The 140,684-nt window shown below is 31.5% G+C and overlaps 15 protein-coding genes, 1 long non-coding RNA gene and 2 other non-coding genes across 37 annotated transcripts; 9 read left to right on the top strand and 9 right to left on the bottom strand.

Annotated features, from left to right (window-relative positions):
- Positions 1-8,923: 8,923 nt before the first annotated feature.
- Positions 8,924-12,317, top strand: LOC100799775 (tetratricopeptide repeat protein 1). Of its 2 annotated transcripts, none has more exons than XM_041008565.1 (5): positions 8,924-9,436; positions 10,095-10,220; positions 10,546-10,663; positions 10,825-11,001; positions 11,909-12,317. In XM_041008565.1, the coding sequence occupies exons 1-4, from the start codon at positions 9,371-9,373 to the stop codon at positions 10,938-10,940; spliced, it is 426 nt and encodes a 141-aa protein (XP_040864499.1). In that variant the 5' UTR covers positions 8,924-9,370; the 3' UTR covers positions 10,941-11,001; positions 11,909-12,317. The 2 variants fall into 2 exon arrangements, with proteins under 2 accessions (XP_040864499.1, XP_040864500.1); XM_041008566.1 differs by having other exon boundaries at positions 10,546-10,667.
- A 12,458-nt stretch (positions 12,318-24,775) lies between these two features.
- On the top strand, positions 24,776-28,769 carry LOC100799244 (auxin-responsive protein IAA26). 3 transcript variants are annotated; one of them, XM_014766123.3, is made up of 7 exons: positions 24,787-25,286; positions 25,388-25,529; positions 25,680-26,290; positions 27,086-27,378; positions 27,744-27,891; positions 28,321-28,385; positions 28,466-28,769. In XM_014766123.3, exons 3-7 carry the CDS (start codon positions 25,803-25,805, stop codon positions 28,510-28,512), a joined length of 1,041 nt encoding a protein of 346 aa, XP_014621609.1. In that variant the 5' UTR covers positions 24,787-25,286; positions 25,388-25,529; positions 25,680-25,802; the 3' UTR covers positions 28,513-28,769. The 3 variants fall into 3 exon arrangements, with proteins under 3 accessions (XP_014621610.1, XP_006595122.1, XP_014621609.1); XM_014766124.3 differs by having other exon boundaries at positions 24,776-25,529; positions 28,473-28,769; XM_006595059.4 differs by having other exon boundaries at positions 24,786-25,529; positions 25,677-26,290.
- Positions 28,770-39,063: 10,294 nt separating this feature from the next.
- LOC106795655 (FBD-associated F-box protein) lies at positions 39,064-39,945 on the bottom strand. Its single transcript, XM_041007953.1, has 2 exons — positions 39,493-39,945; positions 39,064-39,428 (listed from the first exon to the last, which is right to left on the bottom strand). Exons 1-2 carry the CDS (start codon positions 39,670-39,672, stop codon positions 39,093-39,095), a joined length of 516 nt encoding a protein of 171 aa, XP_040863887.1. The 5' UTR covers positions 39,673-39,945; the 3' UTR covers positions 39,064-39,092.
- Positions 39,946-51,207: 11,262 nt separating this feature from the next.
- IQD49 (protein IQ-DOMAIN 49) lies at positions 51,208-54,226 on the top strand. 2 transcript variants are annotated; one of them, XM_006595056.4, is made up of 4 exons: positions 51,208-51,347; positions 52,330-52,681; positions 53,096-53,302; positions 53,400-54,226. In XM_006595056.4, exons 2-4 carry the CDS (start codon positions 52,352-52,354, stop codon positions 54,003-54,005), a joined length of 1,143 nt encoding a protein of 380 aa, XP_006595119.1. In that variant the 5' UTR covers positions 51,208-51,347; positions 52,330-52,351; the 3' UTR covers positions 54,006-54,226. The 2 variants fall into 2 exon arrangements, with proteins under 2 accessions (XP_006595119.1, XP_040864486.1); XM_041008552.1 differs by lacking the exon at positions 51,208-51,347 and having other exon boundaries at positions 51,694-52,681.
- A 2,015-nt stretch (positions 54,227-56,241) lies between these two features.
- Positions 56,242-56,315, top strand: TRNAI-AAU (transfer RNA isoleucine (anticodon AAU)). The gene has a single exon. It is a non-coding gene; the product is annotated as a tRNA-Ile (tRNA).
- Positions 56,316-57,414: 1,099 nt separating this feature from the next.
- Positions 57,415-57,555, bottom strand: LOC112998965 (small nucleolar RNA snoR135). The gene has a single exon (XR_003264144.1). It is a non-coding gene; the product is annotated as a small nucleolar RNA snoR135 (small nucleolar RNA).
- Positions 57,556-62,441: 4,886 nt separating this feature from the next.
- LOC100780666 (mitochondrial-processing peptidase subunit alpha) lies at positions 62,442-66,733 on the bottom strand. 4 transcript variants are annotated; one of them, XM_006595054.4, is made up of 13 exons: positions 66,551-66,733; positions 65,917-66,114; positions 65,515-65,811; positions 65,123-65,290; positions 64,742-64,909; positions 64,543-64,623; positions 64,337-64,403; positions 64,024-64,121; positions 63,548-63,620; positions 63,458-63,465; positions 63,114-63,163; positions 62,836-62,948; positions 62,442-62,746 (listed from the first exon to the last, which is right to left on the bottom strand). In XM_006595054.4, exons 1-13 carry the CDS (start codon positions 66,587-66,589, stop codon positions 62,694-62,696), a joined length of 1,413 nt encoding a protein of 470 aa, XP_006595117.1. In that variant the 5' UTR covers positions 66,590-66,733; the 3' UTR covers positions 62,442-62,693. The 4 variants fall into 4 exon arrangements, 3 of the variants coding, with proteins under 3 accessions (XP_006595117.1, XP_003542085.1, XP_006595118.1); XM_003542037.5 differs by having other exon boundaries at positions 63,395-63,465; positions 66,551-66,732; XM_006595055.4 differs by lacking the exons at positions 63,458-63,465; positions 63,548-63,620.
- Positions 66,734-67,807: 1,074 nt separating this feature from the next.
- On the top strand, positions 67,808-71,706 carry LOC100796769 (ATP-dependent 6-phosphofructokinase 3). Of its 2 annotated transcripts, none has more exons than XM_003543569.4 (13): positions 67,808-67,906; positions 68,150-68,265; positions 68,640-68,686; positions 68,782-68,821; positions 68,918-68,980; positions 69,071-69,208; positions 69,366-69,578; positions 69,695-69,763; positions 69,892-70,021; positions 70,269-70,534; positions 70,816-70,864; positions 70,948-71,102; positions 71,297-71,706. In XM_003543569.4, the coding sequence occupies exons 2-13, from the start codon at positions 68,164-68,166 to the stop codon at positions 71,468-71,470; spliced, it is 1,446 nt and encodes a 481-aa protein (XP_003543617.1). In that variant the 5' UTR covers positions 67,808-67,906; positions 68,150-68,163; the 3' UTR covers positions 71,471-71,706. The 2 variants fall into 2 exon arrangements, with proteins under 2 accessions (XP_003543617.1, XP_006595113.1); XM_006595050.3 differs by having other exon boundaries at positions 67,824-67,886.
- Positions 71,586-74,773, bottom strand: LOC100780135 (DNA repair protein RadA). Of its 3 annotated transcripts, XM_006595053.4 has the most exons (6): positions 74,049-74,773; positions 73,841-73,896; positions 73,271-73,329; positions 73,092-73,163; positions 72,409-72,516; positions 71,859-71,890 (listed from the first exon to the last, which is right to left on the bottom strand). In XM_006595053.4, exons 1-5 carry the CDS (start codon positions 74,216-74,218, stop codon positions 72,424-72,426), a joined length of 450 nt encoding a protein of 149 aa, XP_006595116.1. In that variant the 5' UTR covers positions 74,219-74,773; the 3' UTR covers positions 71,859-71,890; positions 72,409-72,423. The 3 variants fall into 3 exon arrangements, with proteins under 3 accessions (XP_040864498.1, XP_006595114.1, XP_006595116.1); XM_041008564.1 differs by having other exon boundaries at positions 71,586-72,516; positions 74,049-74,771; XM_006595051.4 differs by lacking the exon at positions 72,409-72,516 and having other exon boundaries at positions 71,586-71,890; positions 74,049-74,764.
- A 982-nt stretch (positions 74,774-75,755) lies between these two features.
- Positions 75,756-79,350, top strand: LOC100796238 (protein CHUP1, chloroplastic). Of its 4 annotated transcripts, none has more exons than XM_006595046.4 (5): positions 75,756-75,945; positions 76,303-76,577; positions 76,675-76,778; positions 77,483-78,262; positions 78,352-79,350. In XM_006595046.4, exons 2-5 carry the CDS (start codon positions 76,433-76,435, stop codon positions 79,156-79,158), a joined length of 1,836 nt encoding a protein of 611 aa, XP_006595109.1. In that variant the 5' UTR covers positions 75,756-75,945; positions 76,303-76,432; the 3' UTR covers positions 79,159-79,350. The 4 variants fall into 4 exon arrangements, with proteins under 4 accessions (XP_006595109.1, XP_006595111.1, XP_014621607.1 ...); XM_006595048.4 differs by having other exon boundaries at positions 75,756-76,012; XM_014766121.3 differs by having other exon boundaries at positions 75,756-76,024.
- A 614-nt stretch (positions 79,351-79,964) lies between these two features.
- Positions 79,965-81,718, bottom strand: LOC100795716 (GDSL esterase/lipase APG). Its single transcript, XM_003543567.5, has 5 exons — positions 81,366-81,718; positions 81,136-81,266; positions 80,821-81,054; positions 80,416-80,671; positions 79,965-80,304 (listed from the first exon to the last, which is right to left on the bottom strand). Exons 1-5 carry the CDS (start codon positions 81,607-81,609, stop codon positions 80,108-80,110), a joined length of 1,062 nt encoding a protein of 353 aa, XP_003543615.1. The 5' UTR covers positions 81,610-81,718; the 3' UTR covers positions 79,965-80,107.
- Positions 81,719-81,832: 114 nt separating this feature from the next.
- LOC100779594 (probable LRR receptor-like serine/threonine-protein kinase At4g29180) lies at positions 81,833-84,887 on the bottom strand. 3 transcript variants are annotated; one of them, XM_026125210.2, is made up of 9 exons: positions 84,788-84,887; positions 84,540-84,608; positions 84,382-84,462; positions 84,106-84,265; positions 83,634-83,857; positions 83,421-83,547; positions 83,250-83,312; positions 82,961-83,150; positions 81,833-82,835 (listed from the first exon to the last, which is right to left on the bottom strand). In XM_026125210.2, the coding sequence occupies exons 5-9, from the start codon at positions 83,751-83,753 to the stop codon at positions 82,766-82,768; spliced, it is 570 nt and encodes a 189-aa protein (XP_025980995.1). In that variant the 5' UTR covers positions 83,754-83,857; positions 84,106-84,265; positions 84,382-84,462; positions 84,540-84,608; positions 84,788-84,887; the 3' UTR covers positions 81,833-82,765. The 3 variants fall into 3 exon arrangements, with proteins under 3 accessions (XP_025980995.1, XP_025980996.1, XP_025980998.1); XM_026125211.2 differs by lacking the exon at positions 84,788-84,887 and having other exon boundaries at positions 84,540-84,751; XM_026125213.2 differs by lacking the exon at positions 84,788-84,887 and having other exon boundaries at positions 84,106-84,258; positions 84,540-84,736.
- Positions 84,888-90,747: 5,860 nt separating this feature from the next.
- On the top strand, positions 90,748-97,170 carry LOC100795183 (putative leucine-rich repeat receptor-like protein kinase At2g19210). 3 transcript variants are annotated; one of them, XM_026125209.2, is made up of 14 exons: positions 90,748-91,068; positions 92,270-92,561; positions 92,680-93,214; positions 93,277-93,755; positions 93,894-94,032; positions 94,119-94,190; positions 94,352-94,423; positions 94,517-94,597; positions 95,071-95,231; positions 95,352-95,587; positions 95,672-95,798; positions 95,974-96,042; positions 96,133-96,322; positions 96,463-97,170. In XM_026125209.2, exons 2-14 carry the CDS (start codon positions 92,468-92,470, stop codon positions 96,869-96,871), a joined length of 2,664 nt encoding a protein of 887 aa, XP_025980994.1. In that variant the 5' UTR covers positions 90,748-91,068; positions 92,270-92,467; the 3' UTR covers positions 96,872-97,170. The 3 variants fall into 3 exon arrangements, with proteins under 3 accessions (XP_025980994.1, XP_014621604.1, XP_014621605.1); XM_014766118.3 differs by having other exon boundaries at positions 95,974-96,322; XM_014766119.3 differs by having other exon boundaries at positions 90,784-91,087; positions 95,974-96,322.
- Positions 97,171-103,930: 6,760 nt separating this feature from the next.
- LOC106794186 (LRR receptor-like serine/threonine-protein kinase IOS1) lies at positions 103,931-110,143 on the top strand. Its single transcript, XM_014766116.3, has 14 exons — positions 103,931-104,236; positions 104,343-104,375; positions 104,491-105,004; positions 105,093-105,574; positions 105,694-105,832; positions 106,328-106,399; positions 106,574-106,645; positions 107,068-107,148; positions 107,960-108,141; positions 108,362-108,609; positions 108,696-108,822; positions 109,022-109,090; positions 109,182-109,371; positions 109,500-110,143. Exons 1-14 carry the CDS (start codon positions 104,155-104,157, stop codon positions 109,906-109,908), a joined length of 2,700 nt encoding a protein of 899 aa, XP_014621602.1. The 5' UTR covers positions 103,931-104,154; the 3' UTR covers positions 109,909-110,143.
- Positions 110,144-111,549: 1,406 nt separating this feature from the next.
- On the bottom strand, positions 111,550-114,965 carry LOC106795550 (uncharacterized). Of its 2 annotated transcripts, none has more exons than XR_003263973.2 (5): positions 114,830-114,965; positions 114,295-114,397; positions 112,953-113,553; positions 112,700-112,862; positions 111,550-112,355 (listed from the first exon to the last, which is right to left on the bottom strand). It is a non-coding gene; the product is annotated as an uncharacterized lncRNA (long non-coding RNA). The 2 variants fall into 2 exon arrangements; XR_005888048.1 differs by having other exon boundaries at positions 112,700-112,764.
- On the top strand, positions 111,731-116,508 carry LOC100778537 (probable LRR receptor-like serine/threonine-protein kinase At1g05700). The gene is made up of 13 exons (XM_014766115.2): positions 111,731-111,862; positions 111,945-112,482; positions 112,622-113,103; positions 113,253-113,391; positions 113,502-113,573; positions 113,680-113,751; positions 114,001-114,081; positions 114,266-114,423; positions 114,754-114,983; positions 115,084-115,210; positions 115,599-115,661; positions 115,760-115,949; positions 116,046-116,508. Exons 1-13 carry the CDS (start codon positions 111,784-111,786, stop codon positions 116,458-116,460), a joined length of 2,646 nt encoding a protein of 881 aa, XP_014621601.1. The 5' UTR covers positions 111,731-111,783; the 3' UTR covers positions 116,461-116,508.
- A 2,630-nt stretch (positions 116,509-119,138) lies between these two features.
- Positions 119,139-121,622, bottom strand: LOC100778004 (transcription factor bHLH87). Of its 2 annotated transcripts, XM_006595040.4 has the most exons (3): positions 121,327-121,622; positions 120,992-121,134; positions 119,139-120,798 (listed from the first exon to the last, which is right to left on the bottom strand). In XM_006595040.4, exon 3 carries the CDS (start codon positions 120,722-120,724, stop codon positions 119,372-119,374), a length of 1,353 nt encoding a protein of 450 aa, XP_006595103.1. In that variant the 5' UTR covers positions 120,725-120,798; positions 120,992-121,134; positions 121,327-121,622; the 3' UTR covers positions 119,139-119,371. The 2 variants fall into 2 exon arrangements, with proteins under 2 accessions (XP_006595103.1, XP_014621600.1); XM_014766114.3 differs by lacking the exon at positions 121,327-121,622 and having other exon boundaries at positions 120,992-121,296.
- Positions 121,623-129,693: 8,071 nt separating this feature from the next.
- On the bottom strand, positions 129,694-134,078 carry LOC100777466 (uncharacterized RNA methyltransferase PG_1095). The gene is made up of 11 exons (XM_003542033.5): positions 133,688-134,078; positions 133,363-133,605; positions 133,097-133,267; positions 132,861-132,970; positions 132,469-132,577; positions 132,190-132,345; positions 131,956-132,071; positions 131,702-131,868; positions 131,052-131,182; positions 130,841-130,979; positions 129,694-130,213 (listed from the first exon to the last, which is right to left on the bottom strand). The coding sequence occupies exons 1-10, from the start codon at positions 133,976-133,978 to the stop codon at positions 130,872-130,874; spliced, it is 1,602 nt and encodes a 533-aa protein (XP_003542081.1). The 5' UTR covers positions 133,979-134,078; the 3' UTR covers positions 129,694-130,213; positions 130,841-130,871.
- Positions 134,079-140,684: the final 6,606 nt, after the last annotated feature.

The raw sequence follows: 140,684 nt of genomic DNA, 5'->3' as shown, positions 1-140,684 counted from the left end.
GAAGAAAGGACTGGATGACTAATATCAAGAAAAGGGAGAATGGCTAAGGAAAAAGGATTTCTTCACTGGAGAATTCTGAGACTCGATGTGTCTTTTCTTTCTACTTCCTACTCCTTTTTATAAGCATGAGGTAATTTACTTTTCACGCTGACTTCGCACTGAACACACATTTGCACGCTAAGTGCGCCCTAAGCTTTTTCTTGTGGGTCTTCTTGCGTTAAGTCTGACCTGCACGCTGAGCGAGACTTCACAATGAGCCTTCTGTCCGCTAAGTGAGAGTTACGCCTTGAACAAGCTGTCTAATTTTTTGAACTCTTCTTCAATGCTTTTTCTTTCACATTTTTCATCAATTTTCCTCTAAAGCACTTTAATTCTTATTCTTTTAACTTTTGTTAATAAAAAATTGAAAATCTTGGTTATTTCATGAAAAATAATAATAAAGTGAAAAAATTATTATCATTATTAGTAAAAAATAACTATTAATTTAACTCAGATTTCACAGTTATTAGTTGCATTTGCCATGTCCATAACAATATTTTATCTTGTGATTTTCATTTTCCCTAAGGAACAAATTGCAAAGAAACATAAAGTTGAACACTAATAACTAATAAGTTTGCGCTGTTGACCAACTAAGGTTCTAGACATTTATCCCTGGCATAATTCTTCTGCACCTCCATCCTTTTCAGCTTTGCTTATCTATCCGATTTGCCCTCAAATGAGAATAACTTTAGCATATTATGCTCCATATATTATAGTGCTGCATAATGCCTCATCGCAATCATTCCAGGCATAAGTACCCCCTCCTAAAGACACTATAGGATTGATGCCATCATATCACAAAATACCAAACTTAAAAACCTTTCTCTCGATTTAGGAGAAAAAATATTGTAAAATTATATATATATTACTTATGGTCCCCGTTCCGATAGTCATATTCTCATTTTTATAATCACATCACAAAGTTATAAATGATAAAATATAGTCCGAAGATGATTGGACAAAAAAAAACATGTGACTCAGAATATCTTTAATAGGAATTTTTTAGTAATATTTTTCAGCTCAAGAATCCCATTTTATTAGATCTTATTATTTTTCTCAAGAATTTTTCATATTGAAGATTGAATTTTAGGAGAAAAACTATCAATAATTTCATTTTTATAAAAAAAGATTATTTTTAAATGTGATTTGAGAAAAAAAAGATTTTATTTGTTTATTTTTTTTCATAAATAAAATCCAAGAATTCAAATTAGATTATACTACTAAGCAAAAATACAAAAATTCTAACATCAAATATAATATGATGAAACTAAAAAAAAAAAATCCAAAAATTCAAAATAGATTTTCCCACTAAATATCCTCTTATACAATCTAATATCTCTATCTAAAAAATTGTTAACGAAAATTCACTTTAGAAGAAATACTTTAACAACTTACAATTAAATATACTTTAAGAACGATCATAGTTACAATTTGTTAATATAATAAAGTTCACTTGAATTTGGTATTTGTCTCTTTTGCTCTGAAGCTGGGAGTTTGTGCAATGACACAAGCTTAATTGTGGACAATTGTGTTTGGTATCCAAGTTGCTTGGTCTCGAGGTTTCAGAGAATTGATATGGGAATAGACTCTTATTCTGGCTGGTTGTTCATCAACTCAATTCTGCTGCAACTTGATCTTTGCTATAAAAATTTTCATCAATGAGGGAGGAGTGTTTTCATGAAATAATGTTGTTTGTTGCAAAGCAAATCAAGTTTAATCTTACCATCGAATATTGATATTTCTTCTGGAGTTTTTTCTCTCATCCCACCTTTTATTTTAAATGTTGTTATGGCTGATTCAGCCTATATATACTTTTCTCATTGTTTTTTAAAATCGTTTCTTTTTAAGTGGGTCTGGCCCTCTTGAGCACCCAAAAAAAAAAAAGTTCACCTGAAGTTTTACTGGTTAATAAATTAACTATTCAACTTTCCAATAATCGTGGGATGTAATTGAATTAATGTTTTTAGTTTTATTTAATGAATAATTAAATTATTAAAAACAATGCTATGTATATATATGTTTGATAATTAAATATTAATTGGTTAAAAATAATTAAATATAAATTTTAATATTAAGTAATAATATTTTATTTATTATTTACCTTCCAGATGGTGGTAATAGAGCAGGAGGAGAGTGAGCATCCAAACGCCAACCCTTTCAATGCCAGCAACGACCCAACCGACGGCTTCCAAACTGCAGTTGACGCCGATCTCGGCAGTGACGGCGAAGGCAGCGGATCCTACTGTCGGGAAGAACAGAATCACGCCGAGAAACAGCAGCAGACGGAGCAAGAGCCAGAACACGTTGTTCCTCGGAGCACCGAATCATCCGAGAATAATGCCAAGATCAATGAAGAAGAATCGAGATTGGTTCGGTTTCGAAATTAAGGGTTTTGTTTTCAGGTCTTTCTGATTGTTGCAGTATTAAGGTTATGTAATGAATTTAATTGGAATGCTATAAAGATTTTTTTTTGCCATGAATAATTACATATGTAGACTAGTTTCTAGTTAGTTGCTGAAATTTATGTAAAAATTTCTAACAGGGTTTCCTAAACTATCAATGATAGGAAACAACAGAATCTTGATTCTTCTTCATTAGGAAGACTTGTATCAATAAACAATCAATAAACAACAATAGATAATGATGTGTACCTTTCTCCATTAGGAAGACTTGTATCTTTCTCCATAGTAACTTCTCTCCGGTGTACTTTGATTTCCTTGAAAGATGAGAGAAATAAGATTTCACTTCCTTTGACCTTTCTTTTCTGTCTCTCTCCGTTCGTGATGGCTATGGGTGAGAAAAGAACACTTTTTGGTCAGGAAGGGGACCTTATTTTACGTTAGTGGGTATTAAGCCCCTTTTATAACCACTACTCCCATCAAGTAGCAGTTAACCTAGAAACTTCTCATATTAAGCCCAATTACAATTTAGCCCTTAATCGTTAATTATTTATTTATTAGTCCCTATATAAGTCACATGCCTCTCACATGAGACATTAATTCTTACATTCTCCCACTTGCCTCATGTGACATTAATAAACATTATGGACTAAATAAATAAATAGATTAACTAACATAATGCGCATTAAAAATTGACTAAATTGTTCTATACACTGGGTACATCATAATTTCATGATTAAGAATAAGAACTAATTCGAGTCATGGCGGTTGTACATCATCTAATCGACATAGTCCCTTCCATGTACTACAAATTAGTCTTCTCCTTAATATGACCATTAGTTAGGAGTACATAATTGGTCCAACATAATGTCTTCATTCAAGACAAAACCTATTAACATTACTCTAACACAAACATGCATGCAAACATAGAGAGCAGGTAATCAGAAACATATCATAATTGAGCTCAGAGTGTCAGCAAAATTACATAAGGTAAATTACACTTAATGATCATCAATAACAATAATGTACATACTTTCAACATGTTCTATAATGTCTTGGGCAATAATCCCTTATTCAAAGGGTCAACTATCATAAGGTTTGTGCTAATATGTTTTATTGACACTCTTTGTTTCTGAACTTCTTCCTTCACGACAAAGTACCTCAATTTTATATGCTTAGCACCCTTAGAGTACTTGTCGTTCCTACAAAAAATATTGTTACAGAGTTATCACAATACATTTTCAGCGGCCTAGCAATACTGTCGACAATTCCAAGCCCTGAAATAAAGTTCCGCAACCAATTAATCTGAACTGTAGCCTCAAAATATGCTACAAATTCAGCTTTCAGATGCAACAACAACTGATGCATACAAAATAGCTTTCATTTATTTTCGTTCCATATCATTTCTAGGACATTCTGCGAGACTAAATTTGTCTCCCTTCTAAATTAGAATAGGTGATGTTAAACACCTTTCCATCTTAAATCTCTCTAGTACTTTATCGATATATATACTTTATGAGATAAGTCTGACAATCCTTGTGATCTATTATGGAATATTTCTATCCCTATCACATAGCTTACCTCACTCATATCTTTCACTTCAAAGTTTCTAGAGAGAAATTTCTTAGTCTCATGAGGAAGACCAAGATCGTTAGTTGCAAGCAAGATATCACCAATATACAGAATTAGAAAAATAACCTTACTCCCACTGACCTTCAGATACATATACTGATAAACAGTATTTGCCTTAAATTTAAAGGAAACAATGGCATCATTAAACCTCAAATACCATTGGTGAGAAGCTTACTTTAAGACTGTATATTGATTTTTTTAGTTTGCACACTATGTGTTCCTTTCCTTCAACTGAGGAACCCCATTGGTTGGTCCATACAAACATTCTCCTCTAAATCTCCATTAAGAAAGCAGTTTTCACATCCATCTGATGTAGCTCCAAGTCATAATGGGCTACTAATGCATGATAATCCTGAAAGAATCCTTTCGTGAGACCAGTAAAATGTCTCTTTATAATCAATGTCATCTTTCTGAGTAAATTCCTTAGCAACAAGTCTAGCCTTGTAACGTTCAAGGTTGTCATGAGAGTCACGTTTAGTCTTGAAGACCCACTTACAACCAACTCTCTTACAACCCTTTGGTAATTCTACAAGGTCCCAAACACCATTATGTTCCATGGAATCTATCTCTTCTTTCATGGCATTTAACCACTTCTCAGAACTATCACAACTTACAACTTGTGAAAACAAAACTGGATCATTATCATTAATGCTTAAGTTTGTTTCTGTTTCATGTAGGTATACCACATAATCATTGAAATAGCTGGTCTCCTTTCTCTTTGAGACCTCTTAATGCTACTTCTTGTGGTTCTTCCATAATAGGTTCATTATGCATCATGGGTTCATTATTGTGTTGCTCCTCTTCATTAATTTTGTAGCAATAACTGAAGGAGCAATCACCTTACTGTTAGAGGCATAAGCTAAAAGGACTTACACTCTAACTTCTTTAATTTCCATTCTCGTGGAACTGTACTCCCACTGATTTCATCATTTCCAATGAACCTTGCATTTCCAGTTTTGACAATTCTCATACTATGATTAGAACAATAAAACATATACCCTTTTAACTTTTCTGGATAACCAATGAAATATCCACTGATTGTTCTTGCATCCAATTTTCTTTCTTGCGGATTATAAATCCTTATTTCTGCTGGCAACCCCAAACATGCAGGTGCCTTATACTAGGTATCCTATTTGTCCACAGTTCAAAAGGTGTCTTTGGAACTGCCTTACTAGGAACCCTGTTCAACAAATACATGGCAGTTTTCAAGGCATACATCCACAAAGATACGGTAAAGTCTAATTGATTAACATACTCCTAACCATATCCATTAAAGTTCTATTACGCCTTTCTGATACACCATTTTATTGTGGTGTACCGGGAATTGTGTATTGCACACAAATGCACGTTTCTGAACAAGCTTAGCAAATGGACCTGGGTGTTCCCAGTTTCATCATATCTTCCGTAATACTCATCACCTCTATCATATCTAATAATTTTCACATTTATGTCTAATTGCCTTTTACTTCATTGTAGTAAATTTCTAAGGCATCCATTGCCTAAGAAATCTCGGCAGTAAGTAGACATAACCGTAACGTGAATAATCATCAATAATGGTGATAAAGTATCTTTCCTTTCCGAAAGAACTAACATCAAAAGGTCCACAAATATCAGTATGCACAATTTCAAGAAGCTGAGTGCTTCTTGTAGCTCTTTCTTTGTATGTTTTGCTTGTTTTCCCTTAATACAACCCACACAAATATTTAGATCCGTAAAATCTAGATAAGGAAGAATTTCATTCTTTATTAATCTTTCCATCCTTTCTCTAGAAATGTGACCTAAACGTTTATGCCACAAGAAAGCAGATCGTTCATTCACTAAACTATGTTTAGTGCCAACATTATGATGCAGAGTTAAAACAGTTTCAGCATACAAACTGTCTATTTCCAATTTATATAAACCATCACAAGAATACCAGTACCAATGAGATGATTATGCTTAAATAAATTGAAACATCCATTACCAAAATTAAAAGAGTATGCAGTAACATCAAGTTTAGATAATGAAACTAAATTCCTAGATAAACTAGGTACATAAGGAGTTTCCAGTAAATCTAAACGATGTCCAGTGTTGCGTTTTAAACAATAAGTTCAACTATTTCCACTGGAGCTTTCACTTCATTCCCCATGAAAATAACTTCTCATTTGGGCTTATGGTTTGGATTGTAAGGAATCTCTGCATAATGTTAGAAACATGAGTCATACATCCAGAATTAATCCATCATGTATCATGGGAAACTTCAGTTAAGTTTGATTCAAAACATACATGAGCATTAAGCTCACCATTCTTTTCGAACCAAGACTTACACTTTAGGTAATCCTTTTGGAAATGTCTTATTTCTACAAAATTGACAATTATTCCCTTTGATACTTTCTTTGGATTTGCAAAGAGTCGTCATTGTTCTTTAATGACCCTTTGCCTTTATCATGCTTCTTCATAAATTTCTTTTCAAGCTCCTTGATTCCCTTGGTGGCTAACATAATGGACTAAGTGACTTCCTTGATTCTTAAGCCTCATTTCTTTTGAACTAACATACTGTGCAATTCATGCACATTCCATTTATCTTTCATGTATTATAGTTCATTTAGAACAGGCCAAACTCAGACGGTAATGAGTTTAGAAAAACTGAACAAGAAAGTTCTCATTCACAGCCATTATATTCCCAAGGTCTTAAGTCTTGCTGCAATGTTTGTCATCTCAATGACATGTTCATACATAGTACATGAACCATCAAACTTCATGGTGGTCAATTATCATTAATGTCCCAGCAACAGACTTATCAGCTGTTTGAGAGTACTCTCCCACTAATCACATAAACTTTTTAGCACTTTCGATTTTAGGGAGAATTGTCTTAATACTGTTTGCAACAGTCATTCTCATCAACATTAGGCTGAGTTGTTAGATCTTTCCCAAGTTTTATAATGGACTTTCTCTTCATTGCTACTAGCATCAATAAAAGTAACAAACTTCTCTTCCAACATAGCAAGATCATGATCCAAAACACTAAGGTGAAATTGGACTTGCTCATTTCAGTCAGAGAAGTTAAGCCCATTAAAATTGGCTCAGATGATACATAAGAATCCAATGAATTCAAAACATGTATTACATAATAAATTCACATAAGTGTTTTGAGACATAAAATACATGTCATACATATGATTCATTCAGATAACGGTTAATGTATATTGATGTTCTCCTTTGGGTGATACACCAACACACAACATACAAACATAATGATGCTAATAAAATTTTAACATTATTTGACAATTAAATATGCACCAATTAGTAATATCTATTTCCTTTGGGCATATAAATAAAACTAATGATACACACAAATTGCCTACAATTATATTATTAATTATAAGAAAACTAATCAACCTTTGGGCGATCCATAAATGCCTTATAACAATGAATTTAATTACCCATAAACCAATAATCATATAATTTAGCATCCATTATTCTATGAGTAATTGGAATAATCATTAAGTTGGAATTAAATAACCTTACAAATTTGGTCACTTTGGTGACTAACAAATTCAACATACATTTAATTCCAACCAAGTATAATTGAAATAATCATTAATTTGGAATTAAATAACCTTACAAATTTGGCCACTTTGGTGACTAACAAATTCAACATACATTTAATTCCAACCAAATATGTATGGTCTGCACATACTTATTGCTATTAACAATTCATAGTCATTCTATTAATTTCATTCCTAGGCCATAAAATAATATTTACATTTATTTGTGTTTTTGTATTCAAACACGTTCAAGCAAATATGTAGCATATACATATATTTACTGCTACCAATAATTTCAAAACATTCACATTAATTTAATTACAGAACATAAATTTTCAATCCTTTAATTACGTTCAATAATAATTTTTTTTAAAAAAAAAATATAAGTGGGATTGGAAATAGCAAACATAAGGTTGCAAATAGCAATTTCCAAAATTTCTTCCCCTGGCAGCTTTTCAAAGTTAGAATTAACAATAGGAGCGTAGCACTTCCTCCATAACATGAAACTTGTGTTACCGTAATGGTATATGCTTTCTCCAAACGTAATTGTATTTATTATTATTATTATAATATATAATTTTCATCTCTAATTCCAATAAAAGACATGAATTGGAAGTCCAAAGATCACTCTATCTTTCTTTCTCAAAAATTTTATATATCTAGAATTTCATACTTTGCAGCGGAAAATATAATTAACACGAAAGAAACGTTATCAAAATATGTAATTGAAAATACATGTAACATAAATTAAAAATCCCTAAATTTCATAATTAGGGTTTATGCATAATTGGGAGAAATTAAATCATTATTGGAGAATCATAAATTTCATAACACATGCTCTCATACCACATGTAAAAATTCTAACGGGTTTCCTAGACTATCAATGATAGGAAACAACAGGATCTTGAAACCTATGATTCTCACAAACAATCAATAAACAACAATAGATAATGATGTGTACCTTTCTCCATTAGGAAGACTTGTATCTTTCTCCATAGGAACTTCTCTCCGATGTACTTTGATTTCCTTGAAAGATGAGAGAAATAAGATTTCACTTCCTTTGATGGCTATGGGTGAGAAAAGAGCACTTTTTGGTCAGGATGGGGACCTTATTTTACGTTAGTGGGTATTAAGCCCCTTTTATAACCACTACTCCCATCAAGTAACAGTTAACCTAGAAACTTCTCCTATTAAGCCCAATTACAATTTAGCCCTTAATCGTTAATTATTTACTTATTAGTTCCTACATAAGTCACATGTCTCTCACATGAGACATTAATTCTTACAATTTATTGAGAATCGAGAATCACAAAAATGTGTAGGAATGATTCCTTATTTAACGAGTCTCAGCTCATGATTTTACAGTTTTCAATATATTTTAATCATCAGTAGAGAGTGTGGTGTGAGTGTGTTAGAGAATGTTAACTAGCATTCTGCACTCCTCTTGTATTATGCATGGCTCATGTGGTCAATTGTGTAAGTGTGCGACTAATTACCTATTATGGATAAAATGTTGGAGCGTCATGGTTATGTGCAGAGAAAAATCTTGTGTTTTGAGACTCAGACACTGGAATTCGCCAAACTATGAAATTAGTGTATACTAATTACCTTGTGCATGAGAAGAGAGTATTGAGTGAGTGCTATTGGTTTATGTGACAGAAAGCATTGGATCAAGCAAATGATGCAAAGGTAGAAGGGAACAAGCTTTTTGGAGATGGGAAGTATGAAGAGCCGTTATCGCAATATGAACTTGCTTTACAAGTAGCACCAAACATGCCTTCATCTGTCAAAATACGTTCAATATGCCATTCAAACAGTGGTGTGTGCTTTCTGAAACTGGTATGGTCTTCTTTATCCTGTTAATGAGATTAGCATTTGTCATCACATTCCTGTGTTATGCTCTTCCACACAGTCTACCAGATGAACTATTAATCTCAAAATGATTTTGCTTGATGGCTTATGCACAGTGATCTTGCTTGGTCCTTGACCTTTCTATGTTTTTGCTTTCATTTCAGAGTTCAGATTTATATGTTGAAATTCGAAGTTGGTTTTGTTTTCTGTTGCATGCTGTTCTTGAAGATGTGAGCATTATTATGACTCAATCATAACCAATTTCACATGTTTTTAAAACAGTTAAATATTTGTCGATGAGCATCAACCAAGTTTCTTGTAGAGTTCAAATTTAATTTGCCAAAATTAGCTTTGTTATATACATATTTTTTATTCCCTAATGTAATAAATCTGACCAAAACCTGATCCCATTCTGCTTCAATCAAGAGGGACTCTGTTATAGCAAACTAAGAATTGAAGCTAGATAATTTATCTTGTGTTCTTACCTCTGTTTCAATTTTTAACAATGTATGTGGACATCTTGACCATTTTTATCCCATATAAAGCTACTATGGGATCTTGCATTTTTTTTTATGTTGACATCATTTTTGTGCCCCATTTGTTATGTTTACTTGCTGTTCTTTAACATGTGTTAAGTATGCCACAGGGAAAATATGATAACACAAATAAAGAATGCACAAAAGCATTAGAACTGAACCCTGTGTACGTTAAAGCTTTGGTAAGAAGAGGAGAAGCTCATGAAAGCTTGAGCATTTTGAAGAGGCCATTGCTGGTGAGTTCAAATTTTATAATAGGGTGGAGGGTAATTATACCAACTACCTGAGGTTTGCACTTATCACATTTGGCACTGTTCATCCCTTACGTTAGGATTCCTACTATATTGCTCTTTGTAATTAACAAAGTAAGGGAGGTGTAATTTCTCAAATAAGAAATGTGCCAAGTGTAATGAGTACTCACCTAAGGGAGCTTATTGTAATTATCCCTTTATTTTGGTCCTTAATGTACTAGTGCACGACTGTGTATTTAGCACACTAATAGCTTTCTGATTCTTACTAACTTCCATCTTCATTCATTCTTGCCACTTTTTTCAAAAATAGTTGGCAGATATGAAAAAGATCTTAGAAATTGTTCCCTCAAATGATCAAGCTAGGAAAACCATTCGGCGACTAGAGCCCCTTTCTGCAGAAAAAACGAGAAAAGATGAAGGAGGAAATGGTTGGTTAGTCTTTTTGTATTTTTCTCTTGTATTTTTAATATTTATAAAAAAAATTGCAGGGTGATGCATAGGCTTGCTTTCATTGCATTCCCTGTATCATTATCATCATTTCTTCTTCTTTTATTTTGTGACTAGTGATATTGAGTATATTTTGATGCAGCAAAACTGAAAGAAATGGGCAATTCTGTCCTGGGTCGCTTTGGGATGAGTGTAGACAACTTTAAATCAGTCAAAGATCCAAACACTGGTTCCTTTTCTGTCTCATTCCAACGCTAATTTATGTAAAGCAAAGTCATAGCTGCAGTAAGCAAGAAAGAGGTGGTATAAAGTGATACAGGTTTGAGACTTCATTGTGCATGCAAGTTATTTGAAAATTTTGAATGTTAGTTATGTATGAGAACTAGGGCATGTAATTTTATTTCCTTCAAAAGGGCACTTGTTAATTGATTCATCATGTGAAGGGGATTGATAAAGAGTTGGTCATTATAACAATTTCTTTTAACATTTAAACCGCATTAAGGCTTCAGAACACATGACAATTGTTTCGATCTTTGCAAAAATATATAGTTTAACCGTTTGCATAATTTCATTGACTTTTGAGAAATACTAGCAAGACCTTTCACAATCTTTTTAACACTATTGTTGAATGAAATTCTAGCTAGGCTCAGCAATAAAGAGTGGGCCCAGGTTATCTAGTGAGACCAGTGTGAGATATCACTTAATAATGGATGTAGTGTTGAAAAGAGTGTGTCAAAATGTGTTGTTAGTGTTCCCCTTGGCTTGTAATGTTCTCTAGTTTAGCTGCTATTTTTTCCTTGATGCTGAAGGGTGCACTTGTTTGAGGAGTTGGATGTTATAAAGTTGAAAAAGTTACTTCACACTTGTTTGGTACATGTACAACATGAATGTGACATGAAAAAATAAATTGCAACTCATTTGCACACCACCCTCCCATTTTCCGTCACTCTTATAGCATAAAAATGCGTTGATTACAAATATACCCTGTTTGCCAAGCATTAGCTGAAATAAAGACATTTTTTTAATCCTCATAAAAATCAAAACTTTTTCATGTCATTTTATTTTCACCCTCTTCAATTTTTCATCTCCTCAAACCAGTACACTCTGAATATTATTTGCATCACTACATTACAATGTCACTGACCAAACCAGTCAAGTACTTCATATCATATAGCTTTTAAGATAATTAATGGGTCTATTTCACTGTCATTTTGCTTGTTTTCTAGGTAATGTTGGAATTCTGAGCTAATGAAGTACTAAGGGAGTTGAGCATTGTTGGACGGACGTCAGGGTGTATTAATTTGGAAGTGCACCTCATAAAGTTGATTGGAATTTGTAAACTTCGATGGGTCACACACTGCTGTTTTTTTTATCATCGGGTCATTTTGCACCAGTTTCACTACCGAATATGATTCACATTTTAGCAATTTTTAATGTAATCACGGAATCCATAAAAATATTGGCTGGTACTTCGATGTTTACAAGTTTTGGAGCAATACATGATATGCGATTGTTAACACTTGGAGCATTTATAATTATTTTTGTTTTTCTGGTTGTGTTGCTATCATATGTGGAATTGATCTTAGCAAACTAAAGTAGTACAAATTACAAAAACTATTTCTTTACACTGGTTATTCACGGAAGTAGAGTAGCAGAGCTGTGTGCTCTAAAGTTGCTGTACCACCCCTCAATTAATTCAGAAGAATCTGGTTGTCTGATTTTATGTTGTGGACCGGTGAAGGTGTGTTTACTGTTTTAGGCTCAAAGCAACCTTTATATTTGTTAGATGTACCTGTTATGTATTCATCTCAATCATCATGTGTTTTAATTTTAAAGTTCACTTTCTATTCATTATTTCATGCAATAGGAAGGCTTTTGCTTTGGAAGTGAGGTACAAATATGAATCCGAAAAATGAAAACTATTCTTCCATACCAAAGACTAACACTATTTCTTAAAGGGTATCAAATTTCAAAGGAAAGTATGATTGTGTCTCAAGAGAGTGATCTTATTCTTCCTCGGTTTTGATTCATAAACGGCCGAAAGCACCACAAAGATCGAATATCATCATATCGCATTCTCAATAAAATACTGCAAAGAGCCAAAGATATATTTTTTTTGGTGTATGCAAAGAGCTAAAGATTAAAAGAATGTAAGAAATCTGTTGTCTTTTTGCATGTCTTTCTTTTTTAAATGGTTCATGGGTACAAATCTACTGGGTGAATTTCATCAAAATCGTAACTATAATTTATTTGTGGGTTTGAGGTTTGGTTTCTAAAAGAGGAAAGTTTTGTATAATTATTCATTTTTGTATTAATTATTACCTTCTTGCATAAATAGAAGATTTTTTTCAGATTTTTTTCTCTTTTAATAAGATTTCTTTTCAAGTTATGTACATGGATTTTTTTTACTAGAATATCATTAATTACTTTAAATAAATGTTATGAACTAAGAAGATAAATATAATTTTTTTTATAAGGATTAAATCAGAAGACTAGCACATATTATTTAATTAGGTAGAAAGTAATTGAGTGAAAAGAAAAAATGATAAGTTTCAATAATTTTAAGATTGATTTTGGAAAAATAATATAAATTATTAAAAAATTTAATATTGTTAACTAAATAAATTAATTTTTTTAAATGGTGTAGATTGATTAAAAGAATTTTATATTTAGGCATAGAGATAGTAAATAGTTATTTGTCCAACAAATAATAATACCTGGAGGGGGGAAAAGAAAATACAAAGGTTAGGTTTGGATAAGTCTATATATGCTTGCATTGGTTTCGATAAATTTGAAAGCAAGGAAAAGAATAGATAGTGTGCCAAAGCAGTGGTGTTCTTGTGCCTTCATTGACCATTGTCATTGGTGTTATTAGCCTTCCCTTTGCCTTTTAAGGAGCCTTTCTATTTCTTTTAATTGAGACAAACCATTTCGTTTTTCTTTGTCTTAAAAGTCGTTTATCTATCCATATTCACTCAACCTCGCTTTTATGCCATGTTGATCCCAATTCTCACTCCTAGCGGTAACAACGTTGTTGTCACATCAAACTAAGGCCAACAATAGTCCCCTACTAAGTTAACCCACCAAATTTTAACTATTGGAGACGACAACAAAATCTTATTGATGATATTTGCTAGTAAGAGGTTTCTTCCGATCATAATAAAAGTCAATAGCACAAAAATAAAGGTGTTAGCATGGAAAATTGGTGCCTCAAAGGTAAGTCAAGTTTGTTTGAAATAACACCTCCAATGACAAATTAGGACCATTGCCTCCAAGAAAAACAAAAAATAGAAGCACACAGGTAAAGTAACTAGATCAAATATCAAAAGTTCTTTGATTAATTAAGCATCGTGCTCCATAACTACTGCTAATTAAAAAAAAAGGCACTAAAAAAATCCAAGTCCAAAACAAATAGTATACTAAAAAAACTTATTTTTGAAGTTACAATGTATTAAGCCTTGTTTGTTGTTTGGATTCGTAAAAAAGGATGACATGGAGCAAAATGAAATAATAATAATACATGTAATATTCTTATTAATTGGACAGTAAAAGAGTTTTTTGTTTCACTTTCAGAAAATTAGTACAAAGCATTACCCAGTGTCTCAGTCACCCAAACCCTCCTACCCTCCTCTCTTACCACCGATCTCAAATTTTTTTTTCTTTTAAATTTTGATTTGCAACGAATTAGGTTGAATTAGAATGTTCGGACGATGCATGAACAAAATTCAAGACATCTCACCATCATCTGATTTCATTTTACTTTAATCCTTATTGAAGTATCTAAACATATTGATAAAGTATTAGAACAAAATCAAGGATACTGTGCTGCGGTGATCCGATATTTTAGGGATTAATTAATTTGATCAAATTAGATTGAGTCTAATTTAAATTGAATTTTTTCACGTAACCCGACAGGTTGCACTACTGCTGAACGCTCAACCGTGATGTTTAAGGTCTGTATTGTGTCTGGTAACCACTAGTTTTGAACTCGAAAGGTTGGTTAAGTGGAATAAAATAAAATCGTGAGTTTAAATTATTACTTGTATCTTTAAGGAGAGATAAATATAACGACCTATTAACTGGAACTAGAAAGAAGCGTGGAGAGACAAGAACAATGTGTACATACACAGTATTTAGGCGCAAATAATTCTGATGAGAATATTAATCCAAAGTGACACAATCAAAATCATGACATGACCAATTCTAAGATTTTTTTTTCTTTTAAGAAAATGTTAAGAATGTGTGTACATTCGAGAGAGAGAATCTTTGTTTTCTTTATCTAAACATTGACTTAATTGACTTAATTTAGAACCAAAACACAATTTGCTAGACATATCATCATCAAATTCAAAGCAGGCCAACTCTTAAAAAGCAATCATACATGGTAAAAAAGTAATTGATTTAGGTCAAGACCAATATTTGGTCTTCTTCCATTGTCGAAGATTGATCTTTTGGGGACGGAAAGCAATATATTCAAGCCACGAACCTTGACTCACAAAAGACTGGTACATGTACATATATAGGAATAATCTTTAATTAACATTGTCTGCTAGCTCCTAATCAAAATAACTCAGTGGTTAAATTACTATTTTTTATTTGTGAAAATTAAAAACTGTATCAAGAAATTTAAAACACTCAACTCAACTAACTCAATTAAATTTTTTTAATATTAAATTACTAATTTACCTTTTAGTCAGCAACTTCGTTTTTCATTTCTTCCGGTCAGCACTAAATTTATGAACTAACCCGATAATATATTTACTGAAGATTTCAAAGGGAAGAAAAAAAAATAACTTATTAAAAGATCTATTTCCATTGTTTAAGGTCACATCACATACTCACATTATAATTTTGTTCAGCTCAAGTTTTGACAGCAACAAATTAAATAATTTTACATAATCGTTTTCTCTTTTGAGTACTTAAACAACATACAAATAAGATGATCAAAACAATAAACTTAATGTGAAATAAAATAAATCCGAATATAAGCAGTTAATAATTTCGAATTTTAACTTGGTCATGCAACGTTATTACGTTAACACGTGTTCTGAAACTACACATGCATCATGCATTCATTACAGTGAAAATATCTACTAGTATGGATCAGTGGTTGTTCTTGTTCGGCAATCGCAGCCCAACTTCCAACTCACTTTTCATATGGTACACAACAGTCGGTGCCTTTTAAGCAAGTAATCACCATATACAAGGAGAGAGAGCAGCCTCTTTTTCTTCCAAGTAACAAATTGAAACACCAGAGTCTAAAGGTGGATCCCATTACTTATCATGCACACAACACATACATTCTTGGTACTATAGCGGCGCATGAGCCAATTATTCACATAAAAGCAAACAAAAAAGGTCACTACACTAAGAACTATCAAAAGGACAGGTTGATGGGTGCAATCAATGAAAGGGAAGAATAAAACTATAGCAATAGTAGTGGGGATCGCAAGTGATCTTATCAATGATGGTAAAATAATACTAGATATAAGGAATGGGGTGGGGTGGGTGGGGTCTCCCACAAACACAAAGTTCAGGATATGCATCAAAGTTAAATGGTTTGGAGTAGTAGTCATCTTTGGTGGCAGTGAAAGACGATCGATCCATTTTATTGCTAGAAAACGTGCGAGAAAATAACACATTATTATGCTCATCACTCTCTCACACAGTCCATATACACGGTATGGTCGACCAGCAGCCTCTCAATGCACACGCAAAACCCAAATTATCTTTTGAGACAAAAGCATCAAGATCTTTATTTTTATCTCTTTGAATTTATATTAAAACATATGTTACAATAATTTTAACTGCAAAATAAGCATGTATTAAGTTAATAGAATATTTAGTTTTACGTTCCAAATGTAATTTTAGAAAACTTATATTTATATAACATATTTTGGAAACTCATTAAAAATGAACCAATAGTGTTTGTAACATAGAAATTGTAGCTGTTAATTCGTAAAAATCACATTTAAAACACAGAAAATTATTACATCTAAAATGTAAAACCAAATATATTATTATATATTTACTCTTGCTCAACGAGTTTCCAAACACATTATATATCTACTCTTCATGCTCGTGCTCACCCAACCAACCACCTAGCAAATTAAAGTGCCAAAGGTAATGAAAGCGAGATTGAAAGCCGCGTTGTGTGGACAACTACAAGACATGAGAAATCCAAAAGACGGTTTTGATATATGAGCTAGCTTTTCTCACCCTTTTTCTTCAATCAAACACTTCTTGTCTTGTCAGATTCCTTCCCCTTTTTCTTTCTTTTTTTTCTTAAAAAATAAAGATGCGATTATTTTTCCAAATAAAACCTCAATTCTTCTAAAGATTTTTTAGTCGCTACAGGTGATCAGTAATAGTGCAACAACATGTGTTACACGTACGGTAAATAAATAATTCAAATTCATCTCACGATCCATTTATTCATATATTCTGTTGATCCGAATTTACGTTTATGTATATATAGTTTTCATTCGGACCAATAATTTAACTTTTTAAGATCAGCTAATTGGAGTTTCTACTTTTTCCTTCTTCTTTTTTTCTCTTTTGCAGTACACATGGAACTATAATAGATACCTTGTCTAATGGACACAATTAATGGTTGTCATTCAATTGAATTGACTCCATAGCACGGTTTAGGACGAATTTACAACATGTACCATGTGATGTATACAAAGGAAGCATTCTCCTCTTAACACTTATTTTTCTTTTTAATGTTGCCTTGAAAGGTTAAGTTCTTGATGTCCGATGATCAACACTTGAGTGGGCCACTGTCATCAATTTATTCTTAGCCAATTCAGAAATGCATTCTTAACCCATATCTTTGCATGAATCTGGTTCTTTAAATTAAATAACTTTCAAGGACAGAAAAAGGACTCGAAAAATAAACAAGCCAAAGGATGAAAACGCGACCCTTGCTATCATCTCAAAGAGTTGCTTTTTATAAAAGGACTGAACTCAGCATAACCTTCTTAACAACTAATAAATACTAGTATTTAACAACCTATCAAGGTATGAATAAAAAAAACAAGATGAATATAAAATAGATTAAAAATTAAGTTTTTCCAAAATATTTTTCTTTACTCTACAATCAAACGAGTTAAATTTCTATATATATATAATCCAAACATAATATTTGTTTGCTCATTTATTTAAGCTATGTTCAGTTTTTAGTTTGTAGAATAAACTCAGTTTTATGACATATTTAATTATTTTTAAAAGTATATTTGCATATTAAAATTTTATCTAAAAATATAATTTTATAAAAATAAAACTTACATTACTTTTACAAACTCTATTGATAAACTTAAATTGAACTCAAATTTAAATTTATAAACGTTAGTTCAAACATTTACTTAGTGAAATGAGCTCTCATGTTTTTAGCTTAACGTTGGAAAATTTTAAATTATGATTTGAGCAAAAGATGGACAGATTTTTACGTTAAATATTCTTAATGCTATAATTTAGGTAAAAGTAGAAAAATAGCTTTGCCTAATTTCTTTATCTCTATTTATCAATTAAATTTTAATTATTTTAAAAACATGGAGAGTTAAAATACTTATTAAAAAAATGAGGAGGGATGCAAGGACGAAAATGCAAAATGATGATGAAAACGAAATAAAAGGACGGAAGGGGGTGGGGCCCACGTAGTTATATCTCAGACCAAGAAGAAAGCATTCACCCGGAAAAGGAAAAAGAAGAATAAGATCAGACGGCTCAAGTAATGGCATCAGACTGAGTCGCATGATAAGACTGGCATCTACTGACTCCCAATTAATTCTCTCTCATCAAACGGACACAGCAACACCATCATTACCAGTACGACTTTGATTGGACATGTGTTCATCCCCATCACCATCCAAATACTGCTTCCAGGGATTATGTCATTTGATCATGTGGTCTATGTTTTTACTTTGTAAGATAATGTATAATTCATCATGTATAATTTGGTGCCACGTAATCGATTATGTCTTAGGGCATAATCAATTATGTGCCACTTGCAAACCAATTTTCTTTTATAGTGTCCATATATTCAAATTTTTGGGTGTGTATGAGGAATACGAGAGTGCTTGCGTTCATGACAATTGTTTCACAAAAATTATATTCTTAACATCATGCACTATATATTGTATATATGCCCAACCTGAGAGTGATTTTTGCCCGTATTTTTGCACGAGGCAAACAACAGGGGTTGTTTGGAAAAGAAAAAAAATTACACTATGTTTATTGTGCTTTTCAATTTTTCTTTTATCTTATTTGTAGTGAAAGCCTTTTCAGCGGGCCCATACATAATTTAAAAAGTTTCATCTTTCTTTTATGTATACCAAACGTGCTTGATTTTTTGTCCAGCCTGGATTATTAAATATTTATGTGATCATATAAATATTATGTAACTTTGGTTTAGAAAGGATATTCTAGGATGTTTTAAATATTTCTTGTAAATAAGTTTGGGTATCCTATACATATCAATATAACAATAATGTAAGTTAACTCATTATTATATTTTTTTTTTATGGAGATGTCTCTAAGTGGTGATTATATGTCAATATTTTTATTGTGTCATGTGTACAAGAAGTTAACTTTATTTTCTCGCAATTTGACAAAAATAACATTATATTAATTAATCAATTTTAAAAATTAAAAGACTAAATTATTTTTTTACTGCAATTTAATGATAAAGATATCATATTAAACTACTTAAATAAAGAAAGAAAGTAACTTAATAATTTAGCGTAAATTTAATTTACTTTGTGAAACAAAGATAATAAATGTTCGAACGTGCTGACACACATAAAGGATTGCAAATGGTGTTTTATTTTTAAAAATAAATTTAAAGTAATTTTATGTTAAAAATAGCAATGATAGATCCTATATTAACCGTGTATTGCCACCGCAGAGAGACGGGGAGCAAAGCAGTAACAATTATGATGCGTTTCCTAGTGACCAACCAACCGTACCTGACCACAGCAGAAACTCAAAAAACGAGTCATAGTGTCACACTCGTTTTTTTTTTTTTATTGACTCGTGAGTATTTTTCTTTCTATTGAGTATTGAATGATAGATTAGTTCTGTTTGAAATAGATGACTGTTGTTCACTTATTTTTTCTTTAATACATCATAAAAAGTTAAACACAAATTCTTTTATTAAATAATTATATTCATTTAAATTATGAAAAGTATAATTCAAAATTAATAGCTGACATTATAATAAGTTTTAATTTTATTTTATATACACCTAGTATCATATTATTTATTAAAGGCTTTAAATTTTTATTTAAGAAACTAAAAAAACAAATCTTATTAAAAATTAAAAATATATTTAAGTCATATCAAATAATAACAAATTTGCATAAAAAAATGTTATTACTTTCATCCTTAAATATAAAATTTTGTTTTTAAAATTTGTTTATTATTTTTTTATAAGACTATTTTTAACTTTTCTTTTTTTTTTTTTACCAAAATACTCAATAAATATTATAAATTAATATGACAATTTTATTCACTCTTGTAAAGATTGAAAAGTGAGACTAATACGCATTAAATAATTAACTACATAGAAAATAAATGAGTAAGATGATGAGTCATAATAATCTAGATGATAATTTTAAAAATGATATAAATTAATACAAAAATTAATATTATTAACTAAATTATCCAACTTTTGTAAAATATGTGAAATAATTAAACGAAATTTATATTTAGGAAGAGATAGTAATATTTTTCTTGAACAAAATCTTATCATTTTTTTAACCAAAAATCTTATCAATTCTAAAGATGATCAAATCATAATTTTACACATGCAATTAAATAATACAGAATTGGCTCAAGATAGGGTATTTTAACTTCAACGCGCGGTGGCTATTAAGCCTATTATACATCCACCCAATTAACGTACAAACAAGCCAAATAATTGAGGAGGCACAACTTCCTTATCAAACGTAACTTAAATTATTGTTTAATATTCTCTTGTGATATTCATTTGTACTAAAGAAACTTTGTATCATCTGAAAATAGTTGGTGAAAATATTGTCACGTATATTAAGTTCAAAATGGAAAAAATGAAACGGGATAATTCTAAATTTTCTCACTTGGGGAGAAGGGGAGAAAAAGACGACAATTGTATATATCACACACACACACACTTTCTCCCCTTTCTAACTTGTAACGGTGAATTAAGGTTATATACCAAGAGAGTAAGAAACATGTGGATCAATTAATGTAAAACCAAGAGAGTAAGAGACATGTGGATGTAAAATTATTCTAATTTAATGAATAATTTTTTATTTAAATTCTAATACGTAATTGCAATAAATACTTAAAAATAAATTGATAATTTTACACAAATTATTCTATTTTTTTAAAGTAGTTTTACTTAATTATTTTACACAAATGTTCACACGTTTGATAATTGTACAAATCAATTGAATTTAGTTTCACATTCAGCAATTTTAGTACGTAAAGTTATATAGTTTGTTTTTAGTCAATTTCTGATACTATTCGTTTGAAATATGTATAACTCTGTTAAAATCCCTAACATTCTTCTATACATAGCTTATGAATTATCAGTTTTTTTTCTCCTCAATATTGTAGCCTATGAATAAAAGCCAAAGTTGTAACTGTAGGAATGTACTCTCTATCATAAAAACAGTATATTTGAATGAGTTTTTATGGTGACCAAGTTGTTATACTGCTCGTTTAATTAATTGGTAGAAATGGATTATTGAACTATTGAATGTACTGAGTACTGTATAGTTAGACGTGTATATAAATTACACATTTTGTATTAAAAGGTAAGTTTGTCATTGAAGAATATTAGAATTGGTTTTATAATTTTAAAACCAGCTAAGACTTATCAAATAATAATGATATATGAACATCATGTTAACACGTGATAAACGCTTATCATTCCTCCGTATTTCTCTTAATATCAAATCATATATTACTTATAAAATTTATATTTTTCTCATTTTTATCTTTCTATATTTGTTGACATATTAAATGTCTACGAATAATTTTTTTCTAATAAACTCATCATCATCTTCAAGTCATAGAAATTGTACAAGATCTATTTGCATTGTAAATTAGGGATATAAGTGGAGTAAATCCGATCCATTCAAATCTTTGTGAGTGGGATTAAATTGATTTTAATTTAATAAAATTGATTATAATTGAATATGTGAACAGTTTAGAATTTTCGATTCAATTAAATTCAACCCAATCTAATATATTATAATATTATGAATAGTATTTTTTTCATTTTCTATCAAATAAAATATTTTACTATTTTTATGGTTTTTTTCTTCAAGACCTAAGGTGACAATTTTTCTACAGTTCAATCTGATAACCAATCCAATTTAGGATTGAGTTAAAAAAATTCAATTTAATCCAATTTAACTTAATTAATAAATAAATAAAATAGATCTAATACCTAAAACATTGTTACACTAGATATGAAAGAAAAGAAAATGTGGAAGTCGCCCACGGAATTAAAATTGGAAGAAGAGAAGCATGGTGGTTCGTTCTAGAAGTTGTGGCTGGTACAGCGCGCACACACACACGTGAATTCTTCATTGATTAACGCCTTGACAAATGTCTCAACCTGAAACGGAAAAAGAAAACAACACCTCCACATACACCCACCTACGTAATATTGCTGTGTGCACCTGTAGCATGGAATCGATATGGTGTATACATTTTTGTTTTTTGAAAAATAAATATCTTAATCCTAATGTATACACACAAATAAGTAAATTAAACTTGGATTCAATTTTATGGAAAATTATAGATTTTTAAACTTAAATAATTACTTTATGCACAACTAGTAGAGAAGAGGCCCTTCGTGCCTCTGTTTATTTTTGTTAACATAAAAAATAAAAAAGATAACAAAAGTTAAAATGTTAAATAATAGTGGGAGCACTGGGACTGGGATCGGAGCCTGGGAGGTTTGTAGGATGTAACTTTTACAATGAGTTGTTTCAAGAGTATAGTTTTAATGATAAAAAAAGATTTATGAAAACAATTATAAAGGTAATTAAAAATGCCAAATATTTATATTAAAACTCAATATTCCTTTTATATATAATTATAGATAGATTATAAATATGATGATATTTTCAAATAAATATAATCCATTACAATATTATATTTTTCCTAAGCATTTATTATTGAGCAATACTTGATATTTAAATGTTAGTCGATTTAATTGTAAACAGGAGAGAGATTCCTACAAATTGTTTGCATATAGCATGGACACATGCAAGCTGATCGAAGAAGGCTAATGACTTCTATTTTGAGGGATTTTATAACTTTTTAAAAATCTAAAAAAAAATATTTTTATTTTGATCAACTTTTTAATATATAAAAGTTTTCGTGTATTATTTTTTTACGATTAAATTAATAAATTTATAAAAAAATTTATTCATGAATTATTTACGAAGTATATTTCTGTTTGTTGTTGTTTAGAGATCCATTCCAACCCCAAAAATGTTTAAGACGAAACTGAATACGGAAGAGTAGGGGATTGATTATAGTATAACACAACTTCATATATTTTGACGTAACGACGTCGGAGGGGGGGTAGACTAAGTCGTTACCGCTGTGCAGCTTGCTATCTTTTTTTTACTAGTTTAAAGTTTTTTTTTATTTTTCTAAAAAAAATGTTTTAGTATTTGTAAAATGTGTTTTTTTGTTTTTTTAGAGTATTTAAGATGATTTTTTTTTCAATGTTTTATTTAAAAATAAAAAACAAACAAATATATTTGAAATAACTAAAAGTTTTTTTCAAGAACAAAAAAAAAATACTAAATCACATAAAAAAAAATTAAACCTTCTAATTACAGAAATTTGACTAATTTAACTAACTATTTTAGTATGATTTTTTCTTTAAGCAATTTTTTTTCACTTACAAAATTAAAACTCAAAATCTTATTTAAAGAATTCAAATTCATTAAACCAATGACCTGTTGATTGTCGCTGCTTGCTCGGAATGAATAGCATTGAGGGATTTCTTTCAAGTTATTTTATTCGAAGTGAGTAGAAAACAATTCATCTATATTTATTTGTTTTTTGATAGAGAGGTTTGTTTTGTTTATACAAATAAATAGAATGTCTTTTTTTAACATTTCAAAGATAAACTTTACTAATATAATAAAATAATAATATTCTTCTTCACAATAAAAATATTTTTTAGACTGAATTTAGTATCATATTCAAACACATTTTTTCAAAAAATAATTCTGACAAATTGAAAATCAAACAAAACCTAAATAATTCCTTTATAATTAAACATAAAGGAAAAGCAACAAAAGTAGTTCTACTTTGAGGTGCAGACTTCAGACAGAGTTTTCTCTGTTTCTTTTTATTTTTCATTTTTTTACTATGAAAAATAAAAAATAAATAAAAAACACAAACTTAACTTTTTGTCAGATTTAGAATACACAAAACAAATCCCAACGCTAATAGACTGAAATCGAACGGTAGGGAGAGCGTGATGCGTAGCACACACGATCGAATAGCAGCACTGGGAATCCCATTGATTCACACAATTCTCAAATTATCATCATATGGGGATATGTGGACGGAGAGAGAAAGAGAGAGGGAGAGTGCAGAATAGAACAGAGGAGACAAGATCATGGGATCTGCATGTTTTTATTGCAGAAGCCCTGCAAATATGGATCATGCAAATCCTCTCCCTCCAAAATAAAAACAAAAAAAGCAACCTTTGCTATCCCATCCATCAATTTCCTGACATCTCAAAAGCACCCACCCCTTTCAAATTTTAATTTTAGTTTACCCTCTAATTATGTTTTCTAAGTAATTTTTATCTCACTAATCTTATCCAACCCAATGAAAATCTTTAACCAACCAATTATGTTCTAAAAATTAACATTGGCTAACATTACCATCATTACTAAAAAGGGTAGTAAAACTTTGTCCCTTCATGCCAGCATGGACTTTGGGCGTGCCAGTGTCCCTCTCTTGGACTTTCAAGTGCTTAAGTAAACTAATTCGCCTTGACAGAATCCAGAAGGAAAATAAAAAAAGGTGCTAAATGATCAAATTGGGTGAGTATGATGATTAGGGAGAAATTAAATCCACTACATTGCAAGTCATTTTCTAGCACAGGATTAATAAAGGGAAGGGAGTGTTTGGGGATGTGTGCTAATAAGGTACATAAAGGAATAGGAGCTAGTATAAGGGTATAGCCGTAGGGGGATAGTGCGAGTATCTTTAGGGGAGGTCAGCACTCAGCACAACACAAGCACAAGCCACAGCATGCTTTACTTCCTGTGCTAAACAACCTTATTTTTATGAGACTTGAGGTTGCGTGCATTGTGCTCTAATTCCGTTCCTGTTTTGTGTTCTTGGGTTGGTTGGTTTGGCCAAGGGGAATCTCTCTGGTTTTTATCACCACTCTGTCTCTCTCTTTTTTTTTTTTTTTTCCTCTCTCCTTTAAAAGAGGAAAGACAGAGAGAAAGAGAAAGAGAGCAGGAGAACCCACTAAGCGTGCAAATAAAAGACTTAAAGCAAAGCTAAGATTACAATCCCATGCTATTATAGCTCCCTCCACCTTTGCTTTGCCTTGCTTTTCGGGTGTGTATTTCTCTTCCTTCCTTCCTTTCTCTCTTGGTGGGGTTTACGTTGAGCTGTGATAATACTTGCGCGTTCCTCCTTCTGCTACCAACGTTTTGCAGTGCCCAAAACCTTAAAAACCTTTTAAGTTTTCCATTCTGGCTGTTCGCTCGGACTCTCACACTTGTCGCAAAGAAGCCCTTGTTTCTCACAATTACAAGATGTGGTATTTTGCGGATTTAAGCTGCGACTAGACCTGTAACTGTAAGATTCCCACTTCTCTAACCCCAAGCCTATATCATTTTATGTCCATTTTTCATATGTTATGTTTTTTTTAAACGACACATGTTTTCAACCTTTTGTCAACTAACTACTAACTATTGTGTGTTTTTTTGTTGTTGTTGCATGAAGCAGTGGGGGTTCTAGAGTTTGTTTCTGTTTCTTGCATATATATATATATATATATATATATATATATTTGGTGAGTGATATTTGAGCTAGGAGGAATCTTCCTTTTGAGTGTGGTGTGAACAAAAGATGAATGAAAGGTCAAGAGACGAGGCATCTCCTCAGCTGTTAGATTTGATCTCAAACGAGAGAGAGTGGCAGATGAACAAGAGAAACGAAGGAAAGTCCTCAGAAGAAAGAAAACTCGAACTCAGGCTTGGTCCACCTGGTGAAGACTGGTCTCTGGGTGGTAAAATGAAGAACAACAACACAGAAAGAGAAGATCAATCTCTTCTCTCTCTTGGTTGCTTCTCTCCTAACATTAACAGTAATGCGTTCCAAAGCAAGGCCTCTCATCCATGGCCAAACTACCACCACCATGGCCAGGGTAACAACAAAAAAGCCTCTTCTTCATCATTTCTTCAGTTCCCATCATCAACCCAACCTGTGATGATGGGAAAAGATGCTTCTTGCCCTAAGGTGGTGGTAGAGTTGCAGCAGAATGGTGGTGATGGCAAAGTGTTCTCTCCCTCTTCTGCAAATACAGCTGTGTCCCAGCCTAACACCTCTCAGAAAAGGTACTCCACCTTTTTTCTTTCTTGTATCCATTTTTTGTTACTTTTCGACAGAGGATATTCATTCCCAGAGTCACGTTTCATTTTTATTTTCTCGTGTTTGTGGTCCATGCAAACTAATCTCTGGCCCCCTTCTTTCTACTTGTCACCGTATATCATAGATCTAGTGTTTCACAAAACCCTTGTTGCACTTTTGAGTGAGAGAAAAAATAACTGGAGTTTTCCATTATTAATTACTATCACTTGTATGGTTATGCTCTCAACCACAGAGAGAAAACACAAGGGAAGGGACAATTTTTAAGCTTTGATCTCCCTGTACCCTGTACTGGCCGTTTTTGTTCTGTTATACTTCTTTGCCATGTTCTCTCAGATAAGTCCTCATCGGTTTTTCGATGCTATCTGTCACTTATTATGTGCCTTCGTTATCTTCCTTGAGGTTTGACATTGGCATGTGAATATCTGACTCTGTCTCTATTTCCCTCTCACTTTGTCTCTCCGTTTTTAATTTCTTTTTGGTCCCTCGTGGCGAAAGCCTGTTTTTTTTTTTTTTTTTTCTTGTTGATTTGGATTTTAAAAAAAGAAGATATGTATAAGTAATAGTACTAAATATGTAAACTTGATGAGTGATGGCAGGATTGTGCTAGTGTGGTAACTAGTGTGAGCTCTTTAGACTTTGGCCCCACCTCGTCTTTTGTTTTTTTTTTTAACTTTTAGCCTGGTTCTTACCAGTTTCACTGTACACTTTCATGCATAACTTACCATTTTTCCTTGTGGACCCATTAACAAACAAACAAACAGAACTGCTCCTGCTCCAGTGGTGGGGTGGCCCCCAATTCGTTCATTCAGGAAGAACCTTTCAAGCAGCAGCAGTGCTTCTAAGCCACCACCACCTCCTGAGTCTCAGGCTGAGCAGCAGCACAACAAGGTTGCTGGTAAAAAACCTGTTGACAACTATGCTAATAATAAAGGTTTGTTTGTCAAGATCAACATGGATGGTGTTCCAATAGGGAGAAAAGTGGACCTCAATGCTTACGACAGCTATGAAAACCTCTCTTCTGCTGTGGACGAGCTATTCAGAGGTCTTCTTGCTGGTAATTTTTGTGACACTCAAATTCTGGGATTGTTTATTCTCTTGTAGTTGATATAAATCATCCTTGTGTGGACATTTTTTTGTTTACTACTCTTGATTGATAGCTACCCAACTAGTAAGCAAAAACTTAAAATAAGCTTTTTTTTAAAAAAATATGACTAGCTATGATGTACTAGGGGGTTGGCCAACATTAATTCAACATTTAATGCTTACGGTCAATCTTTTTCACCAACCATGTTTTTAAATTCAATTTGTATTTGGCCCTTTAGACCATTTTGTTTTTCCACGCTTTAGTTATCTTCCTGATTGTCAAGAAGGAAACTTGGTGAAGTTATCTGATTTTGTCATTTTCTCACTGCTGTTCAGCTCAAAGAGATTCCTCTGCTGGTGGGGTTCACAACAAGCAGGAGGAAGAGAAAGCAATTACGGGGTTATTGGATGGAAGTGGAGAGTTTACTCTTGTTTATGAGGATAATGAAGGAGACAGGATGCTTGTTGGGGATGTGCCATGGCAGTAAGCATCTTATCAGTATCAATTTTATGCACTATTATTTTATTTTATTCAATACTATTATATTATATATTGTACCTCACCACTTGATGTGAGGACCAATGCCGAATTAACATTTTGATCTCAAAACTGCAATGAATATTTAGTTAGATTCCTTGTGCTTAACAATTACTATATATTTATATGAAACAACTTTTTTTTGTGCCAATTGTTGTGAATAAATCTGAAGCAGTACATGCCATGGTATGTCTGTTCTTTCACATGATAACACCTGTATAGGACTGTCCCCTCTCAGAAATACAAATAAACTATAAAATAACTCGCGCAATTGGCTTTTCCCTTTGGCATTTTTTTTAATGATTTAGAAAACTATGATTGGCAGCAAAGATAGTTATATTATATGGTTTTTTAATGTCTACATATGCTTGGCAGCATGTTTGTATCAACAGTGAAGAGGCTACGAGTGTTGAAGAGTTCTGAGCTTTCTGCTTTTACCCGTGAGTTGGAATCTTGTTTCTCCTTTTCCCTAAAGTTTTAAGTTGTGATTGAAAAATTGAAGAAATGCTATTGTTTTTAGTTGGCAGTAAGCAGGACAAGATACCACTTGACTCAGCAATGAAATGAACAGCGGTTTGAGGTTTTTGTTCACCTGCTGAAACTCGAAGACTCATCTAATTTGAAGTTTTGGTTCTTTTGTCTGATGAAAAGATCATGGAATGAAGCTAGTTGCGTACATTACAACTAAGTAATGTGATGAATGTGTTTTTTTTTTAATGAAGATTTGAAATGTTTATGGGTTGTATAAATAGGGAAGGGAAACTTCACGGATGTGTGTACTTATGATTTACTGTTGAGTAACCGTTAACTTGTTTTGGTTTGTATTTTGAAGTCCCTTTTGTAGGTGCGGTTTTTCAGGGTCTTAATAATTTTCACTTCGTCATGGCAAAGAGTCAAATTTGGGACCTGTAAAAATATGGTTTTATTTGCTGGAATATTTTTCTCCCAAAATCTATTGATTTTAATTAAACTTCTTTTTAACAAGATTTGCTTCTCCTTGCCCACATATGTCGTGGTCCTCGTAGTTTTAACTTGTTTTAATAATACTGAAATTTTATAAACCAATTTCATGGTCTGATGCAATTCAGAGTCTTTAGGCAACTCTGATAAGCATATTTTGAACAATTGGTCCTTATTATCATCTTTTAGGTTGGCACCCCCGTTTTTTTGAAAATTATTAAAATTTTAAAATTAACATTTTTGAAAAGAAATCCTATTTCTTGTTCCTCATCCCCTGGCCTGAATTTTGTTTTCTTGATTAATTTTAAATACAAAGGGAGGGTTTAATTTAATCCAATAAGTTGCTAAAAGTGAGAGTGTGGTCTTCCATTCCATGATATTGGATTGGTACGTGGATATGTCAGGTTTAGAATATTATAGTTGTGGGATGTGTGAACACTATTGGGATAGGTATCTTGCATGGATTAATCAAAGAGGCGCGAGCAATACTAGGAGATAGAAATAATACCATAAAGGGAGAGTCAAGGAGCATTGTATCTATGAGTATGGCTATAGTATAAATGGGTTAATAGAAAGCGATTTTAGGGAAGGAATTCATGGTCCTTGTCATTGGGAGGTGCCTAACTTGGATGCCTGCCAAAACACGGAAATTGACCCTCACGTCGCACGGATTCATAACACTTGAAGAGATTAGAAATATTTTGAAAGCAATATTGTTAAATTATAAAAATAAATAACTGAAATAAAAAAAAAAAACATATTCGTAAAGGAGACAAAATATTGTTAGATACTGTGAATTAATTGATGGTAACTACGCTTAATGCATCATATCCGAGAAATTAGGGGGTATATTGGATTAACATGATAAAGGATTTTAAAAGTTTTTTTTTATATAAAATAAAATCTTGAGATATTTAAAGATATTCAATCAAAACTATTAAATGATAAAAATAAGATTTTGAGGTATTCAATTAGGATTATTAATTTTTTTAAAAAAATACAACAAAATTAGTAACAATGTGTGCCTGGTGGGTGGTATGGGCTGCGATAGTGTGGTATATATGGATCCATAGAAACAATGTAATTTTAATGCAGCCAATAATAATAAATTATATTTAATTAGCAATTATATATTGTAATTAAGAGACTCAATTTGATTAAAATGTCAGTTATTTAAAAAATAATAAAGTGAAGTTTTTATTTGCAGAAAACCTAAATATTTATATTTTTATGACAATTTTATATAGTAATGTAGAAAATGACAGAGTAAAATGTTTTAACATGTCATGTAAAGTATCTAATTATTTAAATTTGCATTGAATTCACGGTACCCATTTAAAAAAGAAAGAGCAACACAAACTCATTATTACACGGACCGGTGCTTTAACTAATGCCTACTATTGTTTTTTTGTTCAATTATTTTTATCTTTTCCTCGAACTTTTTTTAACCAACATAAAATTACTCGAGGAGAAAGGTGATGTAAGGAACATGTACGCATACATGAAAAGAAAAAGTGCAACTCTGTGGGACATTGTCATATATAACATGCTAAAATTCAAGCATGTATTATAGAGCAAAACAACAATGGAATAATAAAAACGTTTATACATTTTTAGGTGACAAATGAATTTGCATTTCCTCTCAAGAAGGTGGCAGAAAGGGGCATCATGCCCCTAAGCAGAGTGATGACAAAAAAATAATAATAAGGCCTTTTCCATTACATATATGTCTCTGCTAAATTTCTCGAAATTTGTTAGGCTTAGCATGAACTTACCTTCGTGGAAATTCTCTAAAATGAAGAATTAAGACAGAACAAATAATATTGGCAGAGGGCGGGAGTTACAAAAGTTTAATGTCATTATAATGAGAATTCATTAGGTTCGCTGGACTTTCTTCTGGATTTTTTTTTAATTCTGGAATGGTGATGCTTATGGGGTGATATTGGAGAGTCCATAGAGCTGTAAATCCATTTCATTTGGGGAAATGATTTGGAAGGTGATAGTGCAATACTTCCGGGAATTCTAGAAGATGCCTTGTAAGGTGGAAGTGCAATACTATCAGGAACTTGAGAAGGTGACTCTGATGGTGGGAATTTGGGGTGGAAATAGGGCAGGGCAGGCCAGGCTTTAAAAGGCCTGAGTCTAGTCTACGATTAATTTTTGAGGCCTGAGTCTGGCCTATATCCTATCAAAGACTTTTATTTTGGCTCGGCCTAGCCTTTTTAAAAGTCTAGCCTGGCCCGGTAGCCTATTTAAAAATCTTCTTCACATTAAATCTTTAATATTCCTAGTTATTTTTACCAAAAAAAAAATAAAAATAACACACCTTCTATAATAGGCTAAACAAGGCATTAATATATAATTTGCCTTAATTTTTAATCTAACGTTAATTTAGTTGGTAGTCCTAAAAATATATTAATAATATAAACAGAAATCACCAAATGATATAAAATAATCTAAAACAAAAGAAAACATCATACTTGAGGTAGTATCATCCAAGTCTATCAAACCAACATATTAATTATTATCCAAGTCTATCAAACCAACATATTAATTATTACAACAAAAAAATAAAGCTTACATCTCCATTCTATTTGAACAGAATCGGTGTATAAAATATCTACCAATAAAATTAATAGTAACGTCATTTCATCATTAGCTCCTCCATATTCACCATAAGATAAGATATGATAGGATATGATTTTGGTATATGAACGTAATAGGATATGATAATATATGATTTTTGTATAGGTACGTGATAGGATATGATAAGATATAATTTTTGTATAGGAACGTAGGATATGATAGGATATGATTTTTATTTGTTCTACAATATAGTAACGTAATAAAAGAAAAAGAAAACCTAATAGGAATAGAAAAAATGAATTATTAACAGAAATAAGAAAACTAATAAAAATAATGAGAAATATAAAGAAACTCATACCTTGTAATTAAAATTTTACTTAATTATAGGAATGAAATCTGCTAGTTTTTTTAAAAAATAATATTAATTATACCCAAAAAATAATATATATATATATATATATATATATATATATATATATATATATATATATATATATATATATATATATATATATATAGGTTTGCCTGTCAGGCTTTTTAATAAGTCTAAGCCTGACCTATTTAATTTAATAGGTCAGGTCGTAGGCCCCTGTAGGCCGGCCTAGCCTATTCTCACCCTTAGTGGGAATACAATACTTGAAGGGCTTCAGATTCTTGAATGGTTCAGATAGGTGACTACAGAATTTAAAATTAAATTTGGATAATTGTGGGTTTGAACATCATAAAAAAGAAGTAATAAACTATTAAATAAGTTGAAATAAAACTGATGGGGCTAGTTTTGTGAAGTTACTTCAAGCAACTGCATTGCTTGTTTTTTTGGCCTGTCAAAGCAGAGAGAAAATGCATGGCATGCCCTGTATATCTTACTAAAAAATACTAATAATTTTAATCGATTTCATTGATTGCCTAAAAAACAATACAGTAAGGGTTATCCGTAAGTCAGATAATAGTACAACATTTAACATTTATAATTGTCTGTGCCTAGAATGGTAAATCGTAAAGCTGAAATACTCAATAAATTAAATAAACAGTAGAATAAATAATGTTCAATAGCAGAAAAATAATAAATATCTGAACCAGGCTTAAGGAGGGTTGTTTTGTAAAGAGGCTTGGAAAGAAATAACTTAGAAGAATAATTAATCGTTTTGTTGCTGGGATTCGAGGGACCAAGGAGTCAAGGAGGCTCAGAGATCGTGTATGGTTCTTTCGGATTCTCTTTCAACAGAACAAGGGACAAACATCCCTATCTAAGACTCCTAAACCATAAAATAGAGTTATGGACAAACATCATTTCTTGGACCCCTCCTCCTCCATCTGTCTTCAAGGTGAATGTGGATGCAGAGACACTTATGGAATATATATAGGTATGTGTAATTCTCTTTGGGGTTTGAAAAAAGCTTCTTTTTGGTAAGGTGGCCTGAGCCTTATGTTCCAAATGATTCTATGGTTGTTGTTCATATGATCCAGATTGGGGTGATAAGATCTCAAAACTTGAAACCTATGATCCGGGAGCTAGTTGCAATGTTGAATAGTCCATATTGGAGAGCCTCGGTGATACATGTTCATAGAGAAGCAAATACTTGTGCAGTTTTTTTTGCCAACTTGGGCCATGAAACAGATTCTTTCTTTACCTTTGTTGATGTTATCCCAGGGGATGTAAGTTCACCTGTTTCATGGGTTCTTTAATCCTATTTTCCCCGTTATAAAAACAAATCTTTACAGTTACTAGCAAAAATAAAATTGTGTATGTGCATTTCTATCATGTTAATTTAGATATATTATAAATTTATTTTATTCTTAGTTGATGTGCATAATTTTAATTTAATGTATTTTTTTCTAAATACAAGTCTATCAATATTTCTTAAAACACTCGGATGTAAAACAATAATGTATGATAATGTCTTCAACCTGAAAAATTAAAAGTACAAGTATAAATTTTTTCCACCTATGCTATTTATCATAATTTTTAACAATAATTTTTATAAGATTAAAATATAATTTTTATCCTCATATTTTCATTTTTAAAAAATTCACTATTTTAGTTTTTCAGTTTTTAATTAAGACATTTTGTCCCTCTTTTTTTTTAAATCCATAACTTTAATATTTGTGACAAATTTTAAACTTCAATTTATAAAATAAAAAAATTGATCAAGTGAACGAAATGTTTCAATTTAAAAATAGAAGATTAAAATTATGTTTTTTTAAAAAAAATGAAGGGCAAAATGTCTCAATTTAAAAATAAAAAGACTAAAATCACATATATAAAAGATAGGGGATGGAAATTATATTTTAACTTTTTACAAATATATATATCACTTTCTTTTGTATCATTTCTCTATTGTTTTCTCTCTCTTTATTTTATCATGTTTAATTTACATCAATGATATTTTTTATTTTTAAAGTATTTTTTATTATTATTTATAGACATGAAATTTATTTCATAGTCTATTTTCCAATTCTTATGTGCTTTTATCTTCTTCTTTTTTATTCTTTTGATCCCATTCAAATATAAAAAAGCCACAAATGATCATTTATGAATCAAATTTATTTTTTAAATTTCCCTGACATTGAACAAATAAAGTGCTACAGAGTTGGAGTTGCAGAGACCCAAATATTGTTAAATATACCTAGATTTTAAGTAGAGTCGTATAAATTGCAAGGGAATGAAAACAATTAATATGGACAGTTTAAATTTCAGTAAACAGTAAGTAAAAAGAAGTGAAACTGAACTTAATTATTTGTTTTTTTAGAGAAAAATTAATTATTTTGTTACTCGATTTTTTTTAAAACGAAGACAAATAATTAAAACTGATTTCCCTCCATTTTTTAACGGAGACAAATAATTAAAAAAAGTTGTTTATAAAATGAAAAAAAATTAAATAAGTTGAAAACAAAAAATGGGAAATTGTAATTATAAGAATTTTAAAAAATGAACAACTTAAATTAACAAATTGGTATATTTTTAAAATTAACAATATGGGTAGTTTAAAATTTCAGTAGATGGAAACAATAAGTAAAAAGAAGTAGTCTCACTCTAACATTCTTTCTCATGCCCTAGGCATCTTTGTTGTTAGACCTAGTTAGTTTTTCTTGTTCCTTTTTATTCTCATTCATCAAAAGAAATTAGTTATCTTTCTTACTTTTTTTTTAAAATAAAATAAAATTGCATGTAGATAACTAGATTGGATTACATGTGATATTCCATTAATGGGGGACCAACATAATCATCACTATAATTTGAGCCATATCTTATAGTGTGATACTAATCCAATATGAGACAAATATTATGGAATTAAAGGAGATATTCTAATAAGATAACTTGAATCATAAAAATTCAGTTAATTTAGACTTAATCACAATTCGATTCGAGGTAAGAGAATATGATTTAACATATTAATATATCATAGATGCACCAACTCGAGACTCAGAAATACATGAATGAGATCGGTCAACTATCGATGATAAATAATTCTCTTTGACCTAGGAAGACAAATTAAACTTTACACTTCATTTGAGTATTTTTAGTTAGGTCAACTCTGTCATGATGAAATCTTTTCCGAAATAAATTGAAACAATTAAGACTAAACTTCCTTAGGGAGACAAATATTTAAAAAAAAAAGTTTAAAAAACTTAAAAAACGAATTAAGTAACAAACTGAAAGATTTTTAAAATGGTGTAATCAAAATGAAGGGAGATTTTTAAAATTTAAAAATATGAACATATTTAATTTATAAATTTGTGGAATTTTAAATTTTCTTAAATTTACAGTTTTAATTGAAAAAATGGTACATTTTTTAAATTCAAAAAAATGGACATGTGGTATAATTACAATCTGAAAAATTAAAGTTGTACAACTTCAAATTAAGGGGGATATGTGGTAAAGTCCTTGCTGCGTAATTAATGGGACGCCTAAGAACTTATAATATGGCGTTTATAAAATGTGCATACAATCATTTCTGACAATTAAATAATTTAGTTGGTTGGATATGATGTGTGAGTGTCATAAATTATCATGTTTAATTTTTACCAATAAAAAAATCATTCACAGCAAAGGATGATAACTTGATGTATAAGAAAATCTTACGAGAAAACATTGGAAAGCCTAACAATAATCTAATATGGTCGTAAGTTTCATAAATGAGAAACATTACAATGTTTTTAGCCAAACATTTAGATAGGAAAGAAGAAATTTCACACATATAACATAAACCGATTCCATAAAGAAAAATAATTAATAGCTTTTACTCAAGCATATTTATAACAGGAAATTTAGCACAAATCCTAAATTTGACATTGCTGGGATCTGATAACACATTGACTGCCTCCAATCATTTCCTGCGGCCAAAACAAAAATAGCCCAGTGTTTCCAACCAAAAATAGCTGAAGGGATGGCCTTTAGATGGAGTATTCAAGTGGCTCAGAAATGTTTCTTTTGAAACTGATTGTCAAGACCTTTTTTTGGAATGGTGTAATCAAAATGGCCCTCATCTTTTTTACCTCTCGGGTATTTTACAGGATTGTAGAGCCCTCTTAGGTGGTTCTGCTCTTTACTTTTTGTCTCACAATAGGAGAACTAGCAATTTAGTAGCTGATAGATTAGCCAAGATGGCTTTTTCTTATACTGATATGTGTTTGCTTTTACTTAAACTTTAATACATGCTAGTTTTTTTTTTCTCTTAATCCGTCGGTTCTGATTAATTCAAAATTTAATTAAAAAATAAATAAAATTTGATAAAAAATTATTTCTATTAAGGATTCAACTATTAAGGATTGATTAAGGTAGTATTTGTGTTTTATCACTTAGTCATGCTTTTATCTTAAAAAAAGGTACGTTCCTCTTGTCATTTTTCATTACAATTCATGTTCTTATTGTTCTACTTCTCCCACCTGCCTTCGTCTTTTCCAATTTCTCTCTCAAGAGTCTCGTCCCTTATCTCTTTTAAGATTTCTCTAAGTTTGCATTGACACACCTACTTGTTCACGTTAAATCATTTCGGATGAATCAAAGCTTATTTAAGTAAGGGGTCAAATGAATGAATTAAATAAAAGGTCATTCCGACTATTGAATCCCCACTGGCCACTGCTGAATTTTGATTAGTTTGTGCCACTTATATGAATGTATTTCTATACCTATATGAATCAAAGCTTATTTAAGTAAGGGGTCAAATGAATGAATTAAATAAAAGGTCATTCCGACTATTGAATCCCCACTGCCACTGCTGAATTTTGATTAGTTTGTGCCACTTGTATGAATGTATTTCTATACCTATAAAATTATAGCTTATTAAAATGGAAAAATTTTAATCACTATTTCCTTTTTCTAATATTTCTTGAGTAAAGTATCAAATTAGTCCTTTACTTTTGGAGGCGTTGTCAATTTGATTTCTGAAATTTAAAAAATGTCAAAATGATCATCGACTTTACATTCCGTTTGTCACATTAGTTTCTGCCGTTAGTAGTCTCTTAACACTGTTAATAAATGTATGATGTGGCACGTGAACGCATACGTGGAACTTTCACATCAATTTATTCTACTTGCCACGTAAGGATATATTAAATTAACATTAAAGGGACTAAAATGACATAATTTAGGTGATCATCTTTTCCCCCAAAATGTTAAAACTCTAACTTCTCTTTGTAGAATCTCCAGTCTCAACTTTAGACCAAAGTCTGGTATTGGTTCTATTCTACCTATTTCAGTTGCACCAACATCAATGTCTTCATCAACCCACGAAAAGAAATTACATCGATCTGCATCTTGCTGCACAATACAAAATACCTATGTTCAATCTTGCACAAAAATTAGAATACAAAAAACATCATTAACATTACTTACTTGTGGTAATGGACAAACATAAAATAGTCTTCCATTATTTCTTGTCGTCCTTGCTGTTCGAATGGTAGCTCTTCTACGACAATAGCAGAGACGATTTGACGTGACATTCCCCCTTGTGCTTGAATTAACAGATATGGTAGACCACAAAATAATAGAAGAAGAACTACAAAGATGGAGAATGATGAATAAGAGAAGAATAAGAATTGGATGAGAGTATGAGTAGGAGGAAAAATGGAATGAAAGCGTGAATGTTAAAGTTGCCGTTAAAGTTTTAACATTTTGGGAAAAAAGATGATCACCTAAATTATGTTATTTTAGTCTCTTTAATGTCAATTTAGTTTCTCCTTACGTGGCAAGTAGAAGAAACTGATGTGAAAGTTCCATGTGTGCGTCCAGGTGGCACATCACACATTTACTAACGGTACTACTAACGTGATAAAAGGAATGTAAAGTCGAGGATCATTTTAACATTTTTTAAATTTCAGGGACCAAATTAACAATGCCTCCAAAAGTGAGGGACTAATTTGGTACTTTACTTAATATTTCTTAAAATCTTTGTCATTCTCCATTTAGTTATAATTTATTTTGTTTTCAGGTTATGAATTTGGACTTTATCAATTTCTCTCCATCAACTGTTACTCCATTGAAATTCATGATGATCAACAAATTACTTTAGGAGCACGTTGATAACTATGAAATTTGAGTAAATTTAATAGTTAATTTTGACTAAGAATGATTGTAATTTTTTTACTTTATTGTTGTTTTTAATGAAATAATAAAGAAATTAATATCTTTTTAATTTTTTATTAGGGATTGAAAAGAAGAAGATTTCAAGTGTTTTGGAGGAGAATTGATACAAAAATTGGAAGAAAAAATCTTGAAGAAAAATTAGAACAATTGAATAGCCCGCTTAGTATGTACCCTCGTTAAGCACAAAAACTAACTCAGGCTTAGTGAGAAGAAAGCCCATGAAAAAACTTAAAGGCACGCTTAGCGCAAATTACCTTAGAGAAAGACACAGGCTATCCACCCAGCCTATCAGGACAATAAAAATTATATATATATATATATATATATATATATATATATATATATATATATATATATATATATATATATATATATATATATAATGTAAGATGAGAGAAATAACACGCATTCTAGAGAGAAAATCAAAGAAAAAAATATACTTATTAACCAATCAAATTCTTTTCATCAATTAAATGAAAGTTTACAAGTTGAAGATAACTTTGTGCACAAGGATATTTTTTTTATCATTTCAAGCTTTTTCCGTCGACTTCTGCCTCTGTAACTGCATATTGTCATGTCTTGTAGTAGTCTTGCATTCTGCACGATATATCTTTCAAATTCAAATACTGTTTCGTAGCCACCATACTTATAAACACAACATGTTCTAAGATGCGATGAGATGCATTTAGGAACACAGTGAGAATTGCCACCCTCCCCTATCATAGTAAACGTTGTTAACAATACATATGACGTAAAATTAGTAAACATACAAAAGGAATCACCCTTAAAGGCTTTAAACTCAACAAACCTGATCGATGACAAGATGTTGGAGATTGGGACAATGCTTAAGCACTTTCAACACCTCCATCCAGTTCCTATTATGTTCCGAATAGCTGAATTCAATGCGAGTTAAATTGTGAAATTCGGGAATCAAGTCCTCATTAATTTTCACTCTCTAGTCCATCTGTAAGAGGTACATCCCAACAACAAAAATATGATCTTTAATCATAACAAATCAATTATTTAGTACCCAGTTAATGCGCAGGAACTGAACATTGTGAACAACTTCCAATGGAATTTGATCTTTATTCATAACAGCACGGACTAGTTTGGGCAATTTTTTAAACTTTGCTTCAATTGCATTGCTTGTAGAACCTAAATATTTTAGTTCCATGTCCTCAAGATTAGGACACCCAGAAAGAAGCTCCCCAAAGAAGTTTATATTCTGAGAAAAAAAAACATGAGGCAAATGCAGGATTTTAAGCAAGGGAAGATCAGCAGAGGAAAAAGCTTTCAGACTCAAGGAATCCAATTGGAAGACATTTGTAGGCGGAATCTTCAGAAAGATTGAACGGGATCACGCGAGCGGACAAATGCATTCATCGAATCAAGAAAGTTATGATTCATTTCTCCGCTGCGGCTGGCAAGGTAAAATCATACTTACAGTCACAGTCGAAGTCGAAAGCGGGAACTGAACGCCAGAGAGGTTTCCACCGCTTGGAGAGAACAGAGGTTGCTACAGCATCTTTGGTAGGGAGAAAAGAGAGGATATAACAGAGAACAGACTCCGTTAAGCTGCTAAAACTATCAGCCATCACGCCAAATTCAAAACTTTATATGTTACCACATGCCAAAGGATTTTATAAGTCTGATGCGCCATTAACTCATCTTCTAGGCACATATAAAGAAAATACATTTGTTATTTTTAATTTTAAATCAATAACCGGAAGATAGTTTTTTTTTTTTATCTTTTCTTTTTCTGCAATCTTAAGAAATTAAATTCTTGTCGAAACAAAAATAGACACTTTATCTCATCAGGAAGAAATCAAATTCAGATCAAAGAAAAAATAATCTTTTTTACTTTTTGTTATCTAATATAAAAAATCAGATTTAAATTTAAAATATAATTTTTTAAGCATTTCTTTTACCTAATCATAAGAAATAAAATTCAAAATAATAGAAATATTTGTTTTATACTTTTAGTTTTATTTGTTACCAAATCAAATGATTTTTTTCATTTCAAATTTAAATTTCGGTAACCCTAAATCAAATCAAATATATTAGAGGATATTATCTATTTTTATTTAAACTCAACCTTTAGCCAGAAAAAAAATCTCATTAAATATATTTTCAATTAGGTTAAGATTATTTTCAACAAGTTAATTTTTAATTTTTTTTACTAACTGAAAAACTTATTTTATTATTCAGTAAATATTTTTTTAGTATTTTTTAAAATGTACTTCACTATTAACGTGTTTTTAAAAAAATTATTAAATATATAAAAATTAAAGGAGATAATGTGAAAGTAATGATGTGACATTTGTTATGTGATGATTTACGGGTCTCATATTAATGATAAGGATCAAAGTAAAAAAATTAAAAACGTTACGTAGAAAAATAAAAAAATATTAAATAAGTAGCCATCTAAAAAGTCAGTATATCTCAAATAAGAAAAATATACTCAAGTCTATAATATAATATAAATTATAGTACTAATGATTAATTACTATAATTATAGAAAAAGTAAACACATGGAATATTATGGACACTTATGTAACATTGATGATGCGATATTTTTTTTGTTAAAAAAGTTTAATCCTATATTATATGAATATGTTTATTTAATCCCATATTATAATATAATAATTGGTATTTATATTTATTTGTTATCATGTTCCATTTCTTAAAAATAATTTAAATTACACTGATATCTTGCAATTGTAAAATATATCCGATTTTTAAGAGATAACTAACCGTGGTGCCAATTGTAGTATTATTAGCGAGTAAACTATTACTTTCGTCTTTAAAGTTGTGAGGTGTTGGATTTTTTAAAACTTAATTTTACATATTTAATTCAAGTTAATAAATTAAAATTAATTATTTAATTTTAAAATAAATAAAATATATTTTATCTAAAGTGAATAAAGAGTATAGTTTTTTATAACTAATTAAAGATAATTATTAAAATTTAATATTTTTATATTTTATTACATATATTTACGGATTTTAGTATAATTCTAATTATTAAATTTTAATTAAAAATTATAATTCTCCTAAAAAACAATTAAAAATTATAATTTAATTTTTTATCTATTAAATAATATGACATACGGGATAATCAAAAGTTATAATTTCATTTTTCAAAGATATAAAATCATTACTACTATTATTTCAATATATCCTTTTCTTTTTTTTCTGAAGGTATTTTAATCTATCATTACACAAGATAAATGTTTATGTTGTATATATCATATAAATTTTACGATAAATAAATATTTTTAAATATATAACTAATATTATAATTATTTGATGATAAATAAATATCCTGATTTGAATATATAAATAATATTTTTAAATTACCATGTATTACTTAAGTCTTGATTTAATTTAAAATATTTTTTTAGGCATACATAGAAGATGATAAATTGAAAGAGATGGAAAACAAATATAATAACAAAGAAAAAAGAAATATAGGTTGGAACTGGCGAGAATTCTTTTTTTAGGCATAGATAGAACTTTATGTTATAATATAATTAATTAGCTAGTAACATTTTTAAAATGTTACTTTTAATATGTAAAATTGTTATAAAATACTAGATTGATAACATTTATTAAAATTTTGTTATTTGTATGTGAAAATGTTATCAAAAATCTTTTAACAGAATAAACATGATATAATATTTGATAAAATGTCATAAAAAAATAAATATTAGTAATATATCTTACTAAAAAAAATACTTTTATTGTAGTGTGACATAATATTTTAACGTGAAAAACTTTCAATGAAAAAGAAAAAAATTACAAATAAGACCAAAGAAATGTTTTTATTAAATAGAAAAAAATTACAACTTCTCTATAAATATAAGGAGAAAATAATTACACACTTTTTCTCTTAAAATAGAAAAATAAACTTAAAAACCTCCTAAGTATTTTACTCTCTCACGATGAGATGCCTAAGACGAAATGCAAAAATGATGAGAGGAATGTGCTATTTATAGCCAAAGGATGGAGCTTGATCATTAAATGCATTGTAGAATTTTTCTACTCCCCGACCAATTCACATTCTGCTATGTAGAAATTTTGCACCCGTGCTTGTTGACATTTTATGCCACAAAAATGGCTTTACTTACTTTCACGGTTTCACAGCTCCTAGCCTTTTAATTTACAGCATTTATCCATTATGCGGTAGTAGTGATCTATTACTAGTACAATAAAAGGATATATTTGATTGCAAAAAAAATTTAATATGAAGGAAACCTAGGTAATTCCTTGAGCTACGTACAGATAATATATTATTCTGATCATTATTAGCGAAAATGCTAATTAAAGTTATTAAGATCTCATCATCCTTGTGGAAATTTAAGCGTTCCAAAACGCGAAGCATGCATGTTATTACAAACAAGGCACCCAGGATGAAATCATTCTTATCGCAACCAACAGAGTAGGGTTCTAAGGAAACCGATACATTTTCAATTAATCTCTCCCACATGACCCAAATCCTTACATCTTAAGACAAAATAAGCAAGAAACTGGTTAAACATGTAAGAGCTAGCGTATTGCATAGATCCCTTAACAATAATTACATAAACAAAGATTCCATAATAAAGAGACAAATATGTTCTTTATCTCTACGGAATTAATTAACAGTCCGGGACTGATAAATTAAATAAAACCCAAATTCATAAAAGGTCAAACATATCATGCACCCTGAAAAGGGGCAAAACATGAAAAGAAAAAAAATAATAATAAAATTATACATCTGATTCCATCCCTAATTAATACCTAGTTAGCCTCTACCCTATTGAAAAGGGAACTCAGCATAGACTTTAACATCCTTCTAGTTGTATTCTATGTAACATGTTTTAAAGATAAATAATACTAGTACTACCTAGCTAAGGAAAGAAACAACAACCACATCTAGTTCCTTGATATTTCCATAAAAGTGGAACAAAAATAGGTACTAATCAAGTATAAATAATAGGCTTCATCAATAACTTGCCTGGCTTGAGCCTGTGTGCCGTATGTGTAGACTAGACGACAGTATGAACAAGAGAAATCATGGAGTCATCACCTTAACTCATCTTGTGTTCTGCCATCTCTGCAGTTAGATCCACCCTATGAGGTGGATAGTTTCAGCTAGAACAGGTTCTAAAGCCATGATATATATATATATTGAGAATAGGCTTTTAGATCAGTGAGGGAAAAAAGTCAAGTAATTAATGGGGTTTGGGAAAATAAGGGTGATGATATATATATTGTAGCTGTAGTTGTATTATATGAATAATGATGATGGATCACCCATTAGTTACTTTTGTTCTTTGACCCAACCCTTCCTGCATTCTTAGCCAAAGATGTAATCATACAGGTGTGAGTGGGAATCCTTTCATTTTTTTTGGTTTTATTTTTATTATATACTTTTTTATCTTTTGTTGTGCTCTATCAGAGTTCAGACTATTATGGAGGCACACTCAAGACCAGATCCTTTAAAGGGTACAGAACATGATCGATCATGCTCTGGACACTGCGCAAAAATATTCAGTTGTTTATATTTATTCACGTTCTTTTTATATACCGATGATGATTGGAGAAGTTACGAAATTATGATATTATGAAACGTTCACACACATGGGAGTCCCTTTTTTTAATTTCACGAACATTCTATTGGAGTACTATTACATTTCTTATAATTATTATATGTATTGATCCATCTGTATTTTTTCCATTTTCTACAAGTGGGGTCAAGGTTGTGAAACTCGTCAACTAGGGTTTGATTTCTCTATGGACAAATAAAAAACAACGCAGTACTCGAGGAGACGGCAACAATTTGGTTTGGGGCACCTTCGCCAGTATATATATAAGTATTCTATTGGCCAATGGGATGCCCTTCTAAGTCAAAATATAATCACTATGTCAAGCGGCTATTCTTTTTTATGCATTCTTTTGCCAGTATGACACGAATTTAACTACCAAAAAAGAAAAAGAAAATGTATACACCACCGACTCTATCTTTTATAATTATTATATTTTAATATGCTATCTCACATTCGTAAAAATTTTCTGATTTTATTTTTAAAAAAACGAAAACTAGCATTTTCTTGCTTTAATTTTTGAAATTTGTACTTTGGAATCTCGTATATTGTATATGTATTTGAAAAATTTTGTTTAGAAACTAGAAAGCACTGAAAGCAGAACGCATGAAAAGAACATGTAACAAAACAACAGGCACACGCGCATGGGGATTATGGAGTACTGATTTTTTAAATTTAGCGGGTTTCAAATGATTAAACTGTGATCTTCAAACACATATATGCTTTAACTTCCACATGCACAGCAATATAATAAAGTTTTTAAAACCATCAATTATTTCAATAACATAATTATTGAAACCTATCTAACTTCTACTATTCCATTGTGAAATTATAAATATATTAAAGGCCAAAATATAAGATGATGTGAATTATTTCAGTGTTATTTGTTTTCCAAAAGGAAATGATTTCATTGTTGTTTCCCATGCAATTTTTGTCGTACTAACCACTACCACTCATCACTACTTTGTTATGTCCATACCATCTTCGTCTTCTTTAACGCAATTCGTGTCGTACTAACCACTACCATTCATAACTACTTATGTCCAGACCACCATCTTTAAGAAACGTATCCATCATAGCTCATCTATGTTGCAAGAAACGAAAGAGCATAACCATTATTGAAATAATGGGATGTTAAACAGAAACCACGATAAACAAAAGATGTGGGAAAAAAAACAGAGGAAAAAAATAATTTAAAGACCAATAATTGGTAGTTTTCACTTTCAACGATAGTGGACCACTTTAAGCAAAAACAACCTCACAATCTCTGCAATTGCCTTGAGGAGGATACATCAGAAGTGGTTAATTCCTAATGGCATCTGAAGCCCGAAATGGGACATCTAGTATACCTCAAGAAAAAGTACTGAGAGGTTATGTTGGTTTATCAGATTCTTTTTTGTCCTATGAAATGACATGGTATTGCTTTCTCTAGTAAGTAATAATTAACATTCATATTAACATGGTTTTTATATTTTTAAGCATTTGGAGGAATTTCTTTAAAAAAAAAGCACTTGGAGGAATTTGAATTATTTTTTTTTAGTTTTAGTTGATATTTTACATTGATGATTACAAAATTTTTCTCTAAATTTTTATTATTCTTGTTCACAAATTATAAAAAGAAAGAATTAAATAAATTAGAAAACTAAACAAACTCTAGTTTGCTAATCAATGAAAATGAATTATATCTATTTGATGTTTTAATCAAATAGGGCAATGAACAACATGCTATAGTATGGCTGATAAAATGGTAGATAATCATGTTCTTTAACTATATAATTAGATTTCAATCCTTAGACTTATGTGTACATGGGTGACAAAATGGACTATTTGACCTAACCTAGCATGCCAATGCACGAAATACGAACTAGGCAGGCCTGAATTTCTAATAGGTTACAAATTTGTTGGTTTGCCCTATCCCATATTTCTCCTCCTAATTTTACATGAACTTTTGAAAAAAAAAAAAAACTCTGGACCAAATAGACTATGTAGTTTTCGAGCAAGCATTTCATGGATTTGAGCAGGTGTAAGAGCCTATGAGTCACGCCAAATTGATTGGCAGATCCATTGGACTAGACCCATTTTGTCACCTTTATATGTGTATAATTTTTTTCTTTCTAAAATGGATCAATCCCAGAAATAGTGTAGTATCTCAAGAGATTAGTCTCTATCTATCTAGATAAGAGATACTCTGACTTCTTTAAAAAACACAACAAGGATAATGCATTTCATTTTCAGGGAAAGAAAATAATTATACAGATTTATTTATGATAAACAAAACAGACCCCATAGAAATTAGGTAGTGTTACATGGTTGCTTTGAGGTCTCACCATATTACCTTTTTTCGGTTGTGGAGCAGAGTCACAACAGAACCAGCAAGTGGAAGCAAACAAACACAAAAATCCAAGAGGAAACTTGCGGATAGCAAGTTTTTTATTAGATTACTCAGATCAGATTCTAACCAATTCTCCAAATCCCAATCAACAAACTCACTGGTCTCAGATACATGTTATATGTCGTAAAGTCCAGCTCATAAGAAATTAAAGAGCACAGTGAACTTGAAAGAATTGGTCAAGTAGTAAAAGTGTAAAACAAGGTAAGATTTCACCTCTCACGAGCTCTTGTTTCAAATCTCTACCCGTCCTCCAATTTCAAGTACAGTATCTAAGTGTTTTTTGGAGTTTGGAACCTTTTCTACCTTAAACTGACTGTAGTTTTCTTACTTTATTATTTTTTTAAAGCATAATGGAGAGCATCTACTCAACTTTATGTGTAATCTCATTGGTATGAAGTGTACTGTAGGCAACTTGCCACAAAGCAAACAATAGGTTCGTGCCCTTTCCAATTCTAGATGAGAAGCCACTTCTTGTTTCACTTTCTCGTGATTCGAATCTAACGGAAAAATTTCCTTTAGTTCCCACTCTAGCTCACACTTGCTTACAGCCAAGAATTTACTCTTAAAAAAGTGTGTTTGGTTACATATAAGAGAAGATTAACGCGTGTTTTATCGAAACAAATTATACTGCATCATTTTTATGGATTGAACATGGCAATTTGTTAACAACTAATTAAACTGGGGTGACCTAAAACACAATGTTAAGAACTAAGTTCTCATTTGAATAGAATTTTTTCATAGGTTAAATTTAATTTATAATTTTTTCGAAAATTAAAGTATATAAATTGATTTTAATTTATAAAAAGATTTGATTAATTTATCCTTCTGATTTATAAATATGATTTGAGTCACCAAGAAGAAGGACAGCATGAAATCCTGAACCGTCATTAGAGTATTATTCAGATACACCTCCACCAAGCAATGATCTTCTATACTCAAAATCCGCCATCCATGACTATCATGTGCTTCTGACTCTCACCGTTGTCTTTTCTCAATATGGCAGCAGCACAAAGACGAGCATCACGTGTAATATGGCAGAGGCAGACCTTAACAACCAGCAGCTTCCTTACTTCCAGCGAGGTATGATATCATATATTCATCCCAAAAAAGTAGAGAGAGTAAGTTTAAATGGCATTTAATATAATGCGACTCATCACGAATCACAAATTCTAACCGAAATTGAAATACTGAAGGCATTTAACACATGAAAGTAAAACTTCCTACATGAACTCCAGGTCTTGAACAATACAAATAGTACTAATTAAAACTTCATTATAAAAGTTTGCTTCCATCCATAGGTCGAGATCGATGTAAAAGATTGGTTTACGCTACCAGTAAATTATGTGATCAATTCTCTACTACAGAGTGGCCAATCAAAAGCCTATTGGTATACCTTCATGTGAATGGAGCATACAATTTTGGAGGAAGAAACAAGCTTCATTTGCCATTTTGCATACTACTCTTGGAAAAATCAGTCCCAAATGCATAGCAGATTTTGTGAGGATGTACACTTGCACTCTCTCATTTTTTAAAAGTTATCAAATTTGTAAATAAAATCCTATATTTTATATTTTATTTCATTTATATTTATACAATTGAATCCACTTGATTTTATTTTTTATAATTTACACCCATTATTTAAGATTTTGGATCTGCGACTGCTTCACTCCATTGAAACTTTGAAGCAATATGAACTCACCTGTTTGCCAGGGCTTATACTATCGGCAAATAGACTCAGTTAATGGAAGGCATGAAAGTTTCCCCACTACTCTATGTTGATAACCTGCGGTCATGTATGCCGTCAGGCTTCAGTATTTATTATTAGATTGTTCATATTAAAAAATTGTAGCCTTTGTTTAAGACCGTTCACACAATTTAAGGGAAGTAAGATAAGAAATGCTTACCATTTCCCCAGAAAACACAAATTAGAAAATGACCATGCCATTTTGGTAGTGCTTGAACGACAAAGGATACTCTTAGTTGAAAAAAAAAATAACTTGGCATAATGATATTTTGACACTTTATTTTTATTTTATATAAAAGGCATCCCTTATTTTACTTTTTTTTTCTTCTTTTTTTTGCATAGTAAAAAAATAATTTTTTAAAATCTTTTTCCTTTTGTTTTTCTTCTTCTTATCAAACTACTTACAAAATCATTTTATTTTCTGGTCTTTTTGTTATTTTATTTTTCTCCATTTTCATATTTTCCTCCCTAAATCCAACAAATCATTAGAATTCAAAAGAGCATATCGCAACATAAAAAAAAAAATCGGTTGCAGAAGTAAAAAGCAAAAATGTACACCTCTAATTTCAATCTCATAGTCACAGCACTAAAGATAATCAATAAAGAAGGGAAACAGGCAGAAAAGCAATCAGGATTGAGAATTCACCGCATCATCACCGGAGAAGTCTTTTTGTACATTGGATAATTATGGCTCCCTGAAGCAATTGCCATCTCTGCATCAGAGGAAATGAAAAGGTAAAACCTGATTCCCTGTGTGTGCGCCTTTGGTTCAGTTATCATCACTCATTTTTAGGCAAACTTCGATAAAATGTTTAAAAAAACGCAGAAACTCTTTCATCGAGCTTTACAATAACGGGTGTCCAATTATTTACTAGGATTAATTTAAAAATCTTGGTGGGTGTTTGATTAACGTTGAATGATTTTGGGTTTAAGCAATTTTAACTATTTTTTTATTGGATTAAAAGATTTATATTGAGTTTCACTCATAATTCATATTTATAATAAAAACATCTGAGCATAATTAAATAAATTACTTCAAAATCAATTTTATAAAATTAATTACATTTGTCAAATTAATCTAAACACGCACTTAAACTTGTACAGTAAATGGCAAGTTCAGTTACATTATAGTCAAAGAGTGCTTGAATAATTTTTTTCTAGATTGGTCATAGTACTTCTCATACAATTTGTATAAATCAATTATTAGTTGCCAAGGAAAAAATAATTGTTGTTAATCAAATGAGCAAACTGTAGTTGTCAGGCAAAAATAGCTTAATTTGATGTCCCAACCATAAAAACGGGTGGAATTGCCTCAGTAAATTCTTGCCCCACCATACAACTATCCCAGTGGCACATGCAACACACAGAAGCTGGTTCCTCCAAAATCCAATCCTCACTCACTCCTGAAAAGGGAGGGATGCTTAAGAAAAAACAAATAAAGATTCTCAAAAACAGATATGAGAAAAAAAAAAGTCTATTACTTTGGAAACTTTAGCTGTTGAAGTATGAAAAATTATTACGTTCGAACAAGATAGTCTACTTTGAAAAATAGTATGGCATTTTTGGATGCAAAACGAAACCATATAATGTGAACCCTAGATTGTTAATAGGACAAGTTCAAACACCTCACATCTGGATATCTGAAGCAAAGTCTCAAAGACCAACGACCTCATTAAAATGGATACATCAAAGCATGATTTCGTAAAATTTCAAACTACAGGATAATTTTGTTAGGAAGAAATCGAATTCATGAAGTTGTTTCTTCCTTTCTTCTTTTTTTTACCATCAAATTGATCTTTTAGCTCCCACAGTTATACTTAAATACGGTAAGACAAGTTAAATACAAATAATTGTTTGACAAATTTCTCAATTGTCAAAAGCTTAACCGTTATATCTTGTAATCGATGCTTATAAATACTCCTTTAGAATGGTAAAATCCTATTTAAATAAATACATTTTTCAATAAAAATTGCTTTTCCCCTCAAAAAATAAAAATAAAATTGCTTTTAAACGCTTAAATTAACCTTAAACTGTGTACCCAGACATACGATTTTTCCCTACTAATTTGTGTCCTAGTCTAAGTTCTAACTGTCCATAATTCACTCAGCAAGAAAACAAAGCACATTAGTTAATTAAATATATTTATCTTTTCTAAAGTGAAAATATTATAGCTGATTAAGTATATTATAATTATTTATTATAATAAACAATTAAAATTATGCTACAATACAAATATTTGCATGATATTTTTAAATTTATTAAAATTTAATTTTTTATTTTGTAATTTATGGTATTACTTTATTTTCAAAGTATATGAAACTACTCTCTTTAGCTTTTAAAACCTCCCATAGATTACTAGATTGTTTTAGCGCATACGAGCAATGGACAAGATTGAACTCTAAGTTGATTAGACAAATTACATTAACCCTTTTTATATTAATTTTTAAAATTTATCTACAGAATATATTAAACTTGTTTTAAAAATTAAATTTGAAAGTCATTACTTTCATAGTTCCACAATTAAATTTTTGGAAGTGATTTTCAAATTATCTTCTGTAATTATATTTTTTTAAAGAGTATTGACCATATTTTTGAATTAAAATTGAGAAAGGTCTTTAAAATTCTTCTCGAATTATTTTTTATATGTAATGCAGAAAAGAATAGTATAATTAAAAAAATAAAAAGTAGATAGCGTAAGTTCTTAACTGAGCCCAACTACATGGTATGATGGTGAAACCCAACTAACCCGAACTAATAATAACACTTGTTGGGACCGTTAGGAAACTGTGGAGTGTGAATAATGAATATAGAGTCAAAATATTTAAAAGGTTATCTTAATCGGTAGTACGATAAAATAATTTCGGTATACGCGTGTTCTTGATTAGCTTATTTTAAAAAGTGATTATTTTCTTCATAAACTGAAGTACTGAACCATATTTTTTGTTACCCATCTTCTTCGAGCATTAGTTTTAGAGTTTAAATGGATATATGTTGACCAAGTAAAAATCAGTAGTGTGACTTTTATAGTTATTATTAAAGTAACAATCTTATTATTCATTTTTTTTTTATTTGATAACAGTCTAAAAATACTTTATACTTCCTTAAAAAAACATTTATACTGTGAATACATGTGTATAAATAACTCAATCAAAACCTCACAATAAATATGTATAAATAAAATCGCACAATAATATCGTAACATCCCCGTAAATTCATAAAATCACACAATAATATCATAACCCCCCAAGATTGATTCAAAATTTCAAATACATAGCAGAATAAATTGCAATAAAATTTGAATAAAAATCCAACAGCCCAGATCAAACAAACATGATTAATTACGTGCTATTAATTTTGTTTAGCCCAAGAGAGTCAAAACTTAAAAGCTTTGGAAATCCGAAGGGGGGAAAAAAGAATCTAGAACTGATTGCATTGGTGATGAAAATTCCATTGACAACTCCATTCCTCACTACTTTTAGAAAGGCCGGTTTCACCCGAGTGTAGTTTCAGGTTTTGTGGCAGAAAGAAGAAACTTCAGCGGAGAAGGTAAGGATGTATCATGTATGTAAGTAGAATGGTCTGCAAGAAAAGAAAGTTTTCTGCAATCACTGTTGAAAGATACTGCATGGAACTGATAAATCTTTTTTCCATTCCAAGAAAGAAACTGAGATCACAAACCCATTTTGACCCATTACATGGGACCAAAAAGATGATACAAAAGTTCCCTTTTAATGGCTATGCTGATGTTTAGTAGTACAGCAAAAGAGGTTAACCCAGCGTTGAAGGGTTTGAACCAGAAAACCATCATGGTTTTTTTGTCAGTTGGTATCTTTTATTTGTAGCAGTACACGTTGGAGCAGTAAGACAGAGAGGAAAAATGCTAGAAAACTTTTCAGTGGTAGTAGGAAAATACAAGCAACTGGGAATTTAATTGGCAGTGGCAGTGTCTATTGTAGGTTAATAGTGACCATTATTGGAGTGAGTGAGTGGAAGAGATAATTAGACGCTCTTTCTTTCTTTTGAATTTATGACTTTGTTAGGCTTTTCCCAGTTATTATTATTACTTTTTTTCGTATACAATTTAACCTTTCCTTCTTTGTCTCTAATTCTTGTCTCTCATCTTCATGTGTGTCAGAGGTTTGTTCTAAAAAAAATACACATCTCTATCCTCTTTCATTTATTTGTTTTAAAAAGGTTTGATGCTGGTTATTATGATGATATAGTATTATTAATCTATTCCTCCAAAACTTACTCTCATCACTTCTTTGTTTGCAACCTGTAGCATACATTCTGCTAGATTTTTTTGGATGCTTTCTTGCACTGAATTTCACCCTTTTGCACTTCACTATTTTAAACTCAAAATTTCATCAGTTCCGGGTGTCACATTGCAGTGAGCACCACTTGTATTCATTCTGCTACTACACTTGTTCACCTACATTACATGTTCCTTCTCTCAACACCCAGAGGGAAATTCATTTGACTTTGTTCACATTTTAGTTTAAATTTGGCATTTTTTTTTTCACTCCAGTTAGTTTAGTGAGAGGGAAATTATGGGCAAAGCTACAAGGTGGTTGAAGGGGTTGTTGGGAAAGAAGAAAGAGAAGGATTACTGTGGCTATTCAGGCTCATTGGATCTTGACAAGAGGGAAAAGAAACGATCGGAGAAGGATGAAGTGAGTCACTTTACTCCAACCAGTGTTACCACCTTTGACCGTACTAGGTTCAGATCCTTTGTTGCCCAAAAAGAGAATGTGAAGAACAAGCACTCCATTGATGTGGCTGTTGTGAGATCAAAAAGCTGTGACAGAGGCACCTTGCTTATTGGAAGCATGCAGGGCTGGGCTGCTGTGTTGATTCAATCCTTTTTTAGAGGTTATTTGGTATGTCACCATTTTGTCTCCTAAGGAAGTTCAAATCTAATTGGTTTTAATACTGCATTTTTGTTTTTACCCTCCTTATATGATGATGTCTGTTTACACAAATTCCATTTGCTGAATTGCATTGTTCTAGTACAAGATGTGATTTGCTTGATTCTTACTCCAAAGCACTTTTTTTACATCATTAATGAAACAGTGCCTTTTTCATTTATGGACCGCTGTCAATTCCTTCCTCATTTTCACCTAATGTTTTTAATAATTTAAAATTTTCAACTCATTTGCTTAAGGCTGATAATTTCAACACCTACTACCTCTTCAGTGTTATAATGTATGATGCAAATGTTTTGTTACGCTTTGGCTTTTAGTATGTTCTATCAGCACTTCAATTCAATCTTTATTATAATTTGTTGCATTCAGGCGCGTAAGGCTCTTAGAGCACTCAAAGGATTGGTTAAGATACAAGCTCTTGTTAGAGGGTATCTAGTTCGAAAAAGGGTTGCAGCAACTCTTCACAGTGTGCAAGCTATGATCAGAGCTCAAGCTGTAGCTCGATCCGCGCGAGCTCGTCGTTCCATGGACAAGGAGAATAGATTTCATCCTCAAACTCCTTCCAGAAAACACGTGGTAGAAACTTGTTCTACTTCCATCCTTCATTACAAAATGACTCTCTTATCCATCAACATTAGTCATATTTTTTATGTTAATATTTTTTCTCTTGTAGCAACGGTTTGATGAAGCAAGAAATTATCAATTACCCAATAGAAGGGTACCTATATGCTGTAAGGCACCCTTTAATAGATTTGATGGGAGTCAAAAAGTTGTTGAGGTTGACACTCACATGCCACATTCAAGAAGTAGGAGCATTAACACTGCAATGTCAGAATGTGGAGAAGACTTGAACTATGAAGCAATGTCATCCTCTCTTGGTTGTCCAGTTCAAGGTCGAATCTCACTTCATGAGAGGCAACACCCTCAAGAGTTTGAATGGCTCTTCAACGTTGATGAAGGTAATAACAAGTTCTCCACAACACACAACACGCCTCGTTTACAAAAATGTATGCTACCAGGTACTCCAGTGAAGAGTGTTTGTGGAGAAACCTTCTTCAGGAATTGCTCCAATTTCCCTAACTACATGGCTAATACTCACTCTTCTAAGGCCAAACTAAGGTCTCACAGTGCTCCAAAGCAAAGGCCTGAACTCAAGAAAAGGCTTTCAATCAATGAAATGATGGCAGCAAGAAATAGTGTTAGTGGTGTGGGAATGCAGTGGTCATCATCCAACCCGAAAACTCAAGAAGATTACTTTTTTTTTGAAAGGGTTATTTAGGCATGCCGCGTCAGTTGGAGAATCTAAGATGAAAATAATAATATTGGACAATGAAGTGAAGTGGCTACTTTTAAATTTCTTTTTCAGATGTTCTTAATAGAGTGAGTTTTCTTTCGCACACTTGCAACAAACGATTACTCCTATTAAAGATTAAAGAACCTGGTTTGGTTTTATTTTATCACATTATGAAAAAGAGTCAGAAGACTTTGCATACTTACTAGCATCATGAGTCATGACCTGTGATATTTATGAATGGATATTGTTTTAAAAATTTAATCATTTCATTTTTTGTATAAAAAGTTGAATTACATCTTATAATAAACATCAACAAACAAGAAGATAAGACATATGTTAACTTATTGGTTAAAATGTATTTTTTTTTCTCTTTATTTTTTTAAATTTGTGATTTTATTTTCCTTATTTGTTAATTGAGATATTTGATCTCTTACTTTTAAAATGTTTGTAATTTTAGTAACTCATTTTTTAATTGAGACATTTTGTCTCTCATTTTTCAAAAATTCGTAATTTTAGTTCTTGTGATCAATTTTACGTTGATATGTATACTTTATAAAACATGTGTCTATTTATTATCTATATGAAAAATATTTTTTAAAAATTATTTAATTACTAATAAATTTATTTTTTAAAAATAAATATATTGTCAAGTTTAAAATTGAAAAAGATGGATTAAAATAACATATTTTTTTAAAAAGTGAAAGATAAAATATCTCAATTAAAAAATAAGGAGATAAAAATGACAAATTTTTTAAAAAAATGAATAATAGAATGTTTCAATTAAATAAAATTACAGATTAAAAAAAATAAAAAGATAAAAATTACATTTTAACTTATCTTATTTTTTAGCGAAATAAGTTAACTAACGCTCTCAGCAAGAAATAAAAGATAGAAAGTTGTTATTGTTGATTGTTATTATTTATTATTTATTATTATTATTATTATTTTGTTGGAGAGAAATAATCTTTAAAATTTTTAATGTACTTGTAAAATAAATTATAATAAAAAATATTTTTAATTAATATCCTTAAAATATTAGTCAAGTTAGATTCTCTTAAAAAAAAATATTAGTCAAGTTAGATTCTCTTAAAAAATATATATTTAAAAGTTACGGACATAATAAGTAATAATCTTGTGATTTAAACACGGGATCAAGAAATCAGTTTTGCGTACGTTCATTTTTTTTTTGAAGGCAAATAAGGTATATATATTAATAGAAAAAGAAGGATATACATCTAAACAAAAGGTGAAGGATGTACACTAAGGTACTATACAGAAATATCCTATCTCATATATACTCCAATAATAACCCAAAATCAAAAGAGTGCCTTTCCAAAAGTGTGTATTTTCTGAAATATCCATCATAGACAGACCAGAGGATTCATGAACCAAGATGAGAACTGATATCCCACAGCAAATCCCTTTTTATATGCTATCCATTGCCAGGCAATAGATTTAATAGCCATCAAAATCCCCCCTGGTTCTGGCTCTTCGCTGTTGAAAATCACACTGTTTCTAGCATTCCGTAATAACCAACAAGCTGCATGCCAAAAAACCAATTTGATCCTCTTGTTCGTGGCTCCCCCAATAGAATGACCCATTTGATCGTATAAGTGATCAATGTGTCGAGGCAAAACAGTGTGTATTCCCAACCACCTAAATACCTGGTTCCAAATAGCTGATGAAAATGGGCAAGAGAGGAACATATGATTTTTGTCTTCAACAGCATCTTTGCAAAAAGAGCAGGATCGAGGGAGGTTTCGGATGATGATACCACGCTTTTGTAACTATGTGGCAGTTGGTAACTGGTCAAAGAGAAGCCACCATGAGAATACTAACACCTTATAAGGAGCGGGCATTTCCAAACGTGTTTTTTGTGTGTGAGGGAAGAACATTGCCCAATGATTAAATTGCATTTGTTTCTATTAATTTTATTAAATAATAATAAACAATCAATTGATTGGTTGGTTATAAATGATTAATGTGTTAAAGTTAAGATTAAATTATTTAGGTACTCAAATTTAATTTTTGATAAAAATAATTATTTATTTATGTTTTAATTAAATTTCAAATTAGTTAGACTTTTTTTTTTCTAATGAACTAGAGTGTTAAAGAATAAAATAAATATTCCCACTTTTGCATTCAACATTAGGTATAAAACAACACATATCATAAGAAATAGATAGTAATATTGCTATATAGGAGTTTATATTAATAAATTGGCCTATTAGCTCAGCTGGTTAGAGTGTCGTGCTAATAACGCGAAGGTCGCAGGTTCGAGACCTGCATGGGCCAATTATTATTAGTTTTTCCATTATAGCTTTGTTTGATGCACATTTTTTCCTCAGTAGTGGTGTTTAACATTCTTCTTAACAGAGCATAATTTAACAGATTTTATCATTCATACTCTGTCCCTGTATGAAGTGAGTGAGACATAAATGGATCAATTGGTTCACTTCAAAACAACTAAATGACCAAAACTAGACTAAACCAGTCAACTGGTTCAATTTATTGTAATTTTTTTGAGACAATTAAAAATTAAATATTATAAGTATTGATACATCTTTAATCTCTCTTTCGAAAAGGATACATCTTTAACCTAATATAATAATTGATAATTATACTAATTATATTTCATTAATTTTTAATTATAGCAGTTAATAAATATTATTACAGACAAATTTAATTTGATTTTCTTAATTGCCAATATCATAATAAATTCTAAATAACAAAATTAATTTTTATACCATGAAATTATAATATGATATGATAATTACAACAATTATACCTATTGCCTTCAATGGTTCTATAACCGGTCAAAAACCTAGGTTAGATAATCCTTTAATCAGTACCCACAAACTAATGTTGGCCATTTGATTTTGTCTTCCTTGCCCTTGTATCTTGTTTATATGTGTCTTTGTTAAAATTTCCCCGTAATAAAGTTTCGATTTTTTCCAAGTTACGCTATTAGGCTATTCAAGGCCCACTATGGGTCATTCTGATGGGACGAAATGAAATACCCTGAACATACTCATTATCTCCCATCGCCTCTGCATTCACAGTTTTCAAATCTTGGTCCACAATTCAAATATGAAAACATGAGGGGATTTTGAAAAATTAAAACAGTAGAACTATTAGTGGTATACTTTTATGATTTAAAGGATTGGCAAAGCCCTAACACAACAATTACATGTTCCTATTAGTGAAATAATAACAAATAAAAAGTGTAAAATTGCTTTAGTTTCGCTGACATTGGCAGTTTCATTTTTAAAATTAAACACCCACAAAATGTAAACGGTATAGGACTATATTCTAAGTTAACTTAATCAATACGATTTTTTTTTCATAAAAAAAAAGGTAAAATCAGAGGGAGGGGAAGGGATTGAGAAGATAGAGATGTAGGGAAAATGATTGTTGTGATTTCAACAAAAGATGAAAACACAACTGCCCACTTTCTCAAGACAATATTGCAGGGAACTCTTTCGGAAGAGTGCATTGATTGTAGCACAACACCGATACACACAATCCCCGCTCTTCAAATATACAAAACCAAAACCTCTGAAATTTTAAAATAAGGGCTACACTACAGAAAGAAAACAAGGAACAGACATAGCTAAATAAGAGCCACATATGTCAGTCATGGATGAAGTACGATGGCTGCCCCTGTGTGTGTATATATATAGGGAAACAATCAAACCCTAAAGTGCCTGAGAATATCAACCTTTACTGGACCTTGGGCTTGGAGTAAATATATTTAATGGACCATCTCAAAAAACTAAGGCCCATGTTATTCTCACCCCATATTTCTATTCCCACTCCCCAGTAACTTTTTTCTGGAATTTCCGATCCTACTCTTTTTTTTTACTTTTCTCTCCCTCTTTTAAGTTTTAACCATTTTCTCTTCTTAGTAAAAAAAAAAAATTTCTTTTCCTCATGCATTGGAGGCACATTATAATAGTCAAATTCAGTTTATTTATTTAATGAAGTCCATTTTTAACTTAAATTCAACTCATTTAGTTAATGAAATAATTTCAACAAATGAATTATAAAATTAAGTTTTAAATTATATTTGAGTTGATTCAGTTTATTATCCGTCCTAAGTTCAAATTCCTTTTTTTTCAATGCATTTTCAATTTTTGATGCTTCAATCGGGATCCCATCCCATCTGACCGTACTCTCCTTTCCTACATTTGTAACGTGCTTACTGTGTCACATTTCATTTTTCACCGAACATGAAAATCTGTAGTATACAACATTGCTTTAAGAAACATCTAAGTGATCTAACCTTGTGCCCCCATCCCCTAAAAAAATTCTAATGCACCATTAGATGCTTTAGTGAAAACGTTCACCTAAACAAGTCCTTGATTTCATACGACCTACACATTTTGCAATTTCACTATCAATTATAAAGTTTACCCTGCTAATTTATAACGTGATTTCATACGCACCAACTGCTCTGACCTCATGGTTGTTGCCTCTCAAGATGCGAATGCCATATTCATGTAACTATGATCAGGATGGATCCACTTGAGACAATGGAGCAATTATCTTTGCAGACTTTTAAAATCCTCTTAGTGTAACATACAAGTGTAATTATAAATTATTCTTGTAATATAAAAATTTAATTTATTATAAGTACTGTTCCCTCAAAATTTTGTATATAAGTATTCCACCCACTATATAATATTTTTGGATCCGCAGTAACTATCATGCTCTTTGAATTGTTTTAACTTCAAATGGGAATGGGAAGCGAAAAATATTTGACAGCAATAAGAATTCAGAAAATGGTAATGCAGTATTTAACTAATAAAAAGAATGAACTAAAACACAAATGCATTATACAAAAAAAATCGAATTAATCAAAACATCGGGACAGAATACTACAGTACAGACAAAATGAACATGAAATATAAGCTTTTTGGTTCTTCGTCAGAAGATTATTTCAGCAATATCCAACTTGAGTACGTTTCATTCGTAGGCATGGAAAAGTAGGTGCACATGCAAGGCGGAATCGAAGAGGTTGATAGAAAAGATCTAGAGCCCCTGCTCAATCAAATAATCTCCCGACCTCTAAACGATCATGTTGCACTGTCCTCGGGTCGGAGGTTCCTCATAAATACCTATTACCAGAGCTTGATTAGTTTTTTTTTAACGGTCATCCCACCCGCACCCTGCACAATGTAACATGCAAATGCAACCCAATAAATTAAATTGCACCGGTTCATGTAACATTTATCAGAAATAGTTTGTAAAACTCAATTATATCACTGAAAATTAACCATTATTATAGACACTTAATAGTCGTTTAAGACACTGACAATTAATTTCGATACTAATTGATTGTTGTGGCTCAGAGAGATCGTTATCTATAAAGGGGTCGATCAGAAAGGTTGAATAAAACATCCTAGAGTGTCAAATTACCAACACATTGACTCTTACAATGTTAGCTAGAATAGACACTTAAAATTTGAATTTATTAATTTTATTTGAAAAAAGTGTTCTTAATAAAAAAAGTTGTTGATTATTTTCAAAATGTCATATACGATTGGTCGTATAATTGTGGTTATATAGATGTTTTTTATGATATATCTTTAATTATGAGTGTAAGAAAATTAGTAAAATTTAATTATTTTTTTGATAAAAAAATAATTGATGCAATTCCGAATGAAATAGGTATTACAAATTTTTTTTATGGGAGAGGCTATCAAATATGTAGGAGGCGGGCGAATTTCTTCATATATTTTATTGTATATATTCTATATAGTAATCTTTATACTAATTTGGTATTTTTTATTTACTAATATTTAAATTGAAACAAATAAATATTTATTAATCTTATTAATATTGAACTTGGTAAAAAAAAAGGAGTTTAATAACTAAAAAATAAGATTTTGAAAGAAAATTCTTTGAATACTAAAATTACGTATTGAATTTGGATTCTTGTATCCATAATTCAAAAAGTTTTTGTGATTATTATCGAAGAACTGAACTAAAAAATAGGTAGAGCTATGAGAGTTATTATATGGGGTCTAATCAATGCTAGGTTATTACGGAATAAAAGAAATGTTAATAACATATTCTTTATTATTGATTAAAATTTATGAGTCTGACATGTTATTTAATGACTCTCCTGATTTCGCAGTTTTTAATAAGTTTCAATTACGCATATGGTAAAACGAATTGGATCAACAAATTTCGCAGTTTTTAATAAGTTTCAATTACGCATATGGTAAAACGAATTGGATCAACAAATTAACTCATCAGCTTATTATCAGTGTGACAAGACTTTTGAAGTTATTTGAGTAGTTGGGACTTGTCACCCTCACTTCATAACATTGGCTTTTTTTTAATTTATTTTTTTATTTTTAAATTTATGTTTTAATTTAAATTATTTAAATATACTACTTTATATTTTATTTTTCAAAATACATGACTTTTGAAGTTATTTGAGTAGTTGGGATTTGTCACCCTCACTTCATAACATTGGCTTTTTTTTTTAATTTATTTTTTTATTTTTAAATTTATGTTTTAATTTAAATAATTTAAATATTATATTATATAAAAATATTTTTTTATTAAAACATTTTTTATTTAAGAAAATGATGTTATTAAGTATAATTATTTTTCTTATATTATTTAATTTATACAAGACTTAATTGATAGTAGACTTTGTTTGATAATATTTAATTTATATAAGATTTTTGAAGAAATTAAAATTCTCAAATAACAATTGAAAATAATAAAATGAATTTAAAACATAATAAACAATAAATAATAAACTAAAAATAACACAATGTAATAACAATAACAATTTTAACATGAAAATGATAGAAATAATTTTAGTTTGAAAGGTGTCGTGCATTCTTGTAATAGTTGGATTATTGGTTTGTTAAGAGTAACTAAAATGTCTATTGGATAAAAACTTTTTCAATAGTTAGATTGTTTATCAACTCTATTATTTGATATGCAATTAATTTTTTTAATATTCTATATGAACTGACGGTCAAAAGAACAAGTTTATGCTAAAAATCAACGTTCAAAGTTCTATTTTTAATAATTTAAATTAAAACATAAATTTAAAAAAGCCAACATTTAGAAGTCAGGGTGACAAATCCGAATGTACTTCCTTTCTAAATAAATAAACAAGGCCCTCCGCGTCCTTTCTTAATAGATGGAGCAATCCTCACTCGACAGCTCGAAAGCGGATCAGTACAAACCCACGTGATCCATATTGTTTACGTACCAGGCGTGCTTCGTCGTACCCTGACAACTCCTCTTTCATTGGCTTCTACTTGTCTTTTACTGGCTTATTTGTACCCAGCTTCATGATGGAACTCCCCTCGGCCAATCGTCACTCGACAGCAGCTCCGTCCTGTATTTTAAAAATATTGAGAAAAAAATGCTTGTTGGGTAAAAAACCCATTAATTAATCACCTCTCTCCGTACCTTCGTTATTATGCATATTTTTAATACATTCGTTTACATTGATGGAACAAAATTAGACGAAAGTTTAATTAAAATGCACTTTTGGCTTGGGCGCTTGGTGCCGGGCTATTCGTAAGAACCAATTTACTATGTCCTTTCTATTAATTAAATCTAATTATTTTAACTAGTATATAATTAATTTTAAAAATATTACTGACAAATATTATATTTATAGAATATAATATATTTATTGAATTTAATAATTGTAATGCTCATACATGTATATTAAACATATAGTAACCCATTGGATTGACCCAAGTATAAAGTTTAGGTGTATTTACATGAGTAAAAAGGAGAATTTTTGTTAAATTCTTATGTGTGCAAAAAACTTTTAGATTAATGACAATCATATATTGCGAATGAGATTGGTCTCTAACCAAATGAGTTTGAAGGACACTCATAATCTCTTATTCAAGAAAAAAAAATATAATAACTTTTTAACTTCGACAAACAACAAATATGTATAATTTTTTAAAAGAATCTCCTCCCCTCTCTATATATTACACTAATATATATATATATATATATATATATATATATATTATGTATTTTAAAATATATTTTGTAAATAAATCTTTTAAATAATAATAAAATAATTCAGTTTTTAGTGCACACATATATACACACACAATAATTTACCTAATAATTTCTATTCTTAATTATTATTTTAATAAATATTTTCAATTGAACTAAATTAAAAACACAATATTTGATATCGTCTTAATCTCTCTATATATTTAAAGTTATAACGTAGATTATAAAAAGTGATTAATCTCCTTGCTTTCACTAAAATCATTAGTAGCTTCTTAATATATCTTTTACTTCTTTTTTTTTTTAAAATTTTATTTACTATTTTTTTAATATAGTTAAGGAAATAATACTTAATATTATTTCAAACTTTTAAAATGACTAATAAATAGATATATTTATTTTTTTCTCAAAAGAAGACAGATAAATCATTTTTCTTATTTCTTACAGAAGTAGAAACCAAATCAATTATTTCTGAAAAGAACTAATAAAAGAAATACAGAAAATTAATTAGTTGACAAAAAGAAGGAAAATGTCGTGAGATCATACACCTATATTTCAAAGGGAATGACTAAAAACAAAAGTAAAAAGGTTCATCTCATATCCGCAATAAAAATTCTCTGGGATTTATTTTGGCTTGGTGAGAATGAAAAAGCAATTTCATTTTGCATGGAACTTCCTGCTAACGGATTCGTAACAGGGAACATTGAAAACTGCAAGACAAAGACATGGCAATAGCATTTTGTATCAGTAACCAAACCGAATGCTTGAATTAAATTACTACTAATTAATCGATTGTTACCATCCCCATATGATGCCATAGTGAGAGGTGAGGAAATAATCTTCTGAGAAATTTTAGTGATATCATTCAAAGTGATTCCATCTACTGCATTTAAGAACTGCTCCAGTGGCTTCCTGAAATGGGTCACATCACAAATTCTCATATTACAATTTAAGTTCATGATTTAAGTGATGCTTCTTGAATTGAAGTAGCAACAGGAGAATTTAAGTGAAAAGAAAAAAAAAGTTGGGATTGAAGAATGAGAGAAAAAATAGAAAGGCCTCTGATTGATTAAATACCTTTCTCCATAAGTCAATACTTGCCTTCCTATATCCTCTGATGCAATCATCTGCAAAAGCAATGAGTTTTGAAACACATGATGTACTATATGAAATCAAACCAACCCAATTCCCCTTTCTAGATGTGACAAAGCGTGTAGAGAAATCCAAATAGATCATAATATAGAAGGAAGCAAAGATGCAAGAGAGACACATTATTTTTAATTCAGGTACGGAGGGAAGAGTAAATGAAAGAAATTCCATATCATTCAAACTACCAGTGAGAGTTAGAGAGAGCATACTCTGGACTCTAAATTCATTAGAACTGCAGACTTAGTGGATAACTTGGCAAGGTCAAGTTGTACCTGTGTAACTGCCATTGCAGGAAGCCTATATATTTAATTTGGCACATATCAGGATTCACAGCAAGAGACAAAAAGCAAGGCAGATTAAACCTTGTCCCGGTGATGCAATTGCTATTAATTCTCTGGCTGCTAAATCCACAGCTTTTGCCACAAAATCAGAGCCCTATATTGATGCATAAGAAAAAGTGCTCAAATTTGATAAATAAAGCAGTAACTATTACTGTAAAAAATTCCAAAGAGCTTCAAAGGAGGAAAAAGAAAGAAAAAGTAGTCGATAGGAAAACTAGTTTGTGCAAATTATGACAAATTATATGAACAAGAGATTGAAGGGTCACTGACACCATGCAAAATTCTACAATTAAATTTATAGTCGGATCAATGTTGAAGGCAACCTCAACTCAGAAGTACATTTTAAGTATCTTGTGTTGCGTTAGCAATAGATCATATAACGAAACTTATTTTTCTAGACACACTAATCCAACCTTTCAATGAATAAAAAAACTCAGAAAAAAAAAAACAGCAAAAAACAGGCATCACATCTACGTTCAGCAAAGATTGTGCCTTACTGTGCTTGCATATATGCCAAATAGCCCTGTATTGTTGAAGAGACTGTTGAATGCAGAAAAAGAATGAATCTGTTGATGTTCATTCAAGACACGAAGAACTGGATTCCATTGCATATAAGCACAAGATAAAGCATTAGAGATGATATACTAATATATGAACAGAAAATAGTGAAATTGACTTCATATAGCCAAGAAAGGAGTAAACTCTTCTCAAATGGGAAAAGTTTATAAATACAAATATATAATGGCAAAGGTAAATCAAACATTGGCCAAAATCAGCTGTAAAGTAGAAGAAGATATAGGTAAAACTTACACAGCCTTGAATGCATCCCTTTTCCAGGCCCTCCAGCAGAGAACGACCCACCTCCTCCCATAAGCATCTGAACGACTCAGAATTATTACTTCTATTAAATTGTTTCTTTCCTCCTTTTCTTGTGCATGAATGCCAGCAGAAGAAAATATGCAAATCCATAGACATGCTATATCTTGAAATCAGAATGACTCACACAAAGTGAGTACCTGTAGAATAGTCAAAGCAATAGCTTCTTTCTCTTTTTTCCAGCCACCAGGCACTTCAAAAGCAATAGCTACACGTGCAACCTGCCCTTGTGACAGTTCTTAGTAGATAAGTAATTATACACATCATTTGGAAGGGGACGAATAAAAAAAGGAGAAATATAAGTAAATGCAAGAAGCCTTTTATCAAATTAATACCCACCCCTGATTCACCTTGACGACGGAAATCTCCACCAACATAGTTAGATTTTGGTTCTTCAGGACGGGGAACACTTGGTAGATCAGAGAGAAGTGGTTCAGCAACAGACAAAAGTTCTTCATGCTCAACCCCAGATGCTGCAAGTACCATCCTAGATGCAGTATAGTTCTCCTGATTTTCCACATCCGACAACATTCAGATGATCAAATCGATTGTCAGAATTATTATTTTCTTGAAAGTCTTAAAAGCAAACTTCTATTAACGAGTTCAGTTGCAAGTTGCAACACAAGAAGTGTAAAAAATTTCTGTTTGTCAGAAATTTTAGTTTTGAACAATTAATAACAATAGCTTTGATGCAGTATCAAAAAGGATAACAAATCTTACAGCAACAAATTCCTCTAAAAGGGAGCTATTTAATCTGTTAAGTGCTGTTTCAGAAGCCAAAAGTGGATTAGCCAATGCCCCAGAATAACCAGCAGAGTGAACTGCCTCCAAAAGTAAGCCCTGGGGATTGTTTGATAGTTCTCCAAGCTCTGCTTTCACCTTTCGAAGCTATTCGAATAGATGGTTTAACAAAATCATAAAGAACTGCTATATATACGGCAGAAAACAACACTTTAGTGCATAGAGGAATGCTAGCGACACTCTCCCGCAAAGACTCTCTATGATTATAGACAATCATTAAATGATAAGCAAAACCTATCAATGATAATTTTCAATAAATTCTAACCAATCATAGAGAGAGTCTTAAAAAGAGAATCTTAGTGCATATATACCTCTTCATTGACCTCCCAATCCAAGAAGGCCGGGTTCCTTACACAGTCAATCAACAACTCAATCATTTGTGGAACATAAGTTTTTAAAGCATCAAAAGTGTAGCCCATCTGCTCGCGAGAGGCTGAGGCTCCTACATTGCCACCAATTGCTTCTACTTCCCTCACAACACGAAAGTGACTTCGGTTTGCCGTGCTCTTGAAGGACATTTTCTCTAGCAGGAGAGACGCCCCGCTTGACAATGGCGTCTCATAGAGTGAACCACAGTCAAGATATAACCCAATTGAGGCAGCAGGGTTCTGATAGACAACCAACCAAAACACACACCTCATTTAGACTATTAGTAAAAGTAACAACACTTATTAAACATGCCAAAGTAGAGAAAACTATAAACAAACACATACTGGTGAGGTTTCTGATGCTATTTTTAGACCATTGGGGAGAGTTGTGATCTTGGTGTTGCTTGGTTCAACAAAATCTGGCAGTGAAGGTGGCAGGGAAACCCCTCTAAGTGGGGTATCAAGAGGAGGAAGAGGATTGGAAGATTCCCCAGTAAGCCACCTGAATAAACCTCTTGAGGCTCCCAAGGTTCTCCCATTGCCCTACTCACATGTTTTAATCACACAATAACTGAATTTCCAACAAATAGAGTCTTGCTAGAAAAGAACCATAAATGCTTATTGCAACAAGAAACAAATATACTGCTTAACATGCAACGAATTGTGTCATCTATGAACAACCTAGGAGTCATCCAAACCGGTTACGCGGGATTCACGTACATCATTAAAAGAAGAAAACAAGCATTTCTTACAACGTACAATGAAACAAAAAAAGCCAGCTACAACAAAAGCAACCTTCACCATTGAACCATCCAATAATATGTTTTCCCCACAAAACCAATCAAAACGGAAAATTTATTTTCTGGGTGGTTTCCAAAAATTTGAAGAAAAAAGAAAAGTTTTTTTTTTTTTATTAATTATAAAGAATGGGGTTGGTATCTTGAGAGGAAAGAGAAAGAGAAGCAATATGGATAGTGACCTTGGGAAGGGTGAGACGTGAAGATACTGCTCTGTACATGACGAAAAGATTGAATCCCCTGAGACTGCAAAGGTGGCTGCTATGCTAATGCTAATGCTAATGCTTATGAATCCGAGTCTAATGAAGACAACCCAAAAATAGACTTTTGATTCATTCAGAACCTACGATGAAATTGTTGATTTTAATTAAGCTTACATTATTATAAATAGTTAGTAGTAGTAATTTAGAATGGACCATTAACTAGTAATGCTAGTGCCCATGCACAAGTTTGTTATAGAAGGTGCAAGTCACTACCCAATCCAACTTCCTTTGGGGTTGAATTGGGTCATCAGTTCGGGTTGATTTTGTTTTGGTTAACCCGATTATAGCAGTGAGAGTTGATGAATTCCAAAATCAATTAACTCAAGCCGCACCTAATATTAAATTCTTTTATGCAAATCTAATATTAATATTAATATTAATCATTATAATACAGTAACTTATTTATTCGTGTGTGTATTGCGTAAAAACACACTCAATATGTTTGTTTCTGGCCCCCATCGCCTTCATTTTAAATTGAATTGAACTAATTAGTTTTTTCATTTTTGTGACTGTGATCAAATGTTATAGGTAGACACTTATTTCGCATTATACTTATTTAGATTATTTTTTTTCTAACTTTTCGAATATAATAATATTTTAATCAATTGATCTAACTACTCGATTCAAACCAAGCAATAGTAATCGGATTGGTTCCATTAGGAATTTTCATCCGAAAACAACGAACCCAAACTCATTACAGTTTCATCAATTTGGGTTTTATAATAGATTAAGTCTATTCTCTTGTAAAAAAAACGGTTAAGTGTATCCTTGTATTCTCTACTCCCATTTTTCATAACGTTACTTTTTGTAATCTTTCTGATTGGTGAGATTAAAATATGAAAAAAAAAATTGTGGGACTCGTACCAACAAGTTTTTTTTTTAATAAAAAAATGATAATTTTTATAAAAGTATAACAAATATTCTTATTTTGTATTGACTTAAATAATCTTTTGGTCCCTATAAAAAATGAGTTTTTTTCTTAAAATTTATTTTAGCTTTTGAATATTTTTAGTTCTTTTGAAGATTTTTGTTTTGTTTTAATCTCTGTTGTGAAATAACAATATTAACCAATGATATAAGAATGAGGTTAACAGACCACTAATCTATGACATCAGATGACAATGAATTAGGCCCATTAGTTCGCCTGGACTATAAAAATGTTGGTCGTAAACAAAAAAAAAAGATAGAAATCAAATACTGTACTATGATCTCACTCCGACAATAATTTAGCTCTGGAGACTCAGTTGGTTCTAACGTAATATCCGTCCACGCCGGGTAGCTAGTTTCAATTTCTTTTATTCTATCCACTTGTTACTTCATACAGTATTTTATTGCAAATTAAATACTCTCGTGAATAACTAACTAGTAACTACTATTTAATTCCTTGCGCCATTACCAATGTTTTATCCTTCAATACATATAAAGTACTTGAGACTAGTATTTGCTAGGATTTCAGCTGTGCAGCTGAAAACTCCGAGTCCCACGAAAACCTTACGAAATTGAATTGTGGTATTACAGTATCCAACAGCACCATGCTGGATTGTGTCACTTCCCATGACAAAATCACCACAGCAGCTTCTGGCTTCGTACTTGAGGATGTTCCTCATCTATCTGATTACATCCCTCTCCTCCAAGTAAGGCCCTTACTTCCCCTCTGTTGATCAGCTATCAAATGAACCTATGTTCTGGTTTGAGCGGATGTATTTATATTACAACTTTAGTTTCTACCTAAGTTATATATGCCCTGACACTCTCCCAGTGGAAACCGTCAATCAACCAAAGATCATGCTAGGTATGATTTTTAAGATAGTTATTGTAAAGACTTTTATAAGGTCGATCAACCAGAAATCATGTTAGGTATGTAGGTTTTTAGATAATTATTATAAAAGTCAACAAACTTATTATATAATATATGAAAATTTCTGATTAAAACTATGGACTTTTACTGTTATACTATATATGTGTTTGATTTTCAACATATAATAATTCCTTTTTTTTAATCATGCAGACATATCCTGACCCGTTACAAGACAATCCTTCCTATTCTGTTGTTGCGTAAGCCAATCTGTTGGATTACTATGCTGTATAGCTACTGTTGGAATTGTCCTAACTCAATTGGTGATTAAGTTGGTTAATTTTTGCTTGCACAGGCAATACTACGTGAATGTGGATGATACAATTGCGCAACAGGTTGGTAATTTTTCACCTTTTTGTAGATAGGTTTCTATTTTTACCATTCTTGCAGTGTTTCAGAATTATTTAAACAAATTGATTTCCTTTGTGCAGATAGTTGTACACAAAAATAGTCCAAGAGGGACCCATTTTCGTCGTGCTGGGCCTGCTCAGAAGGTTTTACCTTTTTTTTTTTTGTCAAAACTGTGACCTTGATTTCATCAATGTAATTTATGGGGAAATAACAGTGATTTGAATGTTTGGAAGGTATATTTTGATTCAGAGGAAGTGCACGCTTGTATTGTCACGTGCGGTGGACTTTGTCCTGGTCTAAATACAGTGATAAGAGAAATAGTATGCGGCTTATATCATATGTATGGGGTGCACAAAGTTTTGGGAATACAGGTATCATTTATGTACCAATTAACATAACTTATTATGTATGTGTCTGTATTTATAACTGACAGATTAGAAGCTTTATTTGCAATTTTTGACGGGTATTGGATGGTTTATGGTGAGGATGTATCGTTGAAGTGTAAATCTAGTGTTTGGTTAATTGTAGGGAGGATATCCAGGTTTTTATTCTCGAAATACAGTGCCTTTGACACCAAAGGTTGTGAACGACATACACAAACGTGGTGGAAGCATCCTTGGTACATCATATGGAGGACATGACACCTCAAAGATTGTTGATAGCATTCAGGACCGGGGCATTAATCAGGTTTATATACTTGGAGGATATGGAACTCAGTATGAAGCAGCTATGATTTTTGAGGTTGGTCTGAGTGCTGATATGCAGTTTGCTAACTTTGTATTTTGTTATAATGATCTCCTGACAAACTAACTTGATGCTGACATACTCGTACTAATAAGATTTAGTTATTTATGCAGGAAGTTAGAAGGCGTGGCTTGAAAGTTGCAGTGGTCGGAATTCCAAAAACTATTGACAATGATATCCCAGTAATGATGCTTTAGTTGTAAAATTGTATATGTGAAAATTGTTATACTTTTATGCTATCATACTCCAAAGGAAAAAGGATTTGAGATTAAAGTGTCACCTATTTAATGTCATTCTGTATTTGAATTAGGTTATTGACAAGTCAATTGGTTTCGACACTGCTGTTGAAGAGGCACAACGAGCAATCAATTCTGCTCATGTGGAAGCAGAAAGCGCTGAGAATGGAATTGGTGTTGTAAAATTAATGGGGCGTTACAGTGGTAAGCTTCATTCATTCCTCTGATAATTTTCAACTTAAGTTCCATACATATGTTGAATGCTGACCTTTGTCACTTACTTTTTCTTTCATGACATCTTCCTCCTTAGAGTTTGCCATAAGAGACCTGTCATATTGAATTGTTCATTATTTATCATTAATCATGACAGTTTCTGCTGAGCAAAACAAGAAGAAATCTAGCTATCTTGAATTAGTTGTTTACAGTCACCAAATATTGACATTTCATGCAGGATTTATCGCCATGTATGCAACTCTTGCCAGCCGTGATGTGGATTGTTGCCTGATTCCCGAATCACCCTTTTACCTGGAGGGTCCAGGAGGCCTGTTGGAGTTCGTTGAGAAAAGACTCAAAGAACAAGGGCACATGGTTATAGTGATAGCTGAAGGTGCAGGTCAGGAGCTTCTTTCTGGCAACCCATCTATTGTTAATAAGCAGGATGCTTCCGCCGACAAGTTATTTCCAGATGTTGGCCTGTGGTTGTCCCAGAAAATTAAGGTAAAAACTCTGCAATTTTAGCTTATTTATTGTGATTAAATGTTGAATTCATTGAAAAATTTCAAGGTAGCAGCATAGATAAATGAAGTTATTTCAATTTGCTAGAAAAGTTGCAGGCATTAAGAATCACACTTCATCAATGATTTCATTTGCTTGGGCAACATTTGGAATTGTGAATTCTCTCGAAACTCATAAAACAATGGCTTTATCTAATTTACTAGATTTTCATGCTGCAGAATTTTCTATTTTTGTTTTTGCATTTAAATCTTTATTTGCTGTAGGATCACTTTGAAAAACGTCAAAAAATGGCTATAAATCTGAAGTACATAGGTGAGACGTGAGATCTCTTTTTTTAACTATATATTTTTATTGAAGAACAAAAAATTGACACCAATAAAAAAATTGTCTCGCAGATCCTACATACATGATCCGTGCTATCCCAAGTAATGCATCTGATAATGTATACTGCACCCTCCTTGCCCAAAGTGCTGTCCATGGTGCAATGGCAGGATACACAGGCTTCACCGTAGGCCCAGTTAATGGCAGAAACTGTTACATTCCATTTCATGTAAGTTCTTGCAACTCTGGCTAAATCTATTTGCCATTGTGCCAATTGTTTGATTCCATTGATACGTGCTACAAGACTTAGTTAGGCTTTGGTCCTATCCAAGTTCACCCTTATCTTGATTGGACCTGTAAATATTGATTCTTGCACTATATTACTAGTTCACCTTTAAGAGGATGCTGTTTTTGTACATGCAGCTTATAAACGAGGGAGAGAAGAGGGTTGTGATAACTGATCGGATGTGGGCAAGGTTATTATCTTCAACCCATCAGCCTAGCTTCTTGAATCCAAAAGATATCACAGGTGAAAGAGAGGAAAGAACGGTAAACCAAACCACAGATGGGCAGAACCATTCAGAAACAGCAGACTAAACAGGGCATATACAGAGCACAAATATTACAGCAAGTTAAAATGCCTTTAAAATGTGGTGATCAAGTTAAATGATCAAATTTAATTCACGTAAGATCAAATTATAGATCATTGACGTCGGATAAAACCAAATATAGTACATCTTCTGAGGTATTTAAGCCACAATGAGTACATCTATGTTTACGAACTTTTAAATTACATCTTAAATATCAAAAGAAAGTGGATCTTCTTAACAACATCAGCATCTCTTAATTATCTCTACTGAATACAGCATTAATAACCTCTTTCAGAACCTCGCAACCTAAAACTTTCATCTTTCCCAGACCTTCGGTTTCTAAAAGTTTTTCAGCTTGCTTTGGTACTACACACATTCTGTAACCCAACTTCGCCAATGTGTTAACCCTTTTATCAATTCTAGGAACCTGTATCATTAAATAAAAAAACCACCAGGACAAGGCTATAAAACAATCCATTTAATTGACTTAATGAATATAAAAGCAAGGAGGTTTTCTTAGAAAGCACAACAAAAAAGTGTTTTTTGAATTATCATGTTTCTCTCAAATGCAAAGTATTAAAGCTTAAGATCCCTTAAAACAAATGGATATGATGTCTTAGAATTTACTCTAGGTTGCATGGTTTCAATCAAATCCATTGACCCAATCAACTGACAGGCGCCAATTCCCATCTAACAAAGGGAGATTGTGGAAAACTCAGAAAACAGAATTGCAAGAGCAATACTCCCAGCCAAAAAGAATTCCTTTTGCCCAAGGCTATAGGCTGAAAACTGAAAGAAACCGCAAAACCCTGGCATTGCAAATTCCCCTCTCTAGACAGATCCAATTACAGCTGTTTTCCCTCTCCTCATTTTTTATTTTTTAAATAAGTCAAGAATTTATTAATAAAGATGAAACCTAGACCTAAGCACAAGAAGTGTTCTCACTCTTTTTACTAGATCTCATTCCTTAGATGCTTCATACAAGTTATTTCCTCCTAATTTAGGTTTCTGCCAGAGAGTAGACTTGTAGTAAAGCTGAACTACAGTATCCACCTTCAACAGAAATGAAATCAAGGATTAACCATCTAAAATAAAAAAATATATATTTATAGCAGGAGGTAAATGTTAACAGAATTAAAATAAGCCATAGCAGTAATTTTCTGTAGATTAATTTAGTATCAATATCCAATATTTTAAATTTTCAACACCTTTATTTAGCATCTTCTTTTATAACTTTTGGACCATAAGTATTTCATTTAAGAGTAAGAATATGAGGACATTGTTTTTAGTTTATGAAATTCTCCTTTGGCCCTTATGCATTTGTCAAGTTCAGAACCCTCAATATAAACAATCAATACAGAAAATATTAGAACAGTATTTAAATTTCTAACTTATCTATGTTATACAGGAGTTATCAGAGCAATGCGCAAAAGTTCTGACAGTATAAAAGAAACCATCTCCTTATGGAAACAAAGACTATTATTTTTGAGGGACTAAAAATGAAAGGCCAAAAGAAGATGATTATTTTTTGAGGGACTAAAAATGAACATTACCCTATTTGCAGGGAGCCAGGGACTAAAAACATATTAAACCCCTTAAAACTATTAAGAGGCTCATTAAAAGCAAACCTCTTCACCAGAGACATATACAACTGGAGGTTCTTCATCATCACTGCATTCTTTTGCTATCATTGCTGCAATCTTCCAATTCAACATCACAAACAAATCAGGCATTAATGACAGTTGACCAGACCATTATAGAAAGTAGACCATCAAATCCAGTTTTACCATCCAAAATTAACCTGTACCTGCAACAGCAGTGTACTTTTCCCAATACCAGGATCACCACCAACTAAAGTTAAAGAACCTTCAAAACCACAATGAAAGATAAAGTTAGCCATGGACAACCAAATGTACTTTTTTCTGAAGCATCAAGAAAACTTGAATTAAAAAAAAAAATTATCATTATCAGACAATCAACTGGAAGCATTCTTATGAAAATTCAATTATTAAGATCATAGAGGGGAAAAACAGAAATAATGTTTTAATAGCGATTCATTCACCAAAAGCAGCAAGTCTTTTGAACTAATCCGAGCCACAAAACAAACAAGCATAGTTAAGGAAAAAAAAATTCAATGCATGACCATTCAACAATATTGGTTGTAAAAACAAATCATAGCAGGTGAACTGAAATTATGAAGTAATTGATATGGTTTTAGCAGCCAATGCAAAATTTAAAGCACACACATAGAGTAAAACAATGCATTGATATCTTTGACCAGGCAAACATGAGAAGCAAAATAGAAATCAATAGTTTCAATAGTTGCAGTCTCACGGGCATATCAAATTATCAATGTCAAGTATGAAATTGGATTAACCTGGTACGAGACCTCCACCAAGCACAGTAGAAACTTCATTTCCAAAAGAACCCGACCTGAAATCAAAGTAAACTGCACAGTATAAAATTTGAGAAAAACACCACATCACGTCTTTTGTAGAAGCCTAGAAGAGCATGTGCTGTCACACACACACACACACAAATGACAAATTTTGAATTTGAAAAAAAGTAAAAAGAAAGGAACTCACAAAGGTATTCTCCATTGCTGGTAATTGAATCGACGGTTGATCTCTTCCAATTTGAGGGGGCGCAACTCTTGGGGTCGTTGTGGGAGCCATGAGCCCACTGGATCCTCGGAAACTGCTAACCCACCACTGGACTTGGTGCCAGTGAGTTTGCTCTCACGAAACTCGTTCATTGTGCCAACGATTTGGCACTCGGGGCACTGCCCCCACCATTTCCCTGTCGAGTGCCCGCAATTGCAGCACACCCACTGAGTTTTCACCTTCCCCTTTCCCTTTATCTTCGTCACTGCTGCGCAACTGGGCGGTCGTAGACGTTTCCGTACATGCTCCAACTGCTGCTGGTTTCCTTTGTTGGCTTCGGAGGAGTAGTGGGAAAATGCATTTGGGGTTGCGGAGGTGGAGCTTCTGGGCGATGAAGATCGTTCTAAGGAGCCTCGTCATGATATAAGACAGCGTTAGAGAGAAGAGAATGCTGTTATTGTTGCTTTTGCATAAACCCTCGTTTCTTTCTAGGGTTTATGCCAGAAGCCAGAAGCGGGAAGAGGCTTTTATTAGTATATGTAAGAGGTGTGCTCGTGCGCCAAAACACCACCCCTCCCCGGAAACTTTAAATTATATCTCCTAAGCTATTTTAGTTAATTTTTTATTAATTAAAAATCTCATTTAATTGTTCGATAATTTTTTTTTAGTTTTTGAATAATTTTTATATCTTTTAAACACTAAACACTAGTTTATATATATTTTTTATTTTTAATATATTTATCAAAAAATTTAATTATCTTTTTTTAAAAAAATCTCATTTTATATTTTTTTAACTATTATAACAACTTTTATTAAATACCTATAATTTAATAAATTAATTTTTAAATTTGTAACTAAATTTTTCAATTAATTTTGTCTCACATAATATAAAATATAAAAAAGGATTGATATTTGTCGCTCACAAAATTAAATAAGAATTCATTTCAGTATTTTTTTTTTTTGAAACATCCGTTAATGACTACCCATCCGCTCTGAGCACCACACTAAGAATAGCGTCGGGCCGAACTTCATATAAGAATTCATTTCATAGTAACAATGTAATGTGTATGGACATTCCATATAGTGCGAACACTTTTTGAATTTTTTTTCTTATTTTTCTAAATCATATTATTTATTACATTTTTTTTCTTCTTTTTCTCTTTTGAGGATCTACCAGTCCTGGTGTACACAAATTAGGTTGGATCAGTTTGTTTACCTAAAAAAAAATTCAGTTTCTGTTGGGTTAAAATTTGTAATTTTTACTCATCTCAATTTAAGTATCCAATTCCTCCAATCCAATATCTCTTTTTTACTTTTTACATATCTTAAATGCGTAACACCATTACATATTATTTATTTATTTTGTCTCATAAATGCATTTTAGTTTTATTTTTTACTATACAAGTGATAATCCAATCCATTTATTTATTTTATCTTAAACTAAAACACAACTGAAAAAAAAAACTAAAACACAATTTGTCGGAATTTAAAAAGAAACAAAATACTTGTCACAAAATCTGAAATTAAACTACTGTCACAAAAAACATGCCTTTTCCAATTGGTAATGGTCTGGCTGTTAACAGTTAACAGTGGAACCATAATCGAATCGAATCTTAATTTTTATTCCTTTCTTTTCCTTCATAATTCCAATTTATTTAATTTCAACTCTGTTTCTCTCTCTGACACGACTCACCTTCCACGTTGCCATCACCATTACTACACACGACAAGAATCAGTGGCCAACGTTTGTTGTTATCGACTATAAAGACATGATTTCTCAGCGAATTGTTTTATGCCCAATTGTTGTTTTGGCCATGAGAGGGACAACCTGACACGCAACCCAAGCTATTTGCCAAAAGACAACGTCAATCCTATTTAAGTAAAGCTCCAAATTCAGATTTTTCTGTACTCCACACCTGAGTTGTTGACTTCTCATGTTAATTTGAGTTGGGTTTTGAGTATTTATCTTCCTTTACTTATTTGAAATGTCTTGCTTATTCATGTTCCCTTTGAGACATTTAGTTTTGACTTTTGATAGTTATTGATTAGTTTTGCTTATTTATTTATTGACTTTAGCTTATGTGTATAATCAATTAAACTAACCAGCTAGGTACAAGTAGGTCTCGTATGATTTGATTTTCATGTGATTCGTATGAATGAATGGTTTCTGGTCTTGTATAAGACTTTCCTAATAAATATGTGTCTTTGCTTATCTATTACTTCGTTGTGTTTCTAGGCATAAACCATAAACGAATCTTGTGCTTTTTCCGTGGGTTTGAGATGGATGAGAATGATGATGATGAAGGAAAACTATGTGATAGATCTCTCTCTTCAAGAATCAAAGGAAAATTAGATTAATTGTGACGATGATGATCAGAGAGGAAAAGGGTGTGAAGCCTGTTCTACTAAAATTTGGTTTGGCTTTGGCTCTTTCATTTGCTGGATTTATCTACTCACGCCTCAGAACCAGAAGAATCAAGCCCTCCAAGTCACGCAAGGGGTGTTCTTTCAGTTTGTTTTCGCAACTAACCAATATTTTATCTCATTTTGCCCCTCTGTTTCCTTGATGGTGAACCTAAGTGTCTTTTTCATTTTTGGTCTTTCTCAGGTCATGAGAATGAAGATAATTTAGGAGGAGGTATAGGGGCAGCATTAAGTACTTGCAATGCCATTTCAGAGGGAAATTTTCTATGTTCTTCTTTTGTGGCACAAGTATGTACTCCGTTACTGGAGCAAATAGTATTTTTCTGATTTCTTTAAAGCTGTCATTTTAATTAGTATTTAATGTTGATTCATTATTATCAACGTAAAACTTAACTATCTAGGAAGTGTAATTATTTTAGTAATGGAAAAAAATAGGTGCTAAGAGAGCCTTATCCCTCTCAAATGGGTCCACCAAGATTGAATCTATAAGTTGGAATTTATGTAACTTGTAATATCAAGGGTTTCGGACAAAAAGAAAAGCAAATATCCAGGAAATGTAATTCTTTTAGTGAATTTGTAGTGTGTTAGATAGTAGGTATCCATAGCCATTAGTTAGTTAGGTTAATGGACTGAAATAGTTTGAATAAGGCATGTTGTCTATAAATAAGAGGGAGAACCTGAGAGAGAGATCTCAGTCAATTTGAGAAAGGATTCTACAAAAGAGAAATAAGAAAAATAAACTAAAGTAAGTTCAGAGAATATTTGGTCGGCCAATTGAGTTCAAAAATTTAAACCTTCTCTGTTATAGATACTTTGAGTAAACAGATAATGTGTAGCTTTTCTCTTCGTGTTGTTCTTTTGCTACTGGCTATTAGAAAAATTAATTATACACATTACATAAATTTGGCAAAAACTTTTACAGTGTTTTTTTTTTTTTAAGAAAAATAAAAACTAAGAATAAGATAGGGTTATTAAATTTCCTTTTATTGCAGGAAGAAGCATGCATCAACAGGGTGATAAGTGATGAATCTCGTATTGCTCTCTCTTCTGACAGTACACAAAAGGGAGATAAAGATGAGTTCCTCCTACCTGAATTTAATGATCTTGTTAAGGACATGGACTTTGGAGCCATCATTGTCAGAAATTCTTTTAAAGAAGATATGGAAGCACCATGGTTAAAAGTAGGATCTTCTATAGCATATGCTAGTCCCGAGAAGGACGACTATGAGCAAGAGATAAGTCAACTCAGGAGCATGATTAGAATGCTTCAAGACAGGGGGCGAAGTCTTGAGGTTCAACTGCTTGAGTACTGTCGTCTTAGAGAGCAAGAAACAGCAGTGATAGAGCTCCAAAATAGATTGAAAGCAAGTACCATGGAGGTAAAGATCTTCAATCTAAAGGTTAAGACCTTACAGTCTGAGAATTGGAGATTGAAGGAACAGGTTGCTGGTCATGCAAAAGTGCTGGCTGAGCTGGAGACTGCAAAAGCGCAAGTCAAATTGCTCAATAAGAAAATTAGGCACGAAGCTGAACATAATAGGGAGCAGATCATAACTCTTAAGCAGAAAGTTTCCAGGTTGCAAGACCAAGAATGTAAAGATGTTGCTTGTGATCCAGATATTCAAATAACGATGCAAAAGCAAAAGGATCTTGAGTCTGAAGCAGAAGAGTTGAGGAAATCTAATTTAAGATTGCAGATAGAAAATTCTGACTTAGCTCGAAGATTGGATTCTACCCAGATCCTTGCAAATGCATTTCTGGAAGACCCAGCGGTAGGAAGATCATAGTCACCTACTCTTTTCCTTTAGTTTAGCCACTGCTTGTTAGACAATAATTTTTACATTTTGCTTTTGGGATGCAGGCAGATGCAGTGAAGCAAGAAAGCGAGTGTCTTAAACAAGAAAATGTGCGCTTGATGAAAGAAATCGAGCAACTACAGTCTGATCGATGTTCAGATCTTGAAGAATTAGTATATATGCGGTGGATAAATGCTTGCCTACGATATGAACTAAGAAATTATCAAGCCCCACTAGGTAAAACAGTTGCAAAGGACTTAAGCAGAAGCTTAAGCCCTACGTCTGAGAAGAAAGCCAAGCAGCTTATACTTGAATATGCAAATACTGATGTACCAGGGAACATTGTGGACTTTGATATAGACCAATGGTCCTCCTCACAGGCTTCTTCTATCACTGACTTCGGAGAGTGTGATGATTTTTCTTCTGTTGATAATTCATCTGCTGCCAGAACTAACACAAACCAGACCAAACTTTTTGGCAAGCTCAGGCATCTGATACAAGGTAAAGGTAGTAGTCATCACCACAGTCATGTTTCATCACAAGAAAAATCTGGATATCAAGTTAGCAATCCTCCTCATTTGAGCACATCAACCGGAACTGAGGGTCTTAGGAGTGAGTTTGCAACTCCCATTGGCACCTCTAGAACCTCCCTTGATTTCTCTAGTTTGACGAGTGTGAAGGAAGGTGATAGGAGAAATTCAGATAGCATTGTTGTGGGAAGCTCAAATAAATTCAGTGCATGTAAAAAAGGTTCCTTCTCAGATTCCTTAGGCTTGGAAAACAATAATTTGGAGAAATATGCAGAAGCTTTAAAAGATTCTAGTGTGAGTGCTACACATGAAAGATGTAGAAGATCAGCATCATGTAGTTAGTTTATTGTAACTTATTATCAATATGCAAAGATTTTACCCTTTTGAACTGTGAATATCATGCATTAGAAATATAGGTAGTACAGTAGACAATGTAAATTAGCCGTTAGGTCTAGTTCATACACCAACCGTGTATTAAATAAGAATGCATTTTCAGTGATAGGCATACCCCAAATAAGAATGCATTTTCAATCATTGGCATACTTCAATATTATCTTAGTTCATATTGCCACTGTACAACATTTTTTAACTTGGAAAATGATATTTGTTACAATTTTTTTTTTCACAATTGGTTTATGAAGTGGGACGTGGTACAATGTCAGGCCTTATATGGATGACATGATTAACCAGCTAACACGTTTTAAAATTAGGTGAATTTGCAATGAGAGAATCATGAGCCACATCATTTGTTATGACTTTCATGACTCTGTTTTCGTATAATATATCATTGCTCACAAATTGTTAATATTTGCCTAATGTGCACTTAGATTTGAATAACATCACAACTAATTGTTAGGATTAATAGCCTAAATGTTGACGTCAATTCCTAGATAATCGATGATATCATTGTATTAAGAAAATATTAAATTCTCATTTTAGTGTTTATGTCTATTCTGTTCTGATTTGTAATGCTTTATATTCTCTTCTTTTAGGTGATTCCAGGCACGTGCTTATGAATGTAAAATGGAAAGCATAGCAGCAAGAATTGTATTTCAAATTTGGATTGATTTTCATGATGACCATGACTAAATTCTTGAAGAAGGATTAAAAAAACACAAATTAATATAACCAGTGTACTCCAAAACGAGTTAAAATGAAATTTCTTAGAATTTTATTAAATACTACAATACAGGCTTCTGCGGACTGGAAAAATAACAAACTGGTGCGTGCATCATTTCCATGATGATTAGTGGTACACTGCTAGAACGTACGTTTATGGCCTCATGAGCCCTTAAGTGATAAGGGCTATGCCTTGTACAATCAAAGCATCGGCTAAAACTTGGTTAGCAGCTTGTGAAGGATGGACACTGTCCCAAAACACATATTGGGTTGCATTAGAGCAAGTTCCTAGTGATTTTGGATTGCACAATAAAGATGTTGTCTCCACTATCCCAGTACCACAGCAACCTTTCCTTGCCTCCGCAAAACCTATTGATTGAATATATCACAAGACAGTTTAGAAGAATAAATAGCATCCTTTTACACCAAGAGATGAAAGCCATATATGTGTCATTGTATTCTAGCCAAATTATTGCTTACCAAATTTTGAAGGGGACTGAACAAGGTCATAGAGAGGTTTGAAAATATCAAAGACTACAATCTTAAGACCAGGAAGTTGCTTTTGGAGATTTGCTGCAGCTGACTTGATTTTCTTGTTAAATCCTTGGGTGTCATTGTTGATCCTCGAGACACAACCTTTCTCATGGAAACTAAATAAAGTTCTTGCAGCAGGTAGGCAACCCAGAGGTGGGAGTGAAGTCACTCCAACTTTCCTGGCTCCCAATTTATACAAGTCCTATGTTCAAAACAAACCACCTTTTAAAGGTCTTTTATCTTTTGGTAAGGTTATGGTATTCTAATATTGATTAATTTGTTATGCTTATGAGCTATGACTTATTATACCAATTAATAGCAATAGTTGGCAGAGTAAAAGTGACAAAATACCTTAACAAAGCTTGAAAATGAACCAACAAGGTATGCAGAGTACTGATCAGGAGTGAAGGCTTTGTTGATCAAAGGATTGACGTAATAGTTTTGCACAAAGTCACTGCTGCCAGCACTCAATATGTAGAGTGCATTCTTAATAATCAATGCTGCTTTTTTACTGCCAACTACCTTGGCCAGCTTGCCTCGGTATTCCTTGTAATATTTTAACTGTTGGGACAATGGAATCGCATGCTGCAAAAAAACACAGTTAAAATAATGATTAGTTTTCCAAGATGAGTTTGCATGTGTGTGCACTGTTTATTCCAAACTTACATTCAGAATAGCAGCCTTTTCATCATAACCAGAGGCAGCTGAAGCAAAGTTTGCTCCAATAAGAAGATTCTTCCCTGATGCCTGAGGGCTAAGGTACGCAGGTGCATAACTCTTAAAACCCAGTGTTTCAGCTGCAAAAGGAAACATTATTTCAACAAGAATGAAAATAATATATGTGCACTATTTCTATCCATGCTAAGTAAGTTGCAATTTTGATGATATTTCCTCACCAGTAATATCAGTAGCTAGTTTCCCATTGCAGAACCTCCCAGTGGGTTGATGGTTGATAAAGTCCCTTCCATAAGGAGGGTAGTTAGCCTTGAAAAGGGTAGGCAGATAATCATTGTTCCCAACATCCACAGCCGAGTCACCAAATGTTATGATTGCTGGCACAAGGGTATTTTGTGCATTGCCCCATGCCAAGAAGACAAATGCAAAAAGCACAAGAAGTGCTTCTGTGCTATTGAGATTCATCTTTGTATGGCTAATTATCAATAAGCTTGTTGAGGCTTTCTGTTGTGTATGTATTATATTTATAAGTTGAAATGTCGAACTAATATGGCAACCCTTTTTTACTGATCTATTGATGAAGGAGGACTGAAGTTTGGCATGGCTATTAAATGAGAACACGTGTAGATCCTTTATCTGAGACTGAGACCATTCGTTTTAACCTTACACGTGATTTTGCTTTCTAATCACACACCGTCGTCTCGTGTCTGTTAACGTTGTTTCTTTTATTTACTACGGTGGTGGACTGGTGGCCGGTGAGGAAAGTTGTTGAAAATTTGTGCTTAGGAGGCAGCATAATAATCTTGGTCACGAGAAAGCTGCATGCATGGGAGCTATTCGCATTGAAGAGTTAGCGGTACTTCAATTTTTTTTTTTTTTAAAAACCCGGATAATTTATGTTGGACATTTTTCATTTCGGATTTAATTTTGATCCACAACTAATATAAAACAAATTGTATTTGAGTTTCTTATTTGACACACAATTAATCATCTCTCACTGGGTCGGCCTATTTTGAGATAAAGTGGCATTTTCATTTTTTGTTACATATTTCACACTCTTTTGTACACTATAGTTATTACATAGATTTGCCACTCTTTTTAAGCAGTATATATGCCTTTTACTCGACATGGATAATGGATTTATTATTTGTAATTGTAACTCCACAAAACTATATATAGTTGGAGGTTGACAACAAATTAGAATTTATTTTTTTGAAAAGGGTGTGCAAAGGTGACAAGAAAATTAGAAAATTAAATATAACAAAAAAAGAATGTAGAAAGCGCATTCATGATCACTATCTTGCATCCGGGCCAGACAAAGCTTCAAGATCAACAACATTCATTTCAATCGAGTTGATGCCTTCTTTTTCACGAGCTGCTTCCATTTCTAAGGACTCTTTCAGTTCAGAGACAATGTAACTCATTGATGGCCTTTGGATAGATATTGAAGGCACACAAGCTATTGCTGCCTCCAAGGCCTTCCACATAGAACCAAAGTCAAAATCTCCCCGCAGCCTTGGATCAACAATTTGTTGTATATCTCCTCTTACAAGAAAGTTGTCAACCCATTGCGCAATGTGAGTGTTCTGATGACCTTTTATTATTGCTGGCTGCCCAGTAATTAGCTCCAAAAGCACAATGCAAAACTATAAACGTCGATTTTCTCAGTCAGCCTGCTGGATGTGTAGTATCTGTAAAAGGGAACTCATCGGTATCATGACTTTAATAAGCATAAATATGTTGAAAAAGATATGTTCAACTTAAATCCTTCTTGTAAATAAAAGAAGCAGCCTCATGTTTGCGCAACAAAACTTACTCTGGATCAACATATCCAAATGTGCCAATAACTACAGTTGATACATGACTTTCATTTTCAGCTGAGAAAAGTTTTGAGAAACCAAAATCAGCTACTTTTGCTTGCATTTTCTCATTCAGCAAAATGTTTGCAGTCTTAATGTCTCTATGGATTATTGGCGGCTTGCAGCCGTGATGCAAGTACTCGATACCTAAACATATAGGTTCCAGTGCAGTAATTCAGTACCCTTTTAGTCACAGACAAGTGAGGAATATACTAAGTAATTAACACAGTCGGTGTCACTGCTAACCTTGAGCAGCATCAACTGCTATCTGAATCCTCTGTCTCCAACTCAACGGTTCTCTCCTTGCATCTACTCAAACACAAAATAGACTATGATTTCTACTTGACTTGAATATATAGTCCTTAATCAAGTAACTATGCAAGCATAAAATGAATACGGGATAACAAATGAATATACCTGAAAGATACTCTTCCAAGTTCCCATAAGCCATGTATTCATAGATGATGCCTGTGTGTCCAACTTCATTACAGTATCCGAGAAACGAAGCTAAGTTTTTGTGATGCACACGCATTAAGAGTTGAGCCTGCACATACGTGGAATGTATTTTAGCTAGAACATTTCTTTAAATTCAAAATATACCATCTTAAATTTCTATGGCGAGAAGCATGCCTCAGTCTGAAACTGCTGAGATCCTTGAGGACATTTTGGCAAGAGCATTTTGACAGCAACTTGTGTGCCATCCTGTAAGGAACCAAGATAAACAATTCCACATCCTCCCTTCCCAATCATTTTGTCGAAGTTATCAGTAATAGTCAATATCTGAGAGTATGTGTACTGTGTATTGTTTGTCTTCAGCACAATCTCTTCATTTGATCTCACAGCTTGCTTTAATGCTAAACAAAGTAAACCAAATTAATGATTTTCAGAAAGTCATGTCCATTCATTATATATTGTAATTTACATATATGCTACTTTTTTTTTTCATTTTTATTAGTTATACTATTTCTTAATCATTTGAATTGCAAAATATTAGCTTGGTCTTTTTTGTATAAAAGGAGTGCAGTTCATTGCATATTGAAGTCAATGACTATGAGACCCTAAATTTAGTTTCAAAGTAAGTCAAGTATATCTATTATCAGACCTGGTTTTCTGTTGCATCTCCTTCTCCAAATGATATTCAGTACAATACCCAATGCAATGAAAAAGACTACTGCTGAAAGAATGCCTGCAACAAGTAGGGCAATATTCTTTTTGTCCTCTTCACATGGGCTCACCCGGCATAGATACGGATTTCCTACACACTATGGTCATATCAAGGAAAGCAAAACAAAGAAGTTACAAGAAAAAGTAGGTTCCCAGCAGTGAAGCTTAGGTCAGTGAGTAACTTATTAACACCATGATTCAAACAAAAACAAACCTCAATGAAAGTGAACCATTATTTGATCTTTCTGTGAGAAGTGAAGGAATTTCATCTGAGAGTCTGTTCCCTGACAAATTGCTGCAAGATAGCACATATCAGATGGCTTATTTTATTTCCACTGACAAATATCAGATACTGAAATCTCAATAACTTACAGAGCCTTTAAGTGTTGCAGTTGTGAAAAATCAGGCAGAGGTCCTGTTAAGATATTGTTCGATAAATCCCTGAAAAATAAGGCATTTTTTTTTTGTTAAATTAAAATTATTCTAGACTAATAATTGTTGCTTAAGGGATCCATGTAAAATGTTAAGTATAATCTTTAGGGAAAAAATATTCTGTTTTTCATCGCCACTTTTTGGGAAGGATTAGAATTTAGTCATGCTGTTGCAAAATTAATACTCACAAGGATTCTAAGAATTTGAGCTCCAAAAATGATGCAATTATTGTGCCACCTAATCCACTGGAGGCCAGATTTCTGCATGCAGTTCAATTATGTCGGTCAAGTGTTGGTCTGCCTTTATTTAATGAATGCAGATTTGAATTTTGGAAAATAAAACTTACAATGCAATTATTGTGGGTGAATTATATCCATTATTGCTACGGTTGAGTCCATTCCAAGAGTATTTTGATGGTGCACAAGGATCTCCTTGCCAGGATTTACGCACCGACGATGTCAAAATGTAATGTGATTTGATGCCCATGATAGCCTTAACTACAATTTTCACAAGCATATAATGTCAATGTCTGTTATTTTTGTTAACTGACTTTTCCAAAACTTTGAACTAATATTCCTTAATACAAGAACCTTTTGGGCATGATGTGCGATCAATTCTCACACATCTAGTAATTAAATTCAACTTTTTACTTAAAAGAATGACAATGATAATTATTGTACTCTAGATCATTTGGTGAGGGCTATGATACCAATGCTATGGGTCAATGACACTAAAAGTTTAAAGGGTTAAGTGAAGACGCATGAATGATTTATACTTTTTTAACCAATGGTATTCAACATCAGTTTTGGACAAACAAAGCTACTTTCTACATCGGTTCAGACCAAAATTGATGTGAAAATCGGATAAAAACATGGCTACGAATGTATTACAACATTAGTTTTCAAATAACCGATGTTAAAATGAAAACATGACATCGATTTTAAAATTGATGTTGAATTTCAACCTCTCTAAATACAAAATCGGTTCAAAATTGATATTAAGAGGTTTTTTCAACCAATGTTGAATGTCTATTTTGTAGCAGTGAACTAATCTTCTTTAATTGGCATGTAATTCCATTACTAAGTTTTGAAAAACCTTTTAAATTCTTGTATCATAGTAATTTAATAGGACGATGTCTAGCATGGTCCTATAAGTTAAATGGTTTTTGGTGGAGCATTTTCATGGACCGTTGGATTTATTAGGTGCACATAATAATACCATACATTTCATATGTTAATTGGATTATGTTTCTTTTCCCTAATTTTGTCCATTTGAAACACCACCAACCACAATGGGTCTACCGTCTCCACCACCATTTGCGACGGCTTCATACTCACTCCCTGTAGTTCCCTCACTCGAAAGCCTTTCACACTACATCACCACCTAGTGTTTCATCTTCCTTGTCGCCAGCAACGCCTCTAACCACCATTTGGCAACTCCTTCCTTCTCTTCGGTGATCTCACCTGTAACACCCCGGTCAAATCACACCAAAATGAGGAAGAATTCAAAGGTTGTGCAGGTATGAGACTATTCAACTAAGAATGACTTAAATGAATTAATTAATACTACCTATATCAACATGATGCATCTACTTTTCAATAACCCATCACTTAAAAATTTCATAGTTAAGTGTGTTTGGCTTGGAGAAGTTATGGGATGAGTAACCTACTAAGAGGTTTTTTGAAAAGCGTGTGAGTAAGGACAAAACATGTTGAAAAGTCTTGCGTTGGTTAGTGGGGAATCATTGATCCAAGAAGCAGCCAGGGAAGGTTTTGAGGTCTTAGAAAGAGCTATCTAGAGAGGATTTTGACTAGTAAAGGATTCTGACAACAAGGATATTGAGTGAAGTGTCACTGTGTGAAGTGTTGTAGTGTGAGAGCAACTGAAAAGTCAACAATCAGGGGTGTTACATCACCAGCGTCAACTCGCTCCTTCTCAGATTCGACAACAAGATCTCGAAACTGATCTGCCATCTCGAGACGTGGATGCAGATCCAGAAGTGAAACCAGATCTATAAGCTCATACCATTGTTGTTATGAACTCGAGACGTGTATGAGCTCAAATTGATGCCAATGTGAACTCGAGACATGTTTCTCATTACAATAACTCTAGTTATGGGTACATACAATATCATTTTTGTTGAGATATGGTGGTTTATTTGTTTAATATGATGTTCCCTTTTGTTGCTTTTGGTTGTTGCTTCTCCATCTCACAATATTGTGGTGGCTGTAGAAGTTATCAGAATCTTGTTAGAATTGAATTTTGTTAAAATTTAGTTTTAGATTATGAAGATAAATTTATTTTTTCATAAACAATGACGAGGGAATGATGAAATCAACGGTTTCAATGGGTTTTGATTTCAGATATCATCATGTTTGATTGAGTCCGCAGTAGTGCCATTTCTGGTAGACCAGATAATGAGGGAAGTGGCACCCAAACACATTGACCAGACCCGGGAATATCGATGATTAAGAAAGTGTAAAGAGAAAGGGTTAAGTGAAAAATAATTTAGTGTGAAAGATATACAATACACCAACAAAGATAAGATGAATCCAACGGTAAATAAAAATGATCCACTAAAGATCACTTAACTTCCTTGACCATGCTAGATGTGTAAATTTGTTAATTTTTTTTCTTCAACCTCAAATTATTTTGGTTCTTCAACCTCAAATTGTACCAGTATATATATTATATTAACTATTACTAATAATAATTTAGAGAAATTATATTAATCACTCCTAATAAGATTTTTTAAAAATTATGCAAACTCTCCCTACTTCTTTTCTTTACATTTATACTAATTCCCTTTAATAGTTTAAAACATATTATTATTCTGACATCCCTTATATATTAACTAACCTTCTTAATTGTTTAAAAAATATTACATCACGGTCGCTTATAGGAAAGGTTGCAGTAAATGTTAAAAAAAATGAGAAATTTGGAAAATTATACAAAACTTCTGTGTGATTAGAGTAATTACTTATAATTTTATATAAAATGTAAGTTTTATGAATTTATCTATTGAATTATAACTCTATTGTATGCATCAAATTTTGTTAAATTTAACAACAAGAAGTTATATAATCAATTTGATACTTTTATATGTATAACAATGTAATAATTTATGTAAGGTATATCGATGATGAGTATATGGAAGTAAATTGACAATCTCATACTGCACGGCACAATTAATCTGTTAGAGTATTGACCTAGTTACGTACCGTGTTAGATGGTGGAAGACAAGGTCAGTGTACAGCTGTACTGTCAACTTCAACTCGCGTGAATGGTGGAACCGAAGCTAATAGTCATCGTCTAGTCTAGCTTAATTTCTCTTGTTTTGTTTTGTCCCGCAATGGCAATCCAACCTAGTCAATAGTCATCGACGTTTCTAGTGAGGCATTTACCGGTACACTGATTTCTACTGCACGTACGGGCCAAACTATTACCATAAATATGTTGAATAGTTTTGATCGATCGATCTACAACGAAAACATAAGGTCACAGTACTGCATCTGCATGCATCCCTTCCACGAGCTAGCTGGGAAGAAAAACCATATATATATATATGTTGAATATGTTTAATAAAATTAATTCAAAGTTAGAAAACTAACTCAAATACTTCAAAATTAGTTAGGAACTAAAAGCTGGAACCCTAACTTGTTAACTATAAGTGTTTAATAAAATTAATTTTTAATTAGTTTAAAAGTATAAAATAATTAAAATAATAATAAAATTATGATTTATTTAATAAGGATAAACAAAAAGTTTGATAAATATATTAAGGATAAAAAGAAAAGAATACATTAAACATTAAAAAATATAATATTTTTAAAAATATTACTTCAAGTAGCATTAAAAACATTAAAAATCATTAAAAAACTATTAAATAAAATTTATTTAAGAAACAATCAAATCAAATAAACTTTTGAATTAGTAAAAAAAAACTAAAAATTAATTAAAATATTTCATCCAACATTACTTTATAAAGAGGGACGCCACCAACACGATGGGTTTAGTTCAAGCCGATCATTATTTTAATTAACTATCGAAATAAAATTTAAATTATATATTATAAATCGGTTCGTTTAATATATCAAAATAGGTAAGTATAATTTGTTTTATGTTAATCTTACATGTTGAATCCTTTTTTTTCTATATCTTAATGCGATTATATATATATATATATATATATATATATATATATATATATATATATATATATATATATATATATATATATATATATATATATATCACTTTTCCTTTTTTTAACTGAACTATAAAATTAGTTTTCAAAAAATTTACTTAACATTAATTTTATTATTTGAGTATTTGTAACATTAAGTCTTCCACATATTAAAAGATATAATAAATTGATTCTCAATGTTTAGTAACTAATGTAAGGATTATTCTAAAGTTGCTTTTAATATTTTAAGAACTTACTAATTTCATATTATAAATGTTTTAAAGATTAAAATTAATTTCATGTGAATTTTTAAAATATTAAATAAGTAGTTTTGTTTTTTTAGATAAATACCAAATTTAGTCATTAAATTTGTAAATCCTGATATTTGGATCCTGAATTGAAAAAAAATAATGTTTTGTCCTTTAATTTTGTAAAAAGTCTATTTCTCCTATTAACATATAATGACAAGTCTACCTGATATCATTGCACTGTTTTGACAGTGATTAATTTACTGAGTGTGATATTGATTCGGATGGACCAAGTTATCATATAAAATTTCAATGATCCAATTTGTCAGCCAATACGATTCCGTTTCAGGTCAAAGTCAGAACATGGTGCTCGTATATCTGTCATCCTACAGAATGCCGATGACTTTCTTCGTTGTGTTTTTGGGTGGTCTACTTACTCAAGCTCAGGATCAATCAGGTTTGATAAAGCAAAACATCAACTTCATTATATCATTTTTTTTATCCGTTGAGAACTTCATTAATTATATCTTTAATAGTTTAATTTAGCTGAAGCTTGCATTTTTATTTTTTAGGATTTATCAGCATAGATTGCGGAGCTCCTGCAGATATCCACTATGTTGAGAAGAAAACAGGCATAAATTACATTTCAGATGCCAATTTCGTAAATACGGATGTAAGTAAAGAAATAATGACTGGATTGAAAAGTTCCTATCGAGAACCGATGTGGAATGTGAGAAGCTTCCCAGAAGGAACAAGAAACTGCTACAAAATAAATATCTCAAGAGGTTCATTGTATCATTACTTGTACGTATTGTATTATTACTTGTAACCAGTAAACTTGGTTAGGTCTCATCACAAAGGTATTTATTATTGCAGAAACTCTTACGGAGTAGTTGAGGACTTTATGATTATATACCAGTCTGTACAAGGAGGTGGTCTATGAGACCACATGTTGATGTTTAACTGGAGTGCATTGAATTCGTGGGGTAGAGACATTTCACATGTATCAATGAGCATAATAGTTTATCGTCAATGGAAAAACAAAAGTCTAGGTAAAAATCTGTACGTAAATTATATTAAGTCACCAATAAATCTGCATGTAATATATATTTTTACGAGATACCTTATGCACGGGTGATTATAGACTCCCTCTGATTAATATTTGCAATACCGAGTTCATGTTTAACCAAGTTTTTGAAAGGAATGGAAGTGAATAAAATACAAAAAAGAAGAGTTTCTTTTTTTTTTTTTTCCTGATGACCACAGAGTATTTTCACAACCGAAAACTATGAAACTAATTTCTTAAGATTCCACTAGTGTTATTCTGTATTTACATATATAGTCAGGGATCGAACTCCCTTATATATATATGTTTAAAGGAATCAAACTGTTTATTAGTTGTGTTACATCTTATAGGTAAAAAAGAAGAGTTACAACTGAAAGTTTCAGTAAATGTATCTAATTATTTAATTAGTCGATTCGGTTGCATTAATATTTTAGCTTTAAATCAATTGCTTGAGATGCAAAATTGCCCTTGGATCCTTAATTAATTACTATAGTAAACAATCAAGAAGGGTGAGAAATTAGATTGAATTTTAAAAAATAATAAGTAAATTTAGATGCATTACCGGTTGATGCAATCCAAATCATCCTATTTGTGAACAAGTTGACTGGGTTTTATAAAAAAAACTCAAAAAATAAATCCAGTCCCCAATCCTTTTAAATTTGATTAGTAGTCACCATACTGGGACGACATATAATTTTCACAATATTAGTTTGTCCTGCACAGTTAGCACAAATTGTTAGATCGAGTATTGACCGAGTCAGCATGTAAAAATATGGTTTATATAAGCATGAAAAGATAAGGTCCCTGCATAACTCGCTCTCGAGAAGAAAGCATTAGACACTTTCAGGCTTCAGCTCCATGTAGAAATTAAGGAGAAGATCTGGAGCTGGGAATTAAAGACGCCACCAAGAAAAAGCTGAGCCCGAATCCATCGCAGCAATAACACTTGCCTACAAGGAGGACCGCACGGTGGGTTTACTCTAAACAAGTGGGTTCAGGATATATTTTAATTATTGCTAGCTATGGGTTTGATTTTAATTTATATATCATTTGGAAGCAGATTAGATTAGACTCTTTTTGTAAAATAAATAAATAAATTAGACTCTTTTTGTCTTCTAGCTTGTTTGATTTCTATTATAGACTTTTTGTCTACTTATTTAACTTCATGCTACCCCTAATTAAATAGTATAGCCCAAAACTGCATGTAGTTAATCTGGTCTCTTTCTTTCCTTAATTAGATCTCTTTATGGACTAGGTCTTATACTGATATAAGCCTCAGTTTGGTAGACGTTTTTTAACAGTAAAAGGAAAATAACAAGAAGATATGAGACATCAACTTAGTGTTATTAAACTAGAAGGTACCAATGAGTTTAATCCAGGTAACATAATTGATCAGTTAAGCTTAACATATCCAAAAGCTGTTAGTTCATTCTGCAATCGGTAATTAATTAAGGACCGAATTTACTTTTTGAATCATGTAAATTAAAAATTGTTTAAAGTTAAGAATAAGAATGGAATGCGGATGAGCAGTATTTTGCTTTAAATTCACATGTTGGTTTTTCTTTACATAAGATTTAAATGATAAAGAATATTATGTTGAGTTTGATAGTTATTTTAATTCAATATATTGACGTAAGTTTAAAGTATATACTCTGATTAAATACTTTGTGAAAATAGGTAAGAATAATTTGTTTCATTAATCTTGCATGTTTCATTTTTTTCCCTATATTTGTTAATGTGATTATCATAATAAGAATCATATACAATAAAAGTAACTCTTCTATATATTAAAAGATATTATTAAAATTTACTTGGCACTAATTTGTTCATCTAAATATTTGTAGTATTAAGTAAGTCTTCTAAATATTAAAAATGATTCTTGTTATTGTTTAGTTACGTCAATATATTGAATTAACATGTGAGTAACTAAAAAATTTGTTAACTGTACGATTGTTTTTTTTTTTTTTAAAAAAAATAGTTTTCATTTTACATGAATTTTTTATCATCAGAAAAACAAATCATGCATCAATAACTTACATGGATTTGTTTTTCATTTTCTTTTAATTATTTCCTATGTTCCGCCATCGTGGTTGATACATTCTTGATTAATTTATATTTGAACTTACGTTGATTTATCAGTGAATTTAGTATTATTTTTATTTTGATGCAGGTGCATAATTGCATATACTTGAATGACAACCCAGGAACGTTGACAGGAATCTCTAAGCAAATGGATGTTCTGACAAGGCTGCAAGAATGAATGAATTCTAACAAGATTTTCATAAACATGGAATATGGGAATAAAAAAAAATTAAAATTACCTCCATGTTGACACATTGACTGCATCGCCAACAAAACACAATTCAAAATGGCGCTCGTATATCTGTCATCCTACATGATGTCGATGACTTTCTCCATTGCTTTTCTAGGTGGTCTACTTATCCTAGCTCAGGATCAATCAGGTTTGATAAATTTAAAGCAAGACATGAACTTCATTAATTATATAATTTTTTCGGGTCTAACAACTTGGTTATTTAGTTAATTAATTAGCCGAAGCCTGCATTTTTATATATGTTTTAGGATTTATCAGCATAGATTGTGGAGCTCCTGCAGATATCAACTATACTGAGCCAAAAACAGGCATAAATTACACATCAGATGCCAATTTCGTAAATACGGGTGTAAGTGGGACAGTAGAAACTGAAATCATCAGCAGTGGCTATCAACGACAGATGATGAATGTGAGAAGCTTCCCGGAAGGAAAAAGGAACTGCTACAAAATAAACATCACAAGAGGTTCTACTTATCTCATCCGGACTAATTTTTTGTATGGAAATTATGATGGGCTTAATAAGGCACCGCAGTTTGATATTCATCTCGGGGCTAACCGGTGGTATACAGTGACTATATCCAATGCATCCACTCCCCAAGCCAATGAGATCATATATGTACCTTCACTGGATTACCTACAAATCTGTCTGGTCGACACAGACCATGGGACACCATTTATATCAGCTATAGAATTGAGGACTTTGAAAAATTATACATACGTCACTCAATTTGGATCCTTGGAATATTACAACCGGTGGGATTTAGGTTCAAACAACAGCTACAGGTGACCTCTTACTTTTGGTTTAAGAGATTGTTTCTATTGGACTTATTTTGATTTTCTCACAGGTACAATCATGATGTTTATGATCGTTTCTGGTATATCTATGGTGACAACAAGGATTGGAAACAATTAAGTGCTTCTATTCCTGCCGATTCCTTAAACCAGAACGATTACAAACCGCCAGAGATTATCTTGAGTACCGCAGTTACACCAGTAAATGCTTCTGCACCATTGGTAATAAGCTGGGAGCCACCAGATCAAACTGAGCTATACTATGTGTACATGCACTTCACTGAGATTCAAGTGTTAGCTAAGAATCAAACAAGAGAATTCAACATTGCCCAGAATGGAAAGCCATGGTGTCCAAATATGTCTCCGCCATACCAGAATGTCACCACAATATATAGCAGGTTAGGCACCAGTGGAAAAAAAATTGAATATTCACTTGAGAAAACAAAGGATTCAAGCCTACCTCCCATCATAAATGCCATTGAAATTTACAGAGTAATAAACTTCCAGCAATCAGATACACACCAAGGAGATGGTATGCTAAGAAAAATATATGATTTCTCATGTCTCAAATCCATTTCTCCAGTTTACTCTTTACAGTACTATAATATAACTTAAGTGATCTAAACTACTTTTTACAATTTTTTATTTATTTTCATTTCACAAAATAAAGTTGACGCGATTGCAACCATCAAGTCAGTTTATGGGATGACAAGAGATTGGCAAGGTGATCCATGCTCCCCTGTAGCCTACTTGTGGAATGGTTTGAATTGTACTTACCGCGGAAATGAGAACCCGAGAATCACAACTTTGTAAGTCATGCTTCTCAAATCAATATTATAGCTTCATATATAAAACTGGAATGATATCATGTATGGCTATTGGTTTTACAAAACAGGAATTTATCTTCAAGCGAATTGTCAGGAATGATAGATCCTTCCATTTCATATCTCACCATGTTGGAGAAGTTGTGAGTTTCTTGATTTCACCTAGTCCAATATATGACTAGATCAGAAAAATCTCTTGTTTTAATTAATTTTGTACTTTCTGTTGTGTTGTGTCAAGATGTTTTCGGTACATGTGTCTTGATTTAAACATACTTGAAGTGACAAATTATTATTTGATTTTCAGGGATTTATCAAACAATAACTTAAATGGTGAAGTTCCTGATTTTCTATCTAGATTACAGCACTTGAAGATCATGTAAGTTACTTCATTAGTTACTAGAACAACTGTGTGATCCTCTGGATTAGAAGAAATAAAAGGATATTATATCACGTTCACCTATTTTGGCAGAAATTTAGATAACAACAACCTCACGGGTTCAATTCCATCAGAACTAGTTAAAAAATCTAAGGAAGGTTTCCTATCACTAAGGTATGAATCTTATTGAAAATTCTCATATTCATAATATTTTTTTTTGTACAGTCTCATATATTCATATAATATGGTTATTTGTGGAGATGAATATCAATTAGTAATATTTCAGTTCAGTCTTTCACGCAAATCTTTTTCTCTAGTCCAATAGGTTTGAAGTAATCTTTTAACCATACTTGTTATTTTGTTTTTACTCCATCGTATCATGTATCACATCAAATTATGCCTCACTCTCCTCTGTGTAGACCTTCTCGCCTATAATAAATAACAACAAGAATTGAAAATGGAATTCTTCAAGTTAATTAGTTCTCATGTTAAATATTGGTGTCACTCGTGCTATTTCCGTGGACAGTTGATGTACTGAACATCGAACAAGCAAACTGCAATGAAGTATCTACTGAAATTATTGATGACTGTTAACATTTACTGAGGGTAAAAACCTGAATCTTCCTTGATTTCAATTTCCATGCTAGTGTGGGCCAAAATCTGTATCTATGTGAATCTGGTCAATGCAACGAGAAGAAAAAGAAAAAGAACATTGTTACTCCCTTGTTAGCGTCAGTTAGTGGGGTTTTGATCCTTGTGGTGGCTGTGGCAGCTATATCGTGGACTCTTAAAAAGAGAAAGCCGAAAGGTGATACTACAATAATTAAAAATTCACAATTTTAATTGAAACTTTGCTAAACAAATTCAATCATGACCTGTTGATTAATGTTCAAAACTGTTGTATGATACTAAAGTGCTTTGAGTGTAGAAAAGAATCAAAGTGAGATGTCAGCTCAATGCACAGAACAAGATGATTCATTACATCAATTCAAAAAACAAATATACTCACACTCTGATGTCCTTAGAATCACGAACAATTTCAATACAATTGTTGGTAAAGGTGGGTTCGGAACAGTTTATCTGGGTTATATCGATGGCACTCCAGTTGCAGTGAAAATGCTTTCTACCTCTTCAGTTCATGGTTATCAACAATTTCAGGCAGAAGTAAGTTATTTATCGTTTTACACTAGGTTTCTGAGGTCAATAATAACAATATATGGTTAAACATGGCTGTGTTTTGATTTCCAGGTTAAACTTCTAATGAGAGTTCATCATGCGAATCTCACCTCCCTTGTTGGTTATTGTAATGAAGGAGACAATAAGGGTCTCATATATGAGTACATGGCTAATGGAAACTTACATGAACATCTGTCTGGTTAGTTCCCAAATGAATTCAATTTCTTGTTAAAAAATTTGTGCAAATCAATTTACAAACTAGTTTTATATTTTGAAACTCTGGATACAGAAATATTCTAGTCGATCAAAAATTGAAAATCAAAATCACATATAAACAATCATTGCATAGAAAGTTACAGAACTTGTTCCTGCAGGTAAACACATCAAATCAAAATTCCTGACCTGGGAAGACAGACTTCGTATAGCAGTGGATGCAGCCTTAGGTGAGGAAGTAAACTTAAAATTATGTGTTTTGTTAACTCCCCTTTTTTCCTCTCAAATTCTCAATATGTTTTCAATAAATCAAATATCAGGATTGGAGTACCTTCAAACTGGTTGCAAGCCTCCTATAATCCACAGAGACGTAAAATCTACAAACATCTTGTTGGATGAAAAGTTACAAGCAAAGTTATCTGATTTTGGTCTATCCAAAATTATCCCAATTGATGGGGGAACTCATGTGTCAACTGTTGTTGCTGGTACTCCAGGTTATCTAGATCCTGAGTAAGCACTTAAATTATTGTCCTATCCATCATTTTCCCGGAAATTATAGTGATTGTTTATATGTGGATATTTGAAATTTGAATTATTATCACCACAAACTCTTGCAAAAAATAAATGGGGTTACTTAATTTGTCTTGCAGGTACTACATATCCAATAGATTAACACAGAAAAGTGACATTTATGGCTTTGGAGTTGTTCTTCTAGAAATAATCACTTGTCAACCAGTAATAGCATGGAATGAAGAAAGGACTCACATAATTCAATGGGTTAGATCCCTGATTGGGATAGGGGATATCAAGGGCATTGTTGACTCAAGGTTAGAAGGAGATTTTGACATTAACTCAGCTTGGAAAGCCGTAGAAATAGCAATGGCGTGTGTTTCCTTAAATCCCAGTGAAAGGCCAATCATGAGGGTAATAGTGACTGAACTAAAGGAAACTTTAGCAACCGAATTAGCTCGAACTAAACACAACAGTGCTGATTCAATAAATTCAATCGAACCGGTCACCATGAATCTGGACACTGAATTCACTCCACTGGCTAGATAAAAGATAAGAATAACAAAATAATCTTGTAATAAATAATGTGTTCAAAGATGGAGATGAACTAGGTAAGAGGTCTTCCTCTTGTGCAATTCCAGAATGAGATCAAGTCACATAAGAGGAATTGATGTTACATAATAAGAAGTTGGTATATGCTCTTACTTTTGAACAGTGATACTTGTATAACTGGTACACTTGCACTCCGTTTGAATCTGTGTTTGAGAGTGGTGAATGTAGTGTAGTGTGCAAAGTTGCAAAGAGAATAAGAGTAAATAACAAGAAATGAAAATCAGTTTTTGTTTTTCCTTGGATAAATGTACAAAAATAAACTACTCGGGTCTCTATAAAAAAAAATAATTTCACACTAATTAAAAAAATAAGTTAACATAATTTAATTTGTTAGTCTCACTGAGAAAATAAGTTATCATTATAAGTTTTCTTTTATTAGAAGTTGATATTAAGAATATAAATTGATCATTGGAAATAAAATATCAATTAAATGAAAAATATTATAGAGATAATCTTATTAAATTAATAAAATTTGTTGAAATTTACTTATATTTGAAATAAAAGTTCATATGAATTTTTTGTTCCTTATATTTGAGATTGAAAGGAGTATTTTTCTTTGCCCTAGAAATTGATGAATGAACGCAATTTCATAATTTAAAAAATAGTGTTTAATTTTTATTTTTACCTCTTGACTGCTTTGGCTTTAAATTATATATATAATGCTCATAATAACCAATAAATCGTTAATTTGTCTAAATAGTACTAGATTCATTTCTTTTAAATAATGTCTCAATATTCCACATTTGTAAAAAAAAATGAGATTAAAATATGTCATGGTTTTAAAAAAATAATTATACTAATTTCTTAAAGATGTAGAATTAATAAGCCTTCCATCATTCTAACACATAAAGATTCATGACACATATACATAGACATTTTCTAATTAATTTAATATTTGTTAATATGCATCCATTGATATATCTTGAATTAATCTTTATTTCCATTTACAATATTAATTGACCAGTGAATGTAGTGTAATTTTAATCAAGCACGCAAGTGCATCAGTGACAAGGTCATGAAAATGACAGGAATTACTAAGTAAGCAAGTGGAGGTTCCTACTGTCCTGCAATGAAGAAAGAATAATTAGGCTAAAATGGAAGGGGACACAAAATTAAAGAAATAAAAAAACTGGTTATGCTTAACTTCCATTTTGAGATTGACCTAGAGATCGGCAAAACACAATTCCTTTCGAAAGTCACAACAGGAAAATCTCATATTTGTCTTCCTATTTAAAGCAGAAGGTGATGAGAAATGGGAATGCCAATGAGTTTCCTAGTTGTCTTTCTAGGAGGTCTTCTGATTCAAGCTCATGACCAATCAGGTTTGATAACAAGACATGAACTTCATTATATCATTATTTAGTAAAAGTTTAGCTAAATTATAATTATAATATATATATATATATATATATATATATATATATATATAAATATTTGTTCTATGCAATATAAGCCTAAAATACTAGTTAAATAAATCTAGTTGTTACAATCCCTTAAAATTTTCGACTGCACTGTGTCTTAAAGTATATGGTGTAAAAGAATTAAAATTTCGTTACAATATTTGAGTAATACGTTGACATTGAATATGAATTTTTTAAAAAGATTATAATTTGTCAGTAAACTCTTTGAACAAAATAAAATAATACCACTAAGTACCGCAAAGTTATACTGTGCCCATATATATATACTAATAAAACTCAAAAAAATATTCCTAAATACTTGTTAGCGATCAATTTTCTTTTATTCAACGATGCATAGATAATTAAGTTGATACGAATCGAAAATGAAACTTGTTAGTAACATGCTTTAAAGCGAGTTTGAGTTTATCACATTTGTCATTAAGATGTTATTTACATGAAGGTGTTTGAAAATCGGGATTACTTCCTGTCGATAATTCAAATGAATTTTTAAAATTGCCTTAGTTTAAAGATTGTAAAAGAAAAAAAATCCAACCATTTAAAAAAAAATACATAATTTAAACATAAGATATTAACGTTTAATAAAAAGAAGGATCAGATTTCAAAAGTCGCATGCTAATTAAGATTATTAAGTTTTAGAAGTTTATGGGTTTAGCAAATCAGACCACTTAAAATTAAGATTATTAAATTAAAAAGATAATATAATTAAGTTAAATATATATGATATGGGCCAAAATGAGAAACTAACAAATTCTGACGTTCATAAATTGAATTGAGTTGCATGCTTTGTCTTGTAGTTACTGCATATCCAATAGATTAGCAGAGAAGACTGATCCTTATGGGCCAATTGACCAACTGTGTGTAATTTTTTTTCTTAATTATTAATTTAGGGGTTGATTTTGAATTATTATTCATTGTAGGTAAGTCTAACATATATTAAAATTTCCGAATTAAAAGTCGTAATCAATGTTATATTTTTTATTTTTTTAAAACTGAAATTGTAAATTTTTTTATGACTTCATTTATTTTGTTTTTAATTTATGACTTCTAAGTCATAATTTTTTTTAACGACTTTAAAGTTGTTTGCTTTCTTTTAGAAGTCGTTAATTTTGTTTAAGACTTCTATTTTTTTTATTGTCTTACGTTTATTTCTTAAAAAAATTGTAAATAATTTTATAATTTAATTATTTAATAAATAATTTTTTTTACTTTTAAGTTTTATTTAATATTTTGTATATATTTTTATATGATTTTATTTAATATTTTATAATTTTTTTAGTATTGTTTTATATTTAATATATTTTGCATATTCATTTAAAAATTTTATATGTTATTTCATCTAATATATTTTGTATATTTAATGTTTTTCATATTATCTATATTTTTTTATTTAAAAAATATTACCATTAAATCCTAATAAATTAACATATTATATTTAATTAATAAATGACTTAAAAAATTATTTTTTTCTTTAATTCAATTATTCTAATCAAGGTCTTAATTTTATCATAGAGTTTAAATTTATTATTAGATTATTTAATATATTTAATATTTATTTTTAACTAGTGCTTTAAAAATTAAATATCTCAAATTAGAATATGATAAATAACTTGTTAATATTTATTCCCATATAATATTAATTATTAAAAATTATCAAATTGAATTAATTTCAATGATTACATCCACGTATATCTCTTTAATTGCAAAAGGAGATATGAAGATCATTGTGGACTAAGGTTAAGAGGAGATTTTGACATTAACTCAGCTTGGAAAGTGGTAAAGATAGCAATGGCTTGTCTTTCTCCAAAGCCCAACGAAAGGTCAGTCATGAATATGATTGTAACTGAACTAAAGGACACTTTAGAAACCGAATTAGCTCGATCTAAACACATTAATTGATGCCGATCTAACAAGAGATTCATCAGCTGAACCAGTCTCCATGAATCTAACAAGAGATTCAGCTGAACCAATCTCCATGAATCTGGACGCCGAGATAAACGATAAGAAGAAGAAAAAAATGTTAAGTAATAAATAATTACTTAAACTGTGTTCAAATTAAAGATGTATATAAGTTAGGTAAGTGGTCTTCCTCTTTTCGGGATCAAGCGAAATGATGTTTCATAAGATGTTGGTCAGTAATGAACATTATTCCTTACTGGCCCAAGACTATGAAACATGTGCTTCTCACATGTCTTCGGTGGGTTACCAACAGCTTTATATATTGGGTGTGATCTCATGCTCGGAGGAATGGTGATAGACGCTGATAACACCATCTTCTAATTAAGTGACATTTGTCCTGAGAGATTAAAAGCACTAGTTTTAAAAAACTCAGAGATTAAAATATTCAAGGATGAAATACAGAAACTAAGACCAAGAATTTTATAAAATACGAAAACTAAAAACATATTTTTTCGTAAATTAATTTATTGACTAAAATATTAATATGATGAGACATCGATGCTAGCGTTTTTTTTTTCTCTCATTTAAATTGTTTTTCTATAGTTGGGATTAACAACCTGAGGACTTAGTAAGCGAATAACGATGACAATTATATATTCTTAATTTGAAATGAATGTGATAGATCTAATTTGAATTGTTTTAAATTTCATCCTCACAAAATATATAAAAATAAATAAAATCATCCTCGCACAGAATATTTTGATTATCCACTTTCCTTTTTATATTTTTTTAAACCCCGGTATTCCCCAGTCAGGCGCCATTCCGCTTCAAGGACTAATTTTTACAGTATAAAGTAAATGACATAAAAGGATTACAATTTTATTACACTATTTGAATAATTCGTTGGTAACGAATACAAGTTTTATAACTTTTCAAAGAATTAATATGGTGACGATTGATTAATTAGATTTAAATAAACTAATTTGTTGACTAAAATCTTGAAAGATTATTATTATGAGGCATATACCTTTTCAAAGGGTTTAGTTTTCTATCTTTGATATATAATTTAGGATTAAAATCCTTAAGACTTGGTAAGCAGCGAATATGACTATGATTTTTACATGTTCCAAAAATCTGTAATGAATGTGAAAGTTCTGATTGGATTTTTTATATATCATTCTAAGACGATAAATGTTTTTTTTTTTTACCATAGTATTGATATAAAATAATTTTCCTCACAGATTTCAAGCACACAAATTTAAATCCGTCAGAGATTTTAATTTAAATCCTGAACTATTTAATTAAAGGATATAAATTATTATCATTGTTAGTTTATATATATATATATATATATATATATATATATATATATATATATATATATATATATATATATATATAATTCAAGATGAGCGGAGACTGTTCCTTTTTCCCACTTAGTCAAATTTACCTACATCAAGATTCTTATATTTTTATAAAAATTAATTTAGTTCTTAAACGAAAAAATATGTTAATTTAGTCGTTCCTAATTTTGTAAACTACGATAATTTTTTAAAAAAGAAAGACTAAATCTACATTTTTTTAGATTTAAAGACATTTTATACAAAAAATGAAACTTTGATCACATTTGATTAAAAATATAAAGACTTATTCAAACTTCAAATTTTGTATTATTTTTTGAGTAAAATATGTTTATTATTTGATATATCTTGATAAAATTATTTTTCGTTTGTGAGTGAATACATACTTATTAGAGTTAGAGTTATAGAAGGTAATTTGATAATAAATGAGCTCATAAGTTATATTTATTTAGTAATAACTTATTAGTTCACAATAATTTATATTTTTGTAATTATTTAAATTTAATATATGATAGGTCATCAGTAGTTACTCTGTCCAGCACGCCAACGCTGAAATTGGAGGTTGATTCGGACTTTGGTGAGTGGAAGAAAAAACATGTGCATTTACTTTGGAATTGAGTCGTGTTATGAATATTGCAATGTGCGATTTTGGGTGTTTGGTGACCTAGGATTTGAAGGTGTGAAAGAGAAAGGGAGGAGATTTTTTTTTCGTGATTTTAATTTTTAAAATAATATAAAATGTTGATAATTTTTAGTCATCATTATTTTAAAATTAAAAAATTAACAAAACATTAATATTTTTAACAAAAAATTAGAAAAAAAATCAAATTAAAATATTTTTAAAAATATAAAAATCAAAATAAGACATTTTAAATTCAATGTACCAGAACAAAATAATAATATAACATAATACACCAAAATAAACACTTATTTAATATGAATATATATATATATATATATATATATATATATATATATTCATATTAAATAAAAGCTAGTTACTACAATCCCATGACATTTTCCACTGCACCGTGTCTTAAGATCAACTAGAAAATTAGAAAGTGTCTTATTTTTTAATTTTATTACTAAATACAAAATTAAGCACAGTTATACCTTTAAAAAATTTGACAGGCATGCATGAAAAAATAATTGACATGGTCGCATGTAGTTTATTATATAACATGAGTAACATTCAATATATATATAATTAGACCGAATGGGAACAGTGGAGTAGTTAAACAATGCAATGTCATCAACTGCCAATGCTAAAATTTTGTTAAGCGACGACATTGGATATGTCTTAAACATTTACAATGATTGTTTAAATGTTTATTTATTTTAAATTTATGGACTTTATAATTCATCTTAGATTTAATTATTTTGCATAAAAATTTGCTCTAATGTCAAGGCTATTAAAATTAATTTTTAATTTAATGTTGAGTCCTATGATATTACTTTTGAAAAATACATTATTTATAATATAAATTTAGTTAAACAACAATTATATAAGAAACTAGATGTCATTTATATATTCTGATAGGAAAAAAAGTGAAACAAAATTAGTTGAAATTAAACAACTTATATAAGAACCAATGCTCTTACTATGCCCAAGTTAAATTTTGTTACCATTTGAGATTGTACTCCTAACTAGTTTGGCTTACCATTTCAGATTATTACCTCTTTTTTATCAGGCCATTTTGTTACAGTGCCGTTCTACATGTCTTTCGAGAAATTGTTGCTAATGAGACTGTTCAATACTTCGACATTTCATTTTCAACACGGAACAAAATTTTCAGAAATTTTGTAATTAGAAATAAATTAAAAAGAATCTTAATTGTTAGCATTAGGAATCCTATCAACTTATCAATTTTAAGAGACTGGTCGAAAGTGATTTGGTTCGTGAAATTTAATACAGTACAATTTAGCAACACAATGCATGCATACTTAGAAATAGTAAGCTACTCCTCATTTTATAGGTTGTATAATTTGTACCCATGAATTTGCAGGGCGAGACAACTTGCAAAGTGCCACATGTATAATGGGCAATGACACGAGGATCGTGAAATCCTGTCTTGGCATTAGTAGTCTTACCTCAGCAAATGGGATTATTATAAGAGCTATTGACCAGGCCAGTCAAGGGTTCATCCTGAAACACCAGCAGGTTTTCAAAAGCCTTGAATTGAATATTTCAAACATATATAAAGATTCATATCACATACATCATACATAGATATTTTATTATTAATTTAATATTTGATTAAGATGCATCTATTGGTATGTTTTTAATTAATTTTTATTTCTGTTTGCATTGTTGACGACCGGTGAATGCAGTAGTATTATTTTTGTGATGCAAGTGATCGATGAATATGACAGGAATTTCTAAGTAAGCAAGTGGATGTTCATACAAAAACAATGGTTAGAGTTATCTTCATTTTGAAAATTAACCACGTCGTAAGAACACAAATCCTTTTGTAGTATAAGTCGGAACAGACAATATCGTATTTATCATGTTCTACTTCAAAGGCAGAGAAGGTGATTAGAAATGGGAATGTCGAGGAGTTTCCTTGTTGGTTTTATAGGAGGTCTAGTTCTTGCAGTTCTGATTCAAGCTCAAGACCAATCAGGTTTGATAACAAATTAAAACATGAACTTCGTTATATCATTATTATCTAATAAAAGTTTAGCTGAAGCCTAAAGTCCCATGCATGTATATCCATTTTTATGTTTTAGGATTCATCAGCATAGATTGCGGAGCTCCTGCAGGTGTGTTTTTTTTTTAATCAACGAATGTTAATTGTTAATTTTTTTGTTAGCGAGAGAATTCAAATCCGTGCTCCTTTCCCTTTTTCACTAGATCAACCTTTTATATATCCTGCAGGTGTGAGCTATACTGAGTTGACCAGGACAGGCATAAATTATATTTCAGATGCAAATTTCATTGATACTGGTGTGAGTAGGAAAATAGTATCTGAACTCAAAAGTGTCTATCAACAACAGCTGTGGGATGTCAGAAGTTTTCCAGAAGGAAAAAGGAACTGCTACAAAATAAGCATCACAAGAGGTTCTACTTATCTCATCCGGACTAGTTTTTTGTATGGAAATTATGATGGGCTTAATACGGAACCGCAGTTTGATATTCATCTCGGGGCTAACCGGTGGGCTACAGTGATTATTTACAATGCAACCATTTACTATGCCAAGGAGATCATACATGTACCTTCACAGGATTATGTACAAATCTGTCTGGTTAACACTGGTCATGGGATACCATTTATATCAGCTATAGAATTGAGGACTTTGAAAAATGATACATACGTCACCCAATTTGGATCACTGGAAACTTACAACGATTACGAGCGGTGCGATTTAGGTTCAAACACAGGAGGCTACAGGTGAAGTCATACTTTTGGATTAAATCTTTAATTTGCAAAACAAAAAATTGATTGATTCCAGTGGACTTATTTATTTTTATTTTTTCAGGTACAAGGATGATGTTTATGATCGTTTCTGGAATACTTGTGATTTTGACGAAGATTGGACACCAGTGCTAAATGCTTCGATTCCAGCTGATTCTTTAGAGCAGAACGATTACGAACCCCCAGCTATTGTCCTGAGCACCGCAGTTACACCAGCAAATGTTAGTGTTCCGTTGGTAATAAAATGGGTGCCACAAGATCCAACTGACCAATTCTATGTTTACATGCACTTCTTGGAGATTCAAGTGTTAGCAACGAACCAGACCAGACAATTCAGCATCACAGAAAATGGAAAGACATGGTTTCCAAACTTGTCTCCAACTAACCAGTCTGTCGACACTATATATAGCCTGAGAGCCGTCAGCGGGGAACAAATCAAATATTCATTTGAGATGACAGAGAATTCAACCCTGCCTCCCATCATCAGTGCCATTGAAATTTACAGAGTAATAGACTTCCAGCAATCAGATACATTCCAAGGAGATGGTAAGCCACAGGAAAATATGATTTCTCATTTTTAAATCCATTTCTTTGGTTTACACTAATATATACATGATCTTAACTACCTTTTACGTTTTTTTTTTTTTTCATGAAAAAAAAAATAGTTGATGCCATTACAGCCATCAAGTCAGTTTATGGGGTGACAAGAGATTGGCAAGGTGATCCATGCGCCCCTATAGACTACTTGTGGGATGGTCTGAATTGTACTTATCCCGGAAATGACTCCCCAAGAATCACAACTTTGTAAGTCGTGTTTAACAATTTAATATCATAACTTTATAAAACTGAAATAATAACATATATAAAAAAGCTTAAATATATTTTTGTCCTTTTGATAAGTATTTATTGTAATGAATTTTTGTTTTACACTAAATTCTTAATAAAACAATACTTTTATTTATTTATCCTTAATATTTTGTTTTAATTTTTGATAAATTAACAGATTATTTGTTCTCTAATAAATTAGTAAATTTTATTTTAACTCAAACTAATAACAAATCAAAAAAATTATCAACAATTAAATATAAAATTTTATAATTTATTAAGAATTAAAAATAAGTGTTAAAGATCAAAAATAAAAATTATTATTTTATTAAAAATTTAATGTAAAACACAAATTTATTAAAAAAACATAAAAATCAAATATTTATTAAAAATAAAAACATATTTAACCTATAATAATGACTGGGCGTGTAAAACAGGAATTTATCTTCAAGTGGATTTGTGTAAAACATGCAGGAATTTATCTTCGAGTGGATTGTCAGGCAAGATAGACCCTTCAATTTTAAATCTCACCATGCTGGAGAATTTGTGAGTTTATTTTATTTTTCCTGATTCAATAATGATGAGACCTGCAGAAAAAAACCTCTTATTTTAATTACTTTTTTTTGCTTTGTATTATGTGTCAACAATCAATATGTCATTTGGTACATGTGTCAAGATTTAAATATATCTAAAGGGGCAAGTTAATTATTTGCTTTCCAGGGATTTATCAAATAATAGCTTAAAGGATGAAGTTCCCGATTTTCTGTCTCAATTACAACACTTGAAGATCCTGTAAGTTACTTGGACTGTTACTTGATGTTTGGAATATGATATTGTTATTTGTTTCACACGAGAAAAGTTTTTTATACCGAAGAATCAAGATTATTAAAAAAAAATATTCTTAAAAATTATGATGTATGATAATATATAAAATATGTTTGCTTAGTTTTAATATGTTTCTTGAAAATAAAATATTATGTAAAATGTGTAATTAATTTTTTTTTTCATTCCAAAAAGTTGAATTCATGTTTTTTTTTAGAATACTTTATGTAAGAAAGTGAGTTAAAAATGATTTTTGAAAATTATAGTTTCATGACAATCTTTTCTTATTAATTATATATCAAAATGGAAATCATAATTTCTCAATAGATTCTTGAAAAAGTTAAAATTTTGTGTCCACCAAACGCTCTCTTATCGTTTCCGTGTTTTGGCAGGAACTTGGAGAAGAATAACCTCTCCGGTTCAATTCCCTCAACACTAGTTGAAAAATCTAAGGAAGGTTCCCTAGCACTAAGGTATGGATCTTACTGAAAATTCTCAAATTCATGATGATATTTATCTATTTATATACTATATGTAAAAATGACATGCAAAATTATGAACTCTTATATTGATATTTTAATTTGACAATAATCATTGATTTAATTTAATATATTTTAAAGAGACTTAACATTTATGAATCGTGAAATCAAAATTTTAAATTGACAAGAATCATTGATTTGATCTAATATAATCTAACAATAATATATAAAAAGATTTGTAAAAAAATAATTATTGATCTCATTAATAATGCAGAATTATTATATTTACTCAAATTAAATTTATAACAATTAACTACTTACTAAGAATTTTCCTTTCAATAAAAAAACTAATAATTTTTAAAGGTTACGTTACACACAATTTTATTAATTGTCTCAGATTTGAATAAAAATAATTTTAAAAATGGATTATACTGATCACATATATTAATTTATTATTTAATTTTTATCTTTAATTATTAATCAAAGGAAGGTTCCCTAGCACCAAGGTATGGATCTTACTAAAAATTCTCAAATTCATAACTAGTTATATTTTAATCACACTATATATTTTTATTATGTTTTTAATTCAACACGGACATGTATTACACCAAATTATACCGCACTCTCTCCTAAGTTGTTTAGTCCCCATATTAAACAACGGCGTCACCTATGCTTTTCCATACGCAGTTGTTGATCCTCTGAATATCTGGATACAATCAAAATGAATTGAAATATCCAATGAAACTATGGATGACTTATAAGGTTTACTGAGTTAAAACATAAATCTTCTGTATTTTTATGCAAGTGTGGGCCAAAATCCATATCTATGTGAATCTGGTCAATGTAACCAGAAGGAAAAAGAAAAAGAAAAGGGAAAGGACGAGAAGAGCATTGTTACACCCGTAGTAGCATCAGTTGGTGGGGCTGTGATCCTTCTGGTGGTCTTAGTAGCTATATTGTGGACCCTGAAAAGGAGAAAATCGAAAGGTGACACTACAATCATAAATATATATATATATATATTTAAGGTCTAATAAATAATCGAATTTTGGTTTAGATCTCTAATGATTTTTTTTTGTTTGAGACTTAAAATAAAATTCGATCATTTACATCAACCTTGAATAATCCTATTTTTTTATGGATAATTTGCCAAACAAACTCAATTCATAACCTGTTAGTTTTCAAAACTATTGTATATATTTAACAGCTCCGATGGTAGAGAAGGATCAAAGTCAGATCTCATTGCAATACACAGATCAAGATGATTCATTCCTGCAATCCAAAAAACAAATATATTCATACTCTGATGTCCTTAAAATCACCAACAATTTCAATGCAATTCTCGGTAAAGGAGGATTTGGAACAGTTTATCTGGGCTATATTGATGACACTCCAGTTGCAGTGAAAATGCTTTCCCCATCGTCTGTTCATGGTTATCAACAATTTCAAGCAGAGGTAAGTTTTTAATCACTTCAAACTAGGTTTTTGAGCTCAGCAACAAATATATAAAGTTAAAGCATGGTTGTGGTTTTGATTTCCAGGTTAAACTTCTAATGAGAGTTCATCACAAATGTTTAACCTCCCTTGTTGGTTATTGCAATGAAGGAAACGATAAGTGTCTCATATATGAGTACATGGCTAATGGAAACTTACAAGAACATCTCACTGGTTAGTTCCCATATAAAATTAGTTTTTTGTTAAAAGTTTTTTCCACTAAATTTCAAACTATTTTTGTATTCTGAAACCGTGGAATCGTTCATATGGATATTTTCTTATTGGACAATAGTAAGAGTCATATGGCTAACTTTTAGTTTAGTCCACAAAAAACAGGTACAGAAAGTAATAATTATAGAACTTGATTCTGCAGGTAAACGCAGCAAAACAAAATTCTTTACCTGGGAAGAAAGACTTCGTATAGCAGTGGATGCAGCTTTAGGTCAGAAAGTAAACTTCAAAATATGTGCTTTGACAGTTTTGTAAACTCCCATTTTCCCCTCTTAATATGTTAGCCATAAATCTAATGACAGGATTGGAGTATCTGCAAAATGGTTGCAAGCCACCTATAATCCACAGAGACGTAAAATCTACAAACATCTTGTTGAATGAACACTTCCAAGCAAAATTATCTGATTTTGGTCTATCCAAAATTATCCCAACAGATGGGGTAACTCACGTGTCAACTGTTGTTGCTGGTACTCCTGGTTATTTGGACCCTGAGTGAGTACTTCAATTATATTGTCCTATTACTATCCATCATTTTCTTGGAAAATATAGTGATTCTATGTGGATATGCATGTTTATATCCTGACAGAAATTAAATTGAGTTAAATTTTTTTGTCTTGCAGGTATTTCATAACCAATAGATTAACCGAGAAAAGCGATGTTTATAGCTTTGGTGTTGTTCTTTTGGAGATAATCACAAGTCAGCCAGTGATAGCAAGGAAAGAAGAAAGCATTCACATAAGCGAATGGGTTAGCTCCTTGATTGCTAAAGGGGATATCGAGGCCATTGTTGACCCAAGGTTAGAAGGAGATTTTGATAGTAACTCAGTTTGGAAAGCAGTAGAAATAGCAACAGCTTGTTTATCTCCAAATATGAACAAGAGGCCAATCACAAGTGTGATAGTGATTGAACTGAAGGAGTCTTTAGCAATGGAATTAGCTCGAACTAAATATAGTGGTGTTGAAACAAGAGATTCAGTTAAAACGGTCACCATGAATCTGAATACCGAATTTAGTCCCCAGGCCAGGTAAACGCTTTCCCAAGATAAAGATAGATGACTATAGTCATATAGTTACGTATGTTTGAAGAAGGAGATAAATAGGGTGGGTGGCTTTCCTCTTGCAATGCCAGAAGGAGATCAAGCCACACAATTAGTGAATATGGGCTTTAATTTGATTGTATGTTTTCCAAGTGAGACTGTGTGCTTTAAGAAATGTGTCGCGTCTTGAAAAAATTAATCGAAAGATATGAGTGAATTTCATATTCTATGTGCACTATGGGCTCTATTTAACAGATTGTCCTCTCCTCTCAGACAATTGAAGACTAGTCTCAGGTGCAACATGGATTTAACCGGTGAAATTGGAAAGAAGACGACTTCGTGGTCGTCAACATCTTCGATTCTATTTTGTCTCTGCAACTTAAGCACATCCTCGCGTGAGAGGCAAATTATCACATTGGAGTTTTCTTCACTCTTGTTTTTTTTTCCCCCTTTTTATCAATGCAAAATATCTGCTGACCCCGATAAACTAATCAATAAAAATAAATATGACTATGACTGATTACTAGTAAAATCTATTTTCATAATCTTATTTTTTTATCCCATAATACTGAAATTTGATACCTTTATTAAGAAATGTGAGTTTCACTCAAATTAATGACATAATGATTATTTGTTATTTTTTTATTGCTTTTCTTCTTCTTCTTTTGACATTTAAAAAAAAAAATATTTTGATGTATATAAAAATAACCTTCTTAGTTCTTATTATCTTCTCTTCTAAGTAGTTTCTAAATTAAAAATATATTTAAGTAATTTTGTAAATATTAGAAACCATGCTTTTTAAAGAGTTTTATTTCTATTATACCATCGATCGATAAGAAATTAATAATGATGATTTTTTAGACAAATTTTTTTGTAAATTTTTTTTTGTGGTTAGAAGTTAATGTAAAAAAAAATACACTATTTTTTTTCTTGTTGCAAAATTCTTTACACTATAAATATATAGACTATTTACTTATTTTAAATACTTAAAATTTCTTCAAATTAATCCTTAAATTTTATTAAAATATGTTAAAATAAAAGAACTAATATTCGGTATTTTCAAAATTATTCAAATCATATTATTTTAAAACCACGAAAAAAGGTGATATGTGGAAGACAAAATTAATAATTGATTCAAATAAAATTAAAGATAAAATATGTTTGTAATTCTTAATAAATACTTAAATTTTATGTTTATTCTCAAATAATTTTTTTTGCTCCGATAAAACAAAAAAAAAATAATTTTAATCTTGACATTTTTTTAAATCTATGATAAGTTATTGTTTTATTAGAGATCCAATGAAAAAAATATTAAAAATAAACATAAAATTTGAGTATTTATTAGAAATTCAAAACATATTTTGAACTAACTAAAATTAATAAAAGGGCTATAGATGTTTGAAAAATTGGGTCAACTACGGTGCTTAAGATTGTCTTGAATTTGGATTGTTACTGGTCAAATGTTTACGAGCATTTCTTGTCATAACAATAGAAATTTTCCTGCGAAATCTCCATGCAAGTCTATACATCCAATACAATAATAATAATAAAGCAAAGACGTGTAAATGCAACTGGGACTAATCAGCTCGGAAGCTTCTAATTTCTAATAAAGAAAGGGTGAAAAAGAATTCGGTAAGCAGCCAAACTTGATTTCAACATACCATAACCCTTACAAAGATTAAAATGAATATCATCATTGAATGATCAAGCACAATCATTCTGGGAATTGGCTTGTTATCTCCTATCTCCAATCTTCAATCTCCAATCTCGTGGAGGTAACTACTAGTTACTAGCCCAACAACAAAACAAGAGGCTCCAACTTCAAGTCTATAACGAATTTTCAATTTACTATTTACACAGTTCAGAAATGGAAGGACACTTTCTATTTCTGATGTTTCATCTCTCTTTAACTCTTCCTATCATTGTTCGAGCACAGAATCAATCAGGTTCGGTAGTGTCATTTCATTATCCTGAATCCTACCACACTATTTATTGTTCTTTGAACTTAAGCTCTTCCACCTTTTACAGGCTTCATTAGTATTGACTGCGGACTTGAGGATGAACCAAACTACACAGATGAAACCACTTCCATCTATTACTCTTCGGATGTCAACTTCACAAACAGTGGTGTAAGCCACAGTATATCATCTAAATACAAGGCTTCCCTTGACAGGCAGTTCTGGAATGTTAGAAGCTTCCCGGATGGAACCAGGAACTGCTATACCCTTGTTGTTCCTCAAGTAAGTAGCAAGAAATATTTAGTGAGGGCAAGGTTTGCATATGGAAATTACGATGGAAAAGACTCTCTTCCCGAGTTTGACATCTATCTTGGAGACAGTTGGTGGGGATCAGTGGTGTTTCAGGATGCATCCAGTGTAGTCACCAAGGAAATCATTTATGCTGCTTCATCCAACTATGCTCATGTTTGTTTATTCAACACTGCAAAGGGTACACCCTTTATTTCAGTTTTAGAGCTTAGAGTTCTTAACAGTGAGGCCTATCTAGTTAACTTTGTGGAGCTATTGGCACGATTTGACGTAGGCTTACAGGATGGTGAAATAATCAGGTGAGCCATGTAACAATATAACCAACTTATATCATGGAATTACCACTAAAAGGGAAAATGACTATTTTTTTTTCTTTTTTGCTTTATTTTAATATCATAATGCTCTCTGAAGTTTTTCTCTCTTTTTCCTTTCCCAAAGATATCCGGATGATGTCTACGATAGAATATGGACACCTTATAACTCAAATGAATGGACACAGATAGATAACACCCTTACCATAGACCATGATGCTACTACGTCATTTGATTTTTTACCATTGCCGCCTTCCATTGTCATGGGAACTGCAGCAATTCCAGCAAATGTCAATGACAATATAGAATTCCACTTCCTTCCCAAAAATAATGCATCCACATGTTATGTGTACATGTTCTTTGCTGAACTACAGAAGCTCCAGGCAAACCAAATTAGAGAGTTCAACATTTTTGTAAATGGGGACATTTTAAATAATGCTCCAATCAATCCTATATACCTGCAGAATGCGTATCATTTAGCAATAATTGAAAATCCGTTGGAACTTTGGATTAATAAAACTAGTGGATCGACTCTTCCACCTCTTCTCAACGCCATCGAGATATACATGACAAAAAACTTCTCACTATCAGAAACATATCAAACAGATGGTATGTTTTTAAATATGCTGATTTTTATTTCTAAAATCAACTTATTATAATTGATCCAGACCCTGCACATCATTATTAGCATGCACTAGTCTTATTATTACTCATAGTTTTACATTTTCTGCCTGACCTACTTATATTTATGATAATAGTTGATGGTATCATAAATGTCAAGTCAATCTATGGGATCAAGAGAAACTGGCAAGGAGATCCTTGTACCCCACTGGCTTACTTGTGGGATGGTCTTAACTGCAGCTATGCTGAATCTGATTCACCAAGGATCATATACTTGTAAGTTTGGCTTGGCTTGAAATACACATATACTGATCCTTTAGTTTTAACTGCAACTTCACAGTTTTATCTTCAATAAATATTGATGAACCTTACATTCATGCTTTTAGGAACTTATCTTTCAGTGGTTTAATAGGAAACATAGCCCCTGGCATATCAAATCTGCAGTCCATTGAATATTTGTAAGTCACTGAATTTGTCACATACAATAGCATGCTATATAATTGTTGACAACAAAATGGTGCTGGCTCCTAACGTTGAGTAAAATAAAATGTGTTCCCATTTTAGGGATTTGTCAAACAACAATTTGACTGGGGCCGTGCCTGAATTCCTATCCCAACTGCGCTTCTTAAGAGTTCTGTAAGTCAACTATTTTGATGAGGATATATTCTATACAGAGGTAGAGCTTTCAAGAGGCTAAGCTTTCCTAGGTGAAATTGATTTTTTTAATTAATTTTGTTGCTTGAAATGTCATTGGGCATCTTACTGTAAAAATCCTCAACTAGGTCTACCTCTCAGAATTTTTACCCTCTTTCTTTAATTTGGGTTTTTTTGAATAATTTTTTTTATGAATGCATTTATAAATGATTTTGTTTTTCTTGATCGAAGGAACCTAGAAGGAAATCAGCTATCAGGAACAATTCCAATGCAACTCATTGTAAATTCCGAGAATGGTTTGCTTGAATTCATGTATGTTGTGTTTCAAAAATTCAGTTTTAGATTATGCCCTGCCTCTGTTTTGACTTCATTCCCCATGAGCTACTCATTTATCTCTTCTTTTTTTACAACAATGTGTGGCATGGGATAATAGTGTTGGTTTACCATTTGGTAAGACAATGTCATAACATGCTCAATTTTTAATTGTGAATGCAAGTTTTGGTGGAAATCCAAGTCTTTGCTCACCAGGTTCATCATGCAACAACAAGAATGGGAATAAGGTTGTAGTTCCACTGGTGGCATCACTTGGTGGAGCTTTCATGATACTAGTAATAACAGTGATTTCTTTCTGCATATACAAAAGGAGACAACCAGGTACCATGTTGCCTTTATATTCTATTCACAATGAGGGAAGGAAAAAAAAACAAACAAAAAAATAAATAAGAAGATAATTTATCCCAATTTGAGTATGGGTGGAAAAGATCTCATCATCATCCATCATGAATATTGTCATATATGATAATATGATCCACTTTCATAATAATTACTTTGAAAGTCATATCTAGGATAATTTCTAATTGTTTAACAGTGTAAAAATGACAATGTATCAAAATTAAATTATTTTTTTGGTTAATTTGTAATTGCATTTTTATTTTGAAGATATATATGAAAGATTATCCATATAGTGTTTGTTTCTACCCACAGTTTCCCATCATCTCAGCAAGCAGAATGCTTATTACAAAATAAGGGAGGAACTAGAGTCAAATAAACAAGAATTCACCTATGCCGAAGTCTTGAGCATGACCAGAAATTTTGAAAGGGTTGTTGGGAAAGGAGGATTTGCTACAGTGTACCATGGCTGGATAGATGATACTGAGGTAGCTGTCAAAATGCTCTCTCCCTCAGCTCAAGGATATCTGCAATTTCAGGCAGAGGTAATATGATTAACTTCAAATATCATCATAATTATATATATACTCGCTAATGATATTTTATTTGTGTTAACTGAATGAATTGTTGCTTTCTGATTTTCAGGCCAAACTTCTTGCTGTAGTTCATCATAAATTCTTGACTGCTCTGATAGGATATTGTGATGATGGCGAAAATATGGCTCTCATCTATGAGTATATGGCTAATGGAGACTTAGCAAAGCATTTATCAGGTATTGTTTAAGATTACTTTAGTCCATTTAATTTTATTTCTCTTCAGTGTTACAATTTAGGGGCAATTACATAATACGTATTCATGTTTGTATCCACTTTTGCTATGTAAAAAAAGGTACTGATAGAAAGTAAATGCTTCTGATTCTGTAGATGTCTTGATCATCTGCATAAAACGGCTAAACAGTCAATAAATGCCAACAAAATATGAAGCAATTCAAGTTCAGATACATTTAGATGAAGCCTAAAAATTGAGTCAAAGATCAGTTATATGTATTGGAAAACAAATTTTCTAGATATTCTGCACCAAAATGCAAGAAAAGAATGATGCCTTTCTTTTTATTTCGATTTAAAATTCATGCATTCCTTGGTGGATTCTAAAAAATGTAGGCAAAAGCAAAAATATATTGAGTTGGAACCAACGAATTCAAATTGCAGTGGATGCTGCAGAAGGTAAGGATCGAAAGAATCCTTTTGCCCCTCCCCTCTTTCTTTGAGAGTCAGAGTCAGAATTTTATGCAACAAAACGTAACTTGAACTTTAAACTGTAGGATTGGAGTACCTGCATCATGGCTGCAATATGCCGATTGTTCACAGAGATGTTAAGTCTAAAAACATCTTACTGAATGAAAAATTCCGGGGTAAACTAGCTGATTTTGGGTTGTCAAAGATCTACTCAGATGAAGATGACACCCATATGACCACAGTGGTAGCTGGCACCCTTGGATATCTTGACCCAGAGTAAGTTATTATTTTCACTCAAACACAGGAGGCAAAAGTCAAGAGTCTTTAAGATAACGTTTAATATAAACTGAGTTGTAAATTTTTATTCTGCAGGTACAATAGATCACACAAATTGAGGGAAAAAAGTGATGTTTTCAGTTTTGGGATAGTTTTGTTTGAGATAATTACAGGTCAACCTGCTATAACCAAAACCGAAGAGAGAACTCACATAATTCAATGGGTTGATTCTATACTGCTTGAAAGGGGGATCAATGATATTGTGGATTCAAGATTGCAGGGAGAATTTGATATTCATCATGTGAAGAAGGCCTTAGACACTGCAAAGGCTTGTGTAGCAACCACTTCCATTAATAGGCCAACCATGACCCATGTAGTTAATGAATTGAAACAATGTTTCTCAAAAATGATGACAACTCCGTCTAATTCTGACGATCATGAGAGTTCACCCAACAGCTTTATCACTGTCTCCTTTGATGGAATTAGTGGACAGAGCTCTCTACAAAGATAGTTAATTTGGAAAAGTTTTGGTCTAAATATAAAAAGTTTAATTTTTATATATTATCATTGTAAAAAAAATTATTATTATTATGACTCTTGAGATAATATTGTAAAAGTAAATAAACTCATTCTACATCGATGATTTTTTTTATTATGGTTAAATAACACTGTAAAAATTGTTTACACTTAAATGTGTTGTTTCTTCCTTACATGACATCATTTTCTAGAGTTAAGAACACTTGCCTTTGAATTACATGCAAAATCAAATCTATCAGGCAATTTAAACTAAGATGTTACAATTTCCTACCTTTAAATCAGCAACATTTGTGTACAAAGTTTTAGAAATCCTGAAGATGATAAGTACGAATATGAAAATATATTTTTACGTCACCTTCAATTATCACCACACCCACCCCTTATTATTATTATTATTGTTATTATTATTAGAATAATAATGATAATAAATTCCAAGACAGTTTAACCCTTATTTTTATAATAATAACAAATAAAACATAAGACAATTTATCCTTTAATTTTAATAATAACAAATAAAACATAAAAATCAACAAGATAACCAACGAGCTTCCAGTAACATTTTTTTCTTTTCTTTTTTGGGTATCTACAGTAACATTTTTCCGAGACACGCAATCTATTGACTGAGAGATCAAATTCAACGGACACAATCCAAACCATGCCGAAGATCTAGTCCTTTTCACAACAGAATTTCTACATTTAGAAAAGAGTCCCACCTATCATTAAATTAGAATTGTTTAAATTCAAACCAATCTATAATAAAAATGAAAAATTACTATAAAAAACTAAAAACGAATTAAATCATTTTCTTTTAATTTGTTTGAATAATTTTCCTCTCAAATTGATTGGTTCAGTCTTCAATTTACTTAGTTTGTGTTTTGTAATATTCCATGTATAAAACTTATACAAGGTATATTATACGTTTTCAAATAACTGTTAAAGATATGTTTGATTTAAATAGATAAAATTTTACAAATTTAGGTTTAGCATATTAATAAGTTTTTATAAATTTTTATCAATAATTTTTTAATATAATTTTATTTAAAATATTAAAAAAGTATATAAATTTTGATAAAATCATATTTTAGTAAGAATCATACAAATCAAACCAAATCAAACGGTAAAATATTAGTTTGGTTTAGTTTAAATTTGAATTTAAATGAAAATTGAATTAAACTCCCCATATGTTTTTTAAGTTTTATTCAAATGACTTTTTGTTGAAATTAAAAATCAAATTAGATCGAACGGCAAACATTTCTAATTATCAGTCTCTTTAAATTCGTTGAATCAAGAAATTTTTAATTTTTATGTTATTGAAAAAAAAAATAATTTTTAAGAATATATATATATATATATATATATATATATATACTTTCCTCGTATTAGAGGGAGATTTTTTTTTATTTAGACAAAAAAAAAATCTCTCTCCACTTCTGTCTCAATTCTCGAGCAAGCATAAAAAATTTAGCATTTTTATCCAATCTTTTTATTCCTCATTTCCTTCTACTTTATTTTCATTATATCAAAGGGATGATGCCAAGGATTTAAATCATGAAATCAATAATCTATGGAGAATTTTACCCGACTAACGTGAGTGTTAATTTCATATCTTTGCCTAAAAATACTAGGTTATAATTTAAATTGTCCAGTATAATTTTAAAAACAATTTATATATTCAAAGATATTTATTTATTATTAATTTTAAATTATAAAATATAATTTTTATATTAAAGTATTATTTATAGTAAATTTTAATCATATAAAAAAAATTGCTTACCTCATATAATATACAACTAAAATACTAGTTTTATCTCAAACTTGTGATCGAATGAAGAATTAGTGGGAGGTATTATATGCTGATGATCATGATCAATGGTGAACAAAAAATGGGAATAATTATAAACCATGACAGACGAAAGGCCGAAAGGGTTTCATATTTTACTGGGAAATGCCACACATGCAGATACAGTAGCAAAAGAGGCATGTGCTTAGCCAAGATAGATATTCGAGCCAAATTAAAATAATCTATCTTCTAAGACATTAGCACGAAACCCACATCATGTTTCGGATGTAGCCGTCGTTATCAAAGTCATCATCATTAACAATATCATTAGTTACACTAATATTTAAGAACTTCTTCGGAACTTTTGAACAAGACATAGAGGTTTTATTTGTATATTGCTTATGACAAACACCCCTGCCAAAAAAGAAGAATATACACGTGCTGAGCAACGAGTTTAGAGTGATTTTCAAGAGCACGCTTTGGGTTGAATCAAGGAGACAGGACCACTGACTCAGTTCACTACTCTTAAGAGAATGTCTCTCGCATTTGTTAGCTAACAAAATTCTTCTTATTAAAAATAACCCTTTGAAGATCGCCAAGAAAAAATAAACACTTTAAGTACATAGATTGCATCAAACTATTTTAAAACGAACTTAAAGTGGCAATCACTTTCGAGCCCTTGATCTTAATCATGGGTGTTATAATTGCTAGACCTTTCTGAAAGCTAAAAGGTTATGTAATTCATTTTGCACTACTTTTACTTTAATCATATATCTTCGCGTTCGTGAAAGTAAAATGTAATTGCCGTGGAACCATCAAAAGCATTAGTGTAACCAAAACTACCTTATTCACTCTCTCATGCACACCCATAATTTATCATAGCAACTAGAAATTGTCATCATTAATGAGAATTTTAAACAAGTCTCACTGTAGATATTCTGAAGAAAATGACATGAATGACTACTAATGAACAAAATTGCAGTTTTGGTGGCTAGGACATGAGCATACGTTAATCATACTCACTGGATGGAATAAAATTAGAGGTTATGGGTTCTCAGACCCCTTTTTACATCTTATCTTCCATGATAATATTCATGTCAAGTTTTCAACCCTTGGAGTATTGGATGTGGCTGCTAGGGTTTTGGATGGGGAAATGTGTTTGTATGGGAAAAGAAGGGTTGAAAGAGAAGGCTATGTTAGTAGGAGGACAATTCATTGTGTCAAGCTTGTTACCAAGATTTTCTAGTGCTTTGACTTGTGATCTGAGAAACTTGAGGTAGTTTGCAGCTTCATCAAGCATTGATGCAGTGTCCATCTTGCTTCCTCCAGGCACAATCTTCTGCAAAACCCTAATCCTCTCACTTATTCTCTCCCTTCTTTGCCTGGCAGCCACAGTCTGTGGATCAGAAGATATCCTAACATTCTTCCTTTTAGGCTTTTCCACTGCTTCCAGGCCCAAGTTCACTGGCCTAAAAGCTGCAGCCCTATATATCATTTCCTTCATTTGTGCTATGGCTTCTGGATCAGGTTCTTCAAAGGAAGGTGTCACAGATGAATTTGGCTGCTGGAAGTTGATATTTGATGAACCAGGATACTTATGATCCCATCTGGGTCTCTTGGACTTTGGTGAAGTCTCTGAGATAAGCGTGAAACCACCTAATTCAGTGGCAGAAGAATTCTGAGCAATGCTGAAGCCCGAACTACTGCTCCTTTTTGTGCAAATAACTTCAGATGAATCTATTACTCTTCCTTGACTGAGATATTGATCAGAGAAACTTTGAGACACTGATTCATCCAGTTCACTGACTGAGGGATACCTCATGTCACTGTTTCTAGCATTAATGGAAGCATTGCTCTCAGATTCACCAGAGGAATTAGCTACACTGCCATAACTGAAGTTATTCCATAGGTTTCTGCAGTCAGATAAAATCATGGAAATCCCATCATCTTGGACAGACATGTCTGTGTTGCTATTATTAGTAGCTGAAAGCAAGCAATCAAGTGACTGATCAAGAGAGCAGGTAGTAGCCTTGCCATTTTGTGTGCCATTGATAAGGTGTTGGTGTTGTTGCTGGTGGGCCATGTTGAAATCTGCTACATAATTGCTAGTTTGGTTCATATTCGCTGAAAGGGACGGGCGTGATTGGGATGTTAAAGTTTCTTCCCAACTGGCTCCAGCTGCTACTACTGATTTCACAGGCATGGTTGCTGTAATTCTTTGTGGCAGATTTGTGTTTGGCATCATACTCATCATCTCACAAGTAGTGGATGAGTGAACCATGCCCCTCACTTTTTCAGAACATGGATATGGGTAGCCTGTTTGATTGAGAGCACTTGAACATAGGTGGGGCATGGAATGAAGATAGCCTCCTTCAAGGTCTTGAGGCTGAGTGCTCCACAAGATCGGTGTGTTAGCAACAAGTTGTACTGATGAGGCATCCCAACTTAGACCATCCATAACAGTCACTGATGAAGTGAAACTAAAAGAGATCCAATTGAAAGCTGAATGACAAACTGATCCTTCTTAATTACCTATATATCATATTGAAGACTATATTAGATAATATACATATATAGGCCAAAACATATATATTTTCAAACTATAATATTATTATATAGGGTTAGTTAAAAGATCGTATGTCGAATAGGATTGCCTACAGGTGACTAGAGGAAACCAAAAAAATATGTTTAGGTACATATATAGATAATGTGATGAAGAGCTTACCAATGCTAGATCCAGGTGCTTCCAAAACTAGAACACTAACCCAAGAGCCAGCAGGATGAGAAGAATCCTTGCTTGAGTCAGTAACTGAACAGAAGAAGATGCACCAGTTTCGTACAATCTGGTAGTTGCATTAACTGTGCTTTCTTCAAATTGAGTAGGATGAAGATTAAGATGAAGAAAAAGAAAACAACCAAAGCTTATGTCAGATGGGGCAACTGAATTTTATGTACTGTTTCATCCTGAACAGTAACACAATGACTTTAAGTTTAGTTCTGTGCTTGAAAAAACATTGACCAGATACGTTTAACAAACAGATGAGAGAATAAAGGTTGTACCTTCAGATGCCATGGAATACTTATACCAGTACTGATGATGCAGTGTGTGTTTGTTTGTTGAATGGAAGCTTATATAGATTGGAAGAACAAAAGGTATAAGCTTTTACAATAAAAAAAATATTGGAACTTGAACAATTATGTCAGTTAATTGTACAATAAATAGGCATTGATCATGTATTATGCGAGGAAAGAAAAAGGAGAGAGTATATAATATGGTTTAACAGTTTTTGAGCAGTACAATGGTTTTTGGAAAAGATAAGGCTAATGGGTGTGTAAGACATTATATTTTTGCAGACGGGGAGCATGAAAATTTTGAATCTCAGCTGATTGAATATTTTATTATCTTTTTGTATTCTTTTTAAGTGGGGAAAGCTCTGACCTCTTTTTGGTTGCTTATGGATATTCCATGCGCACTGTAAAGTTGCAGTGAAAGTGAGAGCATCTGTTACAGCATCACTCTCTTTTCAAAGATTTTTGTTAATCATGGTTTTAATCATAGCCTTGTGATGTTTTTCACTTTCTACTAGCCTAATTGTTTAAGTCCGGGTGGTAAATTCTTTGAGGAATCTACTGATTAAATCAGAAACACTGCACAGTACTGATGTAAGATTCAACTTTTTGCAATTTGAAATGCTCTACATCGAAAACTTAGTGAACTGGATGAGTCAAATTTATGAGTTTTACTAGCACATATTATATAGGACTCCTCTGCATCTCTGCTCTGCTTTTTATGTGAATGCTTTATCAGTGTAATAAGGATAGGAAACCCCAATTTCATCTTCTCCAACCCTTTAACTAAATGTGGATTTTCTAATAATTATGTTATAAGTATAAAATATTTATTAAATCTTTGTAAAAAAAAATCTGACTAATCATATTTAGTGAAGTCTTTTTTTTAATCATATTTATTTTTTACCTATACGACATAAATCAAAATTTTATTTAAGAAATTCAAACTAAATTCCACTTAGAAATAGTAACATTTTGATTCTTGTTATATAGTAACATGTTGATTCTTGTATGTAACAAGAAGGTGAAAATTTCTGTAATAGGTGAATTGTGCGATATACGAGAAACTTTTATATGTAATAAACAATTGGGCATGGAAAGGATATGGCTTACAAATATGTTTGAATAGGATTATTTCTTTGAGGTAATCAACAAAAATGTAACACTATTTGGACGTAAAGGTCTTAGAATAACTTTTATAATAAGACAAGAGATAGGAAGAGAAAAGATATGAAATGAGGGAGTAATGTGATAGAGAGATAGAAAAAATAAAGTTATAAAAAAGTGGGCGTGAGAAAATTGTTTCCAGAATAGTATTATTCTTAAGCATATAGTGGAACACGAAACGTGGTGGCAGGGTAGGAAAGACGGTCAGATTAGGAGATAGAGAAAGCAAGTTGGGTATGCCAAATTGTCTAGTCACGTTTTAGTTTATCTTTGAACTTTATTAGCATGAGTTGAGTTGGTTTCATTGTTCCCACGGAGACAGTGAGAGTGAGGGGTCTGAGTTTTGATGAGGCATATAGCTATAGCCAGCTCCTCACATGCGCCCCATCCATCATTACAGCTCAGTGAATGGGTTCCCATAGCATCTCTTTCTCTTATCATGTCAACTCCTATGTTTCTCCAATCTCTACTCTTTACCCTTCAGTACTGCTAAGTGGGTTAGTGGTAACACATATTTGATAGCATATATATCATTTTTGTACATATATCTAATTAAATAATAAAAATGTTTTTTTATTCAATAGAAAGATTCAAACTCTAATAGCAGAAATTTTACAACAAATTACACTGTGTTTATACACCAATAAGTCAAATCAAAATGTTGTAGGTTAAATTATAATTCAAATAAATTTAGCATAAAATTAAAGAAGTCTAATTAAGTTGATAGATAAATATGCATGAATTATTGTTAATCTCTGGTATGTGTTTAATTTAGTTGATGGAGAAATGTGAATGAATTGATCTAAATCTCTTAATATCTATTTGATTTTTATGGATAAAAAAATTAGACATAGATTATAAACAATAACACATTTAAAAAATTAAGGTGTTTGGGAATAGATTTTACACTACACCAAAATTCATCTTTGGTGTCAATTTTGCATCCTTTAGTGGTAACATAAGTTATTATTAAAATGTTTAATGACAATTAGATTGGTATCCAACAAAAGTATTATCGATAATTATAGCAAGTGTCTGTAAAAATATTTTTTTTTTAGTTTTGCCTTACAAATTAACCTTTTATAGGTTAACTAAATATTCATTTACCACAAAAATTTAAATCTAGGATAGGTTTTTATTTGTCATTAGTTAATCATTTTGGCCTTTGTCATTCTCTTTTAATAGTCTCATAACGTTATTGGTGTTTTGCCCAACAATATATGAGATGTCTTTATATTTTTATTACTTTTTTAGAAGAAAAAAAAAAAGTTACTTGCTACTAAAAATAAATTTTGTTGTAATGTACATACAATATCTTAATCTTATGGTGAGAGTCAAACTGATATTCGAGTCAAAATTAATTTCATATTCAAAGAATGTAAACATGTCATACCTCACGGTCTAGAAAAGCAAAATAAATATAACTTAACCTACATTCTAGTATGTAGGAAGGTGGGTGGGTAGGAATTGTTCAAAAAATTGTCCTGCTATCTAAAATTCATCTAGAATTGAATTCTGCCGATTTCATTTTAACGATTATAACTAGAATCCTGCAATCAAATGTCATTGTCAGCTTCTTATTTATTTCATGTAATCTTATTTTCTGCTCCCATAATAATAACGTTTCAGTCCAATATGATGACAATGTTACATCCCGATTAGGTCTCTAATTTATTCTTCTTCAAAGTTATACTAATATTAAGAGATAAAATCATAAAGTTTAGAATCAATTTAATTTTAAACGTTATTATGATAATTACTAGACAATAAAAAAAATGATGTTTAAACTTTGAAGTGTGAATGGAGAAACTTCCATAGCCCGCCCATTGACAATTTGCTGGGCCCCACTTTGGGCCTACACTCAGTTTATGCATGTTCAGCCCCATATTATAGGATGTGAGCTGTTGGCTTGTCGGCTTGGCTCGGCTCAGTTCAGCTCCATAGCTTATGGTCCCCAACTTAGAAGGTTAGATTCTTAATTTATAATGTAGGCCACACGAGCTACAACCTTCAATAATAACAGGTCACACGTGAACTAAACGCTCTTGTTTTGACATGGCGAATTTTCATTGGTTGAAGTTCTGATTAGATAGGCATCGTCCACATAGCAAATAAAAAAGGTAAAAAAAAACAACAAGGGAGTTGTATTTTAACTGGGGTGGGGACCAGAACATCTCATCCAACCACCATCCATCCTTAACATTATTATCCTATCCTTTACTATACACTATATAATTTCAATTTTCTCATTTTGATGTCGATGTTTTGTTTTGCATATTTCTTCTTCACATCTCATACCGCATTCCAAGTTAATTTTCATCAACAAATTTCAAAAATAGGAGAGTTATAACAAGGATCATCGATGAAGTTCAAATAACTACTTCTATTATTTATTGGTAAAGTTCCAACATCTTTGTTGTTTCGTTCGAAAATAAAATATTTTAAAGAAATTTAAAATGACCAAACAGGATGAGTTTTCATTGTAAGAAAGCTGGGAGAATTTATCCATTTATCACCATTTCATATTAGTGTTTTTAACCGTACGTGAAACTGTAAGGTTTTCTCTCTCGGTATGAGACACACAAAAAATGGTTAAAAATGTGATGTGACCTTTTTTAAGTATCAACAATTACATTAGGATGTTACTATTTAAAAAAAAAAAAAACTGAGATAAGGATCGAGCACATAAATTGCTCTAACATGACAGGTATCGTATTCAATCTTTTGTTTTTATAATAGAAATTCAGGGAAAGGGAATGGTGCTTCGTACGAAAAACCTCTACACTCATAAAATTATAAAGATATTTTCATTTATCTTACTTCAAACAAAAAAACAAACAAGAGTTCTAATGTGTGACACTATCATATGCAAGACTTTTATCTTGTTCCACTGACTAACCGGCCCCTTGAAATTAGTAACGTTTTCAGCCTAAGAAGTGTTTTTTAAGTTGTGACTACCAAAGCAGCCAGCAGCCCATATGAACACACTATAATTTTGAGTTATGAACAATACACTTATTTTCTCTTCCATCTATTTTTCACTCAATGTTTTCTTTTTCTTTTACTTACTCGCCATAGTAATTACCATATTACATTTTATAACTTTTTCACTCTTCCATTCATACCATGGATCCCATTAGGTGTTTGTTACTCATTTTCCTATAATATCATATTTACCAGACATACAATTTCTTAAAATCTTAAAATGTAAGTTTAGATTTAATTTAATTCTAAAAACTAGTTCGATGATGGAGGATTGTTCATCACTTATGTATTTTATTATAACTTTATCTCTAATCAATATGAAATTTAGATTTTTCCTAATATATCCTCTCATGCTAGTATTTTTGAGCTTGATGCATGTATAACATGATAGGTGGTCCTTTAAATGAATCTTAAACATACTTTGTTATCATTTTAGAATGTGAGTTTAAACCTAACTCAACAAAAAGCTAACTCGAAAGAATTATCCTTCACTTATATATATATATATATTAAGGTGCTTTATCTTTGACCAATATTCCACTTAAGATTTTTTCCAATAGTCTTCTCAACCCCTACGTTAGGATGGAAACTTATGACAAACTGCCGGTTATATATGGTTGAGGGAAACTGAAATTAATTAAAGCATTGAATAAAGATGATCATGAACCCCACAACCATGACTAGTAAAATACTAGTATAGTAGTTTGAAGCCTTGACTCAAACATCAATGAGACGTTTACTATTATATCATAATTATCCACTCTCTCAAAAAATTCAGTTGTAGAAAGCGCACAAATATGGTCTTTTATAATAGGTTTAATTCTATTTCATCCTATAATTTTATAATTTGTATATTTTAATTTTTATAGGTTGAAAGTAATCATTTTAATTTTTATAATTTAAATTTAAATTTTCTTGTAGTTTCTGTAATGTGAAAGTAATCTTTTTAATCCTTATAATTTATATTTTAATTTTCTTTTAGTTCTTATAATTTGAAAATGATCTTTTTAATCTTATATTTTATATTTTAATTATTTTTTAGTTCTTACCATCAAAATATGAATAATATTATCAATTATAATTAATTATAAAAATATTAACAAGTAATTCGTAACTAATTTTTCTAATAAAAAATAGTTAATAATTTATAATTAATTTGTAACTAATTATTTTATATTTTTTGTAGTAAAGACTAAAAAGTTAATTAAAATATAAATTATAGAAACTAAAAAGATCACTTTCAAACTATCGAAATAAAAGAGAATTAAAATACAAACTACAAGGACTAAAAATATCACTTTAAGACCTAAAAGAGAATTAAAATATAAATTATAAAAAATAAAAAGATAATTTTTAAACTATAAAGATTAAAAGATATAAATCATCAAACTATAGGAATCAAATGAGTAATTAAACTTTTATAATACTATTGTGCAATATTGACTTGTGAATTTTTAACACTTGTAAATTTGGTATTATGTTGTACAACACTGACTTGACTCATGGATGCATGACGTTATGGACTACGCATAGTTGTTTTCCTAATCAAGATGTACAGTTAAAAAAAGATGTGATCATTTTCTGTAATAGTTGTAAAATTAATTAAACCCAGTCCGCTGTGCTACAATAATATATTATTAACCTTTGCTGATAAACACCGGAGAAAATTGAAAAAGAAAGGGATAGAGACAAAGAAGACGATGGAGATCGGAATTGAAACTGAACACGTTACACATGCTGACACAGTGGTCATTATATGGACCATTAGGATATAGGCTTCTCGCCCCATTCATGTAAACCCATAACCTTCTTTTATGGCCCCAGTTATTAGTCTTAATTATTCTCAAAGCCTTCAATGAGTTCTCGAATAATGTCAACTTAACAGAGGTGGCCCATTGCCAGATCTTCCATATATATATCTTTGATTCCATCTAAGATGTGTTGTTCGAGTAGTCTAGAAATATCATATTGTCCCAAGGTTTAAAACAATTTAAAATAACTCACGCATTTTATTTATTGAACTGAGTTAGACATTCAATATATCTAAAACTATCACATTTTATCTGTATTTTGACTCATTTTCAAGTTTTTAATTTAGGAGAAAAAATTAATTATATGTGATGTGAAGATTTGTGAGAATAATAATAATTTTTCATTTCTAATACTATACATAACTAAGTTCTTGGTACAGAAATAAAACAAACACGTCGGCCAAAGATCAAATAGCAAAAGGGGTGTGAGTGTGATCACCATCGTTGAATGAAAGGATTTACATCAACAATGAATTATCGTGGTCGCAAAAAGCTTCCCCTCTCTTTTATGGCGCTTAGTGTTTTTTTTTTGTAATCCCATGCATGCATATACAACGGATTTGTCACATACGATGGCCTTAGCTCAACAACCAAATAAAAGACCCTACAATGGGGGGAGATGATGATGTTGACCCCCACGTGCACACGACACCAGGCCCACACAATCATCTGTGTCGTTTTCTTTTGTTTCCTCTTTGTAGTTGAAGGAATATTATTCATCATTGTTAATTCATTACCGTTACAGTTATTTTACTCGAAAGTTATTCTTCTCTAGCTAAGTTTTACTACTCCCGTACACAAACTACTGCATTCCAAGTATGTATATAAATACAAAACCTGATGCTGACTTCAAGTGCCCAGATGATATCATGTTCTTTCCTGGTATATAAAATACGTTCCAAATTGTCACTCCTCGCATCTCGAGGAACCATTTCCAATATCAATGGATTTTTTAATATGCCAATCATGTTATTTCCTACAAGATAAATGTTACCTCGCCGACTCCTTTTTTTTTTTACATAAACTTAATTTTAACTTATCAAAGAATTTTAATTTGTTTTTGGACTGTCTATGAGCCGACGGAAGTGTTTGGAGCTAGGTCGAGCACCCTAGGAACGAATAGAGATCATTAATACAACATAAGAATTATTATAAGGTTAGTTTTGATGATTAAAAAAATGAGAGATTGTAAATTCAAATCATTCCCACTATAATAAAAGCTAACAAATATACAATTAACATTACATTTAAAAAAAATAAGAGATACAAAATAATAGACCAAGTATGTAATCGTTGGGATTAGAAAATCCCATTAACCCAATGCCTGTGAGCCCAAAAAGTATGACTCTAGATTCTTCTCACATGTGAGTATAGTATGATAAGCATCACCCCTCTTACAAAAGTGAGAACAATCCTACCCAAACCAGCCCCTAGAAAAGACAGGAACAATTACTAGACCGTTAGAGGAAACATGGCATAAAAACGTGTGATACCCCCACTATCACACCAGGTCACGCATAATAGAGCTCGTGGAGGTTTCTTGAGTACCTCTCGAATGTTAAGACTTATCAACATGTTTTCTTTAGTGTGGTTTGTGAACATGTGGGCTGTGTGGGTAGATTTTCCGACCATAACAAGAATTCACGTCCGATCATAACAAGTATTCACACCATCTAGGCTTAGCGCTTGAGGAGCTATGAACTAATTAACAGAGTTAATCAAGGTGTTTGGAACATGGAACATGGACCAAGATCCTTAGGAACAATCGATACCATTGGATACAATCAAAGAATCATAAAAAGCTACAACATAAGAGACCAACTAAGTATATAATTCTTGAAACTAGAAAAACCTGCGAGCCCAAAAAACAAGGACTTTATATCCTTCTTGACACGAGTAGGCAGCAATAAGCACCACTTATTACTAATGTTGTTAGAAATTGTATTATAACCGTGATAAGCACTTCTTTTCATCATGTCTATTATTTCATGGGCTTTAACATTTCATTTCTTATCACGGTTATATGCCACGTTTGGATAATATGCCTTGCAACCTAAAACCTGAACACTATCAAAGTATATATAACCATTTTATCTTATTAATTTATATTAGGTTTTATATTAGGTATTTTCGGAATATAGAAACCCCAGTCTTGTCCTAAGTCTTCATAAAGATACATTCTATGATAGGGTGAGTATTGCGAAACATACAGGTCTTGTTTAGCGTACAAATTTCTGTTTATACCAGCAAGATTTCTTGCCTGCTTTCAGTTTGAATAGTTCCCTTTTATCTCAGGGAAAACAGGCCTGGAATAGAAGTACAAATACAACAAAAAAAATTATTATCTCATTAGGTAAAATCAGCTACTTGGATCACACGGCACTATTAGGCTTGGTTAAAGAAAAAATCCCTAAATATATTATTCACTGATATCCCTTTTGATAACTTCTTCCAATGTCATTCTTGGTCTCTCTCCCCCTTTTCACAGGACTAATAACAGTACAAATACACAATGCAAAATTACTTGAAAGCATACCCCAGTCAGTACATTTTTTTTCATACAGAGCCACAAAATTAGCACTTGGTCTTCTTTCTAAAGATAAAGAAATGAAGAGAAGAATATGATCTATTTATATGCACGCTGAATACTTTTGGGCTCTGCATAAATCCAAAACCTTTTGGGCTCTGCATAAATGGAAATGTATGAGAAACTTTTACAAGGTTGCAACGATGTGATCCCTGCATGCTTGCCAATGTTACCACCATTCATAATGATTTTGTATTTGTACACTGATGCAGTAGTTTTGGGTAGGCAAAGCATTAGGCACACTTTGCAGCATAAAAGTATGAGTTTTCCTATCAATCACCTTGAAGACCCAACCTTGAGTTGCATCTTGTATTAAGCTTGTAATCCCCTGAAAGCCATATTAGAATCAGAGAAATAAAGGAAACGAAGGAAGGAGCAAACAAGTAAACAAACAACAATACAATTGTAGAGAAACAGAATTTGAATTAGTGTGGATTGTCTATCACTCACAACTTCAACTCATACTATCAGTGGCCTATAATGCATTGTACAAATTCAGGAATAGGTAATGTTACAGATATGGCCTATAAGGCTATAACCTATGATTGCATTAATATATTAGCTGCAGCTGCTTTAATAAAGTCTTGATAACAGTGAATAGAAATGGAGAATATGAGAAATGGTAATTTTTATAGCAGTTTCTCATAGCCACCATGGGCCAATCGATGCAACTCAATTAAGCCAGCTGAACAAGTCCAGTTATCCCCTAAATTTTGCAATTCGTATTCATTTCATTAAGAAATAGTAATTACAAATGGAATCTATATTTGACAACAAATCAATATATAGGTTTATGATAATTGCTTTGTCTTTTTACCAAATCTAGTTCAAATGAATTGAATCAATTGATAGATTTAGATATTTCAAACAAAACAGTCACTAAAAATTCATCAGACATCCAAATTGCAAACTCCCAACTTCCAAATGTAGCAAAGAAAATGAAATAGTGCCTGACCTTGAAATGGAACGTTTTAATTGATCACAGATTACTGAAGCTCCAGAAGGCAAACACACTCAATATGAGGGGTGTGTGGGAACATGTCAACTGGCTGTAAGCTTATTAGCTTGTAACATCCTTCTATATTCTTTTCTTCCTGCACAAAACCTTCAACAGCTCAAATAATTGAATCTCAAAGCCCAAGAATATAAAATAAAATGACACATACCACACCATGACAAAGATAATCAAGGTCGCGTGCACATGTGGCAGGATTGCAAGAGACATACACTATGCGAGGTGCCCTAAGATTTAGCAGGAATTTAATCAACTTAATGTGCATTCCTGGGCGATTGGGATCTGCATTAAGTTTACAATGGTGAGAAGTGTAATGCATTGGGTGACACAAAAAGACAACCAATATTGTGAATTAAAATCTTCAGCAGTGTAAACAAAATAAATAATCAGCATGTTAATACCTAAAATGGAGCTAAGTTTGTTTTCTTGGCATGGAAACTGTATGTTGAAATCTTGAAGCGCACATTTAAAAATACCAGTTTAAATTACTAATTGGCACATTTCTCCATACAATAAGTCAAATGTAGCAAGTTCCCCTCAATTGTATACAAGTCAGTACAGAAAGCATTACAAGTTCACATTTGCATGACACTTATCCACTTGATTTAATGAAACAACATTCAAGTGATTGAAAAACAAGGTGAATAACTGGCAAATCCAATTGGTAGAAGAATATCTCCATATGTACTCCTGATTAAGATTATATTCAAGTAAATAGCTTTCAGCAGAAGCCAAATTAATTAAGAGAAATACATATAACATAAGAATAAGTAGGAATAAGGAAACTTAGAGCAATGAAACCTGAAATGACAATGTCAGGTTTAGGAAAATTCTTCCCAAAATTCTCATCAATTTTATTGAGATCTCCCTGGACAAATGTTGCATTTTGTATTCCATTTATCTTGGCATTAAGACGAGCATCTGTGATGGCTTGAGGAACTACTTCATAGCCATAAACATGCCTAACACTGTTCAGAATTGGAAGACAAGAAATTAATCTCATTGCTTCACAGTTTATCCTAAAATACTAAAACCAGATGGAGATCAAAGATTACCTTCTTGCAAGCGTCAGACCTATGGTGCCTGTTCCACAAAACAGGTCAAGGACAATTTCTGAGTCGTCACCCTTGACTCCAGCACAATCTTCTATAAGCTTGTATAAAACCTCTGCCTAAAAGGGAAAATAAAAATGATTTTTTTTCTTGACAGGTGACCATGACTAAATTTAAGAAATAAAATATGGGACAGGGTCTAAAGAGAATGCCAAAATTTTTGGGCTCATTGCAAACCTGATAAGTATTTGTTTGAAAGAAAGAGTTGGCTGATATTTGGAATGTAAGCCCTCTTAAGGTCTCTGTAATGCTAGATTTCCCATACAAAGTGTATTCTTCCTCCCCAACAGATGTGTTGCCAACAGAAGTATTTACATTATTAATGACACTTACCTATCATTCATGCAAAGAAGAAACTTCAATGGTATTAAAATCAATATGTGCATACAGTTTGGAAAGTTAAGGAAGAAGCACATTTATAAGAAAAAAAAGTAATTAAAAAACTTAAGTACCAACCACTTCAGGAAATACGGAAACTTTATCAACTAGGAACTTCAACAGCTCTGGCTTGTAGGAAGAGGTCACAAAGTTGACCATAACTTCAGGCTGATCAGTTGTTACATCCCTGGAACAAAACTCATATTAATATTGATATTAAAAAAAAACACAAGGTATCCTTCAAATTCAAAGATATAGGAATGGTACAACTACAAGTGTAATTTATGTGCACAAATAATTATAAACACTCTTTAAATCTCAAGTATAGACCTGGCCATACAAAACATCAAGTTTTGCTACCAAGTTGATCGGTTTGCTGCAAAATGAAATAAATTTTAATTTATTTACAAGAACTACAGTATCCATGTGTGTCTAAGCAATTGTGGGATCACAAGATATAACTTATATACCTTCCCGTTCTCAGCATCAAATGCTTAAGAAATCCCTTGTGCGAATGAACATTATAGGGAGAAAAACCAAGTTGTGGATCTCTCCAACATTCTTGGACAGCTGCAAGTACCTATTCAGATTTTCAAGTCAAAACCAAAACAGAAGGAAAGTGATCAAATAAGGTTCCAAGATATGATAGGCAATGAAATAAAACTAAATCTTGCAAAATCACTGCAGTGGATAAAGCAGTGCATACCTTATTAGCAGGATGAGATTGCAGTAAGCAGTTGTCAACATTTAGAATTTTATCAAAGAAACCCGGAGCATGCAAGCCCAGCGCATAATTTTCATTAGTATCATCATCAACGATTCTGTCTTGCAGTGATTCTTTAGGCAACCATCTTTGGGGACCAAACGAGAATTCCATCTGCATACACACACAAAACAAGTCATTCATTCAGCTCCTCGGGCCAATATCTGGTTAAAAAAGAAGTAGCAGAGACAGCATGACTATTGACTAACCTTATTCCTGTAATGAAACTGAATACGACAAGGAACAATGGGCTTCAGAACGGCGTGCAGTTGGAGATGTTGGAGAGAAAACTTTCCGACGTGAATGAGCAAGTCGCGTACCTGCTCCTCCTTGGCTCTGAGCTGAGCCTCGTAGGACAAGTTTTGCGTCTTGCAGCCGCCGCAATAAGGAGCGTAGACACAAGGAGCATCGACAATGTCACGAGGAGGAGTTATGGTCTTGACCTTAGTTACCTGTGTGTTAGTTAATTAAATGAGAAAGAGAAAGGTGTTTGTGAAGAGAAGAGAAGAGAAGAGAAGAGAAGAGGTGAGTGACCTCAGCGTAATTGCCTTTTTTGCGGGTGACGCGGCCGATGAAGTGTTCGCCAGGAAGGGCGCGGTCGCAGAGGACAACGAAGCCGGTTTGGGTGACCTTGCAGAGGCCCTTCCCTTTGAAGGCAAGGGACTCGCACACCAGTTCGAGGGTTTGGCCGCGCTTGGGGAAGTAGGAATTGGGAGTGGGGTCCACATCTGAGGCCAGAGAGCAAGAGAGAGTGGATAGAGAAGGCCGAAACCTTCGGATGTGCAGTGGCAGCAGAGTGTTGGTTAGATACGAAATGCTCGTCATTTCGCGGTTTCACTCTCCTCTTCCCTCTTTTCTGCACCCTGCGCAGTCCAATGCTCACTTTCGCGGCGGACAGGTAAGCTAGCTAACTAACTATATGTTAGATTGGAGTTGGACGATAGGTTTTTAGCTCTCATAAATTAATAAAAGTTAAATTACTCATTAATCTTTATAGTTTTATATTTCTTATTTTTTTAATTTTTATAATTTAAAAGTGGTTTTTTTTATTATAATTTATATTTTAATTCTTTTTTAGTCCCTTTAGTTTTGAAAGTGATTTTTTTAATTCATGATTCTTACTTTTTTATTTCCTATTGTTTTCAAATTACAAAAATTAAAAAAGACTTAAAATACAAACTATAATCACTAAAAAAACACTTTTAAACTACAAGAACTAAAAGATAATTAAAATGTAAACTATATGAATTAAAAATATCATTTTTAAATTATAAGAACTAAAAAGGTAAAAATCATCAAATTATAGGAATCAAATGAGTAATTTAACCATTAATAAATATGAGGTTAAATAATCACTTTTCTTTATAAATGTATAATTTATTGACAAATGTTTAAAAAATATAAATATTAAATTTAGTTTCCAAAAGTGTAAAAATTACGATAAATATATGTGACTTTCGTATCCACTGTTAATAAAATAATCTACATTGACACATAGAGATGAATTTGTTTGGTCATCTCTAATTACTAGCATAGAAACATATTTGTCATATAATATTTTTTTGACTTCTCGTCTTCTCACTTTGCTAGCAAATGCGACCCTAAAAGATGAAAATAATATAAAATCTAGTCTCCAAAAGTGTAAAAAATACGACAAATATATCCGAACGTTAATAATAGATTATGACTAATTATTATAATTTTAAAAAATTTACAACGATTGCAACAAAATTTTGGGAGAGCTATATCACACTGGTGAGTGTTTTCAAGTTTCATCAACGGTTGAGACATACATAAAATATTACCAATGGAAGTGAATTTTTATTATTTTGGGGAATTCTTCTTACTTTTCTTTAACTACAAAAGAAATTTAATCTTTTAGATGTTAATTCTTGAATAAATGCTATCAAAATAGGAAAAAAAATTATTATAAAATAATAAGAAAATTATGGTTTCTGTTTAATCAAACACTATTTATTTAATTATTATTTTTTATAAATTTTTCATAATAAAATATGATTGTCTATTATATATGCAGTTACATCAAATTGCAAATCATAATAATAAAAGTTTGTTGATTTTTAAATTATTTTTTTAAAATCTTACACAATTATTTTTTATTGACTGATCATTTAAAAAATCATAACCTTAAAAAAATTATTCCAAAGGAGGTAAGTATTTTTTACAAATTAAAAGTATCATTGCAATTATAATTTTTCCTAAAAATTATTCATGGATCTAATTTAACTATAATGTTTTACAATAAGTATTTTTTTTACTTGAACCTTTCATCAAACATGGGAGTGTAAAAAAATTATTTATGATTTATAAAATGAGTATTTTTTTTCTTTTAGACTCAATTTAATTTACGAGTGTTAAAAATTGTCGCAATCATTATAATTTTTTTAAAATTATAATAATTAGTCACAATCTACTATTAATGTTTGGATATATTTGTTGCACCTTTCATGCTTTCAAGAACTAAAGTTTGTATTTTCAACTTTCAGGGACGCATTGTTCAACAGAATTGGAATAAAAAAAATCAAAAAAATATTATATGACAAATATGTTCATATGCTGACAATTAGAGATGATCACATTGACAATCATCTCAATGAAAAATTTATCCCTCTATGTCACGTAGGTTATTTTATTAGAAGTTAACTGTCAGATATATTTGTCGCACTTTTTACATTTTCGGGGGCTAAATTTTATATTTTCATCTTTCAGAGATACATTTATTAATTAATTACACATTTAGAGACAAAAGTGACTATTTATCCTAAATATCAAAGTGCTTAGAATTTGGGGATTCTAATGTGCACCAAGTCACTCAAGTCATGCCCCATGCTCAAGTTTTTTTTTTAGCTATGTGATATGCACTTATTTTGTTCCAGGGTTGTCATTAGAACTATGGAACTGGATGGGAAGCTAAAAATTATTCTAGGTGATTTGTAAATGATCTAAATAAAATTTTATGAAAATTATTTTCAACATCTATAACAATATATAAAGAGAATATTTCCTTTTAATATACATATTTCATTTGATGTTTTTATCCTTAAATTAATTAGAAAATTATCATCTATTATTCTTTCCTTTAACTACTTGTGTGTAACTACAAACTTCTCTTATTCATGTTACAAATCACAATATCAATATTGTCGCCACCCATGAATAACCGTTGACTCTTAGTTGTGGTTCCTAACATTTTTTCTATGTAGAATTGATCTCATTTACACATTTTGCCTCTAATTCACTCTTTCAAAGCCTTACATATGTTTGTCAATCTTTTCTTCCTCTCCCTTTTTTGTCAATATTTGTTGGATAATCAATGCTCTCACAAATAAAATTACTCACACTCACAAACACAAAGGATTGTGAAAACACAATAAAGATTACACAATAGAAAAATATTAACAAACACAAAAATTTAACATGGTTCGACACCTCTTGCTTACGTTCACGGAATCATTTCAAAAAACTATTTCACTATCACAAAAATAATTACAAGATTGTAACTCACCTCAAATAGTGTATCACTCTATAGACCCGAGTACCTCATTCAATGATTACAAGAAATGATAACACTTTCACACAAAGATATTTTTCTCTCAACAAAGTGACTTTGTTTCATAATCTCCCTTCTCACACACTCGCTCTTCGTGTGTTATGTTTCTCCACTAATTTTTTTCTTTATTTATAGTGAAGATTGTCATCAACTATAATAAATAAGCTCTCTTGAAAGTTGAAACAAAAATAATTTTTAATACATCCATTCAACTAAGGTTTATCTAGTAAAATTCAATCTTTCACTTTATATTTAAGTCACCTAAACCTTAATAATAAAAATTCAATTTCCAATGTGCATGCACCTTATGTTTTGACTTGAAACTCTACAATATTTTGGATCTACAAATGCCCACTGCTTTGATGCTTTGATCTTCGATCTTTCGCTACAATATTTTGGATCTACAAATGCCCACTGCTTTGATGCTTTGATCTTCGATCTTTCGCTAAAGTGAGTCTTCGCTTCGCTTTATTATTTTCCTCTTTTTTTTCTATTACTTTCGTTTGAATGTGTTTTATTTGTTTTTTTTCTTCTTCTCTTCTTCTGGGTATTGTTTAAACGGGTTTGGATTCTTGAAATTTCTCTTCTTCTACTAATTTAATTCTTTTTTGTCAATATTTATTATACATGTCATATTTTTGCATTTGATTTTGTTGATTTGTTAAGGATAAGTTTTATTAATTATGTGGGGGGTTATTTCCATATTCCGTTTTTTGTGCTTCATTTCTCCTCTTTTTTTTCTTGAAAGTTCAAGATGAAGATTTGTTAATGTCTTGTGATACCAGAAAGGAAGAAATGTCGGGATACATTAGCCGAAGTCGATTTTGTTGGAAAGTGTCATTGTGCATGAAAGAGATTTCATGGCTTTAAATTTAGAGACTCATTCATTCACTTTTAACGTTGCGATCAGTATATGTTTGCTGCTCATGATAACCATGATACCTATAAGTCATCTGCATATAAAATAATGTTATTCAATATTCATCACTAGCATTCTCTTGTTTCTTTTTATGAAACTCTCTTTGCCTTGAGTTTTTGCTCATAACGCTAATTTTATGTCAGTGAATTGTTCTATTGAAGGAGTGAAGGTATTATTTGATGCTTCAATCAATTATTTCATTGTATTATTGCTTTGTCTTGCTTTATTTTTCTCTCTAATTCACTTTTCTCTATAGAATCACGCCAATTTTGTTTATCTTCCTTTATGATGCATATTCTATGACAACCAATGTTTCAAGCCTAACAACTTTTTTCCTTTCGTTCTGTCTTTTTTTTTTTTTTAATTTCATTTGTATGAATAATTTTATGTTTGGTTTTTCTTCTGAGTTATGCAATTCTCATATATCTTACTTTTGAATTTCCTAGAGTTCGGGAGATCAATGGTTAGTTAGTATTATCCCTCTTTTCAAATTTAATTAAGATCTTCTCTAGGAAATCAAGATGTGACTGCAGAGGAGGCAAGGGGAGTGTTGGTTTGTGCATGTTCGTTGGGCTACTCATGTTACGTTGATGGTTTACATTTGAATTTTTTAACTAAGCAATCTCAATATGTGATTGTGCCATACCATGAGATTCACCCACATTTTAGTGATATGTGTGGATGGGGTACGACAGCAATGCTGCGAATTGCTTCACCATGGGAGAATAACATATGTTCGCCGAGGCATATCTTTATGTAGATCGGATAAGTAATTGCGGTGCAGGCAGACTGGCCCGCATATATGCCCAAAGCGAACACAATAGGCGCATTTTAGTTTTAGTCCCATGATCTGTTATATCAAATTGTGATAACAATATCATTAACTAGTAAAAAAATTATTTGTTCTATCAAATTGTAACAAGAGAAAATACATTTAGAAAACTTACTCGGAGCAAAGGAGTTAGAAACTGAAGCACTAGTTTTGCTGCAAGCTGCAAGGTAGATTGAAAACGCATCAAACACACTATCAGAACACGGGAAAGCATCAAACTAACATTAAATCTTAACGAGATGGATGTGGAAGTTCAAACTTTGGGAAAGGCGCAAACGAAAATTTATTGAATCCCTTCTGTTTCGTTGTGCTAGGGTCTTGCTACTTCTCAATGATTGTAAGGATTTTTCTCCCAAGACTCTAGGGTTCTGGGTTCTGGGTTCTCAGTATGTGCGATACCTTGACGATCCAGCAATTGTTGATCCGTTATGTCTTTCGGTGATGGAGCGGGAGAAACGTGGAGTTTACGGAAGAGGGAGATGAAATAGTGCTAGAGGTTCCGACTGGACAAGCGGTGAAAAATGACAAGGCATGGAGCGGTGGAGAAACGTGGAGTTTACGGAAGAGGAAATAGTGTGCTAGGGTTTTTCAAGTTCAGCGATTGTAAGGGGTTTTCTCCCAAGACTCTGTGTTCTTGGTTCTCAGATCAGAATTAGGGTACGTAGCTCACGTATGAAATCCACTGTTGGCTAAAAGAATATTTCTTGTATGGCTTTCTTTTTTGATGAATTCTACTATGCATGACTTAAATAGGGTTGGTACCATGCCTGAGTTCTTTTAGACCGTTCGATCTATTTTGAAAAAAATAGATGGCCTCGATGCAAGCTCTTACGGTGACCAAGAAACGACCAAATAGATGGGCAATCAAAAACTGACAGCAAATTAAAAGTATACTCCTCATATTTTTTAAGTTGTAACTTTCTTGATTGTGAACTTCTCCCAACTCAACTTATGACCGTTCACACTTAATTCTTTGTTGGTCAAAATTTGATCAGAATCTTTTGTAGGTAATATTTTTTAAGACTTTAGGTAATATTATCCTCACAAACAAACACAAGATTTTTTGTGTGTTTTGTTTTCACTCACACGTTTTTTTGTTAAATTTCTTAAAAGGTCATTCATCTCATAATTATTTTAAGTCAAACACGTTTAATTATGAAATTTTTTAAGTGATGAGCTACCAAAAAGTATGTACATCTTATTGGTATAGGTAGTGTCAATTAATTCATTTAAGTTATTCTCGATTGTATAATATGAATCCCTCTCTTCCTGGTGTGATTCATCCAAAGTGTTACATGCTCACCAACTTTCGCCTAATTCATCCTTGAACCACACCGTATTAGAAGAGAGGTCAGCTCTAATATCATTTGTAACACTCATGATCATCAACTTCTAATGGCTCACACTTTATCCGACACTTCACGGTGATACCTCACTCAACTCCTCATTCGTCAGAATCCTCCTTAGGTAGTCCTTTGTTTTATTCACACGTTTTTTCTAGAAAACTTTCTAGAAGATCACACATCTTATAACTACTCCAAGTCAAACACACTTAACTATGAAGTTTTTAAGTGATGAATTACCAAAAAGTATATGTTATCTTGTTGATATAAATATTTCTAATTAATTCCTTTAAATTATATTCAATTGTATAGTATTATACCTGCACAACATCAGCTGGATCTCTCTTATTTTAGTGTAACTCATCTAGGGTATTACGCATGTGAATCTAATGAAACAAATTTTATGTCTTGAATCAATTAAAAAAATTCTAAAATTATGTATGAAAATTGAAAATGTAAAGTATTTCAAAATGACAAGCATCTCAATAATTAAATAAAGGAACCATTTTAAAACTTTTAAAAATTAAGTATCAATTTAAAACCAAAATAGGTTAAGCACCATTCTTACATTTTAGCCCTTAGAATTCTAGATCAAGAATAAAAAAAATACTACTACGGTCTCACAGTACTATCTTAAGTTTCTAACGGAAAATGTTGACTAGCACTATTGCCTTGGATTTGTGGACTAATCAAAGGATGATATTCATCTGGCTACCTTTGGAACAGATGACATTAACCAGGATTTCTTCAAGAATATTTTAGAAGACAAGTCTTTACAGCTTCCTATTCACGAATATTTTCATATAACCGCATGGTTTATGGGATGAATCTTGTGCTAATTGCAGCATCATGCTAATTTATTTATA

This window comes from Glycine max, chromosome 13 (assembly GCF_000004515.6).
Source record: "Glycine max cultivar Williams 82 chromosome 13, Glycine_max_v4.0, whole genome shotgun sequence".
Lineage (NCBI taxonomy): Eukaryota > Viridiplantae > Streptophyta > Magnoliopsida > Fabales > Fabaceae > Glycine > Glycine max.
This window is presented reverse-complemented; position numbering and strand designations above follow the sequence as displayed.

Excerpts from the sequence above, each read along its gene's own strand:
- LOC100796769 (XM_003543569.4), top strand. The coding sequence starts at position 68,164 with ATGCTGGATTGTGTCACTTCCCATGACAAAATCACCACAGCAGCTTCT. Across the intron at positions 68,266-68,639 it reads ATTACATCCCTCTCCTCCAA|ACATATCCTGACCCGTTACA; the intron begins GTAAGGCCCTTA and ends TTAATCATGCAG. Across the intron at positions 69,579-69,694 it reads AAGCAGCTATGATTTTTGAG|GAAGTTAGAAGGCGTGGCTT; the intron begins GTTGGTCTGAGT and ends TTATTTATGCAG.
- LOC106795655 (XM_041007953.1), bottom strand. The coding sequence starts at position 39,672 with ATGGCTGATAGTTTTAGCAGCTTAACGGAGTCTGTTCTCTGTTATATC. Across the intron at positions 39,429-39,492 it reads ATTTTACCTTGCCAGCCGCA|TCAATCTTTCTGAAGATTCC; the intron begins GCGGAGAAATGA and ends GCGTGATCCCGT.
- LOC100778537 (XM_014766115.2), top strand. The coding sequence starts at position 111,784 with ATGGAAGGACACTTTCTATTTCTGATGTTTCATCTCTCTTTAACTCTT. Across the intron at positions 113,574-113,679 it reads CTGCAGTCCATTGAATATTT|GGATTTGTCAAACAACAATT; the intron begins GTAAGTCACTGA and ends TTCCCATTTTAG. Across the intron at positions 114,984-115,083 it reads ATCTGCAATTTCAGGCAGAG|GCCAAACTTCTTGCTGTAGT; the intron begins GTAATATGATTA and ends TCTGATTTTCAG.
- LOC100799775 (XM_041008565.1), top strand. The coding sequence starts at position 9,371 with ATGCCTTCATCTGTCAAAATACGTTCAATATGCCATTCAAACAGTGGT. Across the intron at positions 9,437-10,094 it reads GTGTGTGCTTTCTGAAACTG|GGAAAATATGATAACACAAA; the intron begins GTATGGTCTTCT and ends AGTATGCCACAG. Across the intron at positions 10,221-10,545 it reads TTTTGAAGAGGCCATTGCTG|TTGGCAGATATGAAAAAGAT; the intron begins GTGAGTTCAAAT and ends TTTCAAAAATAG.
- LOC100777466 (XM_003542033.5), bottom strand. The coding sequence starts at position 133,978 with ATGACGAGCATTTCGTATCTAACCAACACTCTGCTGCCACTGCACATC. Across the intron at positions 132,346-132,468 it reads TTTCCGTATTTCCTGAAGTG|GTAAGTGTCATTAATAATGT; the intron begins GTTGGTACTTAA and ends CATGAATGATAG. Across the intron at positions 131,183-131,701 it reads ACCTGACATTGTCATTTCAG|ATCCCAATCGCCCAGGAATG; the intron begins GTTTCATTGCTC and ends AACTTAATGCAG.
- LOC106794186 (XM_014766116.3), top strand. The coding sequence starts at position 104,155 with ATGGGAATGTCGAGGAGTTTCCTTGTTGGTTTTATAGGAGGTCTAGTT. Across the intron at positions 109,091-109,181 it reads AGCAGTGGATGCAGCTTTAG|GATTGGAGTATCTGCAAAAT; the intron begins GTCAGAAAGTAA and ends ATCTAATGACAG. Across the intron at positions 109,372-109,499 it reads CCTGGTTATTTGGACCCTGA|GTATTTCATAACCAATAGAT; the intron begins GTGAGTACTTCA and ends TTTGTCTTGCAG.
- LOC100795716 (XM_003543567.5), bottom strand. The coding sequence starts at position 81,609 with ATGAATCTCAATAGCACAGAAGCACTTCTTGTGCTTTTTGCATTTGTC. Across the intron at positions 81,055-81,135 it reads AAAAGGCTGCTATTCTGAAT|CATGCGATTCCATTGTCCCA; the intron begins GTAAGTTTGGAA and ends GTTTTTTTGCAG. Across the intron at positions 80,672-80,820 it reads CATTTTCAAGCTTTGTTAAG|GACTTGTATAAATTGGGAGC; the intron begins GTATTTTGTCAC and ends TTTTGAACATAG.
- IQD49 (XM_006595056.4), top strand. The coding sequence starts at position 52,352 with ATGGGCAAAGCTACAAGGTGGTTGAAGGGGTTGTTGGGAAAGAAGAAA. Across the intron at positions 52,682-53,095 it reads CCTTTTTTAGAGGTTATTTG|GCGCGTAAGGCTCTTAGAGC; the intron begins GTATGTCACCAT and ends TGTTGCATTCAG. Across the intron at positions 53,303-53,399 it reads CTCCTTCCAGAAAACACGTG|CAACGGTTTGATGAAGCAAG; the intron begins GTAGAAACTTGT and ends TTTCTCTTGTAG.
- LOC100780666 (XM_003542037.5), bottom strand. The coding sequence starts at position 66,589 with ATGTACAGAGCAGTATCTTCACGTCTCACCCTTCCCAAG. Across the intron at positions 65,812-65,916 it reads TAGCATCAGAAACCTCACCA|AACCCTGCTGCCTCAATTGG; the intron begins GTATGTGTTTGT and ends GTTGTCTATCAG. Across the intron at positions 63,466-63,547 it reads AATTGCATCACCGGGACAAG|TTACACAGGTACAACTTGAC; the intron begins GTTTAATCTGCC and ends CTGCAATGGCAG.
- LOC100795183 (XM_014766118.3), top strand. The coding sequence starts at position 92,468 with ATGGCGCTCGTATATCTGTCATCCTACATGATGTCGATGACTTTCTCC. Across the intron at positions 94,598-95,070 it reads GAAGGTTTCCTATCACTAAG|TGTGGGCCAAAATCTGTATC; the intron begins GTATGAATCTTA and ends TTTCCATGCTAG. Across the intron at positions 96,323-96,462 it reads CCAGGTTATCTAGATCCTGA|GTACTACATATCCAATAGAT; the intron begins GTAAGCACTTAA and ends TTTGTCTTGCAG.
- LOC100796238 (XM_006595046.4), top strand. The coding sequence starts at position 76,433 with ATGATGATCAGAGAGGAAAAGGGTGTGAAGCCTGTTCTACTAAAATTT. Across the intron at positions 76,578-76,674 it reads ACGCAAGGGGTGTTCTTTCA|GTCATGAGAATGAAGATAAT; the intron begins GTTTGTTTTCGC and ends GGTCTTTCTCAG. Across the intron at positions 76,779-77,482 it reads GTTCTTCTTTTGTGGCACAA|GAAGAAGCATGCATCAACAG; the intron begins GTATGTACTCCG and ends CTTTTATTGCAG.
- LOC100778004 (XM_006595040.4), bottom strand. The coding sequence starts at position 120,724 with ATGGATGGTCTAAGTTGGGATGCCTCATCAGTACAACTTGTTGCTAAC.
- LOC100780135 (XM_006595051.4), bottom strand. The coding sequence starts at position 74,218 with ATGAACGAGTTTCGTGAGAGCAAACTCACTGGCACCAAGTCCAGTGGT. Across the intron at positions 73,897-74,048 it reads CAGCAATGGAGAATACCTTT|GTCGGGTTCTTTTGGAAATG; the intron begins GTGAGTTCCTTT and ends CTTTGATTTCAG. Across the intron at positions 71,891-73,091 it reads TATATGTCTCTGGTGAAGAG|GTTCCTAGAATTGATAAAAG; the intron begins GTTTGCTTTTAA and ends TTAATGATACAG.
- LOC100779594 (XM_026125210.2), bottom strand. The coding sequence starts at position 83,753 with ATGATTGGGAAGGGAGGATGTGGAATTGTTTATCTTGGTTCCTTACAG. Across the intron at positions 83,548-83,633 it reads CTCAGCAGTTTCAGACTGAG|GCTCAACTCTTAATGCGTGT; the intron begins GCATGCTTCTCG and ends ACGTATGTGCAG. Across the intron at positions 83,313-83,420 it reads CTTGGAAGAGTATCTTTCAG|ATGCAAGGAGAGAACCGTTG; the intron begins GTATATTCATTT and ends GTGTTTGAGTAG.
- LOC100799244 (XM_006595059.4), top strand. The coding sequence starts at position 25,803 with ATGAATGAAAGGTCAAGAGACGAGGCATCTCCTCAGCTGTTAGATTTG. Across the intron at positions 27,379-27,743 it reads ATTCAGAGGTCTTCTTGCTG|CTCAAAGAGATTCCTCTGCT; the intron begins GTAATTTTTGTG and ends ACTGCTGTTCAG. Across the intron at positions 28,386-28,465 it reads TGAGCTTTCTGCTTTTACCC|TTGGCAGTAAGCAGGACAAG; the intron begins GTGAGTTGGAAT and ends TATTGTTTTTAG.